Raw genomic sequence first — 143,444 nt, 5'->3', positions numbered from 1 at the left:
ATGACATTTCTGCAGCAAATTACTCTCACTTTAAAGTCATTCCCGAGCTATTTATTAACAGTACAGCAATAAAGCATTGAATATAGTTTGGATAAGTGTTTATTGCTAGCCTACATCACACAAACAGACAAGTAAATCTTTAGCATGATGCTTTTGTTTCTAAAGCAGCAGCAGTATTAGATATCCTAAAAGTTACCACAGTCATTAAATACCTTATGGTGCTGTGTCCCTGGTAATCCAATTTACAAAACTCTATTCTCAGCAGAAACTCCTGGGGTATAAGTAGTTCTCTTCAGTGAGCCCTTCCTGCTTTTCCTTGTCATGAAGCAGTGATGGTACATTTTTATCCTGTTGATAATTTGACTCTCTTTAAACTATTTCTTGTTGCCCCAGTGGGCTGCTCTTTATTAGGGTGGAGGTAGCTGGAAGCTTGAAGGACTGCAGCCCGTGTACCGTTCTTCCTTTTTTACTGTACCTCAATATTCAACACAGCATCATTATTCTGAGGCAAAAAGAGAAAAGCTGGTCCAGCATATATTCCACACATTGCTAGTCCTTCCTCCACATGCTGCAGCGCCAGCGAGGGGGATTATTGCTGCAGAAAAAAAAAATCTGGCCATAGTGGAGGAATAATCACTGCAGTCCAGCTCACCCCCACACCTCTCTTTCTCTCTGGCTCCTTCTCTGTGTGCCTGTGTTTGAGGCCCCAGCTGATTCAGTCTGCATCCATCCATACATAAATCATTGCCCTTATTCTATTGGTTACATGGTACATGGCAAGTATTGATTTTTTCCGTTGCCTCGTTGCTGGAGAACCCATGGTTTTTGTGAGACTGAAAATGCAAAAATTATTTTTTTTTTACTAGAGATCTTGTCAAGGGACAAAAATGGCAAGCAAGGAGGGTGCTATTTTAAGGTTTGTGTGAGTTAAAAAATCTTTGCCTTCTCTGTTCTACTCTCTGTTTGCCTGGGTCCCAAAAAGTCGTGGCTTGTTTTATCCCTGCTGCTCTAGGTAGGGATACTGCCTAAGCAGCAAGGGAATAAGGAAACAGAAACAGGGCCTGGCCATTCTCAGGAAGGCATTGCTTAATTATTGAAAGTTTAATTATCACCTGAAACATTAAAAAAAAAAAAAAAGATAAAGAATTTAATGAAAATAATGCCATTTTAAGGGAAGAAATGACTCCTAGGTACAGGATGATATATATGCTGTGGAAGACTGAACATTTGCTTCCTTTCTGCATAACACAGATATAATATTGTGCTTAATTCTTGAGCCAGGTCTTTGTAGCATTTCAAAACCTATTTAATAACCATTTATCAGTGAGATTTCTCTATCAAAGTAATTTTGCTCAGCATTCAAAACTGCCTGAAAACATCTCACAAAAGATGACACCTTGTTTCCTCAAAAAAGTATTTTTGAGGAACAGAAAGAAAATTCTGAGGCAGAATCGGAGATGTTCTCCTTCTGCCCTAGAAAATTCCCTGGTATAAGACTCTCTCTTACAAGGAGCCTGATCCAAACCACACTGGAGTCAACAGGAATGTTTTCATTGACTCTGCAGTTGCTGGAGCAGCCTCAGATCATGCAGAAACAGATATTTTTGTGCCTCTTTATTTGGATGCAGTTGCTTTCCCCTGGTTGGAAGAAGCAGTGAAATGGGTTAGGATGGGTGGTTTATAGATGGGTATAGAATATTACTATATTTTATCTGATCTGATTTTCAGACTTTTAAATAAGATGTATTGAAATATTTATTTCCTTTACTCTCTGTAGTGTGAAATGTGACCATCCCTTCCCTGTGCCATTCCCAGTTACTGGATTTTGTTTCTGTGCTTTTCTGTGTGTTTGAAAGCCACTGCCCATTCTTCCTTGGTTAGACCCCAGTCTTTCACTGGATATTGACTCTGTGTGTCATTTTACCTGACTTCTAGAGCAGGTGGAATTTTCTCTGTGCTTGCATGCAAACCTAATACCTTGAACAACAATGCAGCCTTTAGAGCTTTGGTGTTCCTGGGGCTGTAGAAATTGAGCATCAAGCTAAAATCATCAATAAGAAATCCCAGCCAGACTCCTCTGCTTGCCATATGGCACATAAAGGAGTGGAAAACACAACTTGCACTGGCCCTTCAGTGGAGAACCAGAGCTTGACCAATCCATCAGCATTTCCCTGAGCAGCCTGCAAGGATCAAACCTTGGCTCATCCTGGAGTGGGTCATTTTCCCCAGGTCTGAGGGTAAACATCAGCAAATGGGCTTCCTCCTTCATAATTTTTCTCCTGTTTATTTTTTTTTTTCTCCCAGATCTTCCTTCTCCTCAACAGTAATTTTTGTAGTGATTGAAAGGGGAGCAGGTCTGTGATCTTTGTGACAAAGTGTGTTTGTCATTCAAACCAATTCTCTGGTTCCAGTTCACTCCTTTAACATTTATTAGTAGAACAGGAGGGTTCCTTGGTCAGCTGGGGTGTCCTTAGGTTCTTAGTGTGGCTCAAGGAGTTCACTTCTTCCTGGTCAAGGAAATAAGGTGAAGTTCCTGTCAGTGAGGCAAGAATTGGTCTTGCTCACGGGGATTTTGTAGAGCTGGCTGCAGAAATCCTCCCTGGAGGTTCCTGGTGTCAGCTCAGCAGCTCTTTAGAGCTTGGTTGTTCCCAGATCACAGGTTATGGTCCAAGAGTCTGGGCACAGAGGCACCTTTGATTTCTTCCTCTTGGAAGGAACGTGAGAGAATTCTGCAAAGTCCTTCTGGGGTGTGTGGGAAGTGAAGTGGCAGAGACAGCCTGATCCTGGGGCAGGGACCAACATCCTCCTTCAGATCCACAGGGAGAGCAAGATGGGATGTTAGAGGAATTGGGATGGAATTGTCTTTGTGCTGGCCAGAGGCCCCCAAAAAGGGAACTGGGCTGGTGCCTGCCCTTGGTGGGTGCTGCTGCTGGCTGAGACACACAGGGGTGGCTGCACAGATCCTTTGGGAAGCTCCACCTGGCTCCCAGCCTGGAGCCAGTGCTGGACCCTCCATCCATCCATCCTGACCCTGTCCTGCCCTGTAACAGCAGGATGGGGTTAGTGCAGCCAACTCAGCCAAATTCTGTTTGCACATCTCTTCTGGAGGGAGGCAGGTGTTGATTCATTGTAATTTCCTTGAAAATGGACATGAGAATTACTCAATAATGATAAGGTGGCAACCAATAAAAATACCTTTGTTGGAAATGAAGATTGAGGATTTCACCCTCTAAGGCTTTCAGAAATAAGGTTGCCATGCAGAAAAATAAGTCTTGCCAGTGTCTGTTTCATAGGTGAAGAAATTACAGAGCACTGAGAGCTGAGATTCTGTTTGAGCTCCTGCTTGTGACACACACGTGGGGAAACTGCTGAAGGACTTTGTGTCCATGTGGGAGTTTGACCCCTACGATGCTGCCAAGGGCAGGGGGGGCTGCAGTGCTTTGCTCAGCGAGCCTCAGGCACAAAAGCATCTGGCTCAGCTCAAACCTGCATGCTGCAGTTTCTTAAAAATAAGTAAATAAAAAAATTTCCTACCCCCAAAAAGGGAAATAGGAACAGCAAATCCTTTTTGGAGCAGCACCTGCCCCTTTCTCTGTTTTGCTCAGTTTGTTGTTGTGTGAATCTCTCTTCTGCACCCAGCAAATAAATAGCACGTGGTGCAATGTGCTGTAGAAGCCTTGTGGATTTATCCTTTTAAATAGCAGTAGAATATTGTGCCACCTCATTTAACCCGTGCTGAATGCTGCATGAGATCCCAGAAAAGTTATTCAGCAATAATTTTAAATCCCATCCCTAGGAAGAAAGGAAAAGAAAAAAAAAAAAAAAGCACAGGACTATTCAGTTGGAGCCTGTAGTTGCAATAAAATCCAGGAAAAGGTTATTTTACCTGAATTTATCGCTTAGCAACCAAGAATCCACCTCCTGAGATTGCCTTTCCTGGGTTACCAAGTAACTGCCTGTGACAATTACCAAACAGCTGTCCCAGGAATCTACATAGCCTTTAACCCCCGTCAGCTGAAGGATGGGCTGATGACAGCCAACAAACAATAGAAACACACCCTAATATTTTATTTAAGAGCTGAGGGAAGCCACAGCTGTATGGATCGTGCAGCCAGCTGGATTTAACTGCTTCAAACTGCGTGGCCTCACTTCAGGAAACTGCTCTGTGTGTTTAAAGATGCATTTGGGTCTTCATCCACCAAACTTTGGGTCAAATAATTGAGTCCAAACTCTCAAGACAGGGTTTGCTGTTGTGCAGGAGTGGGAAGTGGCTAATTAGAGAGTATGACAGTGATTTACAAATTTTTCTTATTAATTAATTGAGTTCATCTTGAGTTTTTCTGGATGCAACTGCTTCATTGATTATCCCTGAGAAGGAGAGCATTAATATATCCAAGTGATAAAGGAGTGATTTAGAATGGGGGGGAAAAGCATGATCAAGGCTGGTAAGATAAAAGTAGTGAAAAAAGAATACTGAGCTTGGATATTGAGAAGAGCTTCTTGATAATGAGCTGGATTATGTCTGGGGATGGTATCCCAAAGGAAACCAGGGAAACTCCCATCCACAATGTATGGAAGTGAGCTGGAAACAGAGTCTTGCACTGGAAATGGTTGATACATTGGCTTGGGTGTCTGATTTGAGCTGTGCCAATTGTGGTTTTTTTCCTCCTTCTTCCACTTCCACTTTTTGTATTTGAAAAGAAAATTACAAATTTTGTTAACAGAGTTGCAAAGAACAGCAGCAACAATTTACAAGCCCAACATCTTCTGTGGCTGCTTCAGATGCCCCTGGCTAGGAGAGCTTTAGGGCTGTGCCTTCTCCTGCAAGTTCTGAGTGGCTCCTTTTAGTTTAAAATAGAAACAGGAAGAAGGGTTTTGGAAGTTAAGGGCCCCGTTCACATTTCCAAATCCCAGGCATGGAGCTGGCTGATGGCAGCAGCTCCTTTCTCCCTGGGAGGGAGCACTGGGAACTCAGCTGTCCTGCTCCTGCAGCTTCACTGTAGCATCTTCTTCTGAGATAGCAGAAACTGGTCTGCTGCACTCTTTTTTTCTTTCTTTTTTCTTCTTTCTTTTCTTTTTCCCTGGCATGTTCCATGTGCCACAATAGTAAGAAGTGGCTCAGAAATGTCTCCACCACCTTTCCACTGGCAGCAAGTTCACAAAAGAATTTTTTCCCTGGCCACTTGTGGCCAGAAACCACCTCTTTGGCACTGGAGGATTCTTTAACCACCTGGGCAAATCCAACTGCATTAATTTGTCTCCCTCTGCTTTTTCTACATAAGTTTAAAAGCAAAATTGGTAACTGCACACAAGTGTAATAACTTCTCAGGCACTCAGGCTGTAGAGGAATTTCTGGCTCCAGAAAAAGGTTAAAACCCCCACAGCCACATCAGCATCGTTTCCACTGATAAAGTGACATCTCTCATGGATGGCAGTGTCCCACTGCACATCCAAACAGCTTTCAGTGAGTCCCTGCAGGCAGGAAGGGCTGAGGGCTGGGACACAGCTGCAGGGACAGCACACACCTGTGCAATGGGCTGTCAGCAGCAACACCTTTTCCCTTGGAATTGAAATGAAACTTTTTTGGTATCAGTGATTCCCTGTGAATGACAAGGAATGTGTGACCGCTTAGAAAATGAGTAAAGATCTTGGAAAGTCTTATTAAAAAAGCAGAATTTCTTGTGAACATTAATATTGTCATTGCTATCACTGCAATGCCTGTACATGTCTGCTGGGGGGGTTTGGCCAGGCTGGTGACTCTGTCAATGAGATATCTGAGGGAAGCAGCTCCATGGTCATAAGCAACTGATTTTTTGGGGAGAACAGAACTGTCTCCAAGTTGTCACTGCCTGGAGGGTGCTTCCTTTGCCAAGTACTAATGGGGCTTCCACTCCTAAGCTGGATATTGGCTTATTTGTGTAGGAAGGGAAGGGTGAGAGATCACAGGAACCCTTCCTTGCACCCCATCCAGCTCATCTTTTGTGTCCATGTGGAATTTGGTGCAGGGAGGCTGTGCTGGGGCATTGGTTCTGTCTCTGATGACAGATGATGGTTGTCCTATTTTCTGGCTGGAAGTTGGTTGGTTACGTTGACAGATGTTGCAATGATTCCTTTGGCAATGTTCTGTTGTGCTGACTGTTCAAACAGGAAATTCATCTTTTAGTATTTGCACATGTTAAATGTTTGTTTTAGTAGGAATTGGTCTGACAGCAGACTGGTCAAACTGTGTGTTTTTGGAGCAGCAAACTCAAATTCTCAAAATCCCTGTTAGGGTTTGGAGCTCCCTGAAGTCCTACAGGACTGACTTTTGAGGAAAGGAGACTTGAGCTCCAGCTTGCTGCTGTGTCACTCTTTGGGTGCCTGTGAGTTCTTGGTGGCACTGGGTCCAAATCATCCCCTGGTTTGCAAGGTTTGTATGGCAGAGCCTGGGCTGTCTTTGGTTTCCCTTCAGTTTCTGCAGAGTTGGTTGCTGAGCTGGCCTCATGTCTGTGACAAGGGAAGAGCACAGTGCCTGTGGCTGGTGCTCAGCAGCACAGTGAGCACAGCAAGAAATGCTTCCCTCCACACCAAAACCAGCTGGAGAACCTGATCTGAGAAAGCTGAATTTCCATCTGAATCTCTGGCTGGTTGATCCCTTTTCAGGTGACTGCTTTTTGACTTTGGCAGGCAAATTCTTCAAAGGACAACTTGCTAATGCTGGTGTGATTTTTTGCTTCTTAAATTTTCATTAAGCAAAAGTCTATGAATTATTTATTTGAGGGATAACAGTGTTTCCTGTGTGCTTGGCCCCTGACCAAGATCTGTTCTGCTGTCCTTCAGGAAAAGCTCATCAGACATCAGAAATTACAATATTCACTTCTGTAAGTCTGGTACCAAGCACATTATAGGATGCAGCTCTGTAGAGATTTCTGGTACATGTGTGGGGCAAAGGCTTAATCGGGTCTAAACCTCCCCAGACCCCTCCTCTGTCATGAAGTAGGTGAGAAACAAGAGACTCCAAGCCACATGTGAAAGTTGCTTTGTGTCTTGATGGCCTTTTGGAAATTCTTCAGAACTATTTTGGGTAATGGAGGTGGAAAAAGGCTTTGTGGCAAGGCTGGCAGATGCAATTCTGAGAAACACATTTGGTTCCTAGAGGGTTATTTTTGTGTCATTTGTCAGGACAGAGCTCCTGTGGAGGAGAGCTTGCTCAGGTGAGGCAGATGAGAACTCACAGATGTATTTGCACACAGTTCCATGAACAATGTGTGCTTATAGGGCAAAAATGTTTTCTGATTTCTTCTTACACAAAATAGACACCACTCCTCAGTTTCTAAGGAAATCAGAGCAGTGAGGTAGCAAAGGGATCCTTGAAAATGTTACACCTGCAGGAAGGGAGAAGAATCCTTGAGAGCCCAGTGCTGATCAGCATTGATGAAATAAAGGAAATCTAGTGAAATATATCCTTCAAAACCTGACATTTGGGTATCCTGGTGTTCAGAGTGATGTTATCACTTTGCAACTTGCACTGATTGTTCACCAATTAGTTGCAGTTTGAACATGTGGGGTTTTTGAAGATTTAGTGCCATGCATGTTTTGACGGTTTACTGATCTCCAGGATTTTAGATGCTATCTTTTTATCTGGATTTATGATTTTTCTTCTCAAATTCACCCATCCTAGTCCCTGAGTAACTGCATTGGTTCTGGAAGGGGCACACTCTTTCCAAAAGAAATTTAGAAGTGCTTTTATGTATGTTGGGTGAAAGTGCAGTGCAGGAAAAGGCACTGTCTTTTAACAAAGTTTGGTTTTAAGCACGAAATAATCAGGATTTGGATGTTATTAAAGTAACATTTTTTGTGAAAAGGAACTGAACTTATAAAAATGAACCAACTCTTCAGCCAGACCTGTTATGAATTGCAAAAGCAGCTGGGAGATTTGGCTGAAAAATCAAGGTTGGGGTTTTTTTCTTCATCAGAGTTTGTAAGATATTTGGAGGGACGTAGCATTTATTTCTTATTTTCTCTGAGACCCAGGCCAGGTCCTGGAAAAACCCATCTGACAGTGAGTTTGTTTGTATATTTTACATTTTTTCCCTAAGTATGCTAGGCTCATTAGCAAACCTTGGAGAAGGCATGCTTTGTTAAAGTGAGTATGGAAAACAAGATACTAAGGGCTCAAATGTGTCTCCAGAATATAAATAAGCACAGCTTCCCTTGGAGCAGACTCTGACCACAGCTATACTGGGAGCCTTGTTCCAGGGAGAGCCATGAATGTGCGTTTGCTCGGAAATGCTGCACCTTCAACAAATTTCCTCACTGTGCTGCCTGAGTTCCTGGCCCTGGGAGGTGCCATCCCTGCAGAGGGGCTGCAGGGCATGCACAGTATCCTGGCTCTGGCCCTGGGAGGTGCCAGAGGGGCTGCAGGGCATGCACAGCATCCTGACTCTGGCCCTGGGAGGTGCCATCCCTGCAGAGGGGCTGCAGGGCATGCACAGCATCCTGGCTCTGGGATGTGCCAGAGGGGCTGCAGGGCATGCACAGCATCCTGGCTCTGGCTCTGGGAGGTGCCATCCCTGCAGAGGGGCTGCAGGGCATGCACAGCATCCTGACTCTGGCCCTGGGATGTGCCAGAGGGGCTGCAGGGCATGCACAGCATCCTGGAGGGTAGGGATGGGTCATGGGGTGTTGCACAGGGGGTGTCAGGGCTGTCCCAAATCCTGCAGCTCCCTGGCTGCCCCAGGACACTGGCCAGCAGTAAGCAGGCACTGAATAGTTTGTCACTGCCTGTGGGCTCCCTGGAAAAGCTTCCTCTTCCTGTGGATCAAGGGAAAACAAAGAATTTGTTTGGTTGTGGTTTTACCTCCAGCCCCCCTGCACCCACCAAGGATGTGGCAGTCACAGCTCAACACCCAGTGCCTTAACTCTGGTTTGCTCCATCCAACACTCATTGTGTAAATATTACAGGATCAGCTCCAGTGTGCTCACCAAAGAGGGCACAGCCCCAAACCATGCTTCAAAAGCTTAAATGAAATAAGAAAAAAATGTCTGTTGCACTGGGTGAAGCAGTCATCTTCAGCTGAGCATCTGAATTTTTATGGTCATTTTTAAATGAAAAGATGGGATTTGAGAAGTTTGTATGTATGAAACATCTGTGGGAGCACTGCTTAACCAGTTGGCACAAGGTGGATGTATCCTCTTTAGACATAATTTATACTTCCCTGTTAAGCCAAAGTCATTCTATTCATTGTCATTATCCTAAGCTGGGTCCTTTGATGATCTCATAATTCCAAAATTACAATAGCCAAATAAGCCTTGATTAAAGCAGTCCCTGTTTTCAAGCCAAGCATATGTTAACACTGGAGAATAAAATAGTGGGGCTGCAGTGGTACTAGAGAACTCAGAATATCCTGAATTGCTGCTTGAGTTTCCTGAGGCAGGGTGTAAAATTTTACATTTGAAACATGCTCTGGAGCTCAAGTCTCCTCAAAGGATAATATTTATCTGGTTCTTGAGTTTTATATATATATTTTAGCAGAGTATTTATATGAGCCTGGGCATGAGACCAGGTGACACTTTTTAGATCCCTGAAATGTCTGAGGCTGCTGTGGTACTATGTGGCAAACCCTGTAAAATAATTTTGATGAAACTCTGTTCTGGCTGTAAGTGGTTTTTGCTGTAACCCATCTGTGCTAGCAGAAACATCTTCATCTTCAGAGAATGTTTATTTTTGTCAGGTTCCTCAGCTTTCCCTGCTTCTCTTTATCTGAGATCACCTTTTGGAGCATTGCTCTGGAGATAACAATATTCCATTTATGCTGTTAAAAGGCCACTTAAATGAACGCTAAAAACTCTGCTTTTGGGCAGCAATTTGACATGGTGGGAAATGATGCCTTTTTTGATATTCTCCATACCCTCTGTTTTGTGTGGCGAAACTCCATTTATCTCAGTAGAGCTCCACAGCAGCCTGTTAACCTTGCCCAGCTCGTGCAGTTTTCCCCCACAAGGTGCAGTGTCACCTCCCTCGTGCTGCAGCAGTGCATGGTTCTGTCACTTGGTGGGATTTACTAGAGGAGCAATCCTCTTCCAGCTGGAGGAGATGGCAAGGAGGAAAATATTTTCCCATCTGGGCAGACTTGAGAGCAGCTCTGGAGCAGGGCTGTTAAAGCAGGGCTGTTAACAGTGTCATTTAATAAACTGCAGCAGGAGGACTCTCTGGAGCTCTGGGACCAGCAGAATTTACCTTCCACTTCCCTTTCACATCCTCTCTGGCTGGAGGCAGAGCAGAGGGAAGTGTTTGCAGAGCACAGGGAGCAAATGCTGCTAAGTGAGCAGATAGGAGGAGGAGCAGTGGGCTGGAATATCTGCTCAAGCATTTGGGGAACCCTTGGAGTACTTGATTAAAGCTTCTGTCGTCAGCAAAGCTCCTGGTGAAGGCGCGTGCAGCAAATCATTCATTACTTCTGGGCTTTGCTGCATCTTTCCCTGGATAACTCCAAACCAGCATTGCTGGGACAAGCAAATTTCCCACTTAGCTGTCAGCTCTGTGTTCAGCTCTGTGACTTACACCACTCCTACCCTTCACCGAGGCACTGGTGGTTTTATTTTCCTACCCAGATAATAAATTAAAAATTCTTACTATCTTTTAATTTGGGTACTGAATTCGGGGAAATTGCCCAAATCTCCAGAGAGGAAGGAGCCTGGATCCCATAGCACTGACTCAGTGCTGAGCAGGAGCAGCTCAAGTGACCACAGTGTGTATGATCCATCCTGTGGCCTCAGGGCCACTCTGGAGGGTGGCACAGGGACCGCTGGTCATTCCTCATGTCACTGTGCCCTGCTGAAGAGGCCTCTCATGGAAACCTGCAGGTGAATTCCCTGGCTCTGTTCATTAATGATAGCCCAGGTTTATTTTCTCCTTTGTCTTGTGTCACTAATCAAGCAGTAATTGAATTAGCTGGAAAGAAGGATAAGATAAATTACGAGGATGAATTAACTGTGTGCACCTGAGGTCAGAAGGCTTCTAGAAAATTCAAGGTGAGAATTGGCTGGACTATAAATGAGATTTAGCAGGAGAATATCAAGTTCTCTGGAGAATCAAGATGCAGAAGTGCATATTACAAATCAGCTGTGAAAATCCAGAGGTGTCTCAAACTCTTTGGGCAATCCCTTTCTGTTTTATGATGGGGAAGCAAAGGATTGCACTTACATTCTTTCCAACTGCTGTATTTGATGAAGGGAATTTCCCTGAAATTTATCTTCTCATTCTTGTGTGAATAGACTCTGCCAGAAAGATATTTTCCCTTCTCTATTAATATTAAGGTAGTAAATTGTCTGTCCCTGTGTTAACTCACTGGCCTTCCCTTTTTTCCCCCCCTCTGCTTCGTCTGTAGTTAAAGTTCATTGTTCATGAAAACCATATGTTGGATTAAAGACAGGTTATTATTTTCATGCATTGTAATACACTCTATTACCTTCTCCATCACAGCCCATGTAAAAATAATTATTATTCCATGTGTCACTGTGAATAAATTTAGGATTCTTTAGGTCTTCTCTAGCAAGAGCTGATTTCTGACTCACTGGGCTCATTCTATTTTTATGTCAGAATCAGCCAAATATAAACATCTTAATTTTATAAAAGGCTTTTAAAAATATGAAAAATGCATGTTAAAAATAAATAGAAAATTAGGTAATTCAGGAAAATATTAAGGTAATGGCAGCAAATTATTTAATACATTGAAACCCCTTAAAGAAATGTAATTAAGTTGCAATATAAAGAAAAATTCCAGTCTTAAACACTAAAGTAGACAAAGGCAGCAGTTTATACACTTGTATTTGCTCTTTTGAACAAAGGTTGCAATTAGGTGACTTTTATGGGTTTATGAACTTAGCTTTTTGCAGCAAGTTTAATCTGATTATCCTGACTCCATAGCAAGAGCTGCATTCGATCAGTTCACTTGATTGTTAATGTTCTCTTCCCATCAAACCTCAGCTGTGGCTGTATTAAATAAAAATACAGAAACTGGTATGGTAACCTCACCATCTGCTCTGCAGCTTTGGTTTTTGTTCTGGAGTTGGAGTAGAAATACATCACTGGAAATCGTGGGTTAAGTCGCTGAAATTAGATGGGACCCCTGCAGTCTAATCCATAGGAACCGGCCAATTCTTTAGAGTTTTCTGTGTTTGATTAGTTGTACTGTAATTAAAGAAATTGCCAATAGTCTTCTGTCTGGAAGTGATTAACCCACCAAGTGCTCATACCTATATTCTCTAAGCATCCTCAAATAATATAAGGCTTCATTCATGTTCCTTAATAAGGAAACAAATGAAAATTGTCTCCAGCCTTAATTCTGTGGCTTGTGTGTGCCAAGCTGTTCTGCCTTGTGCTCATTGATGGCTGTTCAATTGTTTGTGATTATGCTGCATTTTAATTACAGAGCTGAAATGCTATTTGTAGAAATGGAACGTGATTCTCAGCACAGCCATGACCCACGGAGGGAAAGAAATCAGATAAGGATGGGAGCCATCTGAGCAAACAAAACCTGGCACACTGGCCCTGCACACTCGTGGGGATGTGGGTGTGATTGCTTGAATTATACCTAAATTTCTCCTGGCCTCTGCAGCATCAGAGTTTTCATTCATTGAGGGACAAAAAGGAACAAAACCTGGGGGGTTTTGTTTATCCTGGCAGGGATAAAGCCCAGCAACCTTTACACATTCTGGGAGAACTCATCTCCTTTTCTCCAGAACAGGGGCAAAAGAAGAAGGGCCAATAAGGCACTTTTGCCTTATCTGTTCTGGGAATATTCCTGGGTGTGTTTCCACACTAAATGAATTTTTGTATCAGCCTGGAGCATGGGCTCTGCCCTGCACATAGGGAGGGATAGATATCTCCTGTGACATTCCTACATAGATACCTCCTGTGACATTCCTACAGTCTGTCATTTAACTCTTCCTATGCATAAAATGTAGATAAAGCCAAGACAGCCTCTCAAAAACATGCAAATTTATACAACTTCCTTAAAATAGGTAGCATAGTATGTCACAGATTGATAAATAACCAACAGATGACACATAGAAAATTTCAAGAGTTTCTATGAGACCACAAAATAAAAATCACCGTACAAAATTCCTGAATTATAAATTCTGTAGATGAAATTTCTTCTTTTGATTCACTATAAATTGTGTGGTTCTCACAGCAGTTTTCCAGTGGTTCCTTAAAAGGGATTATTCTCATAGAATATTTTTTACCTTAAAAATCACTCCAGTTTTCAGTCTGAACTTGTATCCATGTTGTCATTGATGTCTCAGCTGGATCTTGCAGGAGAGAGACCCTGCACCGGGAAAGCTTTGAAGAGAAGCATTTCCTGAGCCAAGGTTTTTTATCTGCAGCATTGCACAGCACAAAAACTTCTGCATAGACCAGTTTAATTTGACAAATAGGGATATAAATGCTATGGGAGGTTTGGATGGACTTTTAATATTAAGGAAGAAACCAGACATGAATCAGGTTCTGGTTTTCACCTGTGCTGAATGCCAAATATTTTTGAACCAAGTGATGCATCTCCTTAATTTTCATGGATTTCAAACAGCTCAGCTCCTCCACAACCCTTTGCTGAGATGCATTTTGGTTGAGTTCATCAGAGTTTGTGTTAGTCTGTAATATGATGTATGTAATGGGATTTTACAGGAAATAGAATTTATGGCTTCATTTCCTGTGCCATGCAAATGGAAGTTCTGTGTAATTCATACAGAAAAATCTGCTTAGGCAGCACTTGGCATTGGCTGCTGCTTGCCCTCAGGCTGGAGAAAGAAGTGAGAGATTGGCAAATTGGACAGGTACATTTGTGTGGGAAATGTCACATTCTGTCCCTCCCCTCAGCACTGTTCTCGCTGAGGGGTCAGTGGGAGCCGGGATCTTGTGGGATCCTGCCAGGTGGACACGAGCATTTTGCATTTGCTGGGCTTTTGAGCAACATGTAGTCACTGAGAAATGAGGGGAGCAGGGATGCTGTGGAAATACCCTGACTTTCTGTGGGCTGTGAAGCCATGGGGGTGTCAAAGCTGGAAATGGGATGGTCTGGTTTGCACCACTGAGCTTCTTCTGTGACCACCCAGTGGCACCTAGTGCCCCCCTCGGGGAGTGGACAGCAGAAATCAGGGAAGGAGGGAAGTTTCCTGTTGGGTCTGAGGTGGAAAAGGGCAGTTGAGAGATTTTGCCAAAACCTCTCAATTCATGGCAAGGTGGTGGAGGCATTTCTGCCTGGAAATATAAAGTGTAGAAAGGTTGTTAGCTTGTCCCATCTCACACAAAACTGCAGCAAAACGGGAGCCAGGGAAGATCCCCAGCCTCCAAAACAAACTCCTCATCTTTGGTTTGCTCTGTTTTGCCTGCTTTGGTTGAAAATCCTCGGGAGGGAGAAGCTCTCACCATGAATTACACCGTGCTTAGAACAGCCTGTCTTCATCATGGCTGGTACTTCTAGGAATTGCTGCTTTTCCAAGGGAATCCACATCATGGAGAAATAATAATACTCATCCTTACTGAATGTCCTTTCCAACATTGCAGGGACTAAATGGAAATAGAGAATAAAGCTACTTTTCTGGGTCTAAAAATAATTCTTCTGGGTCATGTGGAAAATCATCGTGGAGGTTATTTGTGGGAGTTCAAATGTTCAGTTGTTCTGCTTTCCTTTTTCTAGGAATTGCTGCATGGCTGAGTGTCAGCCTCTAAAATTCTCAAAAAGCTCATGAAAAGAGCTGCTCTGTTTCCTTTGGAAAAACTGGATGGCAGTGGAAGGAGAGAAAAAAAAGTGTTAGAATGTTTCAGCTTTACTGGGATTTGGAAATAGAGTTTAGGATTTACCTGTTTGTGTCACAACTCAAACGGGACAAGAAATTAATTTGGGGATAGAATTAATTATTTTTAATGTATTCCACCTGTAGGACTGCGCAGGGGTGGAATGTCAGTGCAAAATCATGAGGTTTTCCTTGAGAAACAATGCCATTCCTCAAAGGTTGGTAGTGTGCAAGAAAGGAAGCTAATGGAGCACCTTCAAAGTTAACAAACACTTGTTTCTCATTCTAGAGTTGAGAGTTTACTGCTTTTAAGTTGTCCTGATGTCACTCTTGAAATTACTGTTAAAACTAAGCAATGAGTTCATTGCATTTATTTTATATTCTTGGTTGTAATGAAATGGAATTGACTTTGCTTCGGTGTGAATTTTTTAAAATAAAATAATATTAAATTAAGGAAGGGTTGTTTGAGATGCTGAACCATGGAGGGGCACAGCCACCAGGGAGAGTCTGGATGGGCCCTGGGGACAGGGTAAATTTTGCCTGAAAAAGAGATGGGTTTCCTGAAAGCTGCTGGCAAGGGCAGGATGCTGAGGCAGCAGGACTGCTGACCAGCAATTCCTGCACTCTTAACTGGTTGCCAAAATGTAATAAATTTTTTTTATAGTCAAAGGTTGAAATAGGAAAAAAAAAAAAAAGTAAAGTGAATCAGCGCCTGTCCAGTGTGGAGCAAGTGGTTGCTAAAGCAGTTGTCAAACCACAGGTCATCAGCTCCACAGTTTGCAGTTCTTTCTCTGGGATAAAAGGAAGTCAGAGCTAAAGCAGCAGCAGAGGGGTTCCTTCTGGGTACACCTACACTTTAAAAGGCTACCTTGCTCTTTTTAGCTCATATACCAGCATGTATTTTTAAAAGATAAATGAAATCAATCAAGACAGGAGCTCCTAGCCCTTTGCCCTCTGTAATCTTTTTTTTCCAGCACAAAATGTCTTTTTAAGTCAGGGAGTTATCTCATACATGGGAATTCCTGTGTCCTGGTAAGAAAGGGAGATGGGACAAAGTTAGCAGGACTCTGAATGGTAGGAAGATACATAGCCAGTTTTAATTTTCTCCAGCTCTGTCCTGTTTCTTGTGAGTGTCACATGTTAACAGAAGTAGGAAAAAATTGGTTCTGTAGCCTGTATGTTGCATTTTTTGTAATCTGGTTTCATGGAAGAGAAAACTCTGATGTTCCTGTAAAACTTTTTACACCAAATAATGGAAGAAATCAGCTCACCTGTCAACCTGTCAGTGCTCATCTTGTTTTCAGCACAAACTTTTCATCTCATACTCTTTGCTGTGTGCTGTGCAAGGATGAGGGAGGGGGACACCACAGCACTGCTTGTTTGCAGAAGAATCTGTTGTACAAAAATTGGAGGGATCTTAGCCTCAAACTTTCAAATCTATTTCTTGATACCTGTCAGCTTCAGGAGCACAGCATTAGCTTTTCTGCCTCTTCTGTGTCATGTCAGCAGGCTGAGAAGAGGCTGAAATGAGCTGGTTGTCTCACTCTTGAGAAAAATCGAGGCACAGCCAACAAATAACAAGCACAGAAATATGAACAACTGACAAGCTTTGTCTTCTGCCTTAATAAACTTCCTTGGTTCTAAGTTCTAGTCTGCCTAGGTACACATTTAGCAACAAGGTTCACAGAGCTGAAAAATGTTTGCACTGTGAGATATAACTGCTTATCATGTTATCCAAGCCTGATAATAGATGTGCCACCCTGGGAGCCAGAGGTAAGATCACTTAGTTCTCAGTAAGACTAAATGCTGAAGGGATTTTGGCTTAGTGAAACAGCCATAGGCAGGAAAAAAGTAGGATTTTACCAAAGAAATATGTGGGAGGGGGAAGTTTTACTACTGTCTTTTTTCTTGGCTTCTCAAATATATAGAGGGACTGGAGAATAATTAGTGAGTAATTTGTAGTGAGAATTGGCCGTGTTCTGCTGTGTTAGATGTGTGTGCAGCACTTCTTCCATGTCTTCAGCCAAAACTTCCTGTGGTGCTGCTGCTGGTGAGGATGCTGAGTCCCAGGTGACGAATATTCACCATTCCAGGCATGGCCTTTGTGAAGCTGCTCTCTGAATTAGGCCCAGTCCTGCTAGAGGAGCCCTGGAAACTCAGGAGACCTCACTTAGGATCTCATCGGGGCCTTGGGCTGACTGCTGGAAATTCTCCTTTCCATGAGCAGTTTAAATCCTGTGGAAAACTCCCACTGACTTTGCAGGGATTATCCATTTGTGGAAAGTTATTTGGAGGGAGGTGCATTCCTTTGTAGGACAGCTGGCAATGGGTCTGGGCGCTGCTGAGGTCTCAGTCCTGGCTGTGGATTTTTGTTGGTCTGACTCTGTCCTGTGCCACGTGCAATGGGAATGCACTCTGTGATTACAGCTTGCACTTTCTATTTTAGTCCCATAAAAATAATCATAAAAAAGAAAGCAAGGCTTGAGTGCATAGCTGTTTTCAGATATTAGACCCCTTGGGCTACATCATGTTTGTGTCTTTGTGCAATTCTGCTTGAGAAGCACAAATCCAGCATGACCTGTCCTGTCAGGACCTTTGGGCTCCCAGGTGAGGGAAGTTGCATTATAAATGGAGCAGTGTTTTCATTAATTTTATGAGCATTGTTATTAATTGTGCTCTTTTTCTATTTTAATACCTTATATTTCTATTTCTATTTGTTTTATATTTGATCTCATTCATTGGTGTATTTGCAATAATATTCCAATATTTAATTTGAAGTTAAAGTGGAAAAGTCCTCATGCTAATTCATTTAAAGAACATATTATCTGCTGTCTGCTCAACACATTTCCTGTGATGCTTCAGACAGAGAACCTTGTGCTGCTTTTACGTTTAAGAGTTTGCTAGTGAAAATACACCTCTCCTGAGGTTATTTAAAATCAGGACCTACATTTCTCACCTCCCCCTGTTGTCTCACATACAGAATCCCATCTGATACTGCTGTGCCAGAAAATGTTAGCAGATAAAGTGCAGAGCAGGTCAGGGTATTCCTAATTCAGATTAATGACCCCATTCCGCTGCCTCCTTAGCAGGAAATTAGAAAGTGCTGGGAAGGAGAAAATAGCGATTCATAACGCGGGGCTCTCTGTATTGGCACTTGCACTCATTAAAGCCAAGATATTGTTTTGATATAAAATAATTGAGCCTGACTTATTTATGGGATGTGGCTCATGGAGATTCCTCCAGAAGACTGCTGGCTTAATGTGTGGATCCTTCTTCCTAAGGGCAAGCTGGCCTTCCCCTGAATTCTTGCTCATAGGGATATGAGTTTCTACGCAGAAATAAAATCTTTGCCTGGCTGAATAGTCCCAGTTCAGGAGCATTTATTCCAGTCCAGCATGGAAGTATGGAATGCTCCTTCAGCTGGTAATATCCACACATGTCACACAGACATGGAGTAGGAAGGAGCTCTGTGACATGTCAGGTGGGGCTGGGCAGAGGCCAAGGTGTGTATGAGCTTGGATTTTCAGCTGTCAGCACTGGCACTGGTAATCTGCAGCCTGCTGAGATCCTGTGGCAGGTCTGTTAGGTGTCTCTTTTGACTCTGCTTTGGCTTGTAAGCTTTAGGGACTCTACTCACCAGATACTCCAAGGTGGCCCCGTGCACAGCTCAGTGTTGCCTTGATTGAACACTGAGGTCAGAGGCCAGCAGGAGCCAGAGGTCCCAGCAAACCCACCCCATGCACGGGCCCGCTGAGCTCTCTGCCTCTGTGTCATGAAGACAAATGGCATTTTTTAAAATTCTCCCAATGAACTAACATTCATTTTCTGGTGTCTCTTCCTTCTTTATTGCTTCCTAATGAGCTTCGTTCCCATCACCTCTAGCCTCCTGCTTCCCACCCTGCATTTACACCCTTGCGTGGAAGAGAAGCAAATTGAACAAATTAATTAAGTTGGCCTGTCTAATGAAATGGTTTTGGTGACTTGTGGGTTTTTGCCTCTTGCTTTTTACAGGAATATCCTATAAATCTTTAATGGCCACAATTGCTAGGTTTTTTATCTTCATAGTTGGCAAGAACATCACATTTTCTTTGTATGGTGTCTCAGACTTAACTGAGAACACTTCATTCTTTGTCTATATTTATATTTAAATATAGATATATATGTTACATACATGTGTATTTTTACTCTTTATTTTTATATTTATAGTAGCCATTCTGCCTCCTTGTTTATTTTTTTAGCAATGGAATTTTCATAAAAGTGCTTTTCAGGAGCTATTTGGAATAACAGCTGTTTCTTAGGAGAGGGGATCTGTGCTCTTACAGTCCACAAAACCTCCTCTTGACCCTGGACTGGTCAGGGTGTATTTTTATTCCTGTTCTTCTCATGCTGCTTTGTTTGCACTTGGACAAGTCAAGAATGGTTCAGAGTCAAGTGTTAGCTCGATCATTATTTTCTTGCTCTTGCAGATGACACAACTTCTAACACAGCACCACTCTTACCAGATGAAAGTGCCATGGATTCTTTCCAAGGAATATGTGAACAATTTTAAATTCCTCTGCTGACACTGCTTTTACTGAACCTTTCCCCCTTCCAGTCTGCACTGTGTTTTCACTTTGAAGTAATAAATACATACAGGCCTTTGGTATCTGGTTACCTTTCTTCCTTTTCGTTCCACAGCTCATCACTTCATCATACCTGAAAAAAGTGATGCTCCTGTGAAGTGAAGCTTGTATAAAACACTGTTCTGGTGTGAAACAGAGCCTGAAACTTTTGTGGTGGTTCATGTAAGGTCTTTCATGTCACTTATTCAAATCCCAGTGGGACCCTGATTCAGCTGCCAGTGGTGTTACCCTGTAAACTTTACAGGTGTTATGGCACAATGAGAAATATCAATTTTAAACTCATCCTTCTGTGCCATTTAATTCACTGCACATAAGCATGTCCAGGAGGAACAGCACAGAGATTTTGTTCTTGCTTCTTCCATCGCAGAGATTATTGTGCAGTGTTTTGCCATTCTGCAACCAGAATGTGTAGAGATGGATGATAAACAGAGGGAAATGATTATTTTACACACTTGATACATTGTAGTGAGTACAATGGGTTCATTTCAGTCCCTGGGTGTGCAGTTGCTAATACAGTCTCAGAAGGAACAAAGGAGATACAGAATGAAACAAAAGCCATCAACTGGGAGTTGTTATAGAAAGAAAGAAATTCTCAAAAATTCTTTCAGCTGCATTCTCTTTCTATCCTTGTGTGTTTTTTATGTGCTTTTGGTGTTTTTATGTGTTCCTACTACCCCAGTGATAGAAAGGCCATAACAGCTCCCTGTGGGGAACTTAAAATGCCAGAAAGTGCTGCAGAAGACACGAGCTAGGTCAGTGCTGGCACAGTGTTCAACTCTGGAGTCAGACTTGCTACTTGGAAAGCTGCATGTCACTGGTAGGTGTATTTGTGGTTGTTTTCTTTTAGTTTGAGATACCAGAAAAAGATTATCTATTCTGAGAAGAGTGGCAAGGGTGCCCTCATCTCCAGCGAGATTCTGGACAATTTCATTAGTCCTTCTGCACTCAGATTCACTGGCTCCAGCTTTCTTAGTTGAAGGACCCTCTTCCTGTCTGGAATTTCCTGCACTCGAGGCAGCAACAATTCAGCTCTTTTGGGAATTTTGTGAGCAGTTTGCACTCAAAAACTGGCATTAGGACTTAATAGAGGGAGCACCCGGCAGTGCTTGCTGAGATGGAGGTTACCTCACAGAATGAAGGTGAAATAATTCGTTAAAAGCTGCTGTGCAGGAGTAGTGGCCTGGGAATGATGCAGCCTCCTGGTGCCAGCTCTTCCCAGTGCCTCCCAGTCTACAAACAAGGGTGTTTGACCTCACAAAGGCATAAATTCAGCAAAACCTAGATTTTGTCACCACATACCTGTCATGGCTCAGGAGGAGCAGTTCCCTCGCTTGTGCCTCAGAATGCTTTGGAAAGGGGCTCTCTAGGTAATGTTATAGTTTTGTAAGGAATAATCCAATCTCTTTAGGTATTTAGGAAGAAGCCAAATAAGGAGGGAGACAAACCAAGATGTGCAAAGGACCAAAAATAGCATGGGGGGTTTTGTCAGTTTTCTTCAGGAAAAGAGGCCCTGACAGCTCTGTGCTCAACATGTCTGACGTTCACTCACTTCATGGGAGCTGGGCCTGCAGAGAATATGTATTTATAGGGATGTGTTCACACGACTTTGCTTTGCACACACTACCGATTTAGATGTCTAATTTAGGAGCACAGGCACTCTCTGTTGTCAGCAGAGCCTAAATGATGGTCTCTGAGTTACCCCCTGAAAGGAGGCACCTTTCTTCAGCGAGTTCAGAGCAACCTGAGGTTCCTAATTTAGGCCCATAAGCCACGTGTGCAGTGTGTGAGCCTTGAGTAAACAGCACTCAGGGGTTTAGGGCTGGCCCTGGCACTGCTTCCCCCCACAGGCAGTGAACTCTGGAGATCAGTGTGTGGCTGAAGAGAAAGATCACCTTCCTTCCCTGCTGGATGTAGCCAGGTCCACCGGCCTCAGTGACTCGAGGGCAGACACACACTTGCCTAGGACCATGCCTAAAATACCATTTATTCAGTGAGGGAAAAGGGAACTCCCTGCCCTGGATCGAGCTGTGCATTCTCAGCCTCAGGTGGCAGGGCAGGTAAAGGCACAGCCCCTGCAAGCTGCTACGTGCACAACTGGCTAAATGGCTGTTATCCTGAGATGAACAGAGCTGCAAAAATAAAAAAAGGGAAGAAAACTCCACCCCAAAGCAACCCCCACCTCTGCAGAAGTGGAGGTTAATAAAGTGAGGACCAGGAGAGACCTGTGAGCCCCTGGCTCCTCCATCTGCCTGAGCCAAGGGCTTTTCCTGTGACCCCACACATTGTGGAGCTCTTGCTGCTTCTCCACCTCTTTGCAATGAGAACGATTTTATTCACAGAAGGTGATGTCACGAGATTGTTGGGAGGGGATGTGACTCAATGTTTGTATAATGCTTTGAAGATGAAGAGTGCTAAGTATTGTTATTTGAGATGGCAACAAAATAAAACAAAATATGTTCGGTGCAGCTGTTCGAGCCAAATCCATTTTCAGTTAATCTTCCAAGCAGGAATTCAAAATCAAAGTAAAAATCCTTGCCAACTGGAACTTTACAGCTTGATGGGAAAGTTAGAAAGAAATTAGTTGGGTTTTAAATAGTTGTAACTGTATTGTGATGGAGCGTGGAGTGCTCATCTACTCCTAATTGCCAGTCAGTTTGGAACTGGGAATTAAGGCTTGCTCAGGGGAATCTTTTTTTCAGAAAAGGAAAATAGTTGGGCTGTCTTGCATGGCACACTGTATAAACTGTCAGAACTCTGAAAACATGTGCTTTTTTTCCACTTTATGCTGCCTTTTTGCAGTAATGCAAACCAGCAGAAGATGTGGAAAGCAATGAAACTGCCAAATGCCACCACAGAGCTCCTTGGGGGGATCGCTGTCCCCTCCCAGACAGCTCAGCCTCTGATCCTGCCCCAAAGGGCTGCTCCAGTAGGGCAATGGCTCTCCTGGCCCTGGGCAGCCTCTGTCTGGAATAATCTGGGATCAGGTGCTGTGCTGGCCCTCCACATCTGCTCCTGGTTGCTCATACAGGGGTCCATGACCAGAGGATTTTCCCTTTGGATCAGGGGTGTCAGTAACCACACAGCACTCACAGTGTGATAGAGCAAATTTGCTCCCCTTTAGCCCCTCTCCCCTCAATTTTGGGAACACAGAATTTCCTGTGCTGAATCTGACTAATGCTTCAGCGTTCCAGCAGCAGCAGCTGACCTAAGACTCCATTAAGGACAGATGTGCTTCAAAATTGTTTCTACCTCGTGGTTGACGTTTCAAAATATGAGAGCAAAAATCTGCTTCCTGCAGTGTGTCTATAAAAAGGACACAGTAACACCTTCACTTCCCAGGAGCAGTGCTGAGCCTGGACTGTTTGCAAAACACGTTCAAGTCCTGGACTTAAATTAGCAAAGCCTCAACTATTTTTACCTCCCAAAGACCTGCCCCTTTTAAGGAAATGTACATTTGATTTAGAGTTTTTCCTGATGTTCAAAGGGGACTTGGATGTGTCTCTCAGCCTCTTGTGTTTGATGGGATTTGTGCATGTGAAGCACCTTCATAAGAGGGTTATTCATTACTTCTGACTTTGAGTGAACTCACTGTTTTCCAGCTAAACCATCCTGTCTGAGTTTTGCTGTCCTGTGCAGAGGTATGCCTTCAGATCCCAGTTTTTGTTTTCTTAATACTTTTGAAGTTACTTGTTCCTAAAATATGACTCTCAGTAAACATTTCAGCGCTTTAATTTGGCTTAAATTTACGCTTGGGTATTAAAGTTCCAAAATAGTTTTATGAGCAAATAAAAATACGATGGCTCTGAGAGCCTTTCTTTTCAATATCTTTTAGTTATGTTAAACTCTGTACTCAAGTAACTGCCTTATAAACAGCTTTATATTGCACTCCATTGCAAGTCATTGGAACAACATTCTGTAATGGGTTGCAAATGGCATAATATTATGTGCCCCAGTTTCTGCAGCCAGAATGAACAAGATCATTGGAAAGGTTGGTGATAAAAGTGAATATAAAAAAGATAACCTTAAATCTAAACCCTCTATATCACAAGTAATAGAACAAAGTTAAAAAAAAAACCCATATATTTTTCTTCTCAAAGTGACATGAGCCAGCTCAATCCTGCTTGCTGAAATGCTTTTTTCTTATCATATTCCAAGTAAAATTTTTATTTCCTTTAAAGCTGTGCTTGCTGTGAGAAAAAATGATTGCATAAATAATTTTTCCTCACCTTTGGAAAGCTGATTCTCTCTGAGAATCAATTAGTTAGCTGATAGAAAAAGCCTGGATCGTATATTCTGGAACACTTAGTGGGCAGAGCAGTGTTGAAACACCCGTGGCAAATGTTCCTTACTTGAGGTCTGGCAAAATTAAAAAGTGCAGCAGAGGACTGACATTTTTTCCCCATTCTGCAAATAAACCTGGATAATTAGATGCTTATATTTCTTTCTGAGGTGTAAATCTTTTAGATTTGTATGAACGTTGCCATCAGCTACAAAATGGGAAACAGCAGAAAAGAAGGTCAGTGCTTGTATGGTATTTTGCAAAATCTTGATTGCAAAAAATGTCATCAAGTCACTTAAAGATATGCATATTTTCCAATTATTATCTTGAAAACCTTGATATTTCAAGTGCTTTCTGAAACGCATCCAGAAACTTATGTGACCCAGTTCCACATGGTGCAGCCTCTTATGCCCCTCCCAAAAAAACCCCCTCAAACCCACCAACAAAATCCCTTGCCTGAGAAGTTTTGACAGAAAATAAAGCATTGTTAACTGAGGGACGTGTGTGCCTGCTTTGTGCAGGCAGTGTTTTGGGTGTCAGCTGTTTGGTGATCATGCATTTTAATTAAGGAAGGGCACAGTGATGTGTGCACTTTACTTGAGCTTGTTCTCCCTTGTAAGCCTAATGAGTTTATCCAGCCCCACAAGCAAGAACAAGCCTGTCAGGTCCCTTTGCCAGCAAACTCTGGCACAGATCATTGAGCAGAGTGTGAGATGGCATCACTCAAGAGAGGGAATTGTCCTATCCCATAGAAATCCAGCTACTGGTTTTAGTCAAATACAGTACTCTAAGGTGGGGCATGGTTTCCTCCTACCTTTCTGTGAGGAAGGCGATGCACTGGGGGAGAAAGATATTTCCCAGACACATTTCTAGGAACAAATGCTTTTGGAGGTGGCTACATCACTCAAATTCTGGCTTTCTTAGTGCTTATTTTATCAGCTGTTCTCAAGCTTATGGGCTGCAGCTGGATGGACTGTGGTCCTTTTGGGAAATGTGCCTTGGTTTTATTTCCTCACAGTTTGAGAGCTGTAACCATGAGTTACTGCACAGTCACCTTTACATGCACTACACCGCAGTAAAAGCAAATTGCTCAGGTTTTGGTTTTTATTTGATTTGATTTGACTTGCACAGACTTTCCTGACTTGTGTGCAAGAGAAGAGAGTGAGGCAGGAAGATCAGGTGCCAGTTTTCACAGGGATGGTCCCAATGGTTAGTGCAGCAGTCGAGGATCAGGATTTCTGTCCTTTCCCTGCCTCAGCCATGGCTCCTGTCACTGAGAGCGTTCACCTCCTTTGCTGAGCTCACGTTCAGAGGGATTTCTGTCTGACAGCAGTGTGACAACATTGACTCGTGATCTGGTGCTGAGGGAATGATGCTAAAGCACGGACTCGGACAGGAATCCTGTTCTGCTCTGATTTACATCTGTCTGTAAGCCATGCCTGAGCTTCCTTCCTCTACCAAACAATACTGTACCCCTGGATTTTTTTTAAGGAATCCCTTCAGTGGGTAACCTCAAAGTGGCCAGCGGTACAAAATGTCGTGTGCAATGTCCATTCACAAGAACGGGGTCTGTGAGGGGAAGCCCTGTAAAATGGCAGGAGATTCTGGGGAATCACCCGTGGAAGTGGCTCTTTGTGTGAGTCACAAAAGGCGTGGGCCTTTCTCTGGGGAGGCAAAAGGAAATTTCTCTGCAATCGCTTTCTGCGGTGCCATTGCCTCTTGGCCAGTGCCGGGAGAGGAGGCCGGGGGCTGCAGGCCCAGAGGAATGGGATGCTCCAAAGGCCGTTAAGGAGCACGTCCTGAAGTGAAGCCCCTTTTTTCTGTGGAGATCAAGCAGGAGGGAGTCTCGGGCTGCCGAAGAGTGCTGATGTACATATTTATGTAAGTGTAAAATTTGTGTGTATTTTATACGCGCCGATAACATTGGGGCCGGCGCGCTCAGGCACCACCTGTGTGCGGGCGCCACCTGCCGGCCGCAGGGCCCTTCCCGCCTTTTTCCCGCCCTTTTCCCCGCCGCTCTCTGTGGGACACGGGTGAGCCGTGAGGGGATTTGGTTGAGGCGGGAGCCGCCCGGGCAGGCTGCAGGTATTTTGAGCTGTGGGCGATGTCCACATGCCGTGTTACATGTCACTCACATTTATCCCTCCTTATTTTAAAGTTTTTCCAAGGGAGAGCCAAGCTCTGAGCCCCAGAGGAAACATCCTCTGCGCTCTGGGGAGATTCCCCCTCAGTGGAGATGCCCGGTCATCTCTCAGTGTCTCCGGCTGAGTTAATGCCGGCAGGGATTTCTTTCAGGGCACCCTGTTCTCCATTAGCAGTTATTCCCACCCAGGGTTGCCCTCCCAGTGCTCCCTGCCTTGGTCTCTGGTTTGTGGTGCTGAAGTCACACATTTTTCCAGCTCTCTCTGATGGGAGCACACGGCCAGAAAGGGCTGGATCTGCCCTGTGTACCCTGTGGGCACAGCGGGTTGAAGTACGTATCCCTCACTCCAGAGGTCTGTGTGCTGGGGATGCATCCAGAGGCTCCTGGAGAGCTGAGCCATCCTCTCAGACTCACACTCACCCCATGGAGTCACTGGCTCCACGTGGCCACATCTGGATAGGTGGCAAAGGCTGAGGAAGAAAAGTCTGGGTCAGCATTTCTTATCACAGGCAGGTACAGAGCAATTTATTTAAGCTGTATTTGACTTACCTGTATAAAAACCAGAGAGGAATGTAGCTCTTGGCTCCTCAGTACTATCATGTTTTATTTGATGCTTTATGTCTAGTTTCTGCAGTTCTAGTGCTCATATTAATTATTTTTGAAAATTTCAATGAGTAGGTCCAGGGGTTGGATTGTTTGTCTGTTTATCCCCAGGTGATGCTCATGTTCACTAAATAACAAACCCATGCAGTTCACTGAGCTGACCTGAAGACACTCCACTGCTGTTTCCCTACTTTCCATGCAGTACTTCTCACGGACAGATGAGGCTGCTATGGAATTGGTTATTTCAGCTGGGGGAGCGATGTTTAGGGGACTGTCCCCTCCCTGCTAGATCCTTGCTGAGGGCTCTGACAAGCCTTGACACAAGTAGTTACTGCTGCCTGGCTTCTCCTAGTTTAGGTCACTGTCAAGTGGAATAACAGAGGGCTTGGAGGCTTTAGGTGCTGCTGAAGGTGACCAGGAGTTTCACAGTGTGACACCTGTGCCAGTGCTCCCCTGTTCTGTGCCAGTGTCACCTCGCTGACAGGGGTACATCCAAACTTTGGTTTGCATTTAGAGGGCACTGGGCTGCCTTGAGAGCTGCTTCTCCCTTCTGCCAAAACATTCCTGCCTGGACTGTTCCTGCTGTTTTATACCATAACATTAAGCTTGTAGATGTTAAAGCACTGTCAGCTGAAATCCCTGGCTCCACCACTGACTTTCAAATTTGCAGCCTGGCCTTAACCTTAGCACAAGCAAATGCTTATTTAAGTTGTTTTGCAAGTGTATGATTTAATGGCATTACCAAATTTGTGGCTAATCAAGAACTTTCCAGAAGCAAACAATAAATGGCAACAAAGCATATCCTTGAAGTAGATTTTATGTACAAAAACTGAGCTTTAGCAATCTCATTTTCAGTAATGAGATTAAAAAAACACAGAATCAGCTTTTAGGATCAAAGATACATCTTGTTCCACACATAACAACACATAGTGTGGGTTGATGATGTGTAACAAGCAGCACACCTGACACCCCCTCAGTGAAAAGCAGTGTCTCCAGGCAGATTTGGATTTATTAGAGTACCAAACAGTTCAGTACCAAACTCTTATAAATCCAAAAGAAAATCAGGTTTTATTGTCCCAAGAAAGAGCATCTAGTTAGAGCAGACCCAAACGTTATTTTTCCCCAAGGGAGCATATTGAATGAACCACATTATTCTCTAGAAAATGGACAAAAACCTTCTTTATTATGAAAACTTTATGCCCTTTCATAAGCATTAATAATGCTGGGGGTGTGTGGGTGGGAGAGCAGGTGGGTAGGAGTGCTGAATGGAAAAGCAAAAAGCAGAGTTATGAGGCTGTAATTTCTTATAAAATATTGCTCCATATGATACCTCTTTGCTTCAGAATATTTTTATAGAAGAGAAATACTTTGCATTTCCTTCAGTCTTCAAGTTTTTGCTGGATTTTGTGACTGCAGTACTTCTGAAAGGCAGTGGGGAAGGGATAGCTTAGGAAAGCCTTTATTTATCCCAATGATGTACAGTACCAACAGCAGTGGAAATTTCCTTGTGCTCTGGGCCAGTGCCTGAATCTTGTCTAAAATAATCTCCTAGGCTCAGAGCAATATCCCTGTCCAGCTCTCCCAAGCCTCCCAAGATGGGACTCGTTGCTGTTCTTCCCAAAACATTTCCCTGTGCTGTAGAAATTGGGTTTTCCCTCATTATCCTCCTCAGAGGTCACAGGGTGACGGTGGCACACAGGGATGGATTCAGGGGCATTCCTGGGGTGGGCTCCATGTCAGAGTACCTGGAACCCTTCCATCTTCTGTTTGCTTGGAAAATTCTGTCATTGAGTCTGATTCCTACGTTGTGCCTACCAAATGTTTCAGCTTCACAGCTCTGGCTCGTGTGGCAGTAATGGCACTGGAGGTCTTTTCCAGTTCCAACCTGTTTGCCTCACTACTGCTGTTGTAAAATGGTGAAGTATTCCCCACAGTTACTAGTAAGGGTTTAGGACTGTCCTGTTCCTGAGAATTCCAATGAGAATTTCCATTCAGGGTTCAGAGAACTTTATTAGCACAGTTCTTCCATTCCACAGGGTCCAGAAACTTTTATGGAGTGATCAGATTGAAACTTGTCTTCATAGTTGCACAGTTTTTTCATGGCTGAAAGTAAAATCCAATGAGCTGGAAAATTCAGTATATAGACCTCACCAGCCAGCTTCTGTGTAAATTAAAGAAAGACTCCATTTTAAAGAATAATAACATTATAAAAAAATAATTAACACGAGAATGAATATTTGCAGCCCTATTAGTCAGAAGCAGGAGAGGTAATGAGCAAGATTAAAATCAGTGCTGGCCTTTCCTGTTAGAAGTTTATGGGCATTTAATGAATTTAAATGGGAAAAGGAAGCTGATAATTGAATTATTCCTAAGAACTTTATTCAGCAGGGTTTGAGTGATTGCTGTTGGCTTTCACTGCTGTGCTCCCCTTTGTCACCTCAACCTGTGCTCTGGAAGCACTGGTTCTATATTCCTTTATGCAATCAGGCAAACATGAGAGGTGTGCTATTGATTGCATTGACTGGGAACATGGAACAGCACCAAGGGAAGGGAATTGGAACAGGAACCAGCTGCTCAGAGGTGCTACAGCCACCTGAGGAGTTGGACAGGAGCAGAGAAGTCATTTGAAAAAGGTAACTTTTTAAAGAGGGGTCAGGCTGGAGAAATGCTTTTGGCCATCCACGTGTGAAACTCAACAGTTGTGTGGGGATGTGTGGGAAAAAGAGATTACTGCAGGAAACTCTGGCTGGGCAGCTTGCACTGGTCCATAAAGGAAGGCAGAGAACAGCAGAGCAAGGCAGGCTCAGCCTACACAACTAGCAGGGAAAATGCTGCAACATGAATTAATTTTCATTAAAAAGGTGCCTGGAACAGCAGGAGGACAAACTGCAAGTCTCTGCAGATGGAAAGGGCAGTGGGAGGAAGGCAGCAGCAGGGAAGATGCTGCAAATTGGTGTTTTGGAGAAGAGGCAAATGCATTCACCCTGTCAGCTGTGGGAGGTTTCTGCTCATTGCAGGCTGTGTGTGGTAGCTGATGTGTGTGGGTCCTCGTGGCTTTGGGGGTTGTTAGTTTGGGTTGGGTTTAGTACCTGAAAACCCTCAAAGACTGTTGGAAAAAAAACCAAACAACTGTGAGTTATCCAGACACTGACATCCCTGCAGGCCAGTGGTCTGCAAAGAAACCCAGAAGGAACTTTTCCCTCTCACAAAGGTCAATCAGTTTGCCACAAAAACAACAGATGTTGAAAGGAAGTAATTCTAAGCTGTAAGGTTTAAATTGGCAGCAGGGGAAGACAAGTTGCCAAAATGTGTCTTTGTTTTGTGTTTCTGAAAGCCTCAATTCCTCCTAGTGGGAGACTTCCACGTTTGGCCCCTGCACAGATACACTTGCATTTAATTTAATCTGCTGAAGGCTCTGGCTGAAGGAAATGTCCTGTGAGGCAGATCCAGAGCAGTTGGCCCATGGAGAGCTCTGCCCTGCTCTGCTTTTAGCACTTGAGGTGATTTTTGAGGTGCATCAGTGAGAGCTGCACTCACCAGGTATCTGCTGGGGGTATTTGCCATGTGGGAAGAAGCAATGGGATTTGGGATTTGGTCTCTGCAAGTTCCCAAATGAGTGAGCACTCCAGTAGCTGCAGGAACTTCACAGTACCCCCTGTGCATGAGCAAAGCTTAAGGAAAAAGCAATAACAATAACAGGGATCTGTTGCTGCTAAATAGCTAAAAAGGCAGAATTTCAGGGACAATAGGAGAGCAAATGTGAGTTCTCAGTGGACAGGACAGCTCTGAAAGTCTAAAATTGCTTTGTAATAAGTTGTACAGGATCCTTTCTAATGATTACACACATGTGCAAGGAAGTGAGAAGTGTTTTGTAAATGTAGTGGTCGGATAAGGAGAGTAATTGAAATGTTAATTCTAATCATATGCTATGCTAATGCATTGATTTTTTAATTCATGTTATCCATTAATTAGTTAATGCCTGTAAAGTGCATTGAAGATAGAAAGTGCTAGAAATTACTATGGACTATTGTTGCTATCTTTCTCCACTAAGTTTAATTAGTTCTTGTACGTTTTCAGTGGATTATTGAGATGTAAACTTGGTGAAGATGACTTCGTACTAGAGGCTGTCGCTGGAATCCTGGCGAAGTGAGCAGCTGCAGTGCCCATCCATCCACATCAGGCTGCTGCCTTGTTTATGCACATTGATCCACAAATCCTCCCAGGTTTGTCCTACATTGCATTGATCTCATGGCTCCCATGGCTTCCCTCTGCCCCAAAATGCTCCTTGTTTGGGGCCAGCCTGGCACACGCTCAGCCCAGCCTGCTGATGCTGTTGCTACAGAGGGATGTGTCACAGGGCTGAGCAGTGATTTATGTCCCTGCAAGAGGAGAAACAAGAAGATTATAGCACAAAGATGAGAAGATTTTTAATTTCCCTGTGGGACCAGCACATTTCTGTCACCCTTTGAAGAAGGGGAGTTGTCTTTAAAGCAATAGTATCTTTAAAAGGATCTGGTTGTAGTTTGTTCTCTTTTCTTTTTATGTCTGTAATCATGATGAAACCCTCTGACTTTGTCCTTCATTTTGTCTGAGCTTTGGAAGGTTGTATGGAAAATAACAATTTCTATTCAGCCTTATTTATTTATTTATTTATAATAGCTGCTTTTGAGGGAAGCATCAGCATCTGATCCTCTGGGAAGAAAACCTCTGGGAAGTTTTCCTTTCAATTTGGTCCAGACTGCTTCCCCCACTCCTGTGATAGACCAGGGATATTCTGGGTTTATGTAAAGTTGGAGATGGTTTAGTTCCAGAACCTGTTTTATTTCCAAAAGTAATTTCTCAGCTGCACATCTTCCCGTGTCTGTTTGCAACAGGGCTCTGTGCTCTGCATTTTTTCCAAATGTTTTGATTTTAATGGTTATAAGAACCTCTGTTAAAAAATCTCCCAGCAAAATAAAAAAGGCATCGTAGTGGAAAAAGGAATGCAAACACATTTGCTCTTTTTTAAAAGGCATTTATCAAAGTTCAATCAGCTGGGATTTTCTGACACATGGCTGACTTGCAAAATTCTCTTTAACATCTTTGCATTTTTGGCAACATAAGGAAGTACCACTTGGATTACTGCAACTATGTGAGGGTTTTAGTTGACAAGAGATAAAAGCAGGCAATGTGATTTTTTTTTCCCCTAATTATTTTTTTTGTTAGCTATTTCCCTCTTCTAATTTTCTTTCTCTCATTTTCTTTGTCTAAATGTCATTCTGCTTTTAAAAGGAGATGAGGACCAAGGCTGGTAAGAAGTCATTGAGCAGGTTATGAGTCCAGGACTCCTTGCAAATAATGGAAAGCCATGTTTGGAGCCAGTGACTTTTGGGACAAATTCTAAAATACCTAACTAGTCTCTGCCTCCATAGCACTGAATTCCTATTAAAAATCAGTGAAGTTTGTTTCTTTTCATGATCATAACTTTCTGTTAGTCAGTTCTGGGGGCTCAGATAGTGGCACCATATCCCCAGTGCTCCAGGGCTGAGCCCAACTGTCCCTGTCCACAGAGATTAGAAAGTTACAATTTGTTCTGTAGCCTTGAAGAGCATGGGCTGAGTCAGCCTGGGGAATCTCAGTTCTGGGTTAGATCCTCCTTGGTTTCTTGTGGTGCTGGAGCTGCAGGAGCTTGCTGTGCAAAGATCTTTGTGCACATTGTTTATCTACTGTTACAAACAGAGAAAAGGCTCATCCTCTGAAGGTTGGGGGTTGGGGCTTTTTGGCATCTAATATTTCCTTGTTGGAAACAATTGGTTCAACTGCAACATATCCATTTCTTTTCAGAACCACTTGCCCTTGGCATTTTTCATACCTCAGCTGGGACAAAATGTGCAGCAATGAGATTCTCTTTCCTCTCCCTGTGTATTCCAAACATTATGGAGTGTGTCATCCCAAATTGCTGGGAGGTGACTGAGGTCAGCAGGATTTTGCTGGCCATTCTCAAGGAATAGTTTGTGCTTTACTTAGATTAAATCTTATTTCTTGGAATTGCTAAGTTGCCCTCTCTCTGTTTTAGCTCTATTTCATTCAGTTTGGAATGTCCACTCTGGTCTGTCATGCCTGTGGCTGTGCAAGCCATACACAAGGGTTTTCCCTACTGATGAATTCAGTAGAGAAAATCCTTAAAAACTCAAACAAGCCCAAGACCCCCTCACTCCAATGCCCAGCTCATGCATCTCCTCTGGAATTGATTAAGTAATAATAGCTCAAAGGAGGATGCTTAGAATAGAAATCCTGATTTGGGTGTTCCTTTTGGTTTTGCTGTTCCTGTTCAGACCAAAATCTCCAATAATGTGCATATCATTGCAGCACAGTTTTGTAATGATACAGCATCTGATGTGAAGTTAGCACTAGATAGAGTGGTTCACTTACCTAATATATTGAACACAGCCTAATTAAATATTTAATGGATTTTTCCTGCTGAGAGGAATCAGCAGAAAAATTAAGGAGTGTGTTCCTGGAAATGAAAGTTGCAGAGGAAGGTGATCTGTGGGGATTGTTGTTCATTCAATAACCTCATGAGCTGCCTTTGCAGTTACTGGGTACCTGCCTTCTGAGAGGGGCACTCATACATTGATATGGAGATGCATCTCTCAGTGGCCTGAAACCAGAAGAAGAACTTCAAAGTCTTACTGCATGACATGATGGTAAATGTTCTGTTGATTACTGTTTGCTGAACTGACAATAAAGCTGTGGTTTGTTCTTTCTTTAGTTTAATGTCAGTGCAGCTCTGCAGTGAGAAATGCCCACATGTTAAATAGGACACTCAGATTTGACTAATTCTGACTCTTTGCAGGAACCTGAGGTCTAAAGGTGTATCTTGTAAATTCTAGGGGCAGCTGTCTTTTTATGGACTAGATTGAGGACAGTCCTCTCCTTTAGTGGTTCCACAGCCCCAGCTCCAAGGGATCCCACTGCCTGCCTGGGGGTCTCATTTATTGCAGTGCAAATAAATAAGTGAGGCTCAGCATGGATAATACACTGCAGTCGTTATTCCATTGTCAGAGCTGATAATTAATGAATTAATTAATTTCTGCAGCCACTGGGCAGGCTGGGGCAAGTGAGCAGTTCATCTATTAGCAGGCAGCTTCCTTCTGCAGTCCTGTGGTTTCCAGCTGATGTGAAGGCATTGACTTTAGATGCAGCTGGGCTTTAATTCCAGCTAAAACTCAGAACTTCTCTAGGCATTGTGATTGTTTTACTGCCATACCCTTAACTCTCCTTTTCTGGGCAGCTTTTCTCGTTTTTCTCATGAAAACCTAATCTGTAGGCAGCAATTACAAAATGGCAAAAGGTATGTGCTGTCCTGATCAGGCTCTGTGTTCACTGACATTGTGCATGAGCCCGCAGGGCTCTGAGCCAGCTCCTTCACCCCTCTTATTGCCCAGCTCCAGCAGAGCCTGTGAGGAGCTGCCAGTGAGCTGGGGACCCAGGGCCTGCTCAGATGTGGGATATAAACCCCAGGAAATATTGCAGTGGCTTCTAAACTGCTGGAGCAGCACAGGGAATGCACTCAATAGGAAGTGCCATGTTCTGTTAGATAAGCTCTGAATGCTTAGCTTCACAGCAGCCCAAACACTGGAAGATTTTGTTGTTATTCTGTTGGGTTTTTGTTCTGTTATTTTCCTTTTGTTTGTTTGTTTTTAATTAAAAAGGAACGGGGAAAAAAACAGCCCAGTTTTACAGAATAGGGATAAGGAAATGGGAATTAGTAGAGCTGCAACTGGTATAAAGGAAATGAATGTTATCACAGCCACATCTGCTGGAGAAGTTGTGTCACTCCTGCTGCCTTTTATTATCTAAAAGTTAAAGCCCTTTTGTCTTGGAGTTCTTTCTTGCAGCAGGAGCTGTGCAGAGCTGTGCAGCCCTCAGATGAAGCCTGGGTTAGGCTGGCAGGGCAGCACTGCAGGTAGAATGAGCTGTTCCTGCTGGCCTGGCTCTGGAGCCCAGACAAGGAGGGACATGGTGGGAAGCAGCACTCCAGATGCTGGGGCCTGGCCACTGCCTTTGGGAAGTGCTGAGATGGACTTGGGCTTGCAGTGAGGACATGAGACTGATATGGACTGATGTGCAAATGTCTCCTGTGGGTGTTCCTTGGTCTCCAGTTTTGTGCTCAGGGACCAGTGCTTGGCTGGATGAATGGTTTTGTCTGTGTTTTTAAACCAGTCTAGTATTTAAAGTGACTCCAGGGAAATCTTCAAAAGAATCTAATTTTGCTTTCTGTAAATAGATAACCCAAGTAAAGATGTGGAAACCTTAGGATGGGAAGTTTGGATAATTTGGAAGTCCCTGGAATTGTTTCCCACTGAGCTGCACTGTGGAATCTGTCAGTGAAGCAGCAAGAGACAGGGAGAAATTGGCTGCTGCAACACACCACTGATGTCTCTGTGACAGAGTAAGTGGTGAATAAGTGAGCAATGATTTCACAACATAGCCCACCATACTGCAGGCAGAACCTGACATTTTGGGAGATCTGCTGTAAATTACAAAATCCTGCCCTACCAAGGAAGGAGCTGGGTACAAAAGGCCATCACGTAACCATCAGTCAGCCAGAGGGAGTGGACAGGTGGCTGATTTAAATGGTTTTTGCTAAATTAAGATGATTCTAAATGAAAAACAGTGTTACAAACCATGGAGGTCTGTCCTGTTGCAAATTAGTTTTCCTTAAGCACACAGAGCTTTATAAACAATGCAGTGAGTAGTCACTTTTTGTAAAAAGGTTTTATTAACAATTATCAGTAAAGCCTTAATCTCATTCCAGTGCTTACTAAGCATGGCATAAATGCTTAAATCTCTATTGATGCCAGAGAGGAGGACAGAAGGTCTCCATCTCATGTCTGTAGATACTGTGCCAGTATTTGCCATTCTTTTGGGGCTGGAGAAGCAAAGAATGATGCTGTAGGACATGTACCTTGTCTCAGTCCCCACGATATGGGCATATGCTTTATTCCCATCAACAATAGTGGAAAGAAGCATCTGGCCCCTTATTAACTCACTAATCAAGCATGAACAGGAAGCAAAGTCCAGTGTTACCCAAATGAAGAATGGGAGCACAATTAAACAACCCCCCAGATGCTCTGGTTATGTGTCTCTGTTGGATCCCAGCCAGAACAAACCGTCAGCTCTGCAGAAAAGTTGCCAAGCCCTCCACGATAAAATCAACGCCATAAAAATGTTATAATTAATCATTTCCCTCTAACATCTATGGATGCCTTTAAGTTATTGTCTCAGGGATGTTTTGTGCTGAGTTGGAAAGGTGCCTGTTGCCATATTTGATGTTTCTCTGAGGATCAGCCATCAGCCCACTTGTTTAACCTTGGGCAGTTCTGAAGCATGTTCATTTCCATGAACCTCACTGAGATGAACAGGCAGCTTCAGGAGCATGGGCCAACACCTGCAGAAGCAATTCCCTGTCAGTTTGAGTGGCAGTACCTTTTCCTGGCTCAGGAAAAGGTTTTTTCCTTGCTCACCTCCTGTGAGTAATCCCTGACTTGGGGATCCTGGGTTTGTCCTGGAGGAGGCACACACAAGTGTGCAATTGAAATAAAAGGCAAAGTGCCTACGTGAGACCTTCCAGGAGTTTTCATTCTATTACACATTCCAAGTGGGAGCTGCAAGTCTGGCTGGGCCACAGGCACTGCCTAAGCTTGAGCAGGACATTCTCATTCTCATTCTCATTCTCTCCTCTGGGACATTTTGGTGGCTGCCTGACTCAGGGTGTGTTTAGTCTGCTCCAAATGCAGGCTTCTGTCAGCGGGGATGGACCTGCTCCATCTCCATCCTTGGCCTTGTGTGTTCCTTCCACCTCCCTTGCATCCCACACAGCTTCTGTGAGCCAGATCAGTGCAGTCATCCACGGGAAAACCAGTTATTATTCAGAAGTGGTAGATTTTAACATTATTCTTTCATTGACTCACAAAGCTGATCCAGCTTACCTCACACTTGCATGGTTGCTGGACTATAAGGAAGGTGTAGGTGGCAGCAGGAAGAAGTTCACAGAAAACTTTGCTTTGTGAGAATTTCTGGATTTTGAAATATGGAGGTAAACTTCTCAACAATTTCAAGAAGAAAAAGCTTTTTATGCAGTTAGTTTTCTTACAGAATAGATAGAAACTATTTACTACGAGTAATTAAGGGGTTTAAGTTGCGACTTCTGAAGTTTTAAAAACCTCAATGATTAATTCAAGCTGAGCTTCCCCCCTCTCTTCAGACTATTATTTTGAAAACATTTTTTTTTCTAGATTTCTTTTACATTTTCTCCTAGTTGGAAATACATGAACTTTTTTCTCTCTCAAAAGTATTTCTGGGATGAGAAAAGTGCATTTTGCCTGGTTTGATTTGCTCAGAGTTGGCCATCTACTTTCACCTGGGGTCAGCTCAGGAGCAAAGGACAAGGATTCCATCTGTAAAGGCTTTGAACACAAAGGTGCCTGCAGTGAAGGATTTTGTTTGGGGCCAGCTTTAGCTGGATGGCATTATCCATAATATCCTTTGTGCAGTGGCAGTGGGCATGCAGTGAGGTAGGAAATACAGTGTGGATGGCCTGGTGTCAGACTATTAAGTTTCATATGCACCAACACTCTGAACACTGCTGGAGACTCCATTAGGAGCAGTTGATCTGTATTGGACTGTAAAATGCATTATCTAGTTTATGCTGCACAGAGCCTACAGGAGTGGCAGACAGGCTGGGAAGTGAATCCTGTGATGGGAGGAGCTGGAGGAGGAGTGAATGGATCCTGTGGCCAGGAAGTGCTGGCACAGCTGGCACTGACAGCAGGGATCTGGTTTTTGTGACCAAGGGACCCTCTTTGGGTGTCAAGGACTGATAGGAAGCGTTGAGGTGGGGTCCACCTGGCCAAATGAGGCAAAGGCATTTTGGCAAAGCTGCTGAGGAGATCTTTAACCTCGGGATGGACAGAGGGGGCTGGTGACAGTGACACCAGTGAGGGAATAATGGCCAGACTGGCAGGCAGGAGATGCATGGCTGGGGTGTGCCATGGTGCAGAGACACTCTGTAGGGCCAGGATGGGAAGGTGGGGAAGGGGAACTCTCTCCTTGCTTAGGAATGGAAGGTGTGGAGCTCTGCCCAGGGAGCAGGGAAGGGACAGCCTGTGCTGGAGAGCAGCTGATGTTGGGGATGCTGTGTTGGGTGTCAGCTACAGACACATGACTGATGGGAACAGCATCTAGAAGCAACTATAACTAAAATTACTTGAACTTTTCATTTTTAAAGTTCTCTCCACTTCCTTCCAATTTGGGAATGACATTTTTCAAGTCTGAACTCCTCTCAAAACTATTTTTGGAAGGTCTGAACAAAAACAGTTTAGCCATCTTTGTGTAAAATGACTGCTAGGCAAGTACTTGGCTATGACATATTTTTGGCAGAGAGCTATTGAACAGCTTTAGGGCCTCATTGGAAATGTCCAAGAGTTTAAAATCATCAGATAATTATTATTGGTTATTATAATCCTTAGAGACTCCACCCAGCAGTCAGGAATGTAAAGCACTGGAGGGTCTGCAGACAGCAATGAAAAGCAAATCCTTGAGGATTTGCCAGAGAAATTTTCCAGCAACAATTCCTTGGTATCTGCATGTCCAGGCATGAGCAGGACACAGCAGTGAAAATGTTACTGAGCTGGCAAAGCATGGGCAGCTATGGAGCTTTAATTGGCTGTGGATCCACACTGCTGCTGGCATTGGCACCTGGTGTGAAGGAACTGGGGGATGGACAGGGGCTGCAGCAATCCCAGCACTGCAGTCTCCAAACTCATTTACCCAGACTCTCCATTTCTGGCTGTGTATAAGAATTATTCAGGGGAGTATTGCAAAAATGCAGCTTGGATGTGAAAAGCAGAGTGTTTGTTTTGGGGCAGTTGTTGTTCTCACCACTGAGGTAAAGCCCAGGAGTAGGGAAGTTCTTGGCATTTGGGCTGTCTGAAAGGAAAGTTTTAAACCTAAAGGAGATGGGAGTAATTATGTTGCACTTCCCACTCTGGTTTTGATCCTGTTACACCAGCAAGAGTGAATGTGAAATTAGATGCTCTCCTTATAGAAACGTTCCAGATTAGTTTCACTTGATACACTTTTGCTTTCATTATTAGAGCTACATTTGTCCCAGACCTTTGAAGTTTGAACTACTTCCAGTGTCCATGCTCCATGAATTCCTCCATCTCACTGGGGCCTGTAAAATAACACTGTGCCTCCTGAAGACACAAATGTGGAGGTGCTTTGTGTTTGTGGGGAACACGGTGTCCCCTGGAGCTGTTCCTCTCAGATCTGTGCTTTCCACGGCTCCTCCTGATCAAAGCTGGGAAATGCTGCTCCAGAGAAATATTGGTAACGTTGAGGCAGGTGGATACTCTTCCCTGAAGCTTTTGGATTAAAAAGTTCTTGGGCATTTTTCAGTTAACTGTTTATTTCATGGATGGAAATTAATTTTAACTTTTAAAAATCTGACATCATGTGACCTTTCAACTCATACACTGCTGAATTAGAAGAAGAAAAGCCTTTATTTACTGCTGCCAAGCTGTTCTTTTTCAGCTGCATTAAAATGAAATATATTTGGGCATAAAAGATGACAACTCCTTTTCATGGCCTCTTACTGTATTTTTGCTGTGGCTGGTCAGATGCTTTTATCTCAAGCTTTGTTCTTTGCAGTGGAAAAAAAAAATCAGAGGATTTAAGAGAGTGATAGAGTTTGCAGAGAAAATAAAATTTTCACACAAGACTTGGTGCTGCTCAAGAAATGGGATTTCATGCTCTGTGCTTGGTTGGAGCTCTTGTTGACAGTGATGGGCTTTGGGGTTCCTCCTGCAGGCCCCCTCCTGTGGCACAGGTATTCCTTGGAATAGGGGCAGAGGATCCTGAGCAGCAGGCTGAACCTGTGGGGGCAGCTCAAGTGGGATTCCCACTTGATGGAACCAGAGTGTCTGGCATGTGCTTGTGAGGCTGGAGGCACCTGGAAAATGGATCAGCTGAAAGAACATCTCTTCATGACAGTTGGGAAGGGAAAACATGGAGGACTTGAGTGGGGAAAAGTCCGAGTGTAGCCCACGGTGGATAGGAGCAGGAGAATTTTATTGTGGTCAAGTACAGCTGGCAGTTCAGGGAGAGGATTAGCAGTAAGAACAAAGGAACAGTGTTTGTTTAACCATTTGAGCAGCAACTTTTAAACAGGACTAAGAGCAGAAAATAATCCTTGGGCTGGGCCTCTGGCATTGGCAGGGAAATGCCAAGGGAGCCGGCTGGGACAGTGACGTGGGACAGGTTCTGCAGCTGCCTGTGCAGAGCCAGCTACAGCCCTGTGATCTGCCAGTGCTGGCATTAACTACTTCAATTTTCCTCTCAAGAGCTAGAAATCTTCTTTAATACTACATAATTCTAAAATTGCAGAACTGGAGGGAGGAAGGGCCCATTAAGCGAGGCAGCCTCCTCTGCCCGCAGGGGGGTTGTTCAGGGTGAACTTTGTGATTGAAAAATAGGGATTCAACCAATTACTCATCTAATAGTTTCAGTTCATCCACCTCTGCCTCTGAGATCTGCCGTCTCATCTTTCTTTGTAAGCAGCATGAATGGATTATCAAGTTTCATTCTCAAATCATCTGCAAGGCAGATTTTATGCAGAGTCTTTGTATCTCTAAGCGAATTGGGGAATGTGAGTCTCTTGCTACACTGCAGTTGAATATTCTTAGGGAAGGTGTACAAGCAGCCCAAGCCCAATTCCTGTGAGGGGTTTAGCTCACGACCTCCAGCCGGAGTAAGGAGCTGCCCCCAGGCTCGGTGCGAGCTGCGCTGAGCCGGGGCGGCGCTGCCCGCCGGTGATGTAATGTGTGTGACCTCCCGCCAGCCGCGCTGCTGGAGGCACCGGCGCCTGCGTTTGTGCCTCCATTCGCCGGCGCGCGGCGGTCACCGGCCGGGAGGGCCGGGACGCTGCCGCAGGTGTGTCCGTCCCTCGGGTGTGTCCGTCCGTCCGTCCCTCGGGTGTGTCCGTCCGTCCCGGCGGCCGCCCCGGGATGGTCCCGGCCGCGCTGGCGGGCATCGGCCGGCAGGGGGCGCCCGCCAGCCGCGCGGGGCCCGCGCCGCCCCCGCCCGCACGTGGCGTGCGCCCCGCTGAAAAGCCGCGAGCGGCCCCGCGCCCGCCACTGGCGCCGGCAGCGCCCGCTCCGCTCCGTCCCTCCCGCTCATCCCCGCTGCTCATCCCCGCTGCTCATCCCCGCTGCTCATCCCCGCTGCTCATCCCCGCTGCTCGTTCCCGCTCCGCCGCGGCCGCCCGGCCCGCTCTGCCCACCGCCATGGTGCGCGGCATCGGCACTTCGCATCCTCCCCTGCATCCCGCAGCCCGGGGGCGGCGGGTACCGTGAGAGCCACCGCGCATCCCTGGCGCTGCGGCGAGGAGCGGGCGCACGCAGCTGGCGCTGACCTGTTGCAAGAGCTGGGCTGGACTCGGGGATCTTTTTGTCTAGGTCTTTTTTTCTTTTTTTTTTTTTATCTTCTCGACGGGGGAAGTTTGCTCCCCAGCCTGTGGCCCGGCTTCCTCCACACCCTTTCCTCCTCCTTTTCCTCCTTTTTTCCAGAATCCGCTGCCTGGGGCCAGAAGAGGTCTCCCTCGTTCCCCCCGGCCCAGCGCTGGAGCTGGGGGCACCCCGCGGGCTCCGGGCTCGCCCTTTCCCCCGGCGGCGGCGGCGGCGGGGCGGCCCCGGGAGCGCGGGGAGGCTCCGCGAGTGCCCCTGGCTGCCGGGCCGCCACCATGTCCAAAGTGGCGGCGGAAAGTTGCGGAGCAGCCCCGGCCGAGGACTTGTCCAAGGTGTCGGACGAGGAGCTGCTGAAGTGGAGCAAGGAGGAGCTGATCCGCAGCCTCCGCCGCGCCGAGGCCGAGAAGATGAGCGCGATGCTGGACCACAGCAACCTCATCCGCGAGGTGAACCGCCGCCTCCAGCTCCACCTCGGCGAGATCCGCGGCTTGAAGGTAGCGGGGTGGGCAGGGTGGGAGCCCTGAAGTTTGTGCGGTGTCTCCCGCCGGGAGCAATCTCGCCAGCTGGATGGTCTGGGAGGAGCCGCTCCCGAGAGAAGTGGATGAGGATCGGGCTGAAAAGCGTTTGATCCCGCTTAATAATCAAAGCGCCCGGCTAAGGGATGGGCAGCTATTCATTCGGCAGGCTGTGGGGCACGGCTGGTTTATGCTCTGCCCCGGTATTCTTTTGGGTAGATAAAAACGCTGAAGTCTTGTCAGCTTTGTGTTAGAGTTCCTTCGTTGTGAGTGAGGTGAAATGATCCTGCCTGAAGTGCACAGAAAGAAGGGTTTCTGTAGCTCACGCTGTTTTCTATCACTATTTTCAGACAGACTTAGTCTGTCTGGTAGGCTGCTGGAGAGAGCTGGTCGTTTCCAGGATGCAGAGCAGCCTGTGGCAGGTGATGGCAAACCCTTGGGCTCGGGTTTGGGATGGTCAGAACCAATCCCTAATGTCTGAAAAGACATCTGGTAACGCATCTCTGATCAGACCATTCTTAGTCGTGTGCTCCTGCAGGCTGCAGTCAGAGGCAGACCAAGTCTGTAGTGGCTTATCCACTCTTAATTTCACTCTCTTGGTGGATGAGAAGCTTAGTCCCTAATGCCTCCTTTCTGCTTCTGAGGACTGGGAAGAAAGTGTTGCTATTTACAGAGCAATACCTGGCTTGTGGATTATAGACCTAGAAAGTTGCCTTTGAGTAGGCAGGACTACAGAGCATTTTCTGGCTTACAGCTCTGAGAATTTTCAGGAAATTCCTTCAGTGAGGTGAGGTTGGAGGGAAGCAGAGAAGAGACAGAGATGCAGTGTGGGCTTTTGAATTATTACAGGAAGTGCATTAGGAGAGAGTTCTTCACTTGTAGAATGGCTTGAAATGACAGAATTATTGAGAAAATGTCTTTGATAATAGCATGGCATGAAATAAATAGCTCGTGGGGAAGATAGTTCCTGCCTCTCAAGTTTTTCTGTTCTGCAAAGGATGTGTGTCCCTGTGGTGGTGTCTGAGGGTAAAAAAGACCCACCCATGGTAGCACTGAGTAAAACTGAAGTTCATATTTTAAGTGTAACTTCAGTCACGGCAATAGTAACTTTCTCCCAGTTATGTGCAAAAGTATTTCTGCAGCTTCCAGATAACTGACCAAACACACTTCAGGTGGGTAGGACAGAGTCACAAATTCCTCTCTCAATTCCAAACTCCTTAAGTCTTGTTTGACTTCCTCCTTTTGTTCAGATGCCTCAGCTGGAGCTTTCAGAAAGAATCTGGGAAAAGGAGATTTTTTGAGCCCTGTGTTGGTGTCTGGGAATCTCCCTCCTCTGCTCCATGAGTAAGAATGCCCAGCTGGATGGGTGTCTCCTGCTTCCTCACTGAGGAATTGTGCACTTCCACAACTTTTTTTATTCCACTGTGGGATCATTACAAACATCTCTTGCTAGCAGAGGTTTTTAAGGATGCCTTAAAGCCTCATTGAGATTCTTTTCCATTGTCAAGTACAGGTTGAAATTGTTAAAATTCCAAATTATTTGAGGCAAAAATCAGACAAACACAGGTGCATGCATGCACCTAAATCCAGTGAAGTTACAAAAGCTTCCTTCCTTAGGAAACTGTGCTGAAATGGTGTTTCCATAAGACTGACTTTTTAACAACTTTGGCTAATCTCTGGCTGTGATGTTGTACATAAGGAATGGATATGTAGATGATGGGAGAAAGAGAAATATGGTCACAAGACCAAAATACAAGAATAAAATACTGAAAATGCTTTTATTCTGCTGTAGTAATACCTTGAAGATTTTTACTTCAGAGCATTTGCTTCAGACTGTTCCTCACTTAGGGAAGGGCATAGAATCATGTACTTCATTTTGTTAAGGGTGAAAGAAAAATCTGTTTAAGCAGATTATTTCATTTCAGAGTGGTTGAAGCAGTCCTGGTTAAGTGATAACCGACAAGGCTTTTTATGCCAATCAGAAACAAAATCCAACAAACCCCTCTCTTTAAAAAATCTCTAAAATATCTTTATATGTGACTATGCTTTAGGGAGTATAAATGTTAATAATTAATAATTTAAGAGAGATTACAATTTGTGATGTACCTTGCACTTTTATTTAGCAATAACTCGCAGGTGAATATTTCTCAGGGGAGCAAGATCATCATGAGAGCACTTACAATCTTTGCTCAATTTGGGAGCTAAATTACTCTGATATTTAGCATGAAAATTAATTAAGCACCTGAAACTTCTCTGCTGTATCAGGGATTAGAAATTAGCTCCAAGCTAAGGGAAGTTTTTGCTGGACAGCAGCTTTGCTTGCTCAAAGCATGGGGCTGTTCCAACGTGCCAGATCTACACATGCAATTATTTATGCCTCACTGGAGTGCTTAAACACGAGTCTGCAGTAACAGTTTAACATCAATTCCTTTAGACAGCCCTCTGCCATGATGATCTTTCTTTTAAAGGACATCAACCAGAAGCTGCAGGAAGATAACCAGGAGCTGAGGGACCTCTGCTGCTTCCTGGATGACGACCGGCAGAAGGGCAAGAGGGTGTCCCGCGAGTGGCAGCGGCTGGGCAGGTACAGCGCCAGCGTCATGCACAAGGAGGTGGCCCTGTACCTGCAGAAGCTGAAAGAGCTGGAAGTGAGGCAGGAAGAAGTGGTTAAGGAGAACCTGGAGCTGAAGGAGTTGTGTGTGTTGCTGGATGAGGAGAAGAGTGGAGGAGCAGGCAGCCGGAGCTCCATCGACAGCCAGATCAGCCTGTGCCAGCTGACTGCCACCAGCGCCTACATCAGAGATGTCGGGGACGGCAGCAGCACCTCCAGCACGGGCAGCACAGACAGCCCAGACCATCACAAACACCACCCAAGCACCAGTCCAGAGCACCTGCAGAAACCTCGGGGGGAAGGGAGCCCTGAGCATCAGAAACACAGGAGTATCAGCCCGGAGCACCTGCAGAAGCCCAGGAGTTCTGGCAGTCCTGATCACCACCTGAAAGGGCCGAGCCCTGAGCATCACAAAACCATTGTCAAAGTACCTGAACCACAAAAGCACAGCAGCAGCAGCCCAGAAACTATCCCAAAGCACGTTTTGAGTAGTAGTCCTGAACACTTTCAAAAGCAGAGGCCTGGTGGTAGCCCTGAGCACCAAAAGCACAGCGGTGGCAGCCCAGATCACCTGCAGAAGCACACGCCCAGTGGAAGTACAGAGCACCTGCACAAGGTGAGGGGTACGAGCCCAGAGCATCTCAAACAACACTTTGGAGGGAGCCCAGAGCACCTCAAACACCTCAGCGGAGGCAGCAGAGAAGGGACCCTCAGGAGACAAGTGACAGATGAGCTGTCCCCTCACCACAGGAGTTTGTACAACGGAATGAATGGTGGGTCAATGCTTGCAAAAGCTCCCTTTGAAAATTGCTAAGGTAGTTTTGGTGTTATTCCAGCTATTTCTGCAGCAGGAATGATGTTTGGTGTGAAATGAAAGGCAATGAGTCTGGTGTTACCATTATTCCTGTAGCAGGTGATTTCATTGGAGTACATGTTTGTCCATCCAGCAGGTGTGGGGTGGATTAAAGAAGTAGGGGGAAAATGCATTTTGAATGTTGGTGTAGGGTATCAAGGAGAAGATCTCAGCCCTGAGCCTGCTCTGTGGTTGGTAGATGTGAACTGTTTGTCCCTAGGTGCATTTGTGTTTGCCTAAGAGAGGAATTGCATTATGTTTCTTGTCCTGCTTATATCTGAGTCAGCAGAGTGGAGGTGAGTGTCTCCAATTTCTTTCCACCTTCCTAATCTGCTTTGTCTGTAGCTTTAAAGATTTTAAAATTTCCTGTTTATTGATTGAAGGCTTCTTTTATCCTTATCCATAAACTTTGGAAAAGACCCCAGATGAAGAGTAGGCTCAATAGAAATGAATCTGATAGCTCCGTTCAAAGCCTTGAGTTTGCATATTTTTAATCATAACAAATTAAAAATTTAGGAAGATCAAGAAGGGGTTTCTTTGCTGTTCTTATTGCTGCCTTTTAGAGAGGTTTCCAATGAACATGCCTAGTTTTTAAGTGCAGTGTGTCCTGCCTGATGGAAATAAATGATTTGTCTTAGGAGAGTCACAATGTAAGTATCTTGTTATTTTGAAAGCTACAAAGTTCAACTGCTGTGGAAATCACTCCTTTTAGACTTAGCAGAATTCCTATAGCCTGCTACTTTTTATTTCTTCCATGTGCTTTGGGGTGTTCTCATGAAGGCAATTAGTGTCCTAGTTGAAAACCCTTTTCTCAGACCTTTACACTTAGCTTTGAAATCCAGCTCTGCAGAAAGTGATGATTTTGCCTCAGCAAATTGTCTTGGATGGAGCTCCAGTGTTTCCATGTCACAAGCAGCTGTGAGAAGCTGTGTTGGCATCAGTGGAAGTGGCCCCTTGTTGGATCTGCTTGTGAGATGGGTGCTGTCTCTTCAGCCTTTGTCACACTGGGCCAGTGACCCGTTGGGATTAACTTGCACAATGCCTTCAGTTAGCCCCTTTCTGCAGGGGCAAATCCACGTTGTTTTCAGTGAAATGTGTATTTTTGACAGGGCTGACCAGCCCCAACATGGTAAGTGTAGAGACTCCTGTTTCTAAAGACTTGGAAATGATTAAAAAGGTGAGTGTGTGACAAATATGTGAAGATGTGCAGCACAGAAGTTATTCAAGGTGGTCTTACACAACTCCCATTAAATGCTGTATTTTTCTCCATTCAGATTTTTGTGTTTACTATTGACCTTCTGTAAGCAGCACAAAGTATGGAACCAGACTTCCTAAAAATGACTTGTTTCTTGCACCCATGATGTTCATCAGTCCACCACAGTTTATGCAGGAAGGTGATCCAAGGTTTTAAGTATTTATTTTTAAAATTCACTTACAGGGGAAGGAAGATATGGGTTTTCTGCTACCAGCACTGTAGGCTTTCTGTTTGTTTTGGGGATTTTTTCCCCCCCAAGTAGCCTTGTTAAGAACCATTTCCCTAACAGTGCAGTGAAAGCAGTTGTTACTTTACTCCTGAGTTGACTGGCATCCATTGTGCAGCATATTTCAGCTGTCAAAAGATTGGACTCAGGCCACAAGGTGCTGGAGAGGGCAGCTGGTGCTCTGGGAGGCTCTTTATTGACTTTAATCAGAGCTTTGCCTGCCCTGTGCTTTATAGAAGCACTTCTACAGAAAAGTCCTCTTTGGTTTGACAACTTCTCTCACCAGAAAGTTGTCAAACCTCTCTTCTTTCATATTTGTATAATTTGTTGCAAGCTTGAGGTTTAAGTCTGACATCTGTCTGACCTTGATCAAACTTGGTAAGACTCTTGACAGCTCTGCTGTGAAGAAAAGGCTTTAAACTTCAGGGAAATACTTGGTCTTCACAGCAAGGCTGGATCCTTTTGGGTATTTTGTGTTCTGATTTTGTCAGCTACTGTAAAGTTGTGGGGAACTTAAGTTAATAAGGAAGTGCTAGAAGAGCTGGTCATTATAAATTGTTATTGTTGTGAAAATAATGTGTAAATCTGAATTTGGCTGTTCTGTGTGTACCTGACCCTGCCAGCTGAGTGTAGGCAATAAAAATCCTGATCTTCATGTAAGGAAGGCTGAAATTGTGACAATGGGAGTTAGGAAATGGCCTGGAAACCTGGCCCTAAATTCTGCTGAGCAATACAAAAGGACAATATTGGGTTGTGATCCCAAAGCCATGCAGTACATACAGTATTTTATCTCATTGGTGCAATCCAGTTTGTTTTCAAATTTGGAATATCTCTAGCTGGCAGATGTTTGCACATCTGGGTCATGAGTTCTAAACTTATTGTAGTTCTTGTGGGCTGTCATGTGAGCAGCAAGAGTGAAGTGCTGCTTGCCCTAAATGATAAACAGCAGAGACAAACATGTTTTGATATTAAAAGGAGTAAAAGAAAATATTTTGACTACGTAGCCAGAATTTACCAGAGTCAGTACAAGCCTGTCCCATCTCCCTTGCTCTGAGCTGGGCTCTGAATCATGTCTGAGAGGAGAAGTTATTCCTTTACATGTCAAACCTCATTCCAAAAGTGCTGTACTCTCTACCTGGAACTGCTGTTCCTGATTGGAAGCGTGTTTAGGAGCAGCCTGGCTATTCCTGGAGAAGTGGGAGCTTCTAGCAGCTCCCATTTGGGTGGATTTGCAGTGCTGTCAGCAGCTGGTGAGCACAGGGAAGGGGTGGATTGCACAGGGGCTGTGACCTCTCCCAGAGCTGGGGCTGGAGGTAAGGAGGGCTGGGGTGGATCAGAGGCTTTGCAGGTTCCTCACAGAGTGGGGCTGCAGTGTGACATGGCAGTGCCATCAGAAATGTGATGTGTGCAGCTGGAGCTGCTTTGCAGCATGTGGTTATGCATTAATCATTGGCCTTCAGGCATGTTTTCAGCTATGGGGGAAGTTACCTCAGCCTCTCGCTCACAGGCACAGCTGGAGGAATAAAGGATGAGGTGATAACATTTCCTTTCATAATTCTTCTCATCTTCTATGCTCAAACGTTTGATCTCGGTATTTTTTCTTGTATGACATGTCAGCTTTCATTTATAAGATTTATAAGGCTTTAAAAATAACCTCTGCTTCATGGTTCTCCTACATATTTTCTGAAATGAGTTGTCCTTAGACTTTGGAGTGACAGAAAATGGGATGGGAGAGCTAAATTTGGCCTGGTGCCTGTTAATTGAAAACACATGTATTTAATTCTAGAGGTTTTAACCAAATAAAACATGATAACAATCTTTTGCTGTAATCACACCTAAATGTTCTGGTAATGAGAACAGAAGTATTTGGGATAGAAAGACTGCTGAAATTAGATGAGAAAATACCAGCAGTAAAAACATTTTGAGAAGAGAAGAGAGCATTAATAGACCCTAGAAGAACACTTGACAGTTTAGCTCTGACACAGATATCTGGGGTGTAAGTGCCTCTATAAATTGATCTGCTTTCAGCATTTGCAGTCTGAGTGTTGGTTTTTTAATCTAAGTGATTTATTTTCAACTTTCTATTTTAAGAAGTCCTTTGTTTTACTCTGAGCTTTGACTTTTGTGTGAAAGGAAGGTATCCAAAGGCTTTCATGTGTGCTTCTTGCTTCCTGCTGAGGTTATTAATGAAGAGAAGTCAAAGTGCTGACTAACACCTCCTGTACTGCTGGAGGTGTGAGGGCTCTTACAGAACAAATGCAGCATCACCTCTCCTTGAGCAAAGGTGTTTGGAGGCTAAACAGAGACTCAGCATAAATTTTGGACTCTTTCTCTTATAAATTCACCTGTGAGAAGGAATATTAAATTAGAAAACACTGCACTGAGTAAAAAGGGTAAACTGCAGTGTGACTCTAGAGGGCAAAAAACTCCTAACAACGTTGGTGAGTTAACTGATACCCTCTCTGTGCAAACAGCTCCCCTTTGCTGGCTGAAGAGTGGCATGATGTCATGTTTCCATCACTGTTTTCTTACACTTCATGCTTCTTAAGTTGAAATGCAAATAATCTGCCTGTCATCAATGGCACTGCACACACTCTGTGTGTGATTTGACCTGTCCTGGTGGCACCCAGCACTGCACAGCTGGGAGCCTGGGGCAGCACTCCTTACTTTTCAGAGTGAAACCAGAGGCTACAAGGGTCAGTAGAATTTTTTTTTCCTTGTGATGTCATGTTTATTTCAGGTATTTAATTTAGAAGTGTAGAGCTCTGAAGCTTTGTCAATCAGAGTCTTTCAATTGAGCTCTGTGGGTTTGATGTCAAACTTGTAAATTGGTTCTGGCTGTTACACACTGTAAGAGAACTGGGACATGAGTTGTGAATATGGATGTGACTACAGCACGCTGCATTTATTACCCAACTCCTTTTTTTGGGAGTGATTTATCATGTTGAAAATGTGTTTTGTAGTATCAAAACAATGAACCTACTAGAAAGCCACGCTGTAGGACTTTTGGGAGAGGTTTACAATTCCATGCCCTTAACTTCCCTGACATAACTGCATTTGATGTGAATGTTTTAGTGTGCAGTGGATCATCCTTCCAGCAGAACTTTGGCTGTGTTACTGGCAGAGTGATGCCTCTCCTTATGGAGAGTGGCCTGGTGTGACCGTGTTCACAGGGGTCCAAGGATGAGGGAAGAGATGAGGAGCTGACTCCATGTTTCAGAAGGCTGATTTATTATTTTGTGATATATATTCTATTAAAACTATACTAAAAGAATAGAAGAAAGGATTTCATCAGAAGGCTGGCTAAGAACAGAAAAAGAAGGAATGAATAACAAAGGTTTGTGTCTTGGACAGAGTGTCCGAGCCAGCTGACTGTGATTGGCCATTAATTAGAAACAACCACATGAGACCAATCCCAGATGCACCTGTTGCATTCCACAGCAGCAGATAACCATTGGTTACAGTTTGTTCCTGAGGCCTCTCAGCTTCTCAGGAGGACAAATCCTAAGGCAAGGCTTTTTCAGAAAATATCATAGCTACAGCCTGGTTCCACAGGTTGTCTGGATGTTCAGCACTGATTCCTGCCCAGCTCAGAGGCTGATCCCAGGTGCTGGGGGCAGGGCTTGCTCTTGGGTGCTGCGGCACTGCTGGCTGCAGTGGGATGAGCAGCGAGACTGAGAACACCGCAGCACCTTCTGGGAAATCACTGCTTCCAAGTTTTATTGGCTTTTCCTTTCTCCCAGGAGGCTCTGTTTTGCACTGAGGACTTTATGCTGATTCAGCTGTTCTTGGATGGAACAGAACAGAGCCATTCCCTTTAAGCCATGTCCAGTGTACCTGGTCTCTCTGGGAGCAGGGTCCCCGTCAGCCCATGAGGTGGGAGGGGGTCGGTGCTGGCAGGGATTTGGGAGCCGAGCCCCGTGCGGTGCCTCCCTGCAGCCCCGGGAGCAGTGCCCGTCTCTCCCGAGCGGGACGGAGGGGAGGAGCGGCGCTGGCTCCGTGACTCGGGACGTGTGGCCATGTCTCGTGTCTGCAGTGTCCCCTGGCACGTCCCTGGCCCCGGGGCGCCGGGAGGGAAGGGCGGCTGATCCATCCCAGCGTGTCCCCACAAACACCCTGCGAGCCAGCCCTGCTCCCACCCCCTGAGCGTGGTGGTGGTACACCTGGCGTGGAGCTGGCAATTAATCTTTCTTCTGTTTTCTTTATTTCGCTGGGCATTTCTGAGAAACAATGTCTTTCTGAGTGGTGAGTGGGAGTTTGTTTTGGTGCATACAGGAAACAGCAGAGAAGATTATTTCTTTTTCATGGAGATTGGGTCAAGGTCTGAGCCCCTTGCCTTTACCTCAGAGAGCTTGTCAGGAGTTTGCACGGCTGTTGGTGTTGTCTGCCTGAAATAAGTGGGCACATCTGTGTGTTATTCTATTCTTTTAGTGCCAGAATGGCAAATCCTCACATTAAAGCCTTGTCTGAGTCCTTGCATAGAGAGAGTACCCTTAACCTGAGCTCAGGACCTCGTGTATCAGTTCTTCACACAGCTTTTGGAGTTAGTGTTGTGAGTTTAGAACAGTCAAATATGGGTTTAGAAATATTAGTGATTAAATTGTAAAATTCTCTGAACTATGGCACTTCAAATACAGTCAGTATATTACAGTAATTTTTGGTGAGTGCTGCTTGTTTAAAACATTCAGCCTTGTAGTGTATATTATGCTTTCCAGTCAGAATGTCCTGTCTCTTCTGTTCACCTGTTTAATGTTTTTTATTTATTTATTTTTAAGCTTTCTTATGAAGTGAACAGTGGAGAGTTGTGCAGGGCTTGGAGCTGAATGGGTTAAGAGTTAGGGAAGAGCGTGGCAGGCAGGGTAGTGTGGGGTTCACATTTTGTACTGCCACATGCACAAAGGGCAGGGATGTTGACAGGAGTAAGGGACAGCAAGGCATTCCAAATTACAGGGTATTTAATGAGCTATAATAAAGCCTTGTGTACATAAGAAAATGACTGGCAATGAAAATTCATTGGCTTCTGAGCTAGTAAGTTATGTCTTAATTAGTAAACTGAAGCACAGCTTATCTTGGGTCATATTGTCATGGGCAGAGATATATAGTTACTGAGGGAGCACTGAGAATTATCTTCAAGTCATGATCTTGATGTAAATCTTGTCTGCCTGGGCTTCTTCACTGGTTCAAGGGTGGTCTCTGTGAGGAGAATCAGCAAGGACTGAAACACAGCTTTGAATTTTCTCATTGCAGAAAGCAGTACAATAATTGTTTGAGAGGGAATGAGTTATACAAGTGTAACATGGGGGGTGAAGGGCATCAACTAAAATTGCCTTTAGAAAAACAAGCAGTAATGATATTACTCTGTGCTTATTTCGTGGACTTGGACATTTATTTTTTAAGTGTTTTTAATTCTGCAAGGCACACAGAGGAGGGCCAGTATTGTAATCTGTGTCCATGAGCATTTGGTATGCAGCATAGAAGTGTGTGCAAATTTATTGATTGTGAATGGGAAAGCTGCTATCTTGAGCTAGGCTGTCTTAAAAGATGAACAGTTCTGTGAAGGCTGTGAATAACAAATAGTCTTAGTGCTACTCCTCATTTCTGCTATAAAATTTTGGGCATATTTGCATTGTTTCTGTAACATTTATGGGGAGTGAAGAAGGCAGCAGCTCTGGACCTGTGTAGCTCAGCAAGGACATGCTTCTTCTACCCTTTATTTTTTATTTGCATGATTCTGTGGACTTTACTGGTTTGTAAAAGTCCATATAATAAATGGAGTGGGTATTTGGACCAGTGAAACAGCAGTTCAAGCACTGTCAAGAGTAAAAGATGTGTCAGAGCTGAAAAAGCACAGTGAGCCATGTGGCAGCCACGATATGGAATGTCTCCTAAAGGTCTCCAATTTGGTACTTCCTCAAGGTTGCATAAATTATTCCAGGGCCTTTATGCCTGTAATATTAAACACCTCTAATCTGATCAGTAGTGAGATAGCTCCTTCAAGTGTGTCACTTCAAAAATCACTGGATTTCTTTCAGTGCATCTCTCTAAGCTCCTGTGAGCTGTGAAAATTTGCCTTGATCAACAGTGGAGCCTGTACCTGTGACTTGGATTCAAAGGAAAATATCAGTGCTTTCTACCAAGGGTGCAAGGCTGATTCATCACTCTGTGATAAGCTCCCATTTCGGGCAAGTGCAGCTAAGCCTGGAGAAAAGCATTGATTCCTGGCCCACATCCCCTCCTGGCTCCTGAGCCTGTCTTTGGTTTACAATGAACAAACTTTAATGATGTTCAAAATCCATCTGATGACTTTTGTGGTCAGCAAACATTGCTGAGGACATTAAGATGAGCCTCTAAAAATCGTGTTGGATTATGAGAAACAAAAAGAACATTCCACTGGAGGCAGATGAATATATCAAGCACAACCACATGACTGCTGTGAGGCAGAACCTGCAAATTGACTCAGATCCTTCCAAGGATTTGAGCACTTCACTCCTTGCACTGAAATGGGATGCTCAGACAGGACATGCTGCTTAACTATCCCTGCTCATGCAGTGCTCTGAATGAAGTCACTTGTCTGTCACTCACCTTGTTTGTTCGGGTCCATTTTAGAAATTTATGTAACCTGAAGTTAAATTTTGAATTTTAGGTTTTTGCAGTGTCACTAAGTCCAAAAAGAAAACATGAAAAGAAATCATTGCAGCAATGATTTTTTCCTAATCAGATCTCCAACCACTGAGACCAAAGGCTCTTCAGTGTAGATAGCAAATCTGTCTCCTCCAGGTACAGCTGCTGAGAACTCTTTGATTCATTCCTGTTGTTGGAACTTGATGCCTGGCCTGTCCTCCAGCCCATACTGCTGAAGGCTACATTGTGACCACTTATAGCCACAGCATGTGCACAGATTTTGGAGAAAAGATCCTGAGTTTTTATTAAAACAAATCCTATTTTCAGTGTGAAGACATTGGGATTTTATGTGCTTTAGTTTCTCCATGAACATAATCAAATGCTAAAGTTTTTTTCACTTTTGAGTGGACTGGAATGTTCTGTTCAGCCTGGATTGCTGCATTGGCCAAGAGCATGGAAGTGACTGATCAGACTGTCTTGGAAGCACAGATCCCAGAGTTTTGTGCTGTCAAGCCACTCCATCATCCTGGATTTGTCAAGAATGAGTTGAGCAGTGTTGATGCCTTGAATTGATTGCAATATTGCAAGTACAGCCAGTTGTATCCATGGAATCCTGAAAAGGTGGCTGGGGAACTCCAAAAGGAGATGTAGCACAAAGGACTTGCATGACCCACTTTCTACAGCAATGCAAATTTCAGTGTATTTACTTATCAGCTGCCACCTGAAATGTGTCCTTCAGGCACTGGAGTCAGTTTCCTGAGCAACATATTCTATGCTACCTTTCCTGTTGCGTGGTGTTTTTTATTTTATTCATTTTTCTTAACTAAGAAAACCTGACAGGTGATTCCAGTGTCACTTTGGAAAATGGATATTTGAAGGATTGCTGAAGAATGTTTGAATGTGAAACAATTTCTATTGGTGTTGAGAGCAAAATACTGCTGAATTTATCACTGTAAAGATCTATAGTTTGAATGTAGCAAACCTTGGCTGTATCTGCTTTGTGCTCAGTAGAGCTGCACTTGGCACATGTATTTTTAAGTCAGTTGATGTTAGATATTAATCCTGCATGTCATTTTTGAGTATTCCTTGTCCTTGTTGCAGGGGAAACATGATCTTGACTGCAAAGATGCAGTCAGGTGCTGCTTGTTCTCCAATTTAACACTTTAAGTACTTTTAATACCTTCCCAGTTTTGTTAGATTTTGATTTATTTGTTTGTGCAGTGCTGCTCAGAAACCCATAATGAAGCACAGGAAGCAAAGAGGCTCTGGAAAATCTTGGGCAAGAATCTGTAGTGAAAGATACAAGTTACTAGAAGGTTTTTACTCCCTGGAATGAGAAAAATCCAGATAGAATTTGCATTTTGTTTATTAGGAAATGCTGCTCCCCAGGGAAGCAGGAGCACTTTCACGCCAGACACTGAGGCACTCTGGTCTGTGGCTTTGCTCATCAGGTGTCAGGAGAGTTGGCTGCTGCCTGAGCCAGCTGCTTGATTTGCATCTCAGCTCATGGAACTGCTGATCTGGGGCCCAAGTGCCAAATTTGTGTCCCACCATGTCTGTGCAAGCACAGTGGGAAGGGTTCTTCAGGAGAGTTTCTTCACTGCTCCACAAGTCCCATCAGCAGAGCACAGTGTCAGGTCAGCCACACCCAGAGACATCTGTTGTAAACATAGAGGTAAAAACCACAGATTTCTCTGTTTAATGGTGTAAATCAGAAGTGGCTCTTTGCCTTGCAGATTGCAGCTACAGTTCTGTTTCTGAGCACCAACCCTTCAGGATTCAACTTCTGACTGCTCAGCTCAGGCCTGTGGAGAACCAGGGGTGGATGAGATTGTAGACTTTGGCTTGGCATGGTGCTGGTTTGTCACCTGTGGATCTGTCCATGCCCAGCTCCATCTGTGTTTATTCTCCATGCCTGGAGAATGGCTCTGAATTGCTCTGATAGCCTCTAGCCCAGCTGATTGGTTTGCTGACTGTGGGGAGTTGTGGGATTCTGGGGAGAGCTCATCAGACATGGGGGTAATCAGACCTTGCACCCCTTTTTGCTCTGGTTTTGTGAACTTGTGTTTTTATGTATGTGTTGTGCAGAAAACTTCTCCCTCTGAACACAAAGCCAAATGCTGAAAAACCCAAACCCAAGTGTATGTCAGATCTGAAAGGTAGCAAAAGAAATATTCAGTGACATCTCTTTTCATGGATTCACAGCTTATTCTGAGTTGGAAGGGACCCACAAAGATCATTGAGTCCAACTCTTTAGCAAATGGCCTGTGTGGAGATTGGATCCACAGCCCTGGTGTTATGTGCTGAATTCACCATCAGAGGGAAAGACTGAAAATAACACAGTAACATACAGGCCATCAGATTAACAACATTGATGCCTCTTCTGGAAATGGCCTTTGCAGTATGTCTGTCCTTTTCAGGCCCAAAATTCTGCTCTGGTTCATGCTGCAGAAGCTTTCTGAATTCCATGGAGTCCTGTGAGCATCTGAAAGGTCCAGAGCAAGTCTGTGGCTCCAGAGGTGGGCTGGGGTACCCAGGGCAGAGGAGGACATTGCTGTTTTCCTTTGCTCCCTTGCTTGCTGAGCAAAGCCAGTGGCAAGTCCTGTCCTTGCTCCAACTTTGAAACTGGAGTTTGAGCCTGCAGAGGGTCTGGGAGCAGTGTTGTGTGAGTGAGGAGAGACAGCAGCTCTGCCCAGAGAGCTCGGCAGGATGAACTCACAGAGTGTGGCCCTGCAGAGCTCCTGTGTGTGGGCTGGGACAGCAGTGATGTGTGGAACATTGATTTACCTGTGAGAACGCTCCCCTGGTGGCAGCCCAGTCAGAAAAAATGTCTTTATGGAGGTGAGACCTTGATGTGTATTAAGAGCTGTGGGTTACCCTGAGGAAATGCTTACACCTGTCAGTAGGGCCTGGTTCTGCTTGCAGCTCTTCTCCATACTTCTGGAAACAATTTACCAACCACAGAAATATTGTCATCATCACCTGTGTGTTAAGAACCATGAGCTAAACAAAAGACAAGACAGGATTAATCAGCCACCAATTAGTGCAGGTTTCCTGAGGTTTTGCTGCTGATTATGCCATTGCATCATGTCAGTTTTCTAACAGCTTTATTCTTAGATTAGTCTGTTCTCAGCATGGTGTAAAAACTGGGGCTGAAGTTACTCACATGCCTAGAAAACACCTTTATGAGCAATCAGCTTGAGACAAACATTTTCAATGTGTTTCCTTTCAAAATCAACTTTTAAGGCAATGCTTCCTTCCTGAATTTCCTGAACTGGGCTAGTGGGAAGCAAAGCTATTTTTAATTCTCTTTTGTGTGTGCAGCATTCCTGTTAGAAGCCATTAATCTACCTTTTGCATTTACAGGGCTGCTCAAAGATGTCCTGGCACACAAAGTGATTTACAATGGATCCCCACCTGAAGGGCTGTGATAGCTTTACTGGAGGAAGCTCTGTTTTCTGTCCTGTTCCTCATGGCCTGTTTTTACTGGCACAGAGTAGTTGTGTAGCTGTAGTTGTCTTGATTTGGGAAATGAAGGCATGGGCAGCTCTCTGCTGTGGATTTCAGGCTGCTAACTGGTAAAATCCAGAGGAGCATTTGTCTTCCATCAGAATAAAATTTGAGAATGAATATTCTTGAGCTTAAAAAAGGAGAGAACACAGTATTTTGGCAAGATGGTCATCTGGCCCTCAGCATCCATCCACAGTGTGGCATATTGTGAGTGTGCCAGGGAGGGGGAAGTGGTGCTTAGCAGAAATAAATCTCCACGGCGAGGCTCAGGCTGAACATCTGTGCCTTTGGCAGATGTGGAAGGGAGGAGCTCAGGGTTTGGAGCTGTTCTGGCTGGCTGCCGGCAGACTCTGCTCTGGCAGGTAGGTGGCTGCTGCTCTCTGTCAAACTCTGCGGGCTGAAATGTTTGCCTAAAGTCCTGCGGAGCCGGGGCTGCCTTCAAGGGAGCGCTGGGGAAAGGTTCTCCCTGCTGCCAAAAGCTGGAGCTCTCCTGTGCGAGGTCACTGCGGCAGGGGCACTTCAGGAAGGGTTTGGCCCTGCTCAGGGGTCGGGGCCGGCTCCGGAGCTCCCCGGTGCTGGGGAGCCGGGGTGTGCCATGCCGGGGTGACAGCCCGGACATTCCCGGTGCTGGGGAGTAGGGGTGTGCCATGCCGGGGTGACAGCCCGGACATTCCCGGTGCTGGGGGCCGGGGTTTGTCATGCCAGGGTGACAGCCCGGACATTCCCGGTGCTGGGGGCCGGGGTTTGTCATGCCGGGGTGACAGCCCGGACATTCCCGGTGCTGGGAGCCGGGATTTGCCATCCTGGGGTGACAGCCCGGACATTCCCGGTGCTGGGGAGCCGGGGTTTGCCATCCCGGGGTGACAGCCCCGACATTGCCGGTGCTGGGGGCCGGGGTTTGCCATCCCGGGGTGGCAGCCCGGACATTCCCGACCCGGGAGCCGGGGTTTGCCATGCCGGGGTGACAGCTCGGACATTCCCGACCCGGGAGCCGGGGTGTGCCATGCCGGGGTGACAGCCCGGACATTCCCGGTGCTGGGGAGCTGGGGTGTGCCATCCCGGGGTGACAGCCCGGACATTCCCGACCCGGGAGCCGGGGTTTGCCATGCCGGGGTGACAGCCCGGACATTCCCGACCCGGGAGCCGGGGTTTGCCATGCCGGGGTGACAGCCCGGACCTTCCCGGCCAGGGGGATGTGCTGACAGGACACAGCACCGATCCAGCTCGGGAGCACAAAGCTCCTGCAGTTCCAGCAGCCTCCTGCTGTGCAGGCAGCCAGTCCTTCCTTAATGGCCCCTCTCAGCCAAAATGTGCTCTGAGTGCAGGCCAAGGTTTCAGACCTGGGCAGAGATTAAAGAGACATTAATACTGCTACTATTCTCATCTGCAATTGAATTTGAATTGCAATTCAATTAGAAACCAGAGCAAGCACCAGGTTGTGTGTCCTGAGCATGATTTAGCAACCTGTTAGTCTTTTAATTGCTCTGATTATTTGGTACTTGAAATAAGTGTGTATTTTTAAAATCTCATGGCAGTAACTTTTGGAAAAAAGTCATTGCTTTTCATTTTGCAGGCGTTTTGTCTTTCATGCTGAAGTACAGGAACATATGGTGCTACTTCTGAGGTAGCACTTGTTTAAATATCTTTCCTTGTAAAATTTTCTGCAGAGCCGTATAATTTTCTCCTGTAAAATATTCCTACTGTGTTTAACTGGTTTTATAGCTACTTAATGGGATTATCATGTTTTTATAATTGCAAGCGTTTCATGGATGTGGGTCAAGAAATTAAACTCTGAACCCTGAATAAGACAAATGAGCAGTTAGAAATTCAAAGAGAGTAGTAAGAAATAATGATAATAGTATAAAGTAAATAAAATAGTTTGTCAAAACACATCCCAGGTACTTTGAAAGGGTCAAGGCAGTAATTTTATTTTTAAGCTGAGCTCTTGGCAGTCAGTAGATGTGGAATGCTCTGATACAGTGTCCAGAATCCCCACATGGAAACCAGTTACATCTCTGTTTGTGTTCAGTCTGGTGAACAGGCTTCTCAAGTCATGGTGTTCCTTCTGCCTGAACCATGGGAAGCTTGAGTCAGGAGCATGTATTAAAAAATGTAAACCAGCAGCACATTCATCTATACACAATGAAGGGAGACTGGAAATGTTCCTGAGTGTGGCACAGCCAGGAGAGTCAGAGGAGTGGAATAACTGGAATATTCTGTATATTTTTTGTCTACATTGCTAGACACTTACCCAGCATGAGAGATGATTAGTGAGAGGCTAATTGGCCTGTTAAACAAACATATTTAGAAATGTATAAAGATCCATATCTCAGGAATGATGCAAATCTGCAACCCTTCTCACACAGCAGTGGGAAATGCACTCCAGGGGCAGTGTGCCAGGCTCCCTCTGCTGCCTTGGACATGCTAGGCTGCGGTTGGAGCTCCTCACTAACCAGGCACCTTCGAGAAAGCTGCAGGGATGAAACATCTCCAGGAGAGGAGCAGCTGGCCCACTCTTGCCTGGGGGGCAGAGCTCTCTCCCCCTACGGGATCCCAGATGGAGCAGCAAACACACAATAGCTGGAAGTGGAAAGGCAGGAGTAGGAAGGACTGCACAGGATCTCCCTTCTCCTGCAGCTGGGCTCAGGGCTGATTGCCATCTCTGGGGAAACATCACTCCCATGTGGAGGTGGCTTTTGGAGCTGCAATGAGAGCAGACTGTGTTTGGTGCTGGAGGTTTGGAGTCGCACCCTGCTGAGTGCAGACAATAGAGTTGCTCAGAAAATGGATTCTGAGGAGTTTTTTGAGAAGAAGAAAGTGGATGAGGTCAGACAGATTCAGAGTTATGTCTAAGAGTGCATAGGTTGTAAAGTGAAGGACTGAAAAAACCAAAATGTCAGAAGGACTCTGGGCAAGAGGAAATGTCATAATCCAGTTACTTAGAGTTGGGTTATGTTGAATTTGCCCTGTTTTTGAACAGTATTCCTGCTTCCTGAAAATGGAGCTGTGGGAGAGCAGAATTAGGGTACAGGATAACCAAAGCTCCAACAATTCCAAGTTTGAAATGGTAGGAAAAGCTGTAGGTAATGACCACTTATATGTCACTTGTTTGTGTGTGCTGAATGCAACAACTGAAGGGTTTTGCCAATGGCTGTAGTTTTTCAGTCAGTCACAGGTATCAGCTTGGTCTCCTGCCCACCTCATTCTGCTGGCAGGTGGAAACCAGGACATTTGTCACAGTGCCAGCCATGGCCAGTGACCATCGTGGTGCTGCTGGTCCTCACCAGCTCCCAGGGGCTGCTCAGGGTTTCTGTCTCCATTGCACCTCTGAGCCCCCCTTGGCTTTTGGTGTTTGAGCACCTGGAGGAGCTCCTGCCAGTCTTTCCTCATGACTGTGAATGGGGTTTTGGCAAGCCTGGCAGCTGACAGTCTACAAAAGTGAATTTCTTTTTGTCTGGCCTCTCCTCCTCTCCCAGAGTTCTCTGTGAAGCAGGATTCTTCCCCTGTGTGCTGGAAGGCAGAAATCTCTCATTGTGGAGTATTTAATTTTTCAAATGACTGCTGCCACTGGATCAGTCAATAGTCTGTGTTAGTTGAACTCTGCTGCTGAATCTGAGCTTTCCTATTAAAAAAGGAGAAAGCAAAATATTTTTTTTCTATCCACTTTTGCTAAATGAATCTTAATGATTTGTGCAAGTCGTTACTACAAGTCCTTTGATTATTATTGCTGGTGGAAAAGCAATTATATTGGAAAATCAACTAAAAGTCAATTGTGAGATTAAAACCTACAGTTCTAGATCTTTTCCTTGATTTATTTTTGATAGTGGGTGATTTATTATTGAGAGTGAGGGATCTAGGAATTCTTCCTTGTTAATCCCTGCCTAGCAGCTGTTTGAAGCTATGGCACTAAAAAGTTCCTATAGGTGCTTTGGGGCTTGGAAAAAAATCCCAGGTGAAGTGAATGTGTAAGAATCTGATGGTTCATTTGATATGTGGCCATACAGGGTAGCAGCTCATTTAGGAGACCACTTCTCTCATTTTAATTCAACTAGAAAATGCTCACTCAGCTGCACAAATAGGACTATCCATCTGTACACCTATTATGGGATCAGATTAATTAAGGTAAAAGCAGTGAATTAACTTCAGTTACAAAGGCTGCCATGAATTGCTCAGTAATAATTTAATCCTATCTTCCACAAGTAGAAGGCACCTTATAACTAATATGTTAAACTACAAATTTCTGATCCAATATGAGTTTTGAGGGTTTTTTATTTTGTTTTCAGAATTGTCAAGGAGCTTAGCTAAATAGCCTTACAAAGGTAGAAAGTTTGAAAGCTTTGTTTAATATTTTTTAATGCTTAGTTTTATCCTTAGGACTATATCTAACTATAAGCTGAGCTACCTTTAATCTTTCCATTTGTCTAAATGGTAATTCTGATAAATTTAACATGAATCAAAGGTACTGTGGGATGGAAAGCTTTTCTGGAAGGTTACTCAGAAAATAGGTTTTAATTGCACAGGTTAATATGAAACTGCCTTTTTGGTTTGCAGACAGAAAATGATCACATGCATTTGCCTGGGAACACCCATCCATCCATCCATCCATCCATCCATCCATCCATCCATCCATCCATCCATCCATCCATCCATCCATCCATCCATCCCTCCCTCCCTCTGCCGGGGTGTTTGTGAACAGTCAAAACGTTGATCAGGGAGGAGTTTTGTATTTCCAATTTCACTGTAAGGTAATAAGTGCTTTTCAGGGAAATCCTGAGCTGTGGGCTGCATTTGTTCACAGCCAGCTCACCCCATTCCCTCCATGCTCCTGGACAGGTTCCAGCTTGGATGTGAAGCTCTTGGTGGGAAATTCCAAGTCTGTACCCAAGGGATAGGCAGTGCAGGAAGGTGCAGTGGGAGTGACACAGAGCTTGTTCTGGAGCTGTACAAATAAGCTCAATATTCAGATGCACAGTCTCTCTGAGATGCCACAATAAGGGAGAAAATAGAATTAATACAAGTGTTGCTAATCCATTACTGTGCTGAGGGCAGGAAATCAGCCACACTCTATGCCACAAAGGGATTTTTATGGAAGTCTGGGAGCCTTCCTTGCTGGGCACCAGGCTCTGTCTGGTGCTTCAAAGAATTGTGTGTGACTTGCACTCAGGCTGTGTGACAATCTGAGATTGCATTTCTGGAGATTGGAATTGGGTTTTGCCTGCTTCCTTTTGACATCTCTCTGGTGACAGCTGAGGGCCAGCAGTGTTTGCTAAAGAGATAATGGTAGGCTGATGGCTCTTCTCCTTGAGGAAATGCAGATTTTACTCACTGATAATTTAAAATTACAATTACTGTGTGATCTTGGGCGTGGTTTGGAGCTTTTTTCCTCTTAAGCCAAGGAATTTCTTAAAGCATTTCACTGGAAAATGGAACTAGATGGAGAAACATGGTGGTGGTTAAATTGTGGTGAGGGTGAAGCACAGGATTGTGGAACCTTTGGATGAAGCTCTGTTGTGTTGCAATTACTCCTGTGGGCATCACAGGAACAAACATGGTGCAGTGGTAAGCCCAGAATCTTGAGGGTAAATAATTTATTGAATGGATCCTAACATGAGATGTTCTGGTGTTTAAATATCTTGAATGAAAAGAGCATCATTTGCTTTTTCAGTCACTCCCTTCACTAAAGTTGTAAAACAGAAAAATCCATGTACACTTACAGCCAAGGTTATTTCTTACACATGCAGGAGAGAGATTTGAAGTGGAATCAAGGAAATACTGAACTAGGATTGTTGAGTCTGTTCTCCTGCCAGGAGTGCAGTCCTTGAAGCAGGAATAAGAATTAGGATTGCCAGGAGCAACAACTGACCTTTCAACACTTGGGGTGCTGGAAGTTGGCAGATCACAGGGGCAGTTCCAAAGCAGAGTTCCCAGCCTGTTCAACCCCATTTTGATGAAAAATGGGATGTCAGAAGGAGAGAGGACATTTATCTTGCTGCAAAGAACCATTCACACAATGGTTATCTTGATTTTATTTTCACAGGAACATATGTTTCATGTTTAATTGTCAACACCTTCCTGAAGTCTCTACTTCCCACCATAACTGAAGTATGAAAAATCAGTGGGAATGCAGTGAAGGAAACAAGTGGGGTTGGAATAAAACCTTGGCACAGTTGGCCACATGTAGAACATCTTTTAGAGCATTAACAGGGGTGAAAAAGTGTGGCCAGTAAACCACAGGGGGAAGGGACAGAGAGATTTGGCTTTAATTTCATTTTTAGTGGGAAGAAGAAATGAATTTGAATGAGAAATTGATCATCCACAGTTGGATCCTCTTGCAGAAATATTGCCATTGATTTCTGGAGGAATGGGATGTGCCACCTTGTTTGCCTGTGACTGTGCTTTCCTCTTGGTACAGAGTAATTCACTGACACTCCAAAAAGCCCCAACCCAAACAAAAACCACCACAAATAAACAAAATCTACTTCACTGCATGGAGACTAAATTAGCTTTTAGATCTCTAATATGATTGTTATGGAGCCATGGAGGCTGAGGAAAGATTCTGAAATTTTGCGGCTTGGACTAACTCTACACTGTTCAGTAGTGGCAATGGTTAATTCATTTTCTAAAGATCATGTAGATACATGAGGCTGAAACTTTGTGATTTATTTTGAGCTCTGAGGAATATAATGTGAAAGCCTATTCAGGTTTTACTGGCTGGCCAGAGACTGCAGTCAGTTTAATGAGACACAGCTAAATTTACCATGATAAAGTGCTGCTTTGAGCACAAAATAGATGTCCTGTGCTGGTGATTAATGATTTATTACCTTCAAAACTGTTGAACCAATGTGCAGAATTAATTTTGAGTGGATTATTCATTGTTTTTATCCCTTGGAATCTTGTATGATTGATAAACAATTTAAAAGAAAAAAAAAAACAAACTCAAAAATTAACTATGAGAGATTTTTAGGTTGTGCATTTCAGAACACCCCCCTTTTCCCCTGAGATGTTTTACAAACCTAATGTAGCACCAGTTTTGTGCTGCAGAAGATGTTTATAGCTCACTTTATTTGGTTCCTTATCAAATTCCAGGTTTTCCTCTGTAAAGCTCTCAAGGGATTGAGTGAAGCTGCAGTGTATGGAGGATCCCTCTGTGCATGGTCCTTCATCCCTGGGCTGATCCCAGCTGACAGCCCTCAGTTCGGAGCCCCAGGCACTGGGAGATGCCCACAGCAGGGGAATTTTCAGCTCCCAATCTGGCAGCTGCTTTAACCCTTTAACTTCTGGGGAGAAAAACCTGCTCAGGCAGAGGATTCAGAAAACTGAGAGGAGAATCTGGCCAGCAGGAGATGGAGAGGGGAGAGGTGTGTTAGAGGCAAGGAAAAGGATTAAATGTGCTGTGGTTGTCTCCCTGTGACAAGCACAACATGACACAGAGTTTTGGGGTTTCTTCTGATTTATCTTTCTAAAGAGAAATCTATCTGACTCATCAAGCAAGCCTTGGCTCTGCCTCTTGCACTGTGGGGATTTGAAAAAACCCATGCTGCTCCCCCAGTGGGTTCCTTACACTCAGGACTCTGTAAAAATAGACATTTCTGTTCTGGTCTGTCCTGGAGGTCTCATTTTGGCCATGTTGGGTCCATAAGCTGAGCTCTGCTGAGTCCTGCTGGAGCGGAGAGCAGCTCAGCTCAGCAGTGTCAGCCTCCAGGGCTGCTCTGTCTGCTGCTGCAACCATCAGCCGTGCTTCCCAAATCCAGGGACTTAGGCAACACAGGATATGTGCTCTGACAGGCTCCACAGCAGCTAAATGTTGGACTCAGGTGGAATTTTGTGGGTCCTTAAGCAGTTTTGGTCCTTGCCCTGCAGAACTGAGGTGAGCCCATGACTTTGCTTTGGGAGAAGTTGTTTCATAATCCTCCTTTAGGCTCAGGCTCCTGTGCAGGTTTAGGGGTGACACAAGGGCTTGGCAGTGTCTTAGCTGACAAAATCAAAGGCTCTGTGTTTCATTTAATCCTTTATTTATTTAAAAGGAAAGAAGCTGTAGTTTTGCTAGCAAGGCTCTTCTCAGCATCTGAAAGCTGAGCAGGGTCAGTCTGGATCATTACCTGGATTTTTAACCTCTGGAAAGCACACAGGTGAGCTTGTGGTAGAAAAACCATTATCTTTGAGTCAGTCATAAATACTGAGAGGGTAAAGGTTGAAATATTAAACTGAGATTCTTTCTACTTGCTCTTTGAAATACCAAGAGCTTGAAAGTTTTCCCAAGGCTCTCTGCAAACATTGGTGGTGGAATTATCATTCACTTTTTGTCAGGAGCTGCTGTGCAGTGCTGCCCTGTGCTCCAAGCAAACACAGCCCTGTATTCCCCTCTCCTTCAAGTCCTGAAGCTGATTTGTGTTCTCTTCTCTCATCACAGCACCTATTTATTCTCTTTATCACAACCTCCTTACATCTTCTCTTTGGCCCCCTGTACCTGCCACTCTGCTGGTGGTTTGGTAGATAAAATAGATTTATTATCATCAACAATGCCTGCTGAGGGTGGGCATGGTGCAGGACTATGTCAAGAAGAATCATTCCATGCTGGAGAAAAACCTCTGTTCTCTACCTGTTTTCTCTCTTGGAAATTCTCTTTCCCTTATGCTTCCCTACACATCTTCAGAAATTTCAATGCTAAAGAACTTTATGATCTATAAGTCAGTTTTTTGGCCTTAATCTTTGAGTAAATAAGTATCAGGTGACTGTGCTGCTCATACTTGGAGCTGCTCACAGCTCCTCTCTCCATTACAGACACCAAGCCCTGCAGTGCAACAATCCAGGGAATATTCTGTTTGGTAAAAATCAATCATCATATTCTTTCTACATCTCTCTGTTTTGTTATCTGTCACCTTGAATTCATCAGAATGATCCATGTTTGGGTTTTCATCCCTAAATCTGGCCAGGCTGTCTGACAAACAACTGTGGCCATGAGACAGTTTCCTTAAAGGGCTGTTCGCACTTAGTCTTCACCGCTGGAAAAATGGTGAAAAATGAAAGATGTGGGAGACATGGGTTTGTTTTCAAGGACTAAGCTTTATGCTCAAGGTAGTCATAGAAAAGTGCTTTCAAATTACTGATGTCTGGAACGTGGAATCATCAAACTTCTGCTATGGAAAAATCTTTTTGTATTGGAGAAATATATCTGAGGTCAAAAATAGTTTTGTCTCCCTCAGCAGCCAAACCTCTGTGTGTTCTTTGTAGCTCTTTGAAATGATCCTCATGTGGCTGGACTGGTGCTGGGTGCTCCTCCCTGGGCGGGACAGAGCAGACCTGCCCAAACTGAGCCTCGTTTGCTGTTCCTCTGCAAGAGGTTTCCCACATCTCCTCGAGGTGTTCTGCCTTATTCCAGCTGCTCAAGGCATGAACTTTCAGCACTTCTCAGCCTTGGCTTTGCTTGCAGTGGTAAAACACATTTTACAGATTTCTTTTGGAAATGCTGCTTCAGTTTCTCTTCTATCTCCGTGGTGTGCTCCTCATTTTCCTTCCAACAAAAATAAGAAACCTTTCTATTATTATTATGAATAATGGGGGAAATCAGTATAGTTCTGAATCTCATTGTAAGTTTAAAATCCCTTATGGATGCTGTCAGAAGAGACACCACAGTTTGTTCCTGTCCTTGAGACAGGAGCCCATGTCTATCAAAATCTTGATGAGTGATGATCAAGCTTCTCTTGCTCAGGAATGTGAGCAGTTGGCAGGCTGGGCTTCATTTTTGTATCAGAGAGATGCTGTGTGGTTCAGTGCTGGTAGTGTCCCTTCCCTGGATATTTAGCAAACAAAAATGGTTCCTCAAGGTAGGAAAAAGGGTAAAACAGCCTTTGGCCAAGAACAGCATATGCATCAAAAATGCTGCTTTTTGGAATATAATTAATTAATAGAATTAAAACTCCTAAAAAGCTGAGTGTTGTCAACAAGGAATGAGAGGTGATCTTGAAACAGGATAAAACTTTGGGATAGAAAACACTGAAGGGTTCATAGCCTAGTTTAGCAAGGAAAGGAGATTGACTGTACTTCCTAAAGCCACAGGCATCATTCCAGCTTCTGCTTCTGGAAATTCTGATGACTGGAGCTTTGTGGTCTTGATTAAATCTTGACAAAGTTCTCTCTCTGATTCTGATACACTTGCAGAAGCTTTATCCTTATGTCCCAGGGCAGAATTTGGATTTGATGCCTCCCTAAGGATAAATTACACTTGATATTAGATGCCCACTTTGCACTGCATGCTTCAGTTTAGCTTTTCCTGGTTGAAAGGCAAAAAAAAAGCAAAAAAAAATTGTAGAGGAGGAATGAATGTCTTATATTGGGAATCCAGAACAAATCTGAACCAACTCCATGAGTGTGTGAAGTTGTAGTCCCTCTGTACCTGCTGTGGTGGAAGGTTTGGTTTTAATCCAGAGGGAACAGAAATGAAACTCTTGAACATGAATGAAACAAACCCCCCCAAATGTTTGCCTGACTAATGAGCAAGGCAATTTGTTTAATGGTATGATTTCTTTCTTATTTTTTTAAAATGTTCTTTTCCTTAGAGAAAGCAAACTGAAATCCTTCCCCCAGCTGAGGTTTTGCAGGTGGGCAGTGTCAGCAGGAATGAGAAGTCTCTGAAGGACAGGAGGGTGGGGAAAAGGGCACTGGATGGTTTCTAGGCAGTATTCCTTACACTTAATGCCATGAGTGGTTAAAACAATAAGCAGGTTTGGTGTCAAGTTTTGGAGATGTTGTACCAGAGCCAAGAAAAGGGGAGAAAGGCAGGAAGCCCTGGAATGTGCTGAGGGTGTTTTGTGTCTGATAGGACACATAAATAGCAACTGTTTCAAAGGGAAAGTAGAGGTTGCAGAACAGCAGAGCCCTGAATTGCTGTCAGGGCTGCTTTGGGTTGTGCTGAGTGTGCAGACCCTGGGTTCTGTGTCAGAGCAGGGGAGGAGAGCTCTGCTCAGGAGGTGCCTCAGCTTTTTGCTTTTCTATTTTTCAGATTCTATTCTGCTTTAGTGTGTAAGTCTAGGCTGCATATTAGGGGATGGTGAGCTCTCTCCACAGAATAGGGAGGCAAAACAATTCCTTCTCTAGCTGGGGACCCAAGGACAGCTGATAAAGATCTCAGGCCCAAGAGCAGAAACAACAGCAGAATGAAGAGAGAAAACAAGAAGGATGGGACTTCATAACCCAAAGCTGTAATTAGACAATTAACTGCAATATGCTAATGGACCAAAACTTATAGAAGTGTGAGACCCCATGACCTGTCGTCCATTTTGTGGCCATTTGGGATTGTGCTGCCCAAGGATCTATTTGAGGCTTCCTAATAAATCCCCACTTTAGCTCCATCCAGTCTCTACTCTAGGCCAGCCTTCACAAGGCATCGAGCAGTCCTGTCCTCCTTGCAGGGGCGGGCTGGGGCTCCCTCGGCTTGCCTAAGCAGCATCTTGATGAAATCAAGGAAAACTGAATCTGTTCAAAGTTTTGAAGTGGAAAGGAAATATCTCTTGTTCGAGAAGGACCTTGTGAATGTGACTCCATGCAACCAGCCCCCTGCAGCCACAGGGGATGGGAAATGGCTTGTGTGGGGGTTCCAAATCACCACATAAAAGAATAAAAATGGAACAGATGAGATGCCAAACCCTTAACTAATTTAAGGTGGCATAATGCAAAGGGCTTCTGACTGATGGAGAATTTGGCTTTGTTTTCAGATCTTCAAGGCATTTCATACATGACATCAAATAATGACAGCTCTTCTGAAAGCTGCAAAGATTTGGGTAGTGGCCACTCCAGTGATGCAGAAGTTTTTCTTTTCCATCTTCTTTCCATACCCTGACTTTACTGCTTAATAAAATAGTCCATTTTACCTGGGAAGCTCAGCCCGTGTATTTTATGTAATTCATGATATGGATTTGGCTAAAGCTGTGCTCTACACTGTGGATCTGGTTACCAGGTGCAGCAGAACTTCAAAAATGAGATTAATTAAACTCTGGAGGGAGTTTTCTGGGTCTGACCATTCAGCTTTGGGGTTCCAAGTGAAGGAATTCAAGCTCCATACCATACTTCATGGGTTCTTTTATTTAGAAGTAAACAGCTCAGCTGGGATCTCTTAGCCTGGTATGAAATTCCAGCTTGATGGTTTTCTGATAAATAGTCTGTCTCCTGGCCTTTGCTGGAGCTCTGGGAAGAAATGCAAGCTGCATGTAAAGCTGCAAGCAGATTAAGCTGTATTTCACTTTTATAGGGATTTTTAGCAGCAGTTATTTTTATTGTGCTCAGACATTAACCCTGCTAATTTTCCCTTTTGTTCCTTAAAGGCTTAAAACTAAGGCTTATCAAAAGACAACAGATTTTTCAATATTTCCTGGGAAGGTAAAGGACAAATCCCATGAAGAGGCAGCAGTTAAAAAAGGATATCCATCATTTTACATCTGGTGGGCTGGGTATGTTGCTTTTGTTTGAGCCTCTCTGTCAGCTGCAGCTTGGGCTCTAGTAGGGGTCTGGGTGGGCAGAGCAGTTTTGTGTCAACTTTAAACAGGTGAGGGTGTGATGCACATGGGGTTAAACACCTCTGACTTACAAGAGCATCTTTATTGATCTGCATTTGATTTGTACCTGAAAATATGTCTAACAGGTATGTGGGCTTGTATAAACCCTGGCTGTAAGGTGGTCCTGAGTTTGGAATCATTTCATTAAAGAAAAAGAAGCAAATACCTTCATATCTACGTAGATTAAATCTCTTTTCCTCTAATTTCATCACAGTGCATTTTGCTCTTCACTAAGTGCAGAAGCAGGTCCCCAGCCCTGTTCCCTGGGCTCTTGCTGAACCACTGTGAGAGCAACCAGGGAAATAAATGCCCCCAAGTTCCCCCAGAAAGTGATTTTTGCTGTCAGCAAGTATTGAAGTATTGACCTTGCAGAGGAGTGGGAGCTGCTGGTCCCTCACTGCTGAGTGCTGCTGCTGTTGTCTCCTGTGGGCTGCACTGGGGGAGCACTGGCATTTCAGCTGGGCAGGAATCCTGCTCCTCACCTGGAGTGTGCCATCAGAAACCCAGGTATTTATAGCAGTGCACCCCTGTGGAAAGTGCTGCTGTTGTATTTGGGACACTTCAGTTCTATATTTAGCTCTGTTACCTCCAGTGAAAGCCTCACATTCTGCCTGTTCATTTTCCTTAGCTTGCTCACAGCTCATGCCACATGTCACTTCTTTTTGCCTCTAGACAACTACTGCCATATGTCTGTGCATTCCAAACCAAGGAGAATGAAAGAACTTTCAGGCAAGTGATGAGATTAAATTGACACAGTGCAGGACTGGAGCTGAAAGTGTTAGACTGCTGCTATGCTCTCTCAAATGCCCTTTTAGCAGCTAAGAAAATCTGCCTTAAAAAATGGTTGGGACATGAGAAGAGGGTGACATTTAAAAGTGAACAAAGGGACCATCTGCAGAATTCATAACCAAGGTGTGAGTGAGATCAGGAAGAAAGCCCCAGGTAAAGCAGTGATTGACCAGAGGTTTCTCCCAGAGGAGCTCTCAAATATTTACTCTTCTGTCACTATTTTAGCAAAAGATTCAAATGTCTCTGGGAGTAAAACCACACTCTGGATGGTGTTTGCTTTAGAAGTGAGTCATGCCTGGGAAAATAAACTTGCTCAAAATGCATCCCAAAGCAAAACAAACTTATTTGAGATCAACTTACTTGAATATCATAAATTAGTCCAATTCCACTAGAATTTGATATCAGTTAACCTAAATACAAATGTATGTGTTTTGTATGAGCTTCATTGCTAATAATAAGTGAAGCTCTGGTCATCTCCTCCTTGGGGACTAAAAAGAATTAATTGGTCAGGGATAACTGGAAAAGACTTTAATCTCTGAGGAGAGGCAGGAAGGAAAGTGAAAATATATAAACAATGAGTAACTGTAAAAGACAGATAGAAGCTTCATTTTACTTCTAGAAGATATTGGAGAAGCTCTATGAAATGCAGTATCAGGAAATTCAAAAGCAATGAAAGAAATGATGTTGTTTGAACATATAAATAAAATTTGATACTTAGAAGCAATTAATAATAACAAAAAGACGGAGATGTGGCTGTTAAGAACCCATGAGTGACGGGGCAGACTTGCTGCAGCTCAGCATGCCAACTCCTGTGTGCTCCAACATCAACTTGGGTGGACCATTTAAAAGCTGTCTTTGCCCTTTCATACTGAAGCTTCATTTCATTCTCAAGTCCTACCCTGTGACAGTGGTCACAGGCATCTTAGGATGAGGGAAGAGACATAGAATTTGACTCCATATTTCAGAAGGCTTGATTTATTATTTTAAGAAATATGTTACATTAAAACTACACTAAAACAATAGAAGGAAAAGTTTCATCTCAGAAGGCTGGCTAAGCTAAGAATAGAAAGGAAAAGAATGATAACAAAGGCAGCTACCTCAGACTCTCTGTCCGAGCCAGCTGGGCTGTGATTGGTCATTAATTAGAAACAACCACATGAGCCCAATCCCAGATGCACCTGTTGCATTCCACAGCAGCAGATAACCATTGGTTACATTTTGTTCCTGAGGCCTCTCAGCTTCTCAGGAAGAAAAAACCCCAAGAAAAGGATTTTCATAAAAAGATGTCTGCGACACTATCCCATCAATTGTTGGTAATGGTTTAATAGATCAGGCACAGAGCTGTGCTTGTTTGGAGGGGATCCCTCTGTGCAGAGCCTGCCTGTATTTGCAGTGCAGCTACAGGTTGTGTGCCTGGTTTGGCTTGTGCTCCTGTGAGCTCACCCTGAGGATGATGTGATTTTTAACACTCTGCCTTATTATGGGTATAATTAAGGGAATTTGCAGGTAGAAGTTTGTTTGGGCTGGATGTGCAGATGTAACACCACACAGATTGCATTCTAAAGATACACACACACCTCTGGCAGAATGGGGCTGAGCAGGCAGGGAAGAGGTTGGGCAGAAATAAAATATGAAACAAGGGAGGAGCCGTCCAGCAGTGCCTGTGAATGAGAGCAAAGGCATTCCTTCCTACAAATGCACCAGCATCAAGAGCAAAGAGCCGCAGGACTGTGGAGTCTTATCTCTTTTTTTGTTAGGGTTGGGATTAAATGTGTGGGATGGTATTTCTTGTTTGGACTTAGATGTTTAATTCTATTCAAACTACAAACTCATAATCTTAGTTCTACCATTTAATTTCGGAAGTCTTCTTTATGGCCTCTGATCAAATGCAATGTTTTCTTGGGGGTCAGTGCCTGTCAGCACAGAAATCTGAAATTCTCAGTAACCAGGGTTCTAACACAGGACCAGAAAGGAAGCGGTGCAGGATGTACAACCCCATCTATTTTTACACTCACTTGTCTTCCACTCCCCTACCTGCTTACCAGCCTTAATTTGTTTAATCTAAGTGAATAGATTGAAAGGAAAAATTAAATTAAAAGGGACCAAGTCAACAATTTTGCCTTGCAGCTTCCTGCAGGGTATGGATTTGGGTCATTTGAAGGAATTTAAATTCTTGACTAGAAGCAGGTGAAAGGTTGTTGTTTTGTCTGTCATTTTGCTGGAAGTGTAATAAAACCCAGGTAACAGGCAAGGATGTTATTGCTTTCAGGTTGATAAAGCCTGCATGGGAAGTGCTGCTCAATTCTTTTAAATTACACAACTGCCAAATTACAAACAAACTCTGTGGAACACAAGGAGTTCTTATGAATTTTATCTCTTTCATTTTGCCATGCTCAATATCCTACCCTTTATTAAAGCACCTGAGGGATGGACAGTGAGAATGGAGAAATCTCTTGCTGTTCCCAGGTGTGGTATTTTCAGAGTCTCCCGTCTTGGAGAGGAAAGATGAATCTGACTCCATGTTCTTAGAAGGCTAATTTATTATTTTTTGTACTTATATTATATTAAAGAATGCTATACTAAAGAATAGAGGAAGGATACAGACAGAAGGCTAAAAGATAATAGTGAAAAACCTGTGACTTTTTTCCAGAATCCCAGCACAGCTGGACTGTGATTGGCCAGTAAGTCAAAACAATTCACATGAAACCAATCAAACAATGGCCAGTTGGTAAACAATGTCCAAACCACACTCCAAAGCAGCAAAACACAGGAGAGGGGAATCAGATAATTATTGTTTTCATTTTTCTCTGAGGCTTCTCAGGAGAAGGAATCCTGGGCAAGGGATTTTTCAGAAAACATGACAGTGACACCCAGGGGCCTCCTCCACCTTTCAGTTATTGGACTCCTTGCTTTCACCAAAATTGCTGTGTCTCATGTAGGAATGGTGTCCTGCTGCCAGACACACACACACCTGCAGGGAGGGGAGGTGCCATGTGGCATTCACATTCTCCAAACAAATTCCTTTGCTCAGGATTTTTCTCCTGGGAAGCTGAAAGGCAGAGAGAAGCCTCAGAGAAAAGGAAAACAATTCTTATCTCATTTGCTTCTTCTGTGTTGTGCTGACATGTGGAATGTGTTTGGAGATTGTTTACCCACAGGTGATTGTTCCATTGATTCTGCTGTGAGTTGTTTTCACTCTTTGGCCAAATGGGGCCAAGCTGTGTCAGGACTCTGGAAAGAGTCAGGAGTTTTCATTATTATCTCTTTAGCATTCAGTAAGTAGCTTTTCTGTATTCTTTAGTATACTATTCTTTAGTATAATATAGTATTGTAAAGTAATAGATCAGCCTTCTGAGAACATGCAGTCAGAGGCATCATTCCTGCCTTGCTCAGGGCATCCCAGCAAATACAATAGTGGCACTTCCCCAGTGATGGGGACATGCAGACCATGCCCCCTTTGGTGTCTTGTGAGGGATATGAAAACCATCTCTGAAGCACTGGAAGCTTTCCTGCTTTGTGCCTCTTCCTCCTGGATGTGGGATAAATCCCATCTTGAGACCTCACCACAAAGCAAAGCCGTGAGCAGCGCTTTGGAACAGATTCTAGGTCACAGGGGTTTTTTAAATTTTATTTTATTTTACTTCTTAAGATACAAATTTAGAAACTCATTAAAGCTTTGTCCTTATGGATTAGACATACTTAAAACAATGGCAGGATTTTCTCCAAAGGATATGATGGAATTTGTTGATAAGATTAAGGACAGGCGAATGGTGTCACCCGAAGCCCACAGGAGTTACTGAGAAGTTCACTGATAAAGGATTTGGATCTGGCCTCCAGAATTTTGCAGGTGAAAAGAAAAAAAAAAAGAAAAAAGGCTGCTTATTTTCCTTCTTGGATAAGGAATAATTCATTGCTACTTCCTAATAGAAACCATGGGCATTGATTTTCCATGGATTTATGTGTGGTGGTTTACAAGACTAATTTTTACAAATGGTTTCTGTTGGCAGATGCAAGCAGCCTCCTGCTGCCCTGGCTGAACAACTGCCATTAAGCAAATGGTTGTCATTAGCAGGTACTTTTTTAAGCTTCATGTTGTTTAAGCATTTTTTTAAATCCAAATATCTCTAGAATTGCAAAATGGGGGAAAAAAATCCATATCTAGCTCAAATTGCTGAGAAATCTTTGGGAAATTTAGGAAATTTATAAAGTATCTTAAAAAGATGGACACAGCTGTACAGTGTTGACTGTGTAATTCTAAATATAATTCTAAATCCTATTAATTCTAAATACAATTTCATGAAAAGGAAGCTCAGGGAGAAATAGAAATGCATGGGATAAATGGATTTCTTAAATACCTAGACATTCCACATGGAACTTACCTGCCCTGAATTTTTAATTCAGTGATAGATCTCTCTTTTCAGCAGTTTCTTTTTAGAGCAACACCTTTAGCCAAGGGAATGTGAAAATTATAATCTCAAAGTTCTATTTCTGGAGGTTTCTAACTCAACATTGAACCATTTATTCTGAGGGGGGACCTGCTGTGTGAGGTCTCTGGTGTCCTGGCTGACAAGTTGTGCTGTTCCCTTACCTGCAATTTGCCTTGTGGGATTTGCACCCAAATACCTAAATTGGCAAAAGCCTCTCTGCATTTTAAGAGCCCCTGATTTACCTGATACCTCTGTAGGAGTTATTTTAGTAACAAGTATTTACTAGAGATCTGTAAGTGTTACCTTTGCCTTGAGGACACCGAAGTTCTGTTGGTTCCGTGGGAATTGCAGCTGCTGATTTCAGCTCTTGGAAGTGCTGGAAGGGATTTTTGGTTTTTGGGCTCTGTCTCCCTGGGTGTACCTAAACCTCTGGGTGCTGAGGATGATGCGCTGGGGATGGGATGGAAGATGCTTCTGAAACAAACTGGGATCTATTGAACATGTTGGGTTTGTCCTGAGAACTGTGATCCACGGCTAAACCTTTGCTCTTTTGATGCCAGCTCTGAATGTGCATTCAGCCACTGTTCTAGACTCTTATTAAAGTAAAAATTACTTCCTGCAAGTGCTTTATTACACTTTAAGGGATTTAAAACATGTACATGGTGCTATTTTCATGGCACATTGTTTATTTAAGGTACCTATTAATATCTCCTTAAATATTCATGTAATTTAAATTGGACGTGCTACTGCCACAAGACAGATCTTTCTTCTTTGAGAAACATTGTACTGTTGTGTATTATACCTCAGGGCAAGGTTAGGAATCAGTCATTCTGCATTGTACCTGGATTTAAGGAACAGAAGAGTCGTGCATTTAAGAAGCAGAGAACTCATGGATCTCAATTAACTCTTGCTCCTTTTGGTTTTCACATCTGTCAGAGCTTTGATGTGAAATACCTGCAAACTGCAAAATTTTGCTTGATGTAAACTTGAAGAATTTTTTTGAGTGTTTTCAGTTTTTCTAGGCTTATTTTGTTTCAGTGAGGTTTTGCATCTCTATACAAATTAAGGGCTTTGAAAAGTCTTGAGTCTTCATCTGACTCTTGTGAAATCAAGGGAGATTTTTCTTTATGGCTTCAGCGGGAACAAAGCTGGCACTTGGCTGCCTTTGAAAATCAGACCCATAACTTAATAAACAACAAATGACTGTCAGCATTTACAGTGGATGTCAGCATTTGCAGTGGCTGTAAGCAGCATTTACACCATAAATATCCCATTAGGTTAATCCTGACAGAAGTGGAAGGGTTCTGTTAGCCAAGCCCAGGCTGTCCAGGTCTGGCTGGATGCAGGGGGCTCCTTCCTAGGGACTTTCTCCTTGGGGTGTGGTCATTGTGTATTGCAGTGTGAGGCAGGCCCTGTGCTCAATGGGGCTGGCTCTGGAGGAGGGAAAGAGCAATGGAGAGCTGCTGTGATTTCCCAGCTTCAGCCCAAGAGCAGCTCCCATGTTTGCTGATGCAGTGACAACGGGTGTTCTGCTCTTGGGAGCATCTCCTGTCCCTTCTGCCAGGCTGGGCAGAGTTCCTCTTATGGTGCCTGGAGCAATTATTAATGCAGCACTTGTGTGAAAATGCAAATAAGTGTACCTATTTTGTACGGTATCTAGATAAATACTGGAGCAAAAATCAGATTATTGTGCTTTCCCTGGGCTGAAGTGGGAGGAAGCACAGAGAACAGCAGTGGCTGTGCTGCAGCAGAGCTGCCCTGTGACATTCTCCTGTGCTGGGGAATTCCCTTCTCAGCCTTCTCTCTACCCAGGGAGCCCAAATCAGTGCATCTAAAGAGCACAGTTGGGATCTGGCACCCTGAGTTCCACCCAAATCCTGCTCAAGGTGTCTAAATCTGTTTCAAATCTACCTTGAACCCAGAGCCACTGTGGTGGCCACTTGTTTGTCCCTCTTCAGAGCCATCACTAACTGCTCCAAGGGTCATGTGCCAGCTCCAGACCTTTGGGAAGAGCTGTGCCTCTGCTCTGTTCCCATTTGCCAGAGGTCCAGGGGCTGTTTGCAGATTGTTCCCAACTTGGGGACAGCTGTGACCAAATTCTCACAGCATCCATCATTTCAGGCACTGGCTTCACAGCAGCTTTTTTGTGTTGGCTTTGCATTTTTCTAAAAGGGAAGCTAGAAAGGTTTTATGATTTTCTGACACAAGCCAGAGAGAGAATAAAGAATACAAAGCTTTTCCAGCATTTTTAGGGAAAATTGCTTCCCTTCACACCTGCTTGCATTGACTAATTCAAGTAAATAAATCAACACCAAATTTTCAGTCATCCCCTGCCTATTAATCATCTTATCCATGCAGCTTCCTGTTGTGGCTCTTTAGGATGGGGACCTTGCTTGAGCTGGTTTATTAGGGAAAATAAATGTCATGGTCATTCACATCATAATCCTCATTACATTGGTGACACTATCAGAATTAGAAGCCTTTAAAAGAAAATGCCACGAGTACTCACTTCCCCTGGAGCTAAATGAGTGAGTGAATAATGTCTGAGATGAACAGAGTAATTAGACATTTTCTCTCTGGAGATGGGACAGACTCCAGGAATAAATATGGGCAATTCCCATTTTGAAAGGAGCATTTGGAAGGGTTACAATTGTTCCTGTAACAAAACAGGCCAGTTAGGAACAAAAATGTGGGGGACAATTGCTGAAAATACCCGTGGAAAGAAACAACCCTCGAGTCCCTGGCTGGCTGCAAAGGGGATGCAGAGCAACAGTCAAAATGCCAGAAATACCAGTGACATGTCAGACAATACAGAGGTGACAAGCCACCTGATGGCCAAGGACAGCCCCTTCCCCTGCTGCATTAATTAACATGCAAGATGGTTCTGTGTGAATTCTAACCCCTTGAAAAAGGCCCTAAATGGCACCCTGAAATTGGACTTTTTCACTCCTTCCACACTTGTCCCCTCACCTTTCTTTGCAACAGGATCTAACTTCATTGGAATATTATTTTTGGGGGGAAATCATTATTTTAAAAATTTATTTTGCTTAAATAAATCTTAATGTTAAATCTTCATTCCTATGGCCTTGACCTAGCTGCCTTTTTCAAAGCATATTTCTCTTCTGTGGGTCTTCCAGCTGCAAAAATATACAATGAGAATATCTGCCCCAGGGTCAAAGTGATGCTTCTGAGTGTGAAGTTTAACAATGTGCATATTTATCCAGCTGATAAACATGTCAAATGTAAGAGATGTGTTTGACAAGGAGAGAGGAGCAAAATTTTGAGGACATGGAGGCAGATTTCCACTCTTACTGCTGTCTGTGGGCTTTCAGGTGTTTTTGTTGGCACCTCTCTAGGTGCTCAAGGTAATAGTTTATGTTAATGGGTGATATGAAGATGTAAGGAAGTTAATTACTTAGTTAATAATTCCCAGTCTTAGAAATGATCAGGCAACGAGAGTAATGAGAATGGGAGAAAATCTGAAGAGAATTTCAATAAACCCAGAGTAAAAACTGCAGAAGGACTTGGGAGTTTGCTAATTGATTGCCTTCATGGAGGGAGAAATCATGTTTAAAATTGTCCATGCATCATTTGTTCTAATGTAATAACCAAAAACTATATAAAAGTAATTTTATTGGGGGGCAAAAAGTAATTAACCTGTCCTGTTACAATGAAACAGATTTTTTTCTAGAGAGAATTCTGCTGGGGACAGCAATCCTACCTTTGATTATGTGCTATTGCATTATGCAAACTGCAATTCAGTCATATTCATCTTTCATCTAACAGATTTTCAATTTAGTGGGGTATGAGCTAACTGAACTTAAGTTTGGTATGAGGCTCCTTAAAGGTGACATTTCAAATAAACATATTTTTTCTGGAGTGCTTTCACAGAGGAGCTTTAACAAATGAATGGCAGATATGAAATAATCTCAGAGTCCAGAAATACGACTTGGATGTTTTGAGTAACAACATCCTTAATTTCTCTTTCACTTGATTAACTTTTGTATTGTGGCTCCCAGGAGCAGGAGGAGTTAATTCAGTGTGAAGTGACTCACTGCCTGTGCTCTGGGACTCTGAGCTCTGGGTGAGAAAGGTTTAAGGTCTCTCCAAGTCTGGAGCAGCAGGTGAGAGGCAATTCCTGGTGAAAACTGGGAACTCCCAGTGAGCTGGGACCTGACTCCCAGCAGGATGAACAGATACACCAGTCCATAACATCCATTGCAGGCTGCTGGAGAGGGAAGGGAAATGTCCTGGGAGAGCTGGCCCAGCCCTGCTCTGAGGCTGCAGCTCTGAACCTTGCGGTGTTTACAGCTGGCTGGGTCCGAGGGAGAGGCCACACTAAATCTTGTTCTGGTCCCTGCTCTGGGGACTTCAATTGGCTGATTTTCAATTGGATTTCAATGAAAACTCTGGAAGGAGGGAGCCTGGCCTCCCCTGGGGCTTGGTGACCCCCAGGTTACAGCAGCAGTGGCGCAGAGAGCAGGGGATGCAGCTGAACCTCTGCCAGCTGCCCCATAAGTGAATGTGGGCATTTTTATGGATTGGAATTAAGAGAGAGTTTTTTTGGGAGTTATTTATTTTTTAAATTTTTGTGTTTTTAGAGGTGTATTTATGTTTTTAGTGGTTTTATTAGGCATTAATATTTAAATTTGAGTATTGATTGGTTTAATTATAACTTTTTGAAAATTTTGGTTTTTTATTAAACTAGATATTTTATTTTTTGTTTTTGAGAGTATATATTTTAAAAATCATTATTTAAATAATAATACAAAATATAATTATTATTATTGTTATTATTGTTATTATTATTAACAACAACAATACAGATATCCACACTATCTAAATATCCTATTTCCACCTCCCTCAGCCCAGGAGTCCCAGAGCAGCTCACTCAGCCCCGTGCTGTGTCCCCACAACTTAGAGGGGAAGATATGTGGGACATGGCATGGATACTGAAAAAAATAAATCTTTGCCAAAGTGGAAGCCATCAAAAGGCACAGCATGCCATCAAGTGGAGGGACATGGACCAAAGCTTGCCCATTGCACGCCCATTGAAATTGCAAGATTTCGTTTCCCTTCCCAAAAGGAAATAACATTTCCTTTTGGGAGGGGAAACGAAATCTTGCTGAACAGAAAAGAAAGACTTACAAACACTCTGGGAGGGAGATATGATCAAATGAAATGCAATTGAAAAAAACCCCAAAAACCCAGAAAATCGGGAGATTTGGTGTTTAGATTTAGACTACAAGAAAGTGGTCTGGGAGAAAATGAGGTGCAGCGCAAATGGCCAAAACTAACCTGACAGATGTTGTAAAAGCAGGGGAAAAAATCGAGGAGGAAGACACAACTTGGAGGGGAGGATATGTGGGACATGGCATGGATACTTAAAAAAAAAAAAAATCAATTTTTGCCAAAGTGAGAGCCATCAAGGGCACGAGCCCTCCTCGGAGGCCGCACTCGGCTAAGCCGCAGCTCGCACGCTGTGTCCCGGGGCTCCCACATCTGCCACCTCCAAAGCTCCCTGAGCCATCTCAGTGCCCTGTGCCAAGGGAAGGGCCTGTGGCACTGCACCGTGCCACGGTGCCAAGGCAGTGGCTCACACAGATATGCATCAGCAAGGGGAAGTGGAATTTAAACTGCTTTTCATTTGTGCTGAGACGTGAGCTGGGAGTTGTGAAGCAGCACCATTCAATGAAATCCTCTGTGACCTGTGTTCACAGGGGTCTGGGGATGAGGGAAGAGATGAGGATCTGACTCCATGTTTCAGAAGGCTGATTTATTATTTTGTGATATATTTTATATTAAAACTATACTAAAAGAATAGAAGAAAGGATTTCAGCAGAAGGCTGGCTAAGAATAGAAAAGAAGGAATGATAACAAAGGCTTGTGTCTTGGACAGAGAGTCCGAGCCAGCTGGACTGTGATTGGCCATTAATTAGAAACAACCACATGAGACCAATCCCAGATGCACCTGTTGCATTCCACAGCAGCAGATAACCATTGTTTACAGTTTGTTCCTGAGGCCTCTCAGCTTCTCAGGAGGAAAAATCTTAAGGAAAGATTTTTCATAAAATGTGTCTGTGACAATCCCCTGTCCTTAATAGACTGGGAGGGGGTGCTCAACATGGAGGACAAAGTAAGTGCTGGATCTGATTGGATTAGTGGCAAATTTAATCTAGGGGATGACCCTGCTGATTCAACAGTGTACTTTTTTTCTAGGATCAAAGTGACTTTGGCTCGACATGTGATCTGCTCAGTACCCTGAATGAACTGTAGGCTGGATGGGTTGGATTTGGTATTTCAGCAGGAAAAGGAATTTAATTTGCAATGTACAGAGAAGTTGCAATGTACAGAATGGGAAATTATCTTTTTACAGCATGGGAAAGCTTTTTTGTGATTCAGAATTTCCTCAGATATGCTCCCCAAGCAGCAAATAATAACTCACAAAGATGCTTCCCCAGAATATCAGCAGTTACTACAGAATTTGTGAAAACTTGTGGTTTCCATTATCTTTTTCAAGCCTGAATCCAAAGGACAAATATCCTTTTTCCTGTAAAGAGGTTTATCTGACTCAGCAGATTTGATGGAATGTTCTTACAACAGGAAGATGAAAGACTATGTAAATAGGTTAAGCATGGGCTGAATTTTAGTGGGAAAAGCCTCTTGAGACTTCAGAAGCACTTTAAAAATTGATACTCAAATCACAAGTGTCCTGCATTAGTCCTGGGTCAGTGTGTTAAATATTGAAGAGTGAAGTGTCTCTGATTACAGACTAGGAAAACTGATTTGGATCTTAAAGTAATTCATGTCTACGATGGGATGTCCTGTTCCTAGGACATCCCTGTGACACAGGGAGGTCTGAACACCTGGGAATTATGAACTGAGACAGCTATTGTTGCAAGGAAAGAGCTTTCAACAAAAACTATTTTCAATTAATTTTAATATATTTATTTTGTGGTTCTGAAATGTGCTCTGTTGCTCCAACTCAGACAGTTCTGTGGTTCTGTGGAAGAAGCTGGTTTGGTGGCCCCAGCAGTGGATGCTGTTTGGGCTTTGGCAAGAACAAGGAGAACAGAGTAGGAATTGACAGGACACAGTGAACAATTACACTGAGACAAAATTGGCCACTGCCAACATTTACCGTGTCCAGTGGTAAATGGTTGATGCTCAAGGGATTGTAGACTTTGGATGTAATGGATGGCAAGAAAAAACCACAAATTCTTTACAGGGAACTCTTTACTGCCACATAAGAAACACTGTGTTTATGTTTAAAATGAGGCAGTAAAGATAAGGTTATTTTCTGAAAATAAGATTGCTGATAGTTACTCACTTCCTCTGATTTTACTTTCCCAAACAGGTCTGCATTCCTCTGACTTCCACCAGGAGAGATTTGTCTCACTTGTTAGTTTAAACTGAGGTCATGTTTCCTTTCTTTGACTCTGCCACCCTGACTTCCCCTTCCAAAAACTTCAAATCCAGGTGTGAGTCTATCCCTCAATCTTTCTCTTACTAAAAGTCCCAGTCCTTTAGAGAGCAGACCCTTTAATCTCATATTCTAAGACAGAGCAGTAACTTGTGTGTTCATGCTTAACTCAAAGAGAAGGATTTTTGTCAAAACATAAAATGTCCTCAGTAAGGACAGTAATCAGCAAGCAAATCTGGAAGTTGACACAAGGCTTGATGGCTTTTAAATAAAGCTCCTGATGTTTAGGTGGAAATGATGTCTCATTAAAGTGTTGGCCAGGCAGCTCTCAGTCCTTTTACTTAGGGACTTCACCAAAAAGTTGGATGAGAAGGTGGCTGCCACAGTCATACACCTGGGTGAGCCTGGTTTGATTCTGTCATTGCTTTTCCTCTTTCTCGGATGATGGGATGCATCCCTTGGAGTCAGAGTTCCTGGGAGGGTGGGAATAACCCTTCAGGGCATCCTTGGATCACTGACTAAGGGGAGGACTTCTCTAAAATCAGGAAAAGCCCTTTTTTCACCTCGTGTGCTCTGCAGTGGGAGCACTTTTCTTGCTCTCCTGCCCAGTGTAAATTGTCCCTGGGTGCTGACTGTGGAGCCAGGCCAGGTCAGCGTGGAACAAATCCTCTCAGCAAAACTCAGCCAGCTGTGTCAGCTGCCTCTGCAAGCATTCCCTCACCAAAAAGTGAGAATGAAACCTGGGAATATCATCTTTGAACAAGCAGGTATGGGAGCAGGAGACTGAGGTGGGAAATCTCACTACAGCTTCCTGGGATATGGGCTAGAAATGTGTTCAATTCCTTTTCTGCCTTCTGACCAAAAAAGGTACAACCAACCCAACCCAAAGCTCTACAAACAAAGCAAATGGAGCAGTTCCCATTGCTTCTCACTCCACTTGCTGCCCAAGTGCTTTTTGGCTGATGAGGAATGGTGGGACTTGCCACTGCTGGAAGAGTTCAGTTCCCACCAGGGCTGGAACCTGAGTGCCCAAGGAAGGGTTATTTCAGCTGTGCCAGAAAGTTCCCTTTTCCTTGGGAAGAGCAGGCTGAGTAGGGAAGTGTGGAGCTCTCAGGGGCTGCTCTGTCAGAGGAAAGGTTCCTTGTTTTTCAAGGAACCTCCTTGAAATGTGTTTATTCTCTGGGAAAAGTGAGCTTACAATTTCCCTGAGCTGCTGGCACCTTTCCAGACAGGCATTGTTTTGTGTGCCAGCTCTTCCTGGGGTCAGGGTGTTGTAATTGCTGCTCTGGGAAGAATGGGAGGAGAGGAGATTCCTTTTAGTCTCCAGCCCTGTGCCCTGTTTTTCTCTCAGTCTTCCTTAGGACTGGAAGCTCTGTGGGCTTTGAAGCTGAGGGCAGATCCCTGTACCCTTAGTGAGGCCAGGATTGCTTGTTGCCTTCCAGGAAATACCAGGGGGTGCTGGGGGTCATATTTGTGTAAGATTTTGGGATGTTAACAGCTGTCATGTGGCCAATCTTGGAGCCACCAAGGCAATTCCATACCCTTGTAGAGCAGGTGGATTCAGGAAACACTGGGGGATGTTCTGTGGTTTTTATCTGGGGTGGATGGGTGTCCTTTTTGTGCTCAGCATGCTGTAAAAGAAGTCACAGAGGGGAATTGATCCAGATTTTCTCCTGCAGGTAATTGATACAGGTTTCCATAGGTGAGCATGAAAGCAGTGTTGTTTTAAGGAATGGCAAAAACAGTGCACATGGATTGGAACTGGGTGTCAGACTCACAAAACCCAGGAAATATATAATCCTCCTGCAGTAATTTATTGCTACAGATCTTATGTTCATGTCCTAAGTCACACAAAAAACCTCATTCATAAATTTAATTTTGGTCCAACTGTTTCTGCCAAGATTTTCTTTACAGGAAAAAGCCCACAGATTTCTTTCAACCATATCCACTTCCAGCAGTGAAAAGGAAACCAGGCATTCCTGGAATTATTATCAAAATTCCTTTGTCTCCACAGGGCAGGAAGCCAGACTGCTTTGTTTTAATAGCATTTTTCTAGCCTTAAACCTCCAAGGCTGTCTATATGTCTCAATTTTCTCCAGAAATTTTGGGATGCTGTCTGCATTTTGTTACAGCAGCTGCCCTGACAGCTCATTTATACACTGATTTTACCTCCCTTGCCCACAGCACTACAGTATCTGAGCTGATCCCTCTGCAATGAAGCAGTAGGAAGGCTGCTCTGCTTGTGTCTCTAACATGACTTGCTGTGGTCATACATATGTCATATAATGGGATTTGGAATCCCCTTCCCCCCTCCAACTGTTTTACTTGGAGTTTTCCTGCAGTTTGTAGTTACAGTCACATCTGTATTTTGTGCCCAGAACCCTGGCAATAATTCTTTTTGTCGTCATTCTAAGAAATCTCAGGAGATTCAGTGCTACTTTGCAGCTGCTGGTAGAGAAGAATGTCAGGGTTTTTTTTTTTGTTTGTTTTCTAGATTTTTTTCTATTTCACAACATTACTATATTTTAGTTTAATTAGTAGTATTAATCAGAGATGATAAATGAGACAGTACCACCTGCTTGGGAAATGCTCACCTATCTCTTGTTGCTTTTTGTCTGCTGATGGGGCAAATTCTTCCTCCTTGTAACCCTATAAAAGAAACTTTCAGAGTGGCCAGAATGAAATCCTGGTAATTTGATGGCAGGTAGTTCATGGGGGAAAACCCTCCCCTCACATGCCCATGTCCACACAAACACATGCACTTGATTTTTGAGCCTGACTCATCTTTCAGTGTGTGTTGAGTGGCCCAGGAGGGGCAGGAAAGGGCCCTGAGGAGCTCCCTGAGCCAGGGGCATGGATTAGTCACGGAGTGCTCCGTGTAAACCTCAGCCAGAAGGACACAACCACTTCCAGCCGCCTGTGGAACCAACAGCCCTGCTCAATTATTTGTGTGTTTGGGGAGAGGAAATGCGTAAATTGCTTTCCCATTAGTGAATAACCAGGAAATAAACAGAGGAGACCTTGTTTAAAGTGTTTGTTTTGTTCTGATGGTGGAGATAAGCAGCTGGGAGAGCTCTCAAGTTGGGCTGCTCTCCCTGAGTCATCCCAGCTTTGTCTGAAGGCCCTCCTGCTGAACACAGCACCGTAATGGGTGAACACATCCTGCAAATGGATGCAGGTGATTTAGAAACTTGAGGAATTCTTGCAACTGCTGATTTGCCATTTTCAGGTTCTAGAGCACTTCCTGCATTTGGCTGACTTCATCCCTGTTGGATGAAATGGTGCTTGGAACATAAAAGGAGAAGATGCTGGGGCAGCCAACAGCAATGGCATCAATTCCTGTGCTTGAGAGGGACATGGATTTGGGAATGGCTGTGCTGGGTGGCTGATTTGGATGGACAGACATCCACAGAGGTGGACAGACCATTCCATGGAGGGCAATTGAAGTCCTTTAGTTAGGACTGCATGGAGAGGTAGTTGAGTCTTGGAAGTGTATTAAAGGGAAAGTGCTTTCTTCACCTCTTTGGTCAGGTATTGTATTTGTGGGGATGAAGGAAGGAATGATGAATCTGACCCCATGTTCTAGAAGGCTAATTTATTATTTTATGATACTTATATTATATTAAAGAATACTATACTAAACTATACCAAAGAATACAGAAAGGATACTTACAGAAAGCTAAAAAGATAATAATGAAAAACTTGTGGCTCTTTCCAGAGCCTCGACACAGCTTGACCCTGATTGGCCAATAAGTCAAAACAATTCACATAAAACCAATGAAAGAACCACCTGTGGGTAAACAAGCTCCAAACCACATTCCAAAGCAGCAAAACACAGGAGAAGTAAATGAGATAATTATTGTTTTCCTTTTTCTCTGAGGCTTCTCAGCTTCCCAGGAGAAGAATCCTGGGCAAAGGGATTTTTCCAGAAAATATGACTGTGACAGTCAGAAGATGCTCACAATGTTTAAAGCCCAAGGATCAGCTTCACCAACACTAGGGAGAAGTCCCATCAGTGAAGGAGCTGCCACATCTGCTGTGCTGGGATCTGTGGGATTTGCCATGTCTGGGAGTAAGTAATTATAAATCATGAATCCAACAGCTTTATAGCAGGTGAATGTGCCTAGTACAGCTCCCAGTAATATGTGCTGTGCTGAGGTTACTTTTAAATTATGAGTGCTTTAATCAGCATCATATTAGTATAACAGCAGTGTGTGTTGATTGCAGTGAGATAACACTGAAAAGGCACTGAGAAACCATGAAGTTGTTAATGTGGAACATTTGGCTTCCTCTGAAGCCCTGAAAAACATGGGTTCCCCTCTCACAAGTGTTGTCCTGCATCAGTCCATGGTGTGGGTTTGTAGCTGTGCACTTTCACCAGATAAAGCACAGTCTGATTAGTTCCCAGGCCCAGCTGCAACAATGTAGGATGCAGCCACAGGAATCTCAGGAAGGGAGCAAAGGCAACAAGACAGGGAAAAATGTGGGTATAGGACAGAAAGAATCTCATCATGTGGATAGGAAAATATGTAAAAGGTGCCTAAACCCCATCCCTGGGAGAGCTTGGAAGCCTAAATGTGGCAGGGTTTGGTTTGCAGCACCTGAGTTCCCTCTGCCCTGGCTGCTGGGAGTCTCTCTGGAATAATCCCATAATCCCAGCATCATATCAGAGCACAGAGATAATGATCAGACATGCAGATCTTCAGAAATTAGGGAAATAATGAGCTGAAACTGAGGCAGTATCCTCTGTTGGGTGATGTCTGGTCTGCTCTGGAATCTTTCTGCCCCTAAGGGGGATGTTTGGGCTGTCAGCAACATGCAGGAGACATCTGCAGAGTTTTCCTAAGTGCTGAAGTAGCTGAGTGCTGGTTTCAGCCCGAGCTGGACACAGATTCCTGATCCCTGAGGTCCCTCTTGGGGCTTCCCCTCCCAGGGATTTTGTCTGGAGACATGGATGCTCCAGCTGTGGAGGGAGCAGCCCAGGAGAGGTGAGTCCCTAGAGAGCAACATGCTTGCACTGATAGATTTTAAATACCTTGTCATTTGATTATTTCTTTCTGTTATCCCTTCCCCAGTCATTCCAAACGAGTCTCACAGAGGAGATGGAGACTGCACCGAGAGCCTTTCCCTCTGCTATTGTGTAGCTGCCAGCTGAAATGGATAGAGCTAATTTTTCCTTGGAATTAGGTTCTGTGCTGAGATTGCTGGTGCAGTAATTTTACAAAATGCTCATCTTTCCTGCTTTAAGTGTGCCCAGCTCAGGAGGGACAGGCAGGTGTTACTGTACCATGGCTCTTTAATGGGCTCTGGAAGCAAGAGGGTGGTTTCAGTCCCCAGGACATATTTAATCTTGTAACATCTTTTACTGCATTTAATAGCCTGTCCTACATCTTAATCACTCAGTGTAGAGAAATTAATCCAAGCCCTCCTTTTGTCCTGATAATTTTAAGTCTCCACTGAGTTTGCCCAGGTTGGCCTGTCCTCCTCTGGCAGTTCCCCAGCTGCTGCCCTTTCCTGCTCATGAGAATGCTCCCCACTGCTCCTCACAGAGCTGGATCATTGTGCACATCTTGCTGCTTTTTCCCTTGGATGTTTGCTGGTTTTGTAGTTTTTCCTGCTGTGTTTTACAGGAGGCTTTGGATGCTGTGTGCACAGCACAGTTCATGCAGGATGCTCCTGTTGCAGGCAATGAAGCATCAGCAGGATCAGAAGTGAGGCAAGGAGCTGGAAACAGAGTTGAGAGGGTGGCCCTGCTGCCCCTCTTGCTTTCCTGGCACTGCCTGCTGCCCAACATCTCTTGGAGCCCTTCTCTCTCCTTCAAATTTACCCCACATACACCTTGAAGAGGGATTGGGTGTTGTGGGCTGGCTGTTCCTCCACATATTCATGTGTCTATTGATCTTTGTTGTGATTTTTGGCATCTCTTTTGTAGTTGTAGCAACAAAATGTTCAATGGTTCAATGGTTTCAGTAATGAGAGAGCTTCTATTTCTGTACTCTCAGGAACATTGTTTGAATTTGGGATTGAGTCACACAAACAGTTCCCCATAAAAGAGGAGTTTACAGGTTGGATAACTGCCTCTAACAAGGCACTAGATGAGCATAAAAATGATTGAGAGCTTTGGTCTGATTCACAATTCCTGGAGATGTGGCTTTCAGGTTTGGCCTAAGCTGCAGTTTGCCAGGTGGAAGCCAATGTATTATTAACTTGAGATTGCTGTACCAATAGTAAAATTCTCACCTAAACTATCTTTTCTAAACTATGTCTCTTCAACATCTGATGATTGGAGCTTGTGAAACACAATTTTATGGGCTAAGAAAAGTGGCTGTGAGCATCTGGGGAGAATTGTGGGGATTGTGAGTGACGTTTAGTGCATGTATTTGATGTCTCAGTCAGTTTGACCCTCTGGTTTTTGTACAAATCTTGCTGTTGCTGGGAAGCTTTTTATTTTCATTTATAGTATTTTTTCATTTTATCCTGTAACTGTTCATTTTACAGAGGCTCAGCAAAACTGGGAAAAGCTGGAGATGGCTCTGTGGGTACAGTGGGTTCTCAGTGGTCACAGGTTTGGAAGGGAGCCGGGGCCCTTTCAGCAAGGGACACTTAGAAGATGCAATGACACCGGTGTGAGGTGGAGATTCCTGTGTGAAATCAGCTGGAAAGCGGGAAGAGGCAAGCCTGAGAATAGCCTGGCTTGGGGAAGGAAGGAGATGAGGGCACTGGGATGGAGAGATGAATGAGTGCTTCATCTCCCTTCCCTAAGCAAAGCTGTTCCCAGCTGGTGCCCTTTCCACCTTTCCATTGGGTTCCATGCAGGAGCCTCCTGAACACCCACCCCCCTTTCCTTCTGCTGTGTTTCCAGGCCAGGGGCTGTGCCTGCTTTGGGGACATTCCTGATGAGCCCAGGAGAGTGTGGTGGCACAGGGACAAACCTGAGTAAATGGAACCAATAAAGATTTTACCCCTCATAAACCACAGCAGTCAATAGCAAAACAAGCTGACAGCCAGTGGGAAAGGCTTCAGCAATAGCATAATGGGTTTGATTTTCTCTGTTTCCATCAATACTGTGCCAAATGCATTTAGCACAGGCTGGAGGGGAGCTAACAGAGTATCAAACAGGCCAGCAAGGAAAGCCTTGCTGCTGTTACCTCTAGCACCAAAAAACCTCAAACAAAGCAAGGTTAGTGTTTCAGCAGCCCATTAGTGGGACAGTGTTATCCAACTGTTAGTAAGAGCATTGCCTCAGCTGACACCTGAGATCATTTTTAGGTGCTGCTATAGTTGAATCCTTTATTCTCCATACAAGGTTTTTAAACCTTTTTTTAAGCTTTTTTTTGAGTTTATTTTTTTCCAGGTGAATTCAACTGGAAATTTTGTTGCACCTAATGCTAAATGTGCAACAAAACCTCCTAAGCCTAAATCAGTAATGTTCTTAAGTGGAAGCCAGTGTTACATTTCTGGTAAGTAGTGTCACAGGCAGCATTTGGGTGACCTGGGACATTTCTTGGTGATCTGGGGAAGAAGGAAAGCCTTGGAGAGCTCCACCACAGGAGTGTGTGTGCATAGCCAGCCCAGACCTGCTCACTAAACTGCCTGATCCACAGTGGCACCTAAATCCAGGCAAATGCAAACACCTTGGAGTCTGAGTCAGACCCCACCACTGAATTGGTAAAAGCATGGCAAGGGCTGCCTCAAATAAGGAGGGTATGCTTTCTTCTAAGAAATAGTTAATCTGTGATTAAAAGCTGCTGCACCTGAGAAAACACATAGTTTTTGTGGGAAATCTGAATAAAATTCTCTGATTGCAGAGATAAGGTAATTAGCACCTGTCTGTGTGTAATGTGTGCTGAAAAGGGGAGACATGGCACACGATGCCTGAGAAGTGTCAGAGCTGCCACTGCATCCTGGATATTTGAACCAGCATGTGCCAGCTTTTCCCTTTGCTAGGATTCAGTTTTGACACACTTGGTGAACTAGCTCAGCTTAGTTAATGATATTTTTAATTACTGAGAGAAGTCAAGAATTGCTGGATCCATAATCAGGAGGAATCTGAGCTTGGGGACAGAATTTCAGACAACAGCAAGACTGAGAAATGCACTGTCTTAGTGCCATGGTGCTCACTGTCCCAAAACTTCCTGAGAATATGTGCCTTTGTCATAAATAGCTCCTAAACATTCTGGTGAGCTTAATAAAACCCTGCCTTGGGCAGATGTCTGTCTTTCTTTCTACATGGTAGCACTAATCCCAGCATTGCTGCATTGTGGGGGAATTTGGCTGCACAAGGAGCTCTCCAGCACTTCTCCAGTCAGGGATGTTATGTAAGATGTACAGCCCTAATAGAAAATCATAGGAGACAGGGCTAAAAATGACCTTGGGAGGTCTTCTGATCCTGCCCTGGGGAGGTGGACACTGCCAGCACTGAGTGCAAGGGGTGTGAATTGCTGAGAGTGTAAATCCAGCAGTGCCATTTTATTTTTTTATATCCGAACAAGGTAGCTGAAAGGGGATGGATTGCAGTGATAGCTTGTCTCAGTCATGAATATTAATATTGAAGCAATTAAATCAGATGACTAGGAATTCTAGGACAGGGAGATGGTTTGCATGTCATTGAATCTGCTCCCCAGTTAGCAGAGAAACCCTTTCCTAAATGTGTGGAGCTGCCAGGCAGTTACAGGAGGGTTTAGAGTACTCCTTGCACAACCTTGGTTTTCATCTCCCATTTATTGAAAGATTATTTAGTTGTCACTGCAGTGTGCTGGGTGTGGATTTGAATGACCAAAATCTGATTTGATGTGCAATTATTAAATTCCTGCCAGCACAGTGCAGGAGTCTCAAAGGTATTTTCCAACCTAGTTAATTCTGTGATTCTGGAAGAGCAGCATAACAAATGGAGTTTGTTGAAGTTGGATGTACCTCAGCCAAACTCTTGTTGCCACACATCAAAGTATCCCTAAACCCAACGTGCTGAATCCTTTGCCTGGGTAAATTGTTGGAATGACTTTCCCTCATTTATACCCTGAGTGTTTAAAAATGTGCCTTGAGAAGCAGCTCCCAAGGATTCTGGAGGCCTCCTTTAGGAGGTGAGTACCAAAGCAGGAAGTGCTGCTGGTAACAGAACCCAGGTGAATTTTGCATTATCACCAAGTCATGATTTTCCATTTCCTGGCCATGAGGATGTGAGGACTGCTTCAGAGCAGCCTTCTGTCCAGCTCTTGGCTCTCCCTTTCTGTCTTTCCCTCAAGTATTCCCCTGTTGGATAAAATCCCTTCCACCTGCCATACTGAGCTTGCTACTCCAGCTCCTATGAACAAGCAGAAAAGTTGATTGAACCTCTGGGTTTTTGTCTTCTGTGGGGTTCTCCTTTTCCAGGGATCTAATTAGTGTGTAGAGGATCTCAGACTTTAAAATGTTATCCAGTGCAGTCCCACAGCTGCCTGTGAGTTGTAAGCCTCAAAAACAAACAAACTAAAAAACCAAAACAAACCCAGAAAGAAAAAGGAAAATATCAGAATTTAACATGACATCCTCCCCCATTCTGAAACAGCAGAGGATAATCTGGCTTAAAGAATATTATGAATTCCTTGCTAGACTGAGACCAGGCACAGTCATATAAAAATGGATAAATCCAATGCACAAATATGCCTTTGGCAGCAATGTAAGTGTCTGATAAAGTTTGACATAACCCCAAAATATCTCCTTGCTTCAAGAGTGTGGATGTCAAAAGAAAAGGAGATCAGCTCTGTAAATATTGATGTTCTCTTACAACATGTTAGAGTGACAGATGTGGAGAGAGGGTGAATTGTCACTGAATTTCCCTAAGAGCAAGATATTTCTGTGTCTCTAATAATTCAGAAAATAGTTTTATTTCAGCTCTGGAATGAAGCACCACCTTGATCCTGTTCTCAGAGATGTTAAGAGCACAGGAAGCTCAAGGAGGGGAGCTCATTTGGTGGTAACCCATTCCTGAGAAGGGGAATTTTTCCAAATTGTTCCATCCTTAGCAATGCCTCACAAAGGGAGATGGGAAGGAATGGAAATCTTGTAACCAAGGGGCCCACAGGGGTCAAATCTGGCAGTAATGACATGAGCCAGTGACTGACCTGTTTGCACAGGATGTTCCAGAGCACAAGAGATGGATCATACAGGTCTTCTCATAAACTCTTTGAGTGCAACTTTTGTTTGGTTGGTCTTTTTAAAGTTTGGTGACTGTTTCACTTTCACTGTGTTTTCAATTTCTCTGTCTGCTATGTCCTTGGCTGACTTTTCTGCTCATTTTTCCTCTAAGCTCATACCATCCCAGCATAAATATATTAACAGATCCTGAAATATATATGTGTCTAGTCTGTGTGTCAAGAAGACTCACATACATTAGGATTTGCTTGCTCAAGCCTTTGGTAGATGACCTAATTTTCCCTTTTAATCAGATTACAAGAGGAGATTTAAGTAACTGTTTCACACTTTAGGAGGGTTAGGAGACACAGAGATTCCAGACCAAATCCTCAGCTGGCATTGGGAAGTTGAGAACTGAGGCAGAGTTGTGTGATTTAAAGCAGCAGGGATCTCTGCTCTGGACTCCCAACAGACAAGTGAAGGAATAAAACTAGTAAGAGGCAGATGCTGCCAAGAGGTGTGTGTTATCTGGTTATCTGAGGAGATAAGGAATGCTCAGCCAGGAAATCACAGAAGGCCTGGTGTGACAGTGTTCACAGGGGTCCTGAGGATGAGGGAAGAGACGAGGATCTGACTCCATGTTTCAGAAGGCTGATTTCTTATTTTATGATATATATTCTATTAAAACTATACTAAAAGAATAGAAGAAAGGATTTCAGCAGAAGGCTGGCTAAGAATAGAAAAGGAATGGATAACAAAGGCTTGTGACTGACTGAGACAGTCCGAGCCAGCTGGACTGTGATTGGCAATTAATTAGAAACAACCACATGAGCCCAATCCCAGAAGCACCTGTTGCATTCCACAGCAGCAGATAACCATTGCTTACATTTTGTTCTTGAGGCTTCTCAGGAGGAAAAATCCTAAGGAAAGGATTTTTCTATAAAATGTGTCTGTGACAGCCTGGAGCTGAAGAGAATCCAGAGGGGAGCTCACAGGGAGGGAACTGGTGGGCACAGCTGGGCAGTTGGACTGGAGCATGAAGTCCAAGCCCACACTGACACAGCAGTGAACCTGTAACCAAGGAATTTAGAGCTCCTGGTCCAGCCCTCTGACACAATGAGTGCTAAGGAGCCATCTCATATGGAAAACAGCAGAGGGGAGGGTTGGGATGTGCTGGGGGCTGTTGCCTGTGCTAATGTGATGTGAGGGAGCTCCTGCAGCCCTTCCCAGGAGTGCCTGTGCTGGGAAGGAGCTGATTTGGTGGGAGGGTCCCTGTCGTTGGCAGTTAATTGAATGAGCTGTTCATCTCCTAAGTGCTCATCTGAGCTGGGCTCAGCGCTCTCCAGAGATGCACCCATCACTAACTATGAAAATCCTCAGGCAGCCAAGCCTGCAGAACCTCAGATTACCTCTTCCTCTTTTATTGCACAAGGCTATTTTTAATCCAGTGCCTGGCTGGGCATTAATCATCTTTGACAAATTACTGTTTGTTGTCTTCATGTTGTGTAAATTCCCATGCATATTTTAGCCTATTGCAGCCTTGTAAGAGCAGTAAGTGACACCTTATTTCCCTTATTTTATGGGCAGGCTGCATTAGTGTTGAGCTATCAGAGGAAATTCATGCCCAAAGTCATCTGTCAGTTTAAACCAGTGAACAGCTGTGTTGTCAATGCAGCTTTGAAGGGCTGTATCAGGCATCAGCAATGCCCCAATACCCATGGATTCCATACCATCAATCATCAATTTTGCTAATTAAATGGCAATGTGAGTACAAATGTGTGATGGGAATTGACATCTCAGAGGAAGTTGAGTGGCTCTCTGAGTCAGGAATGAGTACATGCAGAATTCCACCTACATACAAAGAGGTGCAAGAGTCACAGCAGTTCTTCTGCACCTTTTTTCTTTTTTTTTCTTACACTTGAGTGCTGCATTCCTAGACATGTCTCCCTCTTAGATCCAGGACTTTGAGAGCAGCACTTCTAAGTGAGCCAGGAAATGTCTGATGGTAAAGCTCGTGGGGGTTTTTAGTGCCGGATGAGGGATCTCCTCTTCTTATGTCAAGTTCTTGGGAGCAGACTGGGAGTACCTCACGTTCTTCACAAGGCACCAAATGTTGCCCTTGTGGAGGTCAGTGAGTGCCTGGTGAGCAGAGCAAGCAGGGTTTGCTCTCTGTGCAGTCCTGAGGGCAGAGCAGGGCACTGGGAGCGTGTCCCTGGGGCAGAGGAGGACACGCTGTGAGCTGCTCTGTGCCCTGGCTGGTCCTGCTGTCAACCAGCTGGGGACCTTCCAGGCCCTGGGGACATACAGCTGCTTCCAGCCCAGCCCCAGCTGTGGCAGCACAGCCTGGTGGAGCTGGGGTGGAGCCCAGGAGCTGCTGTGCTGCTGGGGAGGCTGCGTGTGCCCCAGAGCCCTGCCAGGGTGTGAGGGGTGCCCCTGACCCAGCGGCCTGCACAGCACCCTCTGCTCTCCCTGGGCTCTGCAGTGCTGACCTGGTGGGATAGTGCATTATCTGTGTGGGATAGTGCATTATCCATGTGGGATAGTGCATTATCCATGTGGGACGGTGCATTGTCCATGTGGGATAGTGCATTGTCCATGTGATAGTGCATTATCCATGTGGGACGGTGCATTGTCCATGTGGGATAGTGCATTGTCCATGTGGGATAGTGCATTATCCATGTGGGACAGTGCATTATCCATGTTGGATAGTGCATTATCCATGTGGGACAGTGCATTGTCCATGTGGGACAGTGCATTATCCATGTGGGACGGGCATTGTCCATGTGGGATGGTGCATTGTCCATGTGATAGTGCATTATCCATGTGGGACAGTGCATTGTCCATGTGGGATAGTGCATTATCCATGTGGGATGGTGCATTATCCGTGTGGGATGGTGCATTATCCATGTAGGACAGTGCATTGTCCATGTAGGACGGTGCATTATCCATGTGGGACAGTGCATTATCCATGTGGGACGGTGCACTGTCCATGTTGGATAGTGCATTGTCCATGTCGGATAGTGCATTATTCATGTGGGACAGTGCATTGTCCATGTGGGATAGTGCATTGTCCATGTGGGATAGTGCATTATCCATGTGGGATGGTGCATTGTTCATGTGGGATGGTGCATTGTTCATGTGGGATGGTGCATTATCCATGTGGAGCATTTCCAGGTGGGGATGGGTTGGAAAACTGTGTTGTCTTTCTGTGAGATTCCTTGGGTAGAGTAAAAGCAGGGCAACCCTGACAAAGGCAAGAAAATGACGAGAAGGACACCATCTTATCAGAAGGCTAATTAATTACTTTATTATTCTATATTATATTACACTATATTACACTGAATCTGCCAAGCACTCAACTCAGCTGCCCAGAATCTCGTGACAGTCCCAACACACACACATGGATTCAATTGGTCAGTGGATCAAAGCACTCACACCAGAATCCAGTTACCAATTCCCTTCAGGTAAACAATCTTCCACAATGCTTTCCACTTGTGAACAACAAGAGGAGCAGCAATTGAGATAAGAATTGTTTTTTCTTTCTCTGAGGTTCGGAGAATGTGAATCCTAGAAATAGCCTTGGGAAGTTGTGCCTTGCTTTTCTCTGTGAAGAGAAATGCAGCTACACCTTGGGTCTGAGAAAGGACCACCTTAAAGTGCAGAGTCACAAGCAGCAAGGAATTGATCAGTTCCAGGGTCAGTGGTGTTTGCTCTGCCCTGGGAGGAGCAGAGTGGGATGTTCCATGGATATTTGAGAGAGGCAGTCTGCTGTGAGTACAAGTGAGAGTGTGGCACAGGCTCTGGCGCTGGTGAACACGAGCAGATCTCTGTGGGTAATACGAGTTTTTTTCTGTTTGATTTTTTAGAATCAACCTTGTCCTATGTTAGGCAGCTGGAGGCCAGAGTAAGACAGCTGGAGGAGGAAAATCGGATGCTGCCCCAGGTGGGTGCCAGCCCCGCGGGAGTGCCGGGCTGCAGAGGGACCAGCAGCCCTGTCCTTCCTGCCTTCCAACACTCACACACCCAGAGGCTCCCACATCTGTTTGCTCATCCTGCTGTGTTCCACTAGGGGGTTCATTTAAGGCTCTGACAATGCTTTCCTTAATTATTTTTCTTTTGCAGGCTTTGATACTTTGTTAAGAAAAAAATTCCTGGAAACTGCTACTTCTAATTAATTAATTAATTAATTAATGGGTTGGGAATCACAGGGAACTGACCCTTTGCATTCTGCTTTTATTCCAAGAGGTTCTTGTTAAAATATCAACTACTTTTTATAGTTAACAAAAATATTTTGCTCTGAAACACAAACATTATAAGTGATAATTGGGTTATATTATTTTTAATGCTTGAAGGACTATATTAGCTACATTAATGCAAGGCTGAAATGCAATTGAATAAATAAGCAAATATGGTCTTAAAGGTTTTCCTAACATGTCTCTAAGAACGAAAAACTTAAAAGTCTGGTACAAATGAATCAAAGACACTTGTAATCCTGATATATGCACATACTTACTAGAATGTATTTCTATTATATTTCATTAAATAATCCTTAGGAAAATCCATCAGGTCTTCAAATGAAGTTGCCCACTGGAAAAGAAGTTGGATTTTGTTGAAATTGAACACTGGTCTTTGGTCTGACGAAGAAAAGTATATTTTGTTGGACTTAGTGCCATTGTCTGACTCTAAAATCCAAGGTAACAGTGATGTAGTAAGAAGTAAAATGCACTGGCTCAGATTTATTGCCCTTTTTCCTGAGGCAGATTTTAGGTAAAGTGTGGTGGATTTTCCCCTCACCTTTCATGTGACAGTTGGAAGGGCCTCTACAGCTGTTTGCTTGGTGACCTTGGACACTTTTCTTCTCTCTACCCTAATTTTTGGATCTGGAAAAGAAGGACAGCAAGAAATGCCTGCTCATTAACATGTAAACAGTTTTCAGTAGGAAAGACAAAGGTTGATCCTCAGTGATAATGAATATTATTTTCTTTTCAAGAATGGTTTTCAGGGCAAATGTTAACAAACCCACCCAAAAATACTGTGTGGTTTGTCTTGGGTCTGGAGCAACACTGGGAGATAAATTGTGCAGAACATTCTTCATGGGCCAAATCTTTAGAAGTGTCTGTGTGTTTAATGTTTGATTTGTCTGGGTTTGAGGTGCTGAGGCAGAACCCACAAAAAGCATTCCCAAATCTGACCAAAGCCTGGAACACCCACCCTGTGTGCATTGGGTTCAGTGAAAATATCTTGGCTGGGGTGCCAAACCAGAGAAAACTCCCTGTAGAAACAGCCTGGCACCTAAGCCTGAAACTGTTGCAAAAATATTGAAACAAAATATGCTGAGGATAGGGGTTTAAAAGGGAAGAGTGAGGCAAGCAAGCCTGGAAGCTATTTTTGTTTTCAAATAGCCAGGTCAGTTTGTCTTATGTGTGGTTTTGTTGGCACAAGGATCTGTGGTAGAGTTCTGAAAAATCTCCTTCTATCTCTCGTTACTTCATTCTGAGTCTTAATTAGTGGCAAGAGTTCACATTTCCTGGCATATTTTACTCTTCCTCCTGGTTGAAGTCATGGCTTTGGGGAGAGGAAGGAAGTGTAGACACCGAGCTGATTCTAACTTTGCTCTCATCACCTCGGTGTTACATTTGCCCGAGTTTGTTTTGGGGGTTTGTTATTCCTGTGGGTCCCACCTAGAACGTGCTCACCTCAGTGTGATCAGGCCCTGTCACAAAGACAAGGATGCAGGATGGAAATGCATAAACTCCTGGCACTAGTTTGATCCCATTTAATGGGAGGAATGGGAGTTTGTTGGGCATGAAGCCAAGCCAAGTGCTTTTGACAAATAAACTGAAAATCTACAACAAGCTCAGCAACTGATAAAGGTTTTTGGCACAGCCCTAACTCATTTACAGTGTCCTGCCTTAAAATTTCAGGACTGCCTCCATGAGAGATGCTTTTTGCTTTTTGGATAGTCCCTCTCTGATGGGGTGCTGGAGCACTGGGAGGGTTTGGGAATTGCAGGATTGCACTTAGGAGAGAGGTGAGAACTCACAGCCATGAGTGTGACACCTCTGCTGTCTCTGCTGAAGAGCCCTGGCCTTGTCTCAGGCTTTATTCTCTCCTCCTGCCACACTTTTCTTCTTTTTCCTCTCTGCTTTCAATATCCTTTCTTCTCCCCCTTTTCTGCTTATGTGCCACTGACAGAAATGCACTGACACATTTGTCGACACCTCTCCAGACAAATCATTCTGTTCCTCTGTCACTTAGATGTGGTTCTTTTCCAATTTCTTTTGCTTTGCTTGTCTCCCTCCATATGTATTAGTTTTCTTTTCAAAACCCCACAGACCTCTAATGTAAAGGTTTTATTAATATTTAGTGGCAAGGGCATTTCCAAAGCAAATGGTTTTAAGTGCTGCCACCACTGTTCAAACGGAATCTGAGTTTCAGCTCACTCTGCTGTACCAAAGGGCTGCTTTGTCAGGGGAATTGCAGTACCACCACTGAGTCAACATTTTAGTTTGGTCAGGTAATAGAAAAGGTATAAAAATGGGAATATTCACTTAAGCCTGTTAATGGCTCTTGCTGTGCTGCACAGTGGTTGAGAATGTGGCTCAGAGCATAGGAGGGGATTTCAGAGTTACAGAGAGTTGTAGGTTGCAGGTTTGGTGAGAGCTGTTCTTTCGCTGTTGTTGTTCTGTTTTCCTTCTCTCCAACAACAAGATATGATCCAGACCCTTTCAGTTTCTGGCCACAAACAGGACTTTTGAGCAAGAAAGCAGATACTTCCCAAGATTTATGGCACACAGCTGGCTCTTCTGTTGGGAATGCCAGACTGTGCTGAGGGGTGAGCAGCTTGCCCTGGTGCTCCTCAAGCACTGCTGTGGGCAAGGCTGTGTGCCAGCAGGGCCGGGGGGCTGCAGGGCAAGAATGTTTCTGCTTTGCTGGATGGAGTTCAGGCCAGAGCAGTTCCCTGTGGGCTGAGGCAGGAGCAGCACATGGGCTCTGGCAGTGCCTTCTGCTGACTCAAAGCACACCTGGAACTTCAGCACCACTGGGATCAGGCTGTGCAGCTGCCATGGAAAAGGGAAAATGCAGCATCAGCAGTGCTCTAACCACCTACAGCATGCTGAGCCTGGCTGGAGGCCGGGTGCCCACCAAAGCTGCTCCATCACTCCCTTCCTCAACTGGGCAGGGGGAGCAAACACAGCAGGAGCCTCATGGGTTGCGATAAGGACAGGGACAGGTCACTCCCCTGTTACTGTCATGGGCAGAACAGACTTGGCCTGGAGACTTTAATTCATTACCACTCTAATCAGAGCAGGATAATGAGGAATAGAAACTAAATCTTAAAACACTTTCCCCTCAGCCCTCCCTTCTTCCCTGGCTCAGCTTTACTCCTGATTTTCTCTATCTCCTCCCCATCAGCAGTGCAGGGTGGATAGGGCATTTTTTCTTCCTTAAATGTGTATCTCATGTGCACTGAGCTGCAGGGCTGGGAAGTGGGAAGCCATCCCAAAGGCCTCCCCATTACTAAAACCCTAAATCTTCCCCTACCACTAAAATCACACCAGGACATAACACCTATGCTGCTGCAATGAAGATGCTCAGAGATAATCAATAAAACATGTAGGGATCAAAGATTGGATTTGGATCCCAGCTGCAGCTCCCTGGGCTGTGACAGCCCTGTTTTGTCAGGAGTAACTTCAGAGGCCTGGAAAGAGGAATGTCCTTCCAGGCTTGCTGTGGTGCATGACTGCTCCCTGTGCCTTATGCTAGGGGAAGCCAGAGAGCAGGGCCTGGCATCCACATGTCAATTAGCTGAAGATATCCCTGAGTTTTTGTTGGGATGGTATTTCAGGGCTGATCAGCTCAGCTGAAATGCTCTGGCCATGTGGACATCTGTCATACAATGACAGTGAATGCATTTGCAAAAGACAAACTTGGCAAGTCACCCAATTTAAATTGCTTCACTTCTTATTTGTTTCACGGGAGGAGGAGGAGGAGGAGACTTTTCCCCTTCCAGCTCTTTGTCCTTGTAATTCAGCTTTCCCTTTCAGTGAAGGGGAGGGTGCTGCAGACAAAGTGGGGCTGGAGCTGGGCTGCAGGGAGTGAGCTCCTGGCTCCCTCAGCACAGGAGCAGGAGCCAGTGCTGGGCTGGGCTGAACTGGAGCCCTTTGCTCCCTCTCACCTGGGCTCTGCTGCCTCTGTTTCTCACTCTTGCCTTTCCAAGGCTTCTGGTCCTTTTCCATCTCTTTTTGCTGTTTTTCTTTCACTTGCACTGTCCTTCAGGCCCTTTTTTGGGGGGTTTGCATCTTTGTTAATCCATTGCAGTCCTGGTCTGTTAAACTGGAAAATGGCAGGCGTGACTCTTAGGCACACTTTAGTTTATTTTTACCTCTTCCAACATTTCCATTTCCTTCTTTCTTCCCCCTTCCATTAGATTATCACATTTAATTTCAACCCATTTCCAAATCTTATCCATTATTAAACCACATTTCCAAGGTTTTTTATTTTCCCTTTTCATGATATTTTTAAATTATAAATCTAATTAGAAGATGGGAACTGTTTGATTAGTGTTTTTTTCCTAAAATCTGTGTCACTCACAGTCCCATAGTGTTTGTGTCCTCCCTTCCTTATCATGCAGAATAGGGAATCCTTCAACCAAAATGTAATTAAAAGCCATTGAACAAACTGATATCTCCTAATCATGTCATCAAATATTTGCTGAAAGAAAGTGAATCAAGAGCATCCACCCACCCAGTTCCTTCATGTGCTCCCATCCCCAGTGTAAATTAACTGGCCATTAATAAAGGGCTCCAGTTGCCAGTGCTGAGGTTCTGGGCAGAGCCTTTATCTCAGGCTGTCCATTGTGCTTGACAGGGAGGGCTGGAAGACAAGAGCTCATGAGCTTCAAGCTACCAAGACACAAATTCAAGAAAAACTTGGTGTACAGAGAGTTGCAGCTCTCAGAGGACAGATAGTGCTTTTTTCCAGTTATACCTCAAAAGGCCTGGAATTACTTTGTCCTCAGGATTTTCTAGCAGACTCTACAGAATCTTCTAGACTTTACATGTGTGGCCTCCAAGGTTTGGAACTGCCACAGCCCAGAATTTTTTTCTCTTGCCTGCTAATTATCAAAGGAGGTTTCTGAAGGGCCTGCTGGAAATGGCTGTTTCTGAGGGGGTAAAGCCAGCAATGGTTTTGGCCACTCCAAAATCTGAGTGTGCCTCCAAGCCACTGTGAGAGTGTGTGGATTTTGGCAGCAGGTTCCTGCTGAGGTCTTTGAGGACAGGTGAAAAACTGCAGCATTTGAAGATTATGTATTTTAATTGACAGGAATGTTCCCTGAAAAAAAGTCATTGTTTTCTTTAGTGTGTTATTAATGCAGCAGAGCAACATGCTGCAGTTATTGCTTCCCGGTTTTCCTTTCTCCTGCCTGTTTGAAACAAGCTGACAAACACAGTCTGTGTTTGCTTTGAGCTGTACAGGGAAATTGAGGGCTGGAGAAATCAGGAAAAAAAGCTTTGAAAATCAGGTAGTAACTGAACTGGTGTGGCAGCTCCCCAGCAGGAAGGATCTGTTCCCAGTAAACCACTTGCCTGTGGAATAAGAGGCTGCTGCACGATGAGGTAGGGCTTGGATGGTGAGTGCACAGAGCAGTGCCCAGCAGGCAGGAAACTCCTGCTCTCTTGGAAGCTTTGATGAGGTGGCTGTGAGTGTCCTTGGGGCAGCCATGGACTCCTTTTCCCTTCCTGCCTCTCCCTGCGTGCCAGGCACCTCTGCAGGGGCTGGCACATGGACTGAGCTGGACACTGGGCTGGGCACTACAGTGGCTTTCATTCATGGCTGTCCTTTTCAACAATACAGATTGAAAAAATGAAGCTTTCCACTGACTTATGTAGAAAGGCTTATGATTAATTCTCTCCATCACAAAATCCCCTGTTTTACACAGGGGGCTTTATTCTGACCCTGGCCAGGGTACAGTGCAGGGTTTGTGGGAAAATGGCCTGAGTAGTAACATTTTGCAGTTAGTGTGAGTGAAATGCTAAATTTCCATTCATCTGGGCTTTTTGTTAGGTGATATTACAGGGCTGAGTCAGATTTCCTGTTCTTTCAATTCACTAGAGTCACGTTTTGGCATTAGATATTTTGTAGATTTACTTCTAACAGCAAATGGATCTGTGCATTCAGGGATCCTGATCCTTATGGGAAGCCATACACAGGATGTGGTGTGGGTTTTACCTGCTCTCTGCAGTGGGATGACCTGCACACAGATCCCTGCAGGCTCAGGAGAGGCACAAGGGCTGGCCAGGGCCTGTAGGGAAGGCTGGTTGTGTGGAATGAGCAAAAAAGTCAATTATTTCTCAGGTGCTGATGTTGTACAGCACTGTTTGTTCACAATTACTCCAGATTTTTAAAGTTTATGGACCTTTCAGCTCTACAGAGCTATGACTTCATCCCTCCTGTCTGATTTGGATCCACTTTCACAGTTTGTTACTGGATAAGAAATGGAAAGATCTGTCACAGGGATTGTGCTTCCAGTGGCTTCATGCAGGTACTGAGTGCAGCCAGGGAGGAGGAGGAGGAGGAGGAAGGGAGTAGATTTCTCTTCCCATCCTCGAGGTCCTGCTCAGGATCCAATACTCAGGGCTGGGCAGTGACAGGGCTCAGTGCAAGGACACCAAGGGCAGGTTTTGGTGGAGGGTTAAATGTGTCCATACTCCCCCTGGGAGGCAGCAGCTGTGCCAGAGGCTCTGCAGACCTCAGGTCCTTGTGCCCCAAAGTGCCTTTTCCTCCTGCTTTGCTTCCCTGCCTCAGGAACTCCCAAAAGCAGTGCTGGAGTGCTCCAGCTCACAGGGCCATGCTCAGGCTGGGCATCCCCAAAACCCCTGGAAAAAGCTTCCTCCAAGGGAGGCAGAAGCTTTGCTGCCTCAGTGGAGTGGCCTCACCTGAAATGAGAAATCCCTGAGCTGGGGAAGGGCCTTCAGGGCTGCAAAATCTGCCTCACTTTTTGAAGAAAACTTAGGTCTCTTATCAAGGACAGAGGGAGGAAGGAGAAGGATGTCCACAGGGGAAATACTAATTTTCAATCTCCTACCAACATGTGCTGGTTGCTTGGAGCATTGTGTTCACAAGTTTCTCTTTCTCATGAAAGGAGACAAAAACATGCTACATATGGCAGGGAAGAGGCTGTGGAACACAACTGCCTGGAGGAAGGCTTGAACTCTGAGAGCAGCACCACTTGCAGGAGCTTTGGGTTTTATTGTGTTCAGGAGGCTTTACATGTGTAGTCTGTACTCATTTTCTCTGCATTTTAATGGCAATACTTCTATTTTCAATTGAAAACTGACCAAAATCTTTGCTGCCTCTGGAGTTGGTAAAGAAACAGAATATTTTACTGGTAAAAGCTCCAAAGCTGACAGACTGAATTTATCCTAACCCAATCTACTTTATTGCCCCTTTTCCTTCAACTTTCATTTCCTTTCTCAAAGTACAGCATTAAGTCTGGCCAGTCACTAACAGATCTATAAATCCTTCCCAAAGCAAGTCCTAAAACCCCTCCATACCTCACAGCAAACTGCTCCAGGTCCCTCCAGGGGAGGATTGCAGGATGCTGCCCTGCACAGCCCTGAGTGTGTGCTGCTGCTGTCAGCCTGGTTATCCCATCCATTAGTGCCCACTCTAATGGGTTACATGGATCCTGTGCTTGGCAGGAGGACAAGTTTGTCTAGGAAATGAAGTTTCAGATTCAGGCTTAATGTACCTTTTCTATGGCTGTAGCATATGCAGCATTCCAAGGTTTGGTGTTTTTTAAAGGTATTTAAATTTTTTAGGTTTTTTTTAAAAAATATGTGAGGTCCAGTCCAGATGACTGTGGGGGTTGAGTTGGTGTGTTGGGTGGCTGTGAGGGTTCTCTCTGCCCCTTGGCACTGCTCTGAGCCTGCTCTATAGCTTACAGTGACCTTGGCATATCCCACGAGCATCAGGAACTTGCTTTGGACTGGGTTACTTTCCAATGAATTCCAGACTGGATCTGTGAAGTTCAGCCTCGTGTCTTTGCTCTGTGCCCTTTTTCTCCCACACCCCCTTCATCTTTTCCTATTGTTTAGATTAGAGACCCCCCCAAAGCTCTGCCCTGTGCTGTGTGCTTGCTCAGCAGGGCAAATGACTGCACAGGGGGCACCGATCCTCATCAGAGGCTCTTTCCACCGTCATTATTTTTCCTTCAGAATGCATTTCCCACACATTCCAGCAGGAATTACTGCTACATTATTTCTTAATGTTTCTTATGGTGTTTGTTAGTCTGGAAGGGAGGAAATTTCCATCCCCCGGTCTGAACCGTTTTGCTTCTTTGTAGTTCTCAATTTTTTTATTTTTTTTTTTGCCCAAAGCTGTGTGTGAGGAATGAAAGGGAAGGGCAGGGCGGGCTGGGAGCAGCTCGGGAGCGGGGCTGGGGCGGGCCCTGCGGCTGCAGCGCTCCCAGCTCCCACCGCTGCCCACGGATGCTGTAGGGGTATTTTTAGCACTCCTCCAGAGCTGCCTGCTTGCTCAGGTTACCTCACTCCAGGAGATGCTTTACATCCTGCTAAGTTGGAGCTGACTGGGCTGGAAGAGTTTATGTAGCTTGCATTTTTTAGCAGTGTCCTGAAGAGCCCTTCCAGGTGTCCACTGGGAGGACAAAGCCTCCGAGGTTGCCACTGCTGGGGACAAGCTGACATCTCTCAGGGCAAGGGGGCCTTGCCTGGAGGAGCTGGAGGCAGGGAAGGAGGGAGCTGGCAGCCTGGAGCTCCTGACTCCTTCCCTGGACAGCTCGTGTTGCAAACCTCGCAGCAACATTCCAAAATATGATTTCTGTTGAAGGAACAACCTCCAGAATTACAGAGATAAAATTAGACTTTCTAAAAACCTTACACTGAGGTTGAAATTATCTCTCTAAACTTTGTAGCACTTCTCTGAGGCGATGTACACACATAGGAAATTTTGTTACTATGTCCTGATTTCCCACGGAGATGCCCTCGGGGTGACACTGAGCAGTGCCACCCGGGCTGCCTCAATGGCCCTCGGTTGTGGCACAGAAAGAGGGGGCTTTGGAGTAACACACACCTTCAGCACTTCTCAGCCTTTTGCAAAAGAGCAATAAATGACTGACATCTGTTTTAATCAGTGACCAAGCCTTTTGTGTATTAAAGAGTGTTTAATCTTTTGCGAAGGATGCCGTTAGGATGCCAGGAGGGGCGGAGGGGAGTCACTGCTCTGCAAACGAGCCAGCCAACGTCACTGGACATGGCTCAGCCTCTCAGCAGTCTGACTCAGTGGTAAATGCTCTGAAGGTAACGCTGCTCCTCTGGTACAGTCCATGCAAAACGTCCTGTGTGTCCCTCAACACGTGTGTATTGTCCTGGCAACATCCCCGTGGGCACCACCGGGATGTTGCTGTCATCAGTGGGGTTGTTTTTGTTCGTCACTCATTGCATCTGTGGACTGTGTGTTTCCTGGGCAGGGTCCAGCCCTCTCAGCCATGTTGGTTCCAGCTGTAGCTGCTCTCCATGTTACATTTGTAGTTTTTCTTTGAGGCTGGAAGTGGTGTTTTGCTGAATAAGGAAGTCTCATTGTTTCATGTTTGTGCTCCAGTGGAATACAAGGGATTCCTGTAACCTGTGCAGAGAGAAAGACTTTAATGCAGAGATAAAGCCAAGGCACACAGTATATTTGTGTTAAAAATAGCAAAGACCACAATTCCAAGGTCAGTGTTGAAACTCCCTTGGGAACAGATGTGTTTTACCCTGAAGTCAGGGCTGGATTGCAAAGGCCTGTGTGGCATTGATACACAGCAGTTGACACAAGTCATCAGAGGGGTAAAGTTTCAATTTCCCCCTTCTGTCAGCAGTAAAACTGTTGCAATTAAAGAAACTTAGAAAGTGTTACAAGATGTCCAAGGTTTATGGGGTGACCTGAGACAACGAGTGACTGAGCTCACTGTCCCACTGCAGCACAGGCACCAGTGGTGTTTGTGTTCCTCTGGAGGGAGAGCTGAGCAGAGTGAGGACTGTGTACTCCTCTCTCCCAGTGCTGGCTCAGTCGTGGTTGTTTGGGGCTTTGGGCACCTCTTTTCTCCTGTGCTTCACTCATTTCTAACCTGCTGTAGTTCATTGGGTGTTATTCCCCACCTACACAGGTGTTGCAGGGACATACTTGGATGGGGAGGTTTGACCTCTTTCTGGAAGGGACTTCTGCAAACATTTGCTCTGGTTTTGAGCTCAGCAGTGCTGTTGACTTACCTGGACATCCGAGTCCCTGCACAGGGTGATTTGATTGTGCTCCTCGGGCCAAGTTCCTGCACAGGGTGATTGTGCCCCTCAGGCCAGGCTTCACCTCGGTGGAGCCTGAGGAAATGGGTTTATGCAAGTGAACTGAGCACAGATTACAGCAATCAGATCCCTTCCTGTAACACAAACTCTGATCAGATCCCTTCCTGTAACACAGCCCCTGGTCAGATCCCTTCCTGTAACACAAACCCTGGGACAGATCCCTTCCTGTAACACAACCCCTGACCAGATCCCTTCCTGTAACACAAACTCTGATCAGATCCCTTCCTGTAACACAGCCCCTGGTCAGATCCCTTCCTGTAACACAACCCCTGACCAGATCCCTTCCTGTAACACAAACCCTGGGACAGATCCCTTCCTATAACACAGCCCCTGATCAGATCCCTTCCTGTAACACAAACCCTGATCAGATCCCTTCCTGTAACACAGCCCCTGATCAGATCCCTTCCTGTAACACAACCCCTGGTCAGATCCCTTCCTGTAACACAGCCCCTGATCAGATCCCTTCGTGTAACACAAACCCTGGGACAGATCCCTTCGTGTAACACAACCCCTGACCAGATCCCTTCGTGTAACACAGCCCCTGATCAGATCCCTTCCTGTAACACAACCCCTGCTCAGATCCCTTCCTGTAACACAAACCCTGGACAGATCCCTTCCTGAAACACAACCCCTGATCAGATCCCTTCCTGTAACACAACCCCTGGTCAGATCCCTTCCTGTAACACAGCCCTGACCAGATCCCTTCCTGTAACACAGCCCCTGATCAGATCCCTTCCTGTAACACAACCCTGGTCAGATCCCTTCCTGTAACACAACCCCTGACCAGATCCCTTCGTGTAACACAACCCCTGCTCAGATCCCTTCCTGTAACACAGCCCCTGGTCAGATCCCTTCCTGTAACACAAACCCCGTACAGATCCCTTCCTGTAACACAGCCCCTGCTCAGGTCCCTTCCTGTAACACAGCCCCGGGCACGGCAGCGCTCCCCTGCAGCCACCTCGCCTGTTTTGCTGGCATCCCGAGGGGAGAAGCAGCGGGGGATGCCCCAGGAGTGCACCGTTCTCACCCTTGTGAAACGTTCCCAGCTCCAAGGAGTGCCTGGTTCAGAGTGCTCCAGGTCCTCTCTGCACCTTCCATGTATTTCACCTGCTGCTGCCGAGAAAATAAAGCTATGCTGGGTAATTTTGTCGAGAGATCATGTGTCATTATGGAAAAAAGCCTTTTGTAGTTCTCTTAAAATCCCCCTTGGCAAAGGCTCTTCCCTGAAGAGAGCATTTAACAAGGTGCTTTTGACAACCTGTAATAACAGCTGGTCTGTGTAAGTGAAATATTGGAACAACAGCTGATGCTTTGCTTGCTGAAATGGATTGATAAGAAGTACACAGAGTTTAGTTCAATATGATGTGAAAGCTGAGCTGGAAGTTCACTAGGAGGTAGTGCAGCGATTGATATAAATGAAGTGTTGTATCCAAATGGAGAGTGAGCTGTCAGCCCACAGACTGCCTGACTTCCCTATCCCCAGTCAGGGAGCAGACCCTGCTGTTTCCCAGGGGGGACAATTGGGTTTGGTCCCTCCTTTCTGGAGAATGAACCCTCTGCAGGATCAGGTGCAGGAGGAAGAACCAGGCAGCACCAGGAGCCTGTTTTTCTGTGCTAATTTGGCAACCTGGAATTCCTGCAACAAAGAAATAGTCTGTGTTACAAAATCTCATTCTTAGTGCAACCCACTTGTGCACAGCAAGAAACCTAAAGAGCAGGAATGTGTTTTAAAGGGACATTTCCATTAGAAAACAGAGGAGGGAGTCGTTAAAATACTGCTGTTGTCTTCCTGGCTTTAAAAAAATGAAAAAATATTTAAACACTTGCCTGGACTCTCTTTCTGGTGGAGGAAGTGGGGAACAGGAGCAGAGCTTTGGCATGCAGCTGGTTGGCCAAGGCTCTTCCATGACCTGCTGGAAGAAGAAGTTGCCACGTGTGTGTCTCCATGCCTGGGCCACTTGTATCTGACCAAACTGCCTGTGGTGCTCCCCACAGATTTGCTTTGCACTGAGACAGCTGGGAAAAAGTGCAGGGTAAGTTTAAGGTGTTGAATTTTATATTCCATATTGAGCCTGGAAACACCTGAAGATGCAGAGTAATCTTTGTTTAAATGCTGACAGTACGCCCTTGAAGATTTTATATGGAAATTAAGTTAATTACTGTTTCGGTAATGCAGTTACTGTTTCATTAGGAACACTGTAGTGTTAACATGTGGGTTAATATTGATCAGAAAAATCTATGTGTAAAATATATCTGGGATAAAGTAGTGTATGACTCAGCTGACCTGAATTTATCCTTCATAAGAATAAAAGTTGGCAAGTGGGATGAAGCCTGACAGCCTCAGTTTCCCCACCTGAACAATGGCCCTTTTGTATTTTTCTGCCTGTGATATTCCTTCACAATTTATGGCTAAAACCCCAGTTTGTAAGTTATACATATTTAATAGTAATCCATAAAAATTCTTGTGATGTAAGTAATGCCACTTCCAAAATGCTCAATTTGACATTATCACTTCCTTTGTGTAAATCTCAAATATATGCTTGTATCCCACCTTGTCCCTTTGTTCCCCAGCCATTCAAAGCTCTGCTGCTGGCATTGAAATGCTCCCTTTTCCTCTGACTCTTATAATCTGTGCCTGATTTGACTATTGATATATTATTATACTTTTTAAATAGTTGGTTATTTCCTTTCTGGTTTTGTCTTCTCTTACACCCACCCAGCCTACATTAAAAGCACAGGAGATTTGTGATGAACTAATTATAATGTTTCTTTTCTTTTGCATTCTCCTTGCAGTTCCTGCCAGGCTGTAACTCAGTGTTTAGCTGCAGCCTGATGCACTGTGGGTGTTTCACAGGAAACATTTGCCATGGCATCCTTTTGCCTGTGAAAACAGTGGAACGATGACAAGTTTCACTTTGAGCTCCAGAATTTTGATGTGTGGTGTTGACTGGTACCAAAATGCAATCTGGTACCAAAATATTGCAAAATGCAAATATGGATGTGTAATTCATGCTGTAGGAATTTTGTGCTGTATATGATAGTGCTGCTATTTTATTAAGATAACAGAGGTGGGAATTCTCTCCTCAGGATGTGCAAATGGAATTGGTGCCTCCTCATCAGCAATGGATTTGGGAATGGTTTTGCTTTGCATTTATAAACTTGTAGTGCCTTTTGAGAATGTAGCCACATGTGGCAGCAGGTTTGGAGGTAGTTCATGGGGTATTAGAGAGCATGGGGGTAATTCCAAAGCACAGGAATCTGGAAGGATGTTATTCCTGATTTTTCTCAGGTTACTGGGAAGTTTTGTTCATAATTCACTTGGGAAGGGAGGCTAAGGGAAGGTGGGATACACCAGCTGGGATTAGGGGTGTAGCTGGGCAGGAGGGCTCAGGAAGCTGAGAATTCCAGGGGTATTTGCTGCTGCTCATGGAGTCCCCCAGGGCTGGAATGCTGCTGCAGATGTAATGGCTCTGCCCTGCAGTTGGGTGCAGGTTCCTGTCTGGCTTCCAGGGGCATTCCTGCATCCTGACACTCTGCTGTGTTGGAAGTAAGCTGGAAAGGAAACTCCATGGCTGCATCATGAGCCTCACAGCTGTCCTTTAGCTGAGCTTTCTGCTGAAATTTGGAATTATTTTGAGGGACATTTTGATCCCAACTTTTCACTTATGCTTAGGACATGGGCTCTCTTGTATGGGTTTGTCCCTTCCTAGCAATCAGGGGTCACTCATTCAGCTGGGACAAGGGACTGTGGGAAGAGTCACCCCCTGGTTTAGTACTGTGTCAGCATTAGCTGCATGGTAAATATTGTCTTAATTTTTATTGAGAAGAAAAATTGTTGAAAGTCATGGGTAGGTGCAATGTGCCTTCTCACAAAAGCTGTCCAGGAGATCTTCCTCTTTGCTTGTATCAAGTTAGGAAAATCAGGAACCAGAGGTTGGAAAGAATAGTCAGATCCAGCCTGGCTGTGCCACAGACACCCCATTTGAGAGCTGTCACTGAACCCCCATTTTTCATGCTCACATGTTTTTTATGATGGTGACTTGGGATTTCTGGCTGCAAGATTTTGTCATATGGCAAGTTTGCAGGGTTTGGGTCATGCCCACCCATTGGAATTAAAAACAGTTCCCTTTAAAGACTTGACTTTGTTAGGCCCTGTAGCTTTAGCACTGTAGCCGTGTTGCTTCCAGTCTAAAATATTTCTGGTTTTCATGCTTACACTCAGGTTTTCTTCAGCAAAGGCTCAGAGAAACTGGGTTATTTTCCCATCTCTTGCACAGAATCACAGTAGGACCTTGGGTTTCTTCTGTCTTTTTCCATCAGCTACAGGAACTACCTTTTCAGGATGTCAGCTTCCCAGGATCCAGCTCCTTTGTTTTTATTCAGTGCCAGCTAATGCAGAGTCTGTTCACTGCTGGACTTTAGGCACTAGTAAAATGCAAATAATGAATGATGACAATGGAAAACAGCTTTTACCTTTCTTGACAGTCTTATTGCTGTTGTCCTGGAGATTAGTGGGTGATTTAGTAGCAGTTACAAAAAAATAATCTGAAATTGTGATCCAATTGATAGGAATCACCATTCTTGTCTCTAGTGGTCCCTGAGAGGCCTGGGGACATGCCACAAGCTACTGTTCTTGTGCTCCTATTCCATCAACCTTTCTATAAATCATTATAAAATAGTTCCCTGAGTGTTGGGGGTTATCACTTCTCTGCCTTTTTAATTCCAGCATTGTAACATGGGTGTTAAGCAAAGTGTAGCACAGTTCCTCTGACCTCAAGGAAGAGCTAGTGGAGTAAACATTTGTAATGCCTTGCTTGATTTTAAGAGAACAAGTAAACCTTTGGAAATAGAGAACTGCTCTGTGGTTTTTAAACTGGTGACGTTTAGACACCTCTGGATGGATCTTTGTGCTTCTCAATCACATCCTGCAAGAGATGTGGTTGGGGAAATTGTTGGACAGAGTTTCTGTTGAGGTCTGCAAACACCCTCAGTCTTGTGTGTGGAGCGTAAAGTATCCCAGTGATGCACGTGCCAGTTCACGTGTCCCTGTTTTTAGTCATTTTTACCTGGCAGCATGTGCTTTCTGTGTTCAGAAGCAATGTTGTGTCCCTTGAGACAGTCTCTGCTCCTGTTGTGTGTCCCTGCCCTGTGTCCCAGCTGTGCTGCATGGTGTGTGTGCCGAGCTGTGGCATTCCAGATGCATGTCCATAAGAACACTAGTGCTCCTTAGCTGGGAATAATAACTGAGCTCTCTTTCCATCCCTCCCTCTAGGTTGTGTGGAGGAAACTTGGAGATGCTGCAGGGTCGTGCCCTGGAATTAGACAGCACCTGTCAGGAAATCAGTACAAAGGACCCATGTAAGAGGCCCTGAGCACATCCTCTCTCTGAAGAGCACAGCCTGAACTGCCCAGGAGAGGGGAAGCACCGCCTGTGTCCGCCGCAATCCCCAGCTGACCACGGGGGTCTGCACTGCAAGAGACTGCTGGAAAGGGGGGACATTCTGCACAGGGGCCTGCCAGGGAGCTGTGTGGCAGCGTCCCCCAATCCTGCTGTTCCAATAGCCCAGCTAACGAAGCTCTGCGCCCTCACTGCAACACTCCACCCTTAGAAGCACTGAGGTATTGCCATCCTAACCAAAAGATATTTGGGATTCTGCAGGCGTTACGCGAAATAAGTTTTATTTTGGTTAGTTACAGTGAATCTCTGATAGGTCTGAACAAGTTTTCCACTGGGGTTAAGAGAGTGTTTTCAGCAGACTGGAGAGACACTGATAAACTGTGCCTTTGGTCTCCGCAGGTTTGAGGAAGTCGCTTCTTAGTAACTCACACTTCAGTCTGTAAAGGATCCGTTAATGGTGCTTAGGCAATTTCCAGGTGATTTTTTTGCTTTGGTAGAATACCTGCCTTTGGAGGTGCTAAAAGACCATAAAGTCCTAACCAGCCGGTAGTGTAGCATAACTACAGTACTTGTAGTGATCCACAATTTCTTTCTAAATGAAAGTCAAGATAGCTTTCTTTTCGATTCACTTTGATGCACATCTTCTGAAGAGGTGTAAGGTGTTTAATGAACGGCCCTTTAATGAACAGAATACTTAGGCATCATTATTACAGGTCTCAAGTCAGGATTTCCATTAGAATTTATTTTTGAAATTATATTCCAATTGTCAGGATGCTAATTTCTACTGTTTAATTTAGACACATGCTGGTTTGTTTAACAAGAGCCTACAAGGATCTAAAAGATTGCACTGCATTATGAAAAAAAGCTTTTCTTGCCACTGTAGCGTTCTTTCAAAGAAAAAGGTTTTATTATCCTCAGAGCATGCCTTTCATTATTATGAGGCAGAAAGCTCTTGTTCAGATTTCCTGAGATTTGACCAGACGGCGCCCTAGATGTGCTTAGTTTATTTTTATCTCTGTGTATGATCCTAGTTGTGTGTATTGAATTACAACGATAGATATTTTGTGTATATCTTAAAGCAATGATAGTTTCATGTATGAATGTGCAACAGGCTTGTGACTGAATGCTGTTGCTTAACTTTTTACCATAGCTGAGTATCAAAAAGACTAATAAAAATTAATTTAAAAAAATAGGAATGCAACAATTCCTGGGTTTCTGGTTTGTTCTTGGTTACTGAGATTTGAGCCAAAGTCAGAACCTCTGTTTTTCTGAGCTTGGACTGTATCTGTGGGCTATTTGCAGTGAAATGTAGCTCTGTTGCTGTACAATCTTTTGTTATATAGGAGTATGATGTAAATCTGCTATCTGTCTTCAGAAAAAGCGTGTTCATTTGCAGCAGTAATTCTGTTGGTTTCTGTTGTTATTTTCACTTGGTACCATTCAATGTAAGGCCTCTGATCCAGCATTGCTTTCTTGGGAAATCTCCCTTTCACTGCTTCTCCTTGAGTTGGAAGTGCAGGATCCAGCCTCTGTTTTGAACCATTGCCCTCCTGCGTGGTTTCTGATATAACTCCCAGCCCAGCCAGCTATCTGTTCTCTTCCCAGGTTGTTTTCTCCCCTATATTGTTTGCAGAGTTCAATTTCAATTGTTGTATTCCTATCTCTGTATGTATGAACAGCTGTATCACCTGTACTTGTGCCTGCACTCTGGGTGTGCAGGGGCCAAGCGAGGGACACTGGTCTTTTGACACTACACTTGTGTAAATTTTGATACTGTATTAAAACTATTTTTTTACAGTTCTGCATACGATGGGGTATCAAGTATTGTGTTCATCTTAGCAATGGTAATAAATTATAGAATCCCACCTTTGTTTTCTCTCCTTTACTGACTGAAGCTCTGAGCTGCTTGGGCTTACAGGCAGGAGCCATTGAACATGCTTGGTTGAGAAATTAGCAGCACACTGTGCATTTTTCTTCATTTTCTTGCCAGGTGTCTTTAAAAAATCCCAGCAATGTGAAGTTGCTTCCCTGTTTTCTGCTAAACAAGGAGTAGCTGTGGGTAATTGTGCACAGGTGCAACTCGTTCATTCCTCAGCTGTGCTGTGTTTGCAGCCCCAGGACAGTTGGGCTGCTTCTTTCTTCCTGCCCTCCTCACAGAGTAGTTTTGGGGTGCAGACAGGAGAATGTGGAGCTCCTGGAGTCTTCTTATTCAGGTAAGGGGTGCTGGAGGGGTTGGCAGTGTCCTGTAGTGTGTTGGTGGCCTTGTGTGTCACCACATCTCTGTCCCAGCATGGGCTTGTGTGGGCCAAGGGAAAGGGCTGGCTCTTAGTGCAGTGCAGAGAACTTTCACTGAATTTTCTGGAGAAAAGAGATACTTAGTACAATCAATATCTTTGAGCTAATAAATCCCATGGGAACTCCTTCAAATGCACCTTCCTAAGAGGAGAAAGTGGGCAGTGTGTAGAGAAGGGGGTCAGGGCTCTTGGGAGAGTCTGTAGCCTGCTGAAATGCCTCTGTGCTAATGAATAAAAATTGCTGTAGTACTTGGGGACCTTCAGCTCCTCTGTCTTGCTCCCTGCCCCTGTGCTTAAGCCCTTTTCAGTGAAATGAAACTGTGCCAAGCCTCGTGGACTCTTTGTGTGGTTGTTTTTAGCAGAATTCTGCTCTGGTTGAAGATGATGTTACAGGGCCTTTCCCAGGATCTGAGCTGAGCCTGAATGAATTATAAATTCATTGTGCAAGTGAATTTTAAATAGCACTTGTGTAGTGGATGTATGGAGTGGATTTTACCTTCTGTACTGCAGGAAAACTGCTTTGCTGAAGGGTTAGAAGGTAAAGAATGGCACTTTGTTTTCAGCAAGTGACTGGTTTCAGTAGAGCCTGTTCCCCAAAGGCTGCAGTTGATGGACATGTTTATGAACGTGGCATGAAGCCAGAGTGCCCTTTGTAATGTTTTGAGCAGAGCTAACCCAAACAGCCTCTGTGGCCTGGGGACAGTGCCTGGCCCAGTGCTCCTTTGTGCTACCCAAACCTCTCAAACACCAAATGCCCCCCAGGCTCTCTGTGTTGCCTTCCCAACAAATACCAGCTATGCCAGGGCACTGGTTTGTTTAATTCCCCAAATGTTTTTGAAGTAAGTCCCAGGATGGTGTGAATTCTTTATACTGATCTCACCACTTTGATACAGAAGAAAATGGCTCAGCCATTTCTTTTCTCCCCACTTTTAAGTGGAAAAAAAGTCTTGATGAGACTGTCTTTTATTTTGAGCAGAATGGGCCAGCAAATGCAGCTGCTGGGTATGGAATGCCAAAATCTCTGTCTGTCTCCACACTTGTGTTTTCCAGGCTCAGGTGAAGCAGTCATGAGTGTCCCCAAACCAACACCAACCTGCAGCTCTGGTCATCCAAGGTAAGAACAGCTGACTTGAGAGCAGCTCTGCCTGGACTGAGTAAATAGAGGCTCTGCATTAATTAATCAAGCAGCAAACCAGGGATTTGCCAGGCTGGTTTGTGGTTATGAGACTTTCTAGTACATGCAGGAGAGGATTGTGAGGGGGAAGGGGAACTGCCGAAGGAGGAATGAGGAAATCATCTTGCTTGGACTCACTCTTCTCTTAAAGAAAAAGCTCCTTCCCCTCCTGCTTGGTGGCTCCAGACTCCTCCTGTTTGGTTGTTGGTTTTTTTTAATCCTAGAAATGCCATAGTATGGTTGAGATTTTCAGTGTGTGGAAGGTCAGAGGAGGGGAAGGCTTAGCAAGACTATGTGGGATTGGTAAGGGGGAAGCAACACAGAGATGGTAGTGTGAAGGAAAATTAACTTTTGAATACTCTTACATAAATAAAAATGACTGTTTTAAAAGCTTAAGATAACATAGACCAGAGACAGAAACCTTACTTGAATCTTCCTAAACTGTGGAAGCTCAGATGGTTCCATGTGAGTAATTCTAAAATTGAGAAATATTGATGGGGATGATGGAAATAAGTAAAACCACAGAGTGCTGTGATGCTGATTTGAGGGCTTTGCTGGAGTCAGGCTCTGGGGAGCTCCAGCCTAGTCCAGGCATCAGTGGCTCTCCTCATGCTACTGGCTTGTGGGGAAGGACCCCAGAGACTGCATCACCTGCTCCTGTCTGAAACTGCTTCCTAAACCCCTGGTTCACAAAGAACTGCTAAAATAATAATACTGAATTATTTAATATGTTTGTTAGAACATGATAATTACTCTCCTCTTGAATAAGAACTTGTTGTAAGGATCTCTTCAAAGCACTGGCTGTGGCCCTGAAGTTTGAAGTTTCTTTGGATTTTTTTTTCCCACTACTGTGTATAGGAAGTAGATTTAAAAAAAAAAAATTTGTGAGGCTGCAGATAAAAAAATAACACTGGGAGCCCATTGCCAGCTTCGAAAGCAAGAGTACAGAGGGAAGGGGGATGGGGATGGGTTCCTGCCCTGCCAGGATCCAGGCTGCTGCAGGTGAATCTCATGATGTGTTTAGGTGGGATAATCAATTTGCAATGAGCTCACCTCATTGTGTGTGGCAAACACTGAGGGAGAGAGATGGTTGTTTAATCTTGTCACAGGTGATTTCATTTTCTTTTTCTCCTCACTCTTGGTAAGTGCCAGAGGCTTGGATTGGCTCGTGAGCATTGGTGTTCCCAGGCCTGAACACCTCCACTGTGGAACAGGAGGGGTTTGATGGCGTGTCTGGGGCCCTTTTCCAAGGAGCTTGGGAAGTGCCTGCTGTGACACAGGGAGGCCCATCCTGGCTCAGGCCAGTGTGCTGAGCCCTGCTAAACCACAGCTTCACTCACAGCTTAAGTGTAAAGGTCAGAATGAAAGGAAAATGTTCTCTTGGGTTTGGAGGTGGCCTTTCCAAACAGGATCCAGTTTGTTGTCAGAGCGGTGGGATTGGCCTGAACATCAATCTGTCGTGTGGGGCTGTGGAGCTGCTCTGTTTTCACAGCATTAGACTTCATAAGAGAGGAAATACACAATCTAAAAATGCAGTTTTCTCCTCCCCCTGCTGAAGGGGAAGTTTTCACAGACTGCTGCATGCTCCCATTTAGGAAGGCCCAGAGCCCACCCTACCCAACCTTGAGAATCCCAGGAAAAGCACACCATGAAAGATGGGAATGTTTCCATGGGAACTGTTCCTCTACTCCTGCTAATAAAACAGACCTATAACACCAGTGACAACAGGTCCCAGTTTCTGCACCAAACTACAGACAGTGAATGCTACAAAGGAGCTGGTAAAGAGCAGAAGTGTAAATCAACAGAAGTGCTAAATTAGCTACGTGAATGCCTCTCTGTGAGAAAGCACAAGCAGATAAACAAAGCCCTTGGGGAAAAAAAGATCATTTTAATTACAGCACATCCAGCCAACATAAACCCCATGGATTGTGTGAAATCAGGTTTGTTCCTCTGATCCACAGCAGGAAACCCTGTAGCAGATCAAATGTGTTCAGGGAGGCTGTCCTGCTAATTGCTGCTCCTAGCTGAGCCAAAGCAAACTATTTAGACAAAGGAGCGAATTCACTTTTTATTTAGAATTAATTATGAAATAGCATGTCTTGATGGGCTTCACAATCACACTACATTTCCTGGGGAAAAAAAAAAAAAGTAGTTTTAATCCCGTGAAATAATTGGAGAATTAACCCATTGCTTCAGGCTGGAGCCCCAACATATGCATACAATTAGGTGCAAGATGAGTGATGTCATGAATAAGGCCTTTTCTTCAATCACAACAAATTATGAAACTCAATTTAAAGCCTTCCTTACAAGCATTCTTGTATGTTTGAATATTAAAACTCCTGGGGTTGTTTTGTTTTGTTTTGTTTTTCCTTTCTGGCATGATTTTCACACTTCCTTTTGTTTTTTATTTTTAAGCCAGTTGTGGCCATTTTACAGCATCTCTTTGGCTTCTCACTAGAGATTTCAGAGTTTTGCCCTGAGCATTTTGGGGGTTCAAGAAGTTGTGTTGGTACCCTGACAGAATGGAAAGTGCAGGAATATCCTTGCAGAGCATCCATAATCCATATGTGCTTAATGTTAAGTAATAACTTTACTGTGTCCAGGAAAATGTTTCTGCGAGTGCTGATGGCAAACTGAGCTGGATGGGAAGGCAGGTATGTGCCAGCAGAGAGCAATGAATGTGCTGCTCTAAAGGCCCTTCAGAGGCATTTTCAGGTGTAAAATGATCAGTTGGTTAAACAAAAAGCAAATAAATGAAAAATAGGCAACTTGAAGCTTTCCCAGCTGCTTCCCTCAGCTCTTTTGAAGCTGCCTTCTCTTTTCTTAGAGGATAGTTCCATGTGACAGCCGGCTTGACTTTTCCCCTGCTAATATCCCTACATTAGCAGGAAAAAGGAACAATGGAGAGAAGAGGCAGCCGGTGATCAGTGCCCAGACTGGCGCTGATAAGTTTTTATCTTGGATCTTGATTAATTATTGATGCTGAGGTCTCATTCGGAAGTGTGCTCGCCTGGTTGAGGATAATACTGAGGTCTTGGTCCTGCTGTGTCCCAGGATTCACTTGCTGGGGTCGGGGCAGGGGTTGTTGGGGTGTTTCTGTCCCTGGAGCTGGTGTTTGCAGTGGGCTTTTTCACATGATGCAGCCGGGACGGCGGGAACCAGCAGGAGCAGCACCTTCCTCACACAGCCCTTCAGAGCCTCATGTCCCCTCACAATTCCCATCTTACCTCACGGCTCTCCCCTCTCTCCCTCACGGCCCCATTCTTCCCTCATAACTGCCCCCTGTCTCCTCACAGCCCCATTTTCCCCTCAACGGCCTCATTTCCCCATAACTCCCCTCTCGCTCCCCTCTCTCTCACTTCACAACTCCTCTCTTTTCCCTCACAGCCCCATCTCCACCATCTCCCCTCACAACTCCCCTCTCTCTCCCCTCATGAATCCCATTATCCCCTCACAACTCCCCTCACAGCCCTATCTCTGCCATTTTCCTCACAGCCCCATTCTCCCCTCACAGTACCATTCTCCCCTCCTAGCTCCTCTCTCTCTCTCTCCTCACGGTTCCATTCTCTCCTCACAGCCCCATCTCTGCCATCTCCCCTCACAACTCTCTCCCCTTGTAGCTTTCTCTCTCCTCACAGCTCAATTTTTCCCTCATGGCCCTGTTCTCCCCTCACAACTCCCCTCTCTCCCCTCACAGCCCCGTCTCCACCACCTCCCCTCACAACTCCCTTCACAGCCCCATCTCCGCCATTTTCCCTCACAGTCCCATCTCTGCCATCTCCCCTCACACCTTCCCTCACGGTACCATTCTCCCCTCCTAGTTCTTCTCTCTCTCCTCACAGCTCAATCTTTCCCCCATGACCCCATTCTCCCCTCACAACTCTCCTCTCTCCCCTCACAGCCCTGTCTCCGCCATCTTCCCTCATGGCTCCATTCTCCCCTCACAGGACCGGGCCTTCATCTCCAGCACAGGTACTTGCTATAAATACAGAAAATACTGATCTGGGAGAGTCTGGATGGGGAAAAAAGGAAAAAAAAAAAGGTGGAATTTGGAGATTTCCAGTCCTTTGTGTCATAGAGGGAGAGAATTTTTCATGGGCTGGGTGGAATCCACATAAATAAATTTTGCCTCCACCTATGCCTGTGGGTAACTCAGGAGCTGTTGATGTCACAGATTGAGGAAAACTTTCTGAATGCATGTTATAAAAAATGGGTTCCAAGTCATATTTGCTGCATTTTAGTTTTCTGTCATCATACAAAATAAGTAAACAGTCCATAATTGCAAGAGTGATTGCAAGAGGGAAAGATGTTTAGTCTAATTACCCCATGCTATTCATTTGGTTGGGGAGAAAATTTTAGGCAGGCTTTTTTCATTTCCTTCCCTAGGAGTAATTAAATATGCTCCCAGAAAGGTTTTGGGCTAAACAGTCTATTAACCACATTTTTAGTTCCTATTTTGCATATTACTAGCCTCAGAATTCCAGAGGCCTGAACAAGAGGAGCTGAAATTGTATCAATTAAGGGATAGTATTAGAAGAGAGCTGTGTAACCAAAGTTACCCTCTGCTCAGATGTGTCCTGTGAGTTTTCATTCTTTTCAGATACATAAAGATGTCCAAAGGGCAGCAAAAATGACTGCAGTGCTGAACTATAACTGCACACAAACCCAAGTCTTTATTCTGTTTCCAATTACTTGAGTGATCCTTACAATATTCCAACCCACCAGAAAATTAATGCTGGTTTACCAGATATTCAATTAAAAAAAAGGACAAAATCCCTTCACATTTCTATTGCTGCTTTACACAGGCAGTCCTGTTAACTGGGATTTCATGGGTATAAATGACTGGAAAATTACCTCAAAACGATGCAATTTCTATTCTTGTTTTGGTGTCTGAGGAGTGGGTAAAAATAAATTGTGATTTCCTGAGGAGTGGGTAAATTACAGGGGAATTGTCACAGGCAGTGATTAAAAAGGATTAAAATCAATTTGACCTTGTAAGTTGGTAAAGAGGGGTAACTCTGTATGGGGTGTGTGGAGCCTGGGCCTGAGAAGCAGGCTTATTTTATTTGGTCTTAGCTTAATGTTTATGTGGTGTTATTTGCTGTGGTACTACTAGAAGGCATCTGGGAATGCTTGGTGGCCTTTGCTTGGGAACATTGCTCAGAAAAATCCTCCAGTTTGAACTCTGCTCCTGAGGGAAGGTCCCTCCAATCTGCTGCTTGCTTCAGCCCTTCAATCCTTCAAATGATTTCAGAAAAGAAAGGTAGATCCCAAACAGCCTCATTTAACACCATTTTTGTTCACACATTTTCCCTCAACTTTAAACCTTCCAACAGGTGTCTGTTTGGGTTTTTTTGTTTACATCGGTGTGAAATACTTATTGATGTGAAGAAATGCCTTCATCTCTTTGAGAGACAGGTTTGCTTTGCACATGTTCCTGCTGTGCACAGGAACATTTGCTGCTGATTAGAGGGGTACAGCTCTGTTTGCAAAGCAAAGTGCTTGCATGAGCAGATTTCTCCCCTTTGCCTTCTGGTTTCTCTTCCCAACTGGAGTTTTCCAGGTGCAAAATGGTCTTCACTCAGAGAAAAGACCATCTGGGTTTTGTCAATGCTCAAAGAGGAATAAAACTTAGCAGCTGAGAGCTGAATTCAGTTCCTCTCCTTTCCTGCCTTGGGTCTGGAGTTGGTTTTGTGGCTGTGCCAGGCAAGCTGGCAGAGGCTGCTGGGCCTTGTGAAGTCATGCTGGGCTGTGGCTGGAGCAGCTCCCTGCTCCTTTTATCTCATAGGAGTGTGTTTGTTTTGTGTAGGAATGTCAGAGAAACAGCTTTTCTCCTGCAGACAGTGACAATAAACATTGCATTTTGTGATGCTTTAACTCCAAGTCCAGCATTCCACTTCCCAGCCTCTGCTATCAGCATGGTGCAAAGATGTGGATGAGGGAGAGAAATAATGCACAAAGGAGAATTCTCTGAATTCCTTTGCTGTAGTGGGTGCTGTGAACCTCCCTGGGATGTGTTGCAGGGGTGGTTTGGATCACTTTGTATTTGTATCTCCCTCCTGGCCATGGAGCTCCTGGCAACCAAAAGAGGTTTCCCATTTGTTGGCAGGGGAATGAGTAATTGCTCAAGTGTAACACCTCAGTAGTGGCATCTGTGTGGTATTTTTGGGGTCCCCCATTGTTGGGAGGAAAGATGAATCTGACTCCATGTTCTTAGAAGGCTAATTTATTATTTTATGTACTTATATTATATTAAAGAATGCTATACTAAAGAATAGAGGAAGGATACAGACAGAAGGCTAAAAGATAATAATGAAAAACTCTTGACCCTCCCCAGAGCCCAACACAGCTGGACTATGATTGGTCATTAAGTCAAAACAATTCACATGAAACCAATCAAACAATGGCCAGTTGGTAAACAATGTCCAAACCACATTCCAAAGCAGCAAAACACAGGAGAAGCAAATCAGATAATTATTGTTTTCATTTTTCTCTGAGGCTTCTCAGCTTCCCAGGAGAAGAAATCCTGGGCAAGGGATTTTTCAGAAAATATGACTGTGACACATCTGGGAGGTTTTGGTCTGTTATGGGGAGTACCAATACAAAAATGTTTTCTGTGCTTTTGCCATGTCCAATTGCTTGCCTGGTGAACGGGGGAGCTGCGTTTTTGGGCTGTAAACGTGGCCTGGTTCTCTGAGCCCCCAGTGCTGAGCAGGAGCGCTCCCTCTGAGGGGAGCAGGACTGTCACAGCCACCCTCAGCACAACGGTGAGTAGCCATTGCCAAAGGAGCCGAGCAGAGTTTCCAGCAGGAGAAGCAAGGAGGCCCCAGCCTGTCTGCCCATGGTAGGTGACAAAGCTCCTCAGCTACTGCTATGTGTGTATATATATATTTATGTTTTAATTTTCAAGAATGCTGATTCTTATCTGGTGGTTTGTGCAATATATCACTTGTTTGTGTAAATAGATTTTTACCTACTCCAAGAGTTACCCTGGCAAAGGGCTTAATAAATTGTAGGAGACGGGAATGAAGAGGAAAGGTAACCTTTAACCGGAACATAAAGAAATAATGGAAGTGGAATTTTTTTTTGTTTTCATCTGTAATGAATGTACAGTATTTTTCTCCATTACTAGCTGTTGGCATGGAGGTGAAAATATAGAGGCTGGTGAGGCAAGGCCATAGAAATGAGGAAATACTAGTACATAAACCCATTTGCACTAAAATATTACACTTGTCTAGAAGATAAGTAACACTGTGTGTTAGTAGTGGTAGCTGAGTGATGGTTTGCTATCAGACCTCATAATTTATCCCATGCAGAGCGTTGCCTGTGGAGTCAGGGCTTGATAGATCTTCTCAGCCATCCCGGTGTAGCAGGAATCAAGGTTTTGTGTTTCACTCTTAACTCAGTGGATCAAGAAAGAGAAGCCAGAAAACAGATTTGATCGTTAATTTGCTGGGTGTGCACGTTATTGCTGCAAATCTGTATGGCTTAGTCCACCTGAGGATTGTGTGGTCTCCAAGTGACTAACAACATGTGCCTGCTTGCTCCAGGGGAGCTGGTATGTTCAAAAAATTAGTATTTGAAGAATTTTCGAGAGTCCCTCCTTGAGGCCTGTAGGGTGGGCAGCTCAGCCACATCTGAGATGGGTGTTCAAAGAAGGTGGGCCCAGGGTTTCAGTTTTATTGTCTGTGCTCTCTCTTTCTCTAAGTGGTTTGTGTCAGTGTGCTTTGAGCTGAAAGGAATGTTGCTGTACGTGTTGCAGGTTTTTAAAAGTGAGTTTGATGCTGTTGTAGGGCAAGAGATCCCTGACTAGTGGGGTCAGCCTTCAGTCAGTGCTGCGTGGCTGTTTAGAGCTGATGGTGCAGCCACAGGTTGTTAAACAATTTTAAGCAGGCCTATCTTCAAAGCTTGTAAAACTAACATTTAATGAAGTGAAACACAGATCAATTGTAAATTTTGTGCAGCAACTCAGCTGTATTGATTGCAAGGTTCAAAGACTTTCAGTATGGCCCTATTAAACACCTATAATGTTAGGGTTGAAATGACGCTTGGCAAATGCTAACAAGGTTGAAAATAATTCCTGCTTTCCAATAATCTGCTGCTTCCCGGTCAGCAGGGAGGGCTGGGAGCTGCTTGGTCACATCGCACTTTTTCCTGGGTCAGTCTGGGCTGGAAGCAAAGGGAGCTCTGTGCTGGAGCAACAGCAAGGGCAGCACTGCAGCACCTGTGGCTGCTGAGCGTGCCGGTGTGGGAGCTCTCCCTCAGCACTCCCACTGTGCAACTCTTGTCTGCCTTTCCCGATGGGATTTTGGTTGTTCCACTGAACAGGGCTAAACCTGGCCCAAGAGTGACAGCCAGGGAGCGCTTTGGCCCCTCCATGCCTGGGCTGCTGTGGGTGGATGTGCACGGTGGCCCCGGGCACGGGGCTGCGTCTGCCACAGCGGCTGCTTGGCAGAGCAGCTGGGAGTGTAATTTAGCTGTGCTTGGCTTTGGCACGCTGAGAGCTGGATCCTGGCTCCAGCCCGGTCCCCTGCTGAGAGGTCTGTAATTTGTAACCACTCAAGGATGCCGGCGGCTTTTCCTCTGCTCCGTGGATTCGTGCCAGACTCTGCAGGCTCGGCTGAGCCGTGCCCCCTCCTGCCCGGCGGCGGGATATGGGAATGGGAAGATGTATGATCAGGCAGGCAGTACGGCAAAAAGAAAATCAATACAGATCAACTGAAGGGTTTTAATCCTGCCTTGTAATAACTCCTTATCTCTCCATGCCCCATATTCATTACAGTGTGGTGTCACTGAACGCTGCTCACTTGCAAATCAGAATGTCCCCTTGCCATGTAGTGACTATAAATGTGTGCACCCACCCACCAGGAGTGCACCCTTGCTGTGAGAATGGGGGGAGTGCATGGAAACAAACCCAGGCAGCTTCCAGGGCGAGTCCAGCAAGGCTGGGCCTTAGGGAAAGAACAATCTGGGTGCTGTGTTTGACCCTGGCAGCTCCTGCTCCGGGTCAGCTGCCATCCCACACTTCACACCTGGGGAGGAAGGGCTGTTCCTCTGTAAAACAGCAGCTCCCTCTCCTGCATATATTCAGACTACAGCAATTAGAAACACAGCAGCACACCGGGGAACTGCTAAATATAGAATGGCCTGAAGAGATGAGCTAATGTTTCCTGGATTTTTTTGGTGTGATTCCCCACCCCTACCTGAGAATTTAAAGGTCAGGAGACCAAACTACCTCAGAAAGAGGAAAAGGGATCCCTACTCCTGCCACTGTGGTATAAAGAATAGGAGTAAGGAAATTCCATTGGGAAATAAAGGACCATTAACTCAGAATGAGATTTTGCGAGCCTGTGGTGGATAAAGCTCCTGCCAGTTCTGGGCTAAGGAGGAGGAAGCAATGCTGAACTAAGGGAGTGTGTGGAAGCTTGGGCAGAGCAGGATGTTGGTTCTGCACTGGACCTCTGAGAAGGGAGGCTTTGCTGAGGCCCAGCCTGGACCTGGCTGGGCCCACAGTGCTGTGGGACATCACAGCTCCTCCACAAGAAATCCTGCCTTTAGGAAATTCTTTCCCTTTAGGAAATGCACAAAGAGCGAGCGCTTTCATTCCTGGATGTCTTCATTCAGAAAGAGTTGTTGTCACTGCTGCAATAACACAAATTTTCCTTGTGCATAATATATTATTTATTTAATGAAGGCTGAATGAAAGAGTTCCCTCGCTCCCCGTCTGTGGTGTGCAAATGTCTGGGGAGGGTTTGGTGCTTGCTTCAGCAGCTCACGCTCCTAAAGACTTGACATCTTGTTTCTATTGCCTAAGTAGATACATGCTATTTCTGGGAGCTGGGTAGGGCTTTTATGACAGTGTTCACACACAGTTTCACTTTTAGCGTAGGAGAGGTCACAGCGTTTTGCCGACTCCAAGTACCTGACACTGACAAGAGGAAGAAAATTTCATTAAATAAAAAAGGGGTCAGCACTGCACAGGCTGATTATTTATAAATAGCGCCACCAGTCAATACCTGATGGTTTATTGGACTTAATGAAACTTCTGTAGCCAAATGTGTATTTTAAGAAGGCGTTTGACCTTGGGCATCTCTCCTGCTGAGGGGATGCTGTCTGCTGTGTCAGTGGTTCAGAATCAATAACCTCCAGCACTGTCCTGTTGAGAGCTCGTGTACTTAAGGGTGATATTGTAAAATGTGACAATATTCTGCTGACGAATGACTTGATACCCACATCCCTGTGGGGAAGGGTGGGCAGGGTTATGTGATGACTCTAAAAATGTGTTGATAATGAATGAAGAAAAATTCTGCTGGGGATGCCACTTTATCCATTTAGCACTTGGAGCTGCTGCCCTTGTGTCAGCCTTTACTAACACTGTCTGTGGGGGTCTGAGTGAGGCCTGTTTGCTGTTGTGATTCACAAATATCATGAGATATTTTTTAGGGCTCTGGAATTAAAACTTTGCTTTTCTCCTGCTTTTAATTATGGTAGCAAGGTGATAGCCCTATATGCAGAAATTATGCTTGTCCTGACACAAAAATCAGTGCCCAAGTATCACTTTAAGGGCTGGCTGGATCTTTTAGGCTGTTGTCTATAGATAGTTTAGGGATGAACATCAGGAAGGGAGAAGAGCTGCCTGATCCCAGAGTAAATGGTGATAAACTGGCTGTGGCTGCATTTATTGTATCAGTTGGAAGAGAATCTCAAGCTAGAAAAATTGTCTGCCTGTAAAGGCCACAGCAAAAAGTTGAAGTTCCTTTTAGGTAAGAGAGTTAATTCACAAAAGGGGATGTACATTGGTGGACTGATGGGTTTGTTGCCTTCCAAAGGGCTTTTAAAAACCTTTAAGGTTCCAGCCTGAGATACTGCACATAGAGGAGCTTCCATGCACAGCATGAGTTGGAGGTTGTTGCCTCTACTTAATGGACCAGGCTGAACTTGGATTTTCTGGGTTCCTGTGTTTGGAACAGGGGTGTAGATCAAAGTTGAGGTACTCTATACACTTATTATGAAATACATGCTGGGACATGTGTAGCCTTTCACCAGGACAATACTTTAATATTTCCCTGGAAACATCCCTAGCATGGCTCCAAACCTCTGGCTGTGGAAACATTCATGTGTCTCCTGCTTGATGCAGGCTGACAGGAAGAGAAGCAATAAATGCAAGTGTACACATAGAGGTGTAATTGCAATTTTCCAAAATAACTTTTTTAATAATATCTTTTAAATACTTTATGTATCAAAGAGCTCAGCAGGGTCTCTTCTTAATATACGGTGTGATTAATTCAAATGAGAAAAAACAGTCATGCAGACAGGCTTTTCAGCTAATGAACAGGATGCATAAAATATGCTCTACCTCACTAAGGTATTACTGTCATCTGACATTTTTGGAAACTCCCATGGAATTTATTTTGCATTAGCTGCTGGTAGTGCTGATGGAGCGGGTGAATTATTGCCTCTTTGTCTTGAGACTTGAGCTAATCCTCTGTGCAGATTCTTGGAAGTTTCTTTTGCACAGTTTTGAGTTAGGCACATTACTAAGGGAATTGCCCACAGGAAGGGTTATCCCAGCAGCCCAGGAAGAAGAGACACACCACTGTGGGTTAAGGCAGTGGACTTGTACATCCTATTTTCTGTGCTACTAAGAGTTAGAAGCTGTTGCCTGTTTTAGTCCCTTGTTCGTTATCTGTGTAATGTTTTTTAAATATGTTCTGAGCCTTGCCCAATGGGGCTGGCTGCCAAACCTGAATGGATCTCAATGGCACCTTCTAGATGGGAAGTGAAAGGGACTTTGTGATGATCAGTAGCTGCTTTCTGGCAGAGGCTGGGGGTGTCTCCAAACAGAGCCTCCCAGAACACTGCCTGTGGGTGAAACGCTCTGTGCTTTGGTCTCTCAAAGCAAAATGTTCCTGAATGAAGGGGAATCAAGCCTCCTTAACATGTGCTTTAAGTAATCTCTTGGCAAATAGGGTTCTAGTCCAGAATGAGTCTTTCCCAGGACTTGGGTATGGGGTCAGAACAAGTGTCCCTCATCTCTTTCAGACATTTGATATGAGTAAATGCATTGCTGTGCTGAAATTACAGTTTGCAGGCTAAACTTAACATATGTAAAACCTCAGCTTCCTCCCCAGCCTGAACAATGAATGTTTTTAGGAAAATATCTTGAAGGGAAATTCCCTTAATAAAGCTGCGTTGATGGTTTTCTTCAGTGAGCTTTGATGTTCTTTGAATGTGTGTCTGTCCTGGACAATATGCAGAGCATCTCTCAGTATTGTCTACCTGAAATATCAGTAAACTCATCCAGCAGGGAGTTCTTCATTTCCCTTGCTCAATCAAAAAGCAGATTTTGCTCTCTAGCTTCTGAAGTCATCTTATTACAGAAGAGATTTTCTGCTCTGAAAGAAAACAGGCAGAAGAAAACAGAAGAGGAGTTGCTAAAGAGATAAATGACAGGCTCAGCCTTAAACCGTGAACTTGCAATTTATTTGCAGCAAATGTTCAGGGAGCACTAAGACAGGACATCTGTTTCAAGTTATTCCCAAAGCAACCTGCTTATTCAGCTGCAGACATCCCCACCTGCTCCTCTAATGAGCTCGGATCTCACAATATTCCGTGTTCTTCCTTTGAACCTGGGAAGAGCTGTCTGAAGCAGGGGAGCACTTCCTAAAATTCAGCATAGAGAGAACCCTCTGCATATGTGCTGTTGGAGTCTCCGTGACTCCCACACTCCTGGAGCTGTGATGGCTAAATGAAGCATTAGTGTACATGCTCCTAATGTAGGATGTTGTGTGTGAAATGGGAGCAGATTTGGGGCTGGTGAGGGGTTTGGGATCTGGCTTTGAAGACAGAATTTTTCAGTGTGATCCTTTTCTAATGCACTGCTGCCATTTGACATTTACCATTGACTGCTTATGCAAACTAAGGGGTAGCAGAAAGATACTGATTCCTATTTTTTTTCCCTCCCTGTACTTTAATTTTACAAAGTAAATACCAGGAAGAGCTGCTTTGCAGGTGCTTTTTAGCACAGTGAGCATAACGCTTGGGGAATGCAGCTGGAGCCCTTGGCCAAGGCTGCAGAGTCACTGTGTTTCAAATGCATATGACTTTGGTGGCAGCTCTGGACTAAGGGCTCACAGCCTGCAGAGGTGCCCTCAGCAGTGGGAAAAGTGCTCCAAAATGGTGCAGTCAGGGAACTTTCTTTGGGAGGAAGGGAATGCCCTTGGAACTTTACAGAAAGGACAGAGCCTGCTCCGAGTCCCCTGCTCTGAAGGTGTCCACAGGCAGTGTGGAGCCTGCCTTGCTTTGGAGGCTGGGGATTGACAGTGGTGTTCATTGTACCTGAACCATTGTGACCTGTACAGAGCACAGTAAATGGGGCAGCAGGTGAGACCAACAATGGCTTCTGTAGACTCCCAGGGAAAGATTCCTGCTTGGGCAGAAGTGTCCCTGGGAGCCTGGCTCTGTGTCCTTCCTTGTGCCATGCTGTTTTTTGCTTTCCCTGCAGTCAGATACACATTGTCAGACACAGATCCCCTCTTTCAAGAGGGATCTTTGGTGTCTGTTTTGTGCTAAACACTGTCATTAATGAGCCATTTACTTGGTGTGATGCCTCTTGCCTTATATCAGCCGCTGTTTCCTGGGCTAGTCTGGCAGGAGAGGACAGGTCTCTGATGGATTCCCAGGAGGGCTCTGGGAAGGGCCCTTTAGGATGGGAGCACCAGTGAAGAAAAAGGAGTGAAAAACTGTGTTGTGCTGGCACCTGCCAGGAAATATTCTCAAATAATTTAAACAGCTTGATAGATTCAGTGCACCAAACCTTCCAGCTGCCTTTCCAGCAGCAAATGATGTGTTCTGCCCTAAAGCCATGGCAATGGATACGTGTGGGGAGCAGTGGGCAGCCCCAGCTCTAAGCCAGGAGGCTCTGGAGCACTGTGGCTGGATTCAGGCACAGGGTGAGGCAGCCCAGTGGAGTTGAGGGAGCTGCTTTGCTGCTGTCTGTACAGTCTGGTAGTGTAAAGGTGAGTTATGTGTGAACTGGAAGATGGGATGGGAGTATCCAACAGTGATGGTGTTGTCTGTGGTCACAGACCAGAAAGGGAATTTCTGGAACTATGGAAATGGCTGCTCAGTGCCATCTCAAATATCAATGCCTATGAGGAGACAGATTTACTCTCCTGATCAAATAATCTTCCTGCTTTTGCCATCCTGAGCAAAGACCCTTGTTCTGTGTTGGTTTTTCATTTCCCACTAATTTTTCAGAGGATCAGGGTAAATATCAACAGTGCTTTTTGATGCCAACAAAATCCTGGATGTGAGCCTGGGATGTGCCATGGTACAGGGGGCAACCAGTTCAGGGTGTGATGGCTGCTTTAGCAGGACTGCTTTAGCAGCTTTATTTGTGTCTCTGCTCCCCTTTCAGGAGCTCTGGGTCACACTAGTGAGCCCCTGCCACGTGCCAAAAGCAAGTGGCAGCGAGGCCATGAGCTGTGTGATCTTTTCTGTGTGAAATCTGAAAGCTCTGGCAGGGAGTAGAGGATTTTTAGAAAGCTCCTACATTGATGTTGGGTTGAAGGAGTCTGTGGGATTCTCTGTAACAGGAAATTGCGTCTGCATGTTGGACCTGACTGGATGAAGCCTTGTGGCAGGGGCAGATTGAAGGATGTGTGAAAAAAAAAATCTGCAAAAAGCAACTAAAAATTGCATAGAATGAAAGGGGAACTGGAAGTGTTTGAGTGCACCAAGGGAATGATCTTTATCATAGCAGTGATAGTCAGGTCCTCTCTGCTGCTGCCTCCCAGGAGCAGCAGATCCAGAGAACAGAGCTGTGACTTTCTCTGTTGGAGTGAGCAGGAGCAAATTGCCCCTTTCTCCACAAGGAAAAAACAACTGGCAGTGGTGTTTGCCTGTTGCACAGAGCTCAGCACTTGGATTGTCTCGAACTGCAGGCTTTCCATTTGTAAAAAAGCATCTCATGGTAATCAGTTTTATTGGGTTGGGCCAGCTGCCAGGTAAAAAGCTGGATAACACAGTATTGGCATGGGGCTCCACAGGTCAGACATGCTCCATTTCCAGTAGCTTTTGGAGTCTTTAGTGACTTGTATTGCACAGTTATTGCATATCCTGAATCTGTGGAGGCAGTACAGTACATATCCAAGTGCCCTTTGCAATGCCCAATATTAAAATTGATGGTATTTAAGTTGCTATATGGGTAGAATCAAGTTTAATGATTTTCTCTTTGTAAGTTGGGTGGATTTTTCCTATTTTTGGCAGTTAGGCTTGCTGGGGCAGAAAAATAGATGAGAGCATGGAATTACAACAGGCTGTAAACTCAGTTTGGCACCAACTATATATAATTATACTTTAGAAATGACAATAATAGCTGAAAACTATGGCATGATAGAAAAAAAAGTGACTGTTCCCTGGAAAAATGCCTTTGCTATTTGTAGCCAATTTGACATGCTTAGTAACTTAGTTCTACGTTGATTTCTGTAAAAGGTACTGTAGCTCACGAGGTGGCATTTAGCACATTAAATGGAGTAAAGAGATCAGTGGCCCCTCAGAGGGCACTCAGGGCTCTGATAACTCTTCACTGGGACCGTGAGGAGTGGGAAGCTGTTAGAAAGATTCTGCACACCATCAAAACTCACCCCTTTCTTCCCAGAAAAGGCCAAAGCACAAACACCTGCCTGGAACCTGGGACTGGGCCTTTGACCAGGGACTGGGACACACTGCAAGGGGACATCCTTAGGGAACCACTGATCCCTGCTGTGTGTGCAGCTCTTCCAGACCAGACCTTTTGCAGACCCATTACTGTAGTTTTTCTTCCAGTGACTGAAAAATTAAATGTGCACAGCAAATGTGAGTCTCACTAGCACTGATCCTAGTGGAGGGGCACCAAAGAAAGATGAATAGCAAACCAGCAGAGTGGGATGTGACTGGGTTGTTGTCCTTCCTTCTGAATGGCCAAACAGTTTATTCACTCCTCATGTAGAAATTAAAATTAAAAGGGGGTATCTTCAAAGAAGTGTGGTCCAGGTGTGAGTTAGGAATTTGTTCCCTTGTGCTGCTCCCTAACCTTGGCTGTAAATGTGGCATTAACTCTGATGGGTGGCTCAGAGCTCAGGGGATGATGGCTGCAGGTTCACAGCCTGTGGGACAGGACAGTGCCCCAGTGCCCTGCATCTCCCAGTGCCCCCTGTGCCTCCCAGCCAGGCGTGGCAGATGCCAATAACAGACACGCTGTAAAATTCTGTCCCCTTTAAAACAATTGATGAACTCTGGTGATATCTTTACCATTATCTCTACCAGGCAATAGATTTGTCTCCATCTAAGTCCTCCTTTATGAACAGCAGAGTTCTTGATACCTCAGCAGGTATCAGCTTTGTTTAAGGACTGTGATAACTGACTGTAAGGGGCTGATTTTATTCCTGTAATATTCATGTTAATAGCAATAACTTTTGAGAAACCTATTAAAAGTCTGCAATGGTAATTTTAAAACAAAGGTCATGTGCACTGTTCCCCATTCCATAACAATCAAGTTAGTAACTTTTGATGGGTGCATTAAATGATGCTGTCATCCCTGGGCAGATCACAGAATCAAAACAGGTTCCTATTTCATTCAGAGTGTAACACCTGCAATGAAATGCTCTTCTGGCTAAAACAGGTGTTTCCAACAGAGGGAAGGTTTGCTGTTTAAACTGTATCCAGCCAACACTGTGGGTGTCTGCCAATGGACAGCAGCCCATAATCTATATATAAATTAAACAAAACCCCTTCATGACAAGAATATTATTAAAGCTGCAAAGTCAGATGCTCTGAGGTGGGTGAAGAAATGACAGCATCAAAGTTTCCTGGGTGACCTCAGTTTGTCCTCTCCTCTGGTTGTGCACATGCATAATGATGCAGTTTGTAATTATACAGCCAGAAGTTACTCCTTTTAAAATGCCATATCCCCATACGAAATGCCCTTGCTCCTGGGGCTGTGCAGTGCTGGGGCCTTGGCTCTGGACTGTTGTCACCTAAACCAAAAAGGTGACTTATGGAACAACACCACATTTATGCCCTGGAGGAGAGCATGTCGGGCTGTTGTCCTGTGGGTTCTGCTGGATTTTCAGCATCCTGTTCAAGGCAGCATTGCCACACTCTGGGTGAGGTGTGAGAGTGGGGCTCCACACCTGCACAGCAGCTGTCAGAAATGGCCTGTGGGCTTTGCATACAACAGTGTAAGGAAAAATTATGCTGGAAATCTTTGAGGAGTTTCTCCTGGTGTTCTGGAGCTCTGTGTCTGGGAGCACATGCGTGTCTGGTGGGGTTTCAAGCTCGTTTGGAAATAGAGTTTGTACTTTATGACGCAATGTATTTCCCAGGGAATTTGGAGCATCATTCTGGCAAGAACAAAGAGGACAAGTTTCTTCTGTCTTCTGCTCCAGCATTTTTAACTTCTTTCTGCATACTTCAGATCCTAGATACATAAAAGATTATTTTAAAAAACATTTACAGTATCACATTTATATTGTGATGATTCTTGCACAAACAGTGATGTTTGCAACTTTCAGAATGAACTAATGGGGTGTGATTTCATACCTCCTCTGACAGACTCAGCAGCAGTGCAGCCACAGTGTCTGATGGTGGCTGCAGATCTCACTGGCCACTCCAGCAGATCCGTCCCTCCCCGATCTGCTGCTTTTGTGCCCAGATCCCTGGCAAGGATGGAGAGCTCTCAGCATGGCTGCAAGGAGCTCAGCCTCACATCTGAGTGTGTGTAAGGGGACATGTCTGCCACCTGAGGTACCTCAGCTGGCTCCAGCCTGCTCCTGAGCTCTTGGCTGTGCTAAGCCTCTGCCAGCAGTGCCTTTCATTTCCAAGTAAATGAAACTGGGACTGGTCTAAGTCAGTCTGCTTCAGCCAGAGCTTCCAGCTGTGCTGAGGGCATGAGATCAGCTAGAGATCAAGGCTGTGCTGTGTCCTCAGCTTATCTTTTCTGCCTGAATTGTCTCCCTTTTTGTTCTGTGTCCTCTCTTCTCCCTGTCAGATGTGAGGGCTGACTTTGTAACTCTGTCTGTGCTGCTGGGGGCAGGGGGTGTCTCAGCAGCTCCTGCTTGTGCAGGACCCGCCTGCCTGTGACACAGGGACCCGTGTCTGCAAGGGCTTTGTGATCTCTGTGAAATCAGAGTACAATATGCATATTGAAACGTGAGAGGACAACCCAGGCACTGAAAATGAACAGCAAATCAGCTTCTCTATAACAACTCTTCATCTGCTCTGACTCTCACATTGCCTGTGCACAGTTGTCTCTTGTTTTGAATTTATTTGTTGTATTGTCAACAAAAGGGGAAAAGCCCTCAGCATGGGATTTTTTATAGAGGTGTTGGAGATGATAGATCAGTTTTAAATTTCTAGAACTAATGTGTAGATTTACACATTAAAAGTTCAATTGTTTTCTTTTTAAATAGAAGGTTTTGTTTAATACTTGAGTTTACTCTTGCTTCAGAAGGCAGAGGAAATCCTGGTACAAGGCCAGAGACAGGGAGTCATAACAGAAGTTAAACTGAAATTAGACATGAAAGAATTTTTTTTAATCTTTTGTCTCTGGAGCCTGAGAGAATGATGTGAAGGCACCACAAAAGGGGAAATTCAGCCTCATTGGAAAACATTTTATTCCTCTGAGACAGAAGGGAAAGTCTGAGCAGAAATATTTTTAAGAGTGTCAGTCTGTCTCTCTCTGATCAGACTGTGCAAACCCAGCACTTCTAGTCTGGTGTAGGAGTTACTCTGCAGTTGTAAGCCTCTGGCAACTGTTGGCCCCAAATATCAGCAGACACTCCATCAAACCCCTTGAACACATGGGGGAAAAAGAGAAATTTATTTACAAGTTTATTCCTTGAATAGTCCACATACAACAAATTTAGCAAGGTTACATCCTGGCATAAGAAGTTTGCAAAAACTTTGAATTTTTGAAGTTTGCAGAAATGGAGCAAAAATGTGAGGGTTTGCAGATCAAAGTGAGTGGCACTCACCTTCTGGGTCTGCTCTCTCTGGAGCTTTTCCTCAGCTCTTCGTGGGGCTGTGTGAATTATCCTTCAAATGAGCTTCTGTAAAGGAAATATTCCCAGAGGCAGGATCAAGCTGCTAAAGGTTGTTCAAAGGAAAAATAGCAGCGGTTTTATTTACAGAGACAAAGCTTAGCCCATGAGGTGTGTAGCATCAGCCTGCCTTTATCCCTGTGGTCACAGCTGGGAGCAGGGATGTGCAGCAGGATGGGAAAGGACTTGGGCTGGTGTTAGGGAGAGCTGTGTTCACACGGTGTTTGCTGTTAATCCCTTTGGGTGTGCTCACAGGGGGCTGTAATCTTGTAAGCCTCTGTTTCAGAAAGGAATCCAAAATATGGAAGAACAGGCCTAAATTGCTGAGATCTGAAAACTCATGTGGAGCTTGCTTTTCCAAACTCTAGTGTTGTCAAACTCTGCAGAAAAGTGCTACAAATGTGGTGTAAGTGAAAGCCGCATCAGACTCGTGGTGTAAAGCCTGCTTGAGGTAGGTGACTCAAAGACAATGAATATATGCAAGCCACACTTGCTGCTAAGGAACATCCTTATATCCTTGGGCAGAAGTTTATCACCTTCCTAAGCTCTTAAAGTTGATTTTTTTTTTCCTGCTTGAGCTGGTGACTGAATCTCATATGCTTGCAGAGGACCAGCTTGCTCTCATCTCGTTGGCATTCTGGTTTGCCAGTTGCAATTAAATCTAAATGTTTCTACGTGCCTTTCCCAAAAGACAAGAACCTGCTTGCAATGAGCTTCCCGGTGACAGGGATCCAACTTCCCACTGTGCTCACTTCGTCTGACCTTCGGAGCGTGGAAGGTTGCGATGCACCAGCCTGCAGGGACCGGCACGATGTCTCTTAATTGTGCTCTGTAATCAGCGGCTCGTTTGCAGCCCTCTGCAGTGACACAGCTTTGTCCTCCAGCTGAGGGCACCACGGGAGGCCACTCTGCAGGCAAAGGCACGAAGGAAGATCAAGTGATGCTCGGAGGCTCCTTGGAGCTGTGAGAGGGACCTCGGCGTGTGTTTTATGGTGTATCGATTGGGAAAGGAAGCATAAAATGCTGCCTAAACCCACGTTCTCTTGGGAAGCTTCCATTGCCCAAGGCAAAATGGGACCCAAAGGGCTGGGATCCCAAAAAGTATCAATTCCCTTATAAAGATGTTTGTGTGACCTTGGATTAATCCAAAGTCAGGAGAAATAGGTCCCACCCAGTGTTTTGTGGGAGTTTGCAGGCTCATAAGAAGGAACCTGCTTCCTATATAATAAGGAATAATAAACTGCTGGGTGAAACAGGGTAAGCCTTTATTGCATCCTCAGGGGTGAAGGAGTTGCAAAGGTTTTCCACTTCTCCAAAAAAGGAAGAGGGAAGGACCTGTACTGTGGCTTTGCTTTGGATTAGTAAAAGTCTGTGTATAAGCTCTGTATAGAAATGGAGGCGCTTCAGAGTTTTGCACAAACATCTTTTACCCAAGCAGCAGTAAAAATGGGCTTTTGAAGAAATGGCAGCCACTGGGGTCGGTCCAGGAGAGGTGTGACTTTGCTTCTTCAAGGTGTCCATGGTTCAGGTGCTGCTCTGCCTGGAGAGCTGAAAATGTAAGGGCAGAAATGGCAAAATAACCCCAACATTGAACCACATAGAACCAAAGAGCCGTGTGCTCAGAAATTGGTTGAACGAGACACTCTGTGACCATGGAAGCACATTTTGGAAAGGCTGAAGCAGATAAAGTCAGTGCTGAAGCTGCCTCAGCCTTGTGCAGGAGGTGAGCCTACAGTGCAGGATGGCCGAGTCCTTCCTGGAGTATCTACCTTCCAGAATCCTTTCTGGAGCATTAACCTTTCTCACATACAGCAATCATTCCCTGCTTTGATGGATTCTCCTGAAATATAATCTGCATAAATGGAGCTGCTGCAACCCTGTCTGGATTGAAACACATAATGTTGCAGGATGGAAAGAAATAGCTGTGTTTTTCTTCAAGGCAAAATTTCTTATGTTCTTGACAGCTTTTGAAAAAAAACCAAACGTGATGTATGTGGAGTGAAAATCTTTGATGGGGAAGTGAAATAAAAATGAATTATAGCTCAGTTGTTTCACTTTTTAAAGGTAAGGTCCTAAATTTCTAAAGTGGCCATCCAGATGCTAAAAGGCATAACTTTTACAATTTATTACAGCCCATTTTCCCCTTTATGTCCTATAAAATACTGTAGATGTTCTTGACCATACACCTCTGTCATAGCATGTGAGACATCCCTGAAATGTATTCATTCCCTCCAGCCAGGGAGCCACAGGGCTGTGCTTGCTTTAGCCTGTTTTACTGGTCCCTGTAAGGAGCAGGAGTTGGAATGAGTTTAAAAACCTGAAGGACAGTGATGCCAAACCAGCAAAATGGTGAAAAGGTCATGTAATCCATGTTCTCTGCATGGAGTGGGCTCTAGAGCAGGCCAGGCCTCCTGTGGGCTGTGCCCGACCAGGAGAGCAGGTCTGTGCTGCAAATGCAGTTTTTGTACTTTGTATCCTGTACTGCGGGCAAACTGCGCCTTGATCTTGTAGAGACTGAGCCTCACGAACACAAGGAGGGCAAGTGCAAATAAAGAAGAGCCAGGAGTGCTTCTCTGCCTGGGAGGGAGGAGGAGGGGGAGCAGAGAAACCAGACTGAGAGTGGCTGCTCCCCTGAGGCCCCTGACTCCAGACCGTGGGGTTTCAGGGCAGGGACAAGATTTCTCCTGGGATTGTATCGAGCCACAGCTGATCTGATGGGCACAGGGAGGGCTTGGCTGGGTACCCCAGGGCTGTTTGTTGTGTGCTGCAGAGCAGATGGGCTCTGCAGGAGGTGCGGGTTTCAGAGCTGGGATGGTTCCAGCCCAGACAGGGTTTGGCAGCTGCCAGTGTTTGTTGTACACGTGGTGAAAAGTGATGAGAAGGAGGGGATTCTGTGCATGTCCTGGTCACACCACGGGTACCTTGCTGTGCTTTTGGTACTTTGGCTGTACATGCATGGCCTTGCATTTCAGGGGAATCAAATCTGACTGCATTGCCCCCAAAGTGCTGCAAGGATGTCAGTGGCTGGGCAGAGCTCAGCACAAGCTGCACTGGGACATCAATGGTACCACAGAGACCTCAGAAAAAGCTTTTACAACCTCAGGGCTTTTACATGTGATAAATCAGTAATTTCTTACCTACAACAAGGGAAAGCAGTGTGCTATAGAAAATACTGATGTTCAATTTACATTTAGGCATCTCCATAATTATATGGATATTTAACATTTGTATTTATTAACCAGACATTCTGGTTTATGTTAAATGCTTTAAACATACAGTGAACACATTATATAGCTAATATAATAAATATATAGCATACAGTGAACACATCATATAGCTAATAAAATATAGCTAATATAATTAACTATATGATGTGTTTACTGTATGCTATATATTTAGCATTTTTTCTTACAATAAAATATTAGCTATATTTAGTTTATTACACTTTATCTTATTAACATGAGTTTTAATTAAGCCTAGTAAAAATGTTGTCTCCTGTAACAGTTTGGTAGAGAAGTAGGTTCCAGTAGTAAACGCATTTAACTCTTTAGGGAAAAGGGGAAAAAAGGTGTTTTATGCTAGAATGCATACATGCAATGTGGTGAACATTAAGAACAACATCTTCTAGGAAAATCCAATGTTAGGTTAGAAATTGAACAATCACATTGTTCCTAAATAAATTGATCCTGCATATCACGATCATGGCCTTAACTGGACATGAGGCTGACTTGCAGTGGGTTAGTTCCATACTTCAGATTGAATGTATAGACATTTTAATGGGGTATTTCTAGGGGGTATCTGGGATAAATCACAAACAGGCAAAAAAAGGAGGTTTCCCAAATTGTCAGTATTTTTACTGGTGTACATAGGAATACCTCTGCCAAGACATTATGGTAGATGGCCCATGTCTAAAGACCTTTCAATGCAATGGGAATTTTTCCATTGCGTTCTCTGGCATTTGATTCAGAGTCCCTGAAATTTGGCTGAGAAGCCTCACTAAAGCTGTACAAAAGCTGTTTATTGCCATTGCTGCTTAAGCAAACCAACCTGACATGGAGTATAACGTGATTCTGGAGGTTTAGTTGGGTTAAAAATGTGTTTTTTGGTGTGTGTTCACAGGTTGCTCCCTCCTGGCCTGTGGATTTCTGCCACGGGGTTTATTTATTGCCCTTGTCTGGAAATCAGGAGTTGGGTGGGTACATCTGTCCTTTCCCTGGCAGGCTGCTCTGGGTGGCTCAGGGTAGCAGTGGATTCAGACGCTCTCTCAACTACCTCCAGCTCTACTGAACTAAAACACCTGGTCTTGAATGGGGAGTGTTTGTAGTGTGAATTACTGTAGGAGCACATTTGGAAGGCTCTGAAGAAAGTCTTGGGTGTGTTCATTTTTGTCATTGCTGCAATCTTTGCAGAGATGTAACACCCAGTCAAATGATGTGGGATCACTTCTGAAAAACACTCTGTGTGACAGTGTTCACAGGGGTTCTTGGATGAGGGGAGAGACAAGAATGTTGACTCCATGTTCAGAAGGCTTGATTTATTATTTTATGACATATAATATTAAATTATAACTATACTAAAAAGAAATAGAAGGAAAGGTTTCCTCTCAGAAGGCCAGCTAAGAATAGAATGGAATGCATGACAAAGATCTGTGTCTGGGACAGAGAGAGAGCCAGCTCTGCCGTGAGTGGTCACTAAATCCAAACATCCACACGAGACCAATCCCAGATGCACCTGTTGCATTCCACAGCACCAGAAAAACATTGTTTACATTTTGTCTCTGAGGCCTCTCAGCTTCTCACAAGGAAAAATCCTAAAGAAAAGGATTTTCACAAAAGATGTCTGCGACACTCTCTGTTCTCACATCTTCTAAACAAATTCTTTTTTGTATCAGGTCAAGCACAAATGCTATGAAAAATGTGATTTATTGGTAAAATAGTGATTTTTTTTTCTGAGAAAAGTTCAACAAAAAAATGACAAAACATCTTTCCCATCTATTTCCCGAGAAGTACAAACCCTGTCTTGAGATATTGTTCTTTTCTTCCATGCTTGGAGACAATAGAGAGCCTGATTCCTTCTCCTGAGAAGAGTAATAGATTTTCTTCTTTTAGACTGGGACTGGTATTTGAAATGCTCTTGGGGTGCTTGCCTTCACTTATCTTCTGTTTCTTATCTCCTGGGCCTGCCACTAAGTCACTAGAAGGGTTTTTTGTGTGTTGTGAAGGGATTTTTTCATTCCTTTTCATGTTATATGATGTCTTTATCATTTATATCCAGGGGAGTAACAGGGCAGTTCTAAGAGTACAAGGCTGTGTTGCTTGGGAATCTCAGCTCTGCACACATTTGCCACACCTTTGATTTGTAGGTAGAGACTTTTAAATCTATTTTAGGGTGTTTCTTTTGCAATAGGTGCAGAATGGCTGTCACCGTGAAACCCAACTCTTGTGCTAGGGTTTGTGGAAACATGAGCCAAGAATAAATATATTTTACTGCTTATGGGTAGGGCTCTGTTCCAATTTTGTGTGCTGTGCTCTGATCAAACTGCTGAAGGCAGCATGTGTGAGAGTGCAGATGTACTGACACCCTGCCTAAATTAACACGTCCTCACTTTTTCTGGGTCTGAGGGTTTTTTGGGTAAATACTGTGCATGTTTGTGAGCTACAATTGGTTTTGGTCAGTTACATTGATGGAGGGATGGATGTTGGCTCCTTGGAGAAGGATCCATGGCCCTCCCTGGCTCAGCTGCATTAATTTACAAAAAGTTCTCCCTCCCTGAGCAAAAAGAGAGTTTCAGACATGACTCTCCCAGAACCACAGTAAGGAGTGTCCAGATGGGTGTGAGGAATGGGATAAAACCTGGCTCACAGCCTGGGAGAGCTGCACAGCGAGGATATAGCCAAAATGTCCCTCTGGCTTTCCTGACACTCTCCTGGCCCTTCCTGCTCTCTCCCCTTGTTGTCCTTTCTCATCTTTCCTTTCCAACTCTTTATTGCTTTAGTAATACTGAAAGGATCTCCTGCTCAAGCTGCCAGACAGGCAGCTTGTAATAACAGAGGCACAAAACCAGCACAAGAGATTTCCTGGTTTGACTAGGATTTGTGTGCAGGAAATCTCCTCCTGAGCCCCTGTGAGTGCTGAGGAACTTTGCAGCCCAGCCAAGCCCCAACCACCCCAGGGTAAAAGCACCAGTCAGTGTCTCCCATAGCTGTTCCACTGAAGGCAGCAGCTTTTGGGTGAGCACTCAGCCCCTTCACCCTCTGTGGGCCCTGGCTGCCATCCAGGGCAGCAGCCAACGTGGGACCAGCGTTCCCTGACTTGCAGCCTCTGGAAGTTTTCTTGTTCTCTGCCTTCATCTGATGAGCTGCGTGTGGAGCAGGGGATCTGTGGATACTGCACTGCAAAGGGAAGTGATTCTAGGAGGTGCTCAGGGAGAGGCTGCTTGAGGAGTCTTCCATGGCATTTCCAAAGCAGAGCTGCTCCTGAGCTTATGAGCACTGAGCCCTCTTAATTCCAAGAGGCTGCTCGATGGCCACTCGGGAGATAAGGGAAGATTAAACAGAAGAGCATAAGTGCTTGAAGATGAATCCTTAATACCTGTGATGAAAAGGAGGCTGGATTAAGTGAGAGTTACACCTCTGTGAGCTTCATTTCAGAGCAGGGATAGCTGATCTCACCCTCAGCTTCCCTCAGCTGCCACTGGAAATCAGCTGGTTCAGGCTGGAGAAAAGTTCAAGCCATTCTGGCATTAAGCTAAAATCTCTTCTGGAGGTTTACACTTTAAAAAAATAGTTGTGTAAGGGACTGAGTGGAATATTGATTGAGAATCTCAGGATCTGGTGGCAAAAGGATTGTTTGAAGGGTGGCATGAGTTTTGTAAACACAAAAGGGATGAAAACGATGAATCAGAGCAATGTTCTGTCAAATAATTGTTTTTGTTAAAAGATACTCCTTCCTCTAGAAAGCCTCTTACAGAGAGCTAAAGAGAAGTGGTGAAGTGTGAGCAATAGTCGTGGTTCTTCTGCTGCACTTTGATAAATAAGGACAGACCTTGCTGAAATACCTGTGCATTTCAGCTCCTACAGCTGGCAGGAAGGGCAGCCCTGGACAGGAGGATTCTCTCTTTCTTTGGGCTGGACTCCATCTTGGCTCCAGGCTTGTCCATAGGGATTTCACCTGCAGAAGGCATGCTGTGGGCAGGGCTGTATGCCAGTGGCTACTGCAGTGGTGGGAGGGTTTATAAGAAAGCCAAGAGGATAGCTGGTGTTCTGTCCTCTTGGAAAGCCCTCACAGGAACAAGAGAGTAAATGTGCAGGAGCTCTTGACTTGTGCTGCAGCTGCCCCAGGTGTATCAGCTGATGCTGGGTGCCCTGGAAGGCAGCAGATGATTCATGTATGAGGGAAGGATACAGAAATGGCTCTTACTAGAGTTCCCATGTTCCAGTAAAAGCTGGCTTGTCCTGGGCAATTAATTCAGCTATAAATAAGAAACCCAGCTGGGTTCCATGATCAAGGCCCTGGCTGAGTGATGGATTTGAATACACACAGAGACTTCATGCAATCATGTGATTGGGATGTCTCCACCCTAAGCTGCAGCCATCTCACTGCCTGGGGAGCTGGGTGGTGTTCAAGTCACACCAAAGAGCTGTCTGGGCCAGGACATTGAAAACCTGCTGTTTAAGGACAGTCCAGACAATGCAACACGCTGCTGTCACATGAAGATCTGGAGTGTGTGTTGTCACTGTTCCCAACCTGCTTCTCCCACTGTAGCATTCCCAAAAGTAAAACTGAACATTGAACAAAGAGGTGGCCTCTCCTCTTCCCTCTTTCCAAGGATATTTGCTGTTTGTTAAATGGGATCTGACCTTGACCTTGCCCGTTTGCACTGCTGCAGCCTATGGACACTGAGCCTTGGACCAAAGGCTTTGCTGGCAGATCTGCCGCTAGAGGAAGCCTGGTGCAGCTTTGCCCATGTCCTGACTGCCATACTTGAGCCTGTCTCTTAAAGTTTACCTGGGGAGATTGAAGAGTGTTTTGGTGTGGCCCTTTCCAGCAAAACAATTCTGTGTTGCTCCTGGAAAGCCAATTGCCTTGACAAAGCTTTTGGAAGAAAAGAGGAGCTCAAGCTCACAACTTTGAAAGGAGTAATGCTGATGTATTTATTTCTAATGTTTTTGTTGCAGCTCAACCATTTTAGGACAAAAAAAAATAATTTCCACCTTTGTCTGGATTTTGTCATTCTCTGAGAGCTCTGAGGTAATAGAACACCCCTGAAATGCGCCTGCAGCCATCACTGTGGGGCCTGTTTCAATGCACACTCGTGCCTGAGTGGGTGTCAGTGCCCTTGCCCTGGCATTGCCTTCCCTGCAATCCTCACTGAAGTGCCAGGGATAGCATCACTGAGCAGAATGTTGGCATTGTCTGTGCTGATTTCCTTGCATTGTGGTGCTTTAGGCCTGGCAGCAACTGGCACATTACCAACCCTTGTAAACCAGGAGATTCCAAAGGGAGGGGACCAGGCACATCCCACCTGAGGGAGATTCTGCCAATTGCACCACTCTGTGCAGGCTTCCCACAGGTCTCCACACCATCAAGTGCTTTAAGGTGGCATCAGTGGTCTAAACCCACAAGAGCCAGGGATTTTGGACTTTGTGATGAAGCTCAGGTTTGTAAAACTCATGGCAGCCCCTCAGTAGCCCTGTCTGTCCTCCACACAGAGCTCCTGGGGAAGTCTGTTGGAAGTTGGAGCAGTTGGCACAGCCCAGTGCAGGGGATGGACTCTGTGCTGCACCAAGAGCTGTCTTTGATGTCTCCCGCTGGTTGCTGTTGTGCCTGCTGCTGCTGTCAGGGAGAAATGCAGTGCAGTCAGCTGAAGACACTGATCTGATTATGGTGACAGACTATGAAAATAAACCTTTCTCTAAGAGCAGAGTTTTGACAGCTTTTTCAAGTGCATTCACAAAGCTTGGGATATTATACTTTATTTTCTTACTGCTCAAAGTGAAAGGTTGCATGCACTAGACACACATAGATATGTGAAATTAAATGCATTATGAAAACAATAATTTTGAGCCAAATGTTTACCTCTTAGAAGCTTGTTGAATTTCTGGCTGTTTTGGGCCTGCCTGAGATGGAGTTAATTTTTTTACAGTGCTGAGCTTTGTCTTGGGAGCTAAAAGGTGTTGCTCAGACCCCAGTGCTCTGAGCAGTGCCTGGAGGTGGGAGAGAGTGTGGGACACAGCCAGAACAACAGACTCAAGCTGACCAAAGGGATCTCCCATTCCAGATGACATCAGCAGCAAAAGCTGGGAAAGAGTAGGAG

General features: G+C 44.6%; 1 protein-coding gene across 3 annotated transcripts; it reads left to right on the top strand.

The window, feature by feature from the left end:
* The first annotated feature begins 40,654 nt into the window (after positions 1 to 40,654).
* On the top strand, positions 40,655 to 113,443 carry CCDC85A (coiled-coil domain containing 85A). 3 transcript variants are annotated; one of them, XM_036380578.2, is made up of 5 exons: positions 40,655 to 41,426; positions 43,916 to 44,831; positions 95,687 to 95,763; positions 105,023 to 105,142; positions 111,453 to 113,443. In XM_036380578.2, the coding sequence occupies exons 1-5, from the start codon at positions 41,208 to 41,210 to the stop codon at positions 111,540 to 111,542; spliced, it is 1,422 nt and encodes a 473-aa protein (XP_036236471.1). In that variant the 5' UTR covers positions 40,655 to 41,207; the 3' UTR covers positions 111,543 to 113,443. The 3 variants fall into 3 exon arrangements, with proteins under 3 accessions (XP_036236471.1, XP_036236469.1, XP_036236470.1); XM_036380576.1 differs by lacking the exon at positions 105,023 to 105,142 and having other exon boundaries at positions 41,126 to 41,426; XM_036380577.1 differs by lacking the exons at positions 95,687 to 95,763; positions 105,023 to 105,142 and having other exon boundaries at positions 41,126 to 41,426.
* Positions 113,444 to 143,444: the final 30,001 nt, after the last annotated feature.

This window comes from Molothrus ater, chromosome 3 (genome assembly GCF_012460135.2).
Source record: "Molothrus ater isolate BHLD 08-10-18 breed brown headed cowbird chromosome 3, BPBGC_Mater_1.1, whole genome shotgun sequence".
Taxonomy (NCBI): Eukaryota; Metazoa; Chordata; class Aves; order Passeriformes; family Icteridae; genus Molothrus; species Molothrus ater.
This window is presented reverse-complemented; position numbering and strand designations above follow the sequence as displayed.

Excerpts from the sequence above, each read along its gene's own strand:
- CCDC85A (XM_036380578.2), top strand. The coding sequence starts at position 41,208 with ATGTCCAAAGTGGCGGCGGAAAGTTGCGGAGCAGCCCCGGCCGAGGAC. Across the intron at positions 44,832-95,686 it reads TTTGTACAACGGAATGAATG|AATCAACCTTGTCCTATGTT; the intron begins GTGGGTCAATGC and ends TTGATTTTTTAG. Across the intron at positions 105,143-111,452 it reads CAGTGGTAAATGCTCTGAAG|GTTGTGTGGAGGAAACTTGG; the intron begins GTAACGCTGCTC and ends CCCTCCCTCTAG.